The following is a 120165-nucleotide window of genomic DNA, read 5'->3' on the forward strand; positions in this document are numbered from 1 at the left end:
CTCCCACTCCCTGCCGCCTTCCCCCGGAGCCACTGCGGGACACCGACCATCCCGGGGGGGGGGGGAGGAGTGTGGGGGGGTCTTAGGGCTGGGGAACATCGGGTTCAGTGCAAACTGCGGTAGTGATCCGGTTTCCTTTTGTTTGGAAGAAGGTGGGGGGGGGGGGGGGGGGGGAGGGGAGAAGGAGTGGGGGGCAAACAGCCCCTGTTCCCATAGGGGAGGTGGGAGCCCCCAGGTGGGATCAGGGCTGCCAATGGGATCAGGGTTGCAAAATGGGATCGGGGTTCCAACAGGAGCCAATGGGAACGCAATGAGTTGTGCTGGAGGGACCTCCACCCCTCTCACGGGGTGTAAGTGACCCCCGAGCTCAGCGGGAGGGATGCACCCCGCGCTGCCCATAGGAGTCGGCTGAGCTCCCTCCCGGCCCCGCCGTGGTGCCCGGCTGAGGGCTGAGGGCAGCGTTACCCCTCCGGTGCTGATCGGGGTCGGGGGGTGCACGGGGACCCCATTCCCGGTGCACGGCTGCTGCGGGTGGCGGCGGTGTCACCGATGCCGCCGCTGTCCCCAAGACGTTCTCACCTCCTGGTGGCAGTGCCATTTTTTTCTGCCCTACGGCCCACCCCCCACCAAAAACTCCTTCCAATCAGCCTGAAAAGAAGGTGATGGCTTTAGAGATGGGGTATCAAACCCTTCCCCCCTCCCCCCAAGCCTCGTGCCTGGCCCCATAGCAGGGAAGGGAACATGACCAGCGCATGCATGCGGGCACCGCCAGCACTGCGCACCCATTGGTCCCTACGGGGGTCTTGTTTTACTGATTGTCGCTTATTTTGGCATCATCACACTCCCCTTCTCCCCCCTCCCCCCCTCATGCTGACAACGTTGTTCTGATCGCACAGTGGCAGTGGCAGCTCGGATTTGGGGATGCTCCCCCCCTGCATCGCTTCCACGCACCGCAGCGTTCGCAGGGAGTGCGTCATCCGACAGCGAGACATCCGGGGGGGGACCGAGGAGCAGCTTCCAAAGGACATCACCGCGGCCGCGTGTCTGTCTCCCTATAGCTGCACACGGACTTTGTAGGTCCGGGCACTGCCCCCCAGGGGCGGGGACCCTCGGGCCGCCCCTCTGCTGCTCACTGGGGAGGGCGTACAAAACGTTTCCTTTTCTTTTTGCCTCCCCACTGCCCAGACACGAGGATGCTCAGCTGTGGCTCCTCGGTCCTCAACCCACGCACCCACCTCCCCCCGGGGAAGGAGGGGATGTGGGCTTTGATGTGGGGAATCCAGGTCAGCGCTAACCCAGATCCATCCCCGCCTCTCTCCCGTTTGAGCCGCGCTCTGTTCCCATCCCGTTCTCCTCCGGGCGTGCACCTCGGCTCTCCCCTTTACTTATTCATGCGCCTGCAGCTGTTCTCCCCGCACCGATGGGGTTGAGGTTGGGAGAAGGGGAAATCGGAGCACGGGAGTGTTCGGCTGTGATTCGTGTTTGGGCGGAAGGATGGAGCACCCGCGGGTCCCGGCTGGCTCCAGCAGCAGCAGTCTGGGGGGGAGGGGGCGGTGTAGGATGTGCAAATCCCGGCTTGTAGCCCCTTGTGCATCCGGCACCACGGGTGAGCCATGGGAACGCACAGGCTTAGCTACGGTGATGCTGATTCAAGAGTTTTCGTTGCCTTTTTTTTCTTTTTTATTTTTTTGTTTAGCTCAACCCACTCCACGGCTCCACGGCTCCGTGACCAATGAACAGCACAGTGCCCGAGCTCGGGTGTGGGCAGATGAATGGGTGCTATGCGGGAGTGGTACCCACTGAGGGAAGAGTGGTCCCCATGGGTGTAGGAGAGGTACCCACGGATGTAGGGGTGGTACCCACGGATGTAGGAGCAGTACTCGTGGATGCAGGGCAGTTCTGTCAGCCCATCGCCTGAAGGAAACAAAGAGGCTGAGGTTGGGCACTGGAATATCTTCACGTGGAGGGCTCAGGCTCTGGATGCTGCCCCGGGGCGGTGTGCCCGCGCCTGGAGGGAGGTGGTGAAACAGAAGGATGCAGCTCAGGGATGGCAGCGCGTGGCTGTGGGGCCGGAGCCGTGGGCATGTGGCAGGGGGACATTCTCCCCTCGCCATAGCGGAGGTGCCTCATGAGCAGAGCAATCATCCTCCCTCCTTGTGCTTCTCCTCCGTATCCAGGCGCATCCTCGGCGGGCCGGGATGAGTCACGGCAGCGCTGTAGGAGCATCAGTGCACGATTCCCCCCGAGGCCCCGCGGCTCCGCATCGCCCTTCGCCGGCAGCTCCGATCCGCACGCACTCAGCTCTCTCTGCCCGTGGGAAATGCCACGTCCCCCTGCCAGGTGCAGGGGCAGCGAGGTGGGTGCCGGCCCAGCAGGTGACACGGGGACAGCAATGCCGCAGCCCCATACCAACCCCCCCCAAAGCAGGAACTCATCGCCACAACCCTCGAGGAGCAGCGGCTGCGGTTAACTCCCTAATTACACACCCTGCACGGCCAGGCTGATTTGCAGAGTGCAATTAATTAGCTTTTGCAGCCCTGGCGCTTGCTGACCCTGCCAGACCCCGGTGCAAATCGGTCCCTGCGGGTGATGGGTTTTCTGCGCCGGTTTTGGATGGCAGAACCGCGTTGGCTCATCCCGAGCTCGGGGGAATGGGGCAGAGGTGCAGAGGGAGCAAAGCGGAGCTGCGGGGCCGTCGCTGTGCTGGATGTGCGTGGCCGGGGAGTGCTGGGACGCTGCTTTGGGGGCAGTGCAGGAGGGCTGGAAAACGCGCACACCCCGTCCCGGTGCGTGGATGGCACGGACGGGATGCAGAGGACGTGGGGACGGGACGTCACGGTGACATCCCAGCCCAGAGCGGGACAGACCCCCATGAATTAATGGGTGAACGCTCAGCCCGGCTCGCGGGAGCCGCCCGGCACTTCATTAGATCACTACGGATCAATCTGCCGCTCTTAATTGCCCGCGAGCTCCTGGCGGGGAGGAGCGGTCAGGTGGGAACGCCGACGCTGCCGCAATCTTTTCCCCATTATTATCTGGGTACCCCCCCCCCCTCCCCCTCCCCCCACCCCGGGCCGCATCACCGCGGGGACATCACCCGATGGGCACAGTGCCGCTGTCCCCACGGAGGTGCGAATCCCATTGACTGACAGCTCAGGGACGGGGATGTGCTCGAGGAGGGGAGGGGGAGGGGCGGGGGGGGACAGGAGGGGACGCTGCGTGGAAAGGACACCTCCGAGCTCCGGCTGGAGGACATCTCCTCGGGAGGGCGAGGGTCGGGCGCAGTGGGGTCTGCTCTTTGTCTCCTGCATCCCCCTAAGTCAGAGCCTCCCGACCTTTGAGGACAGAGAATAAAACTGCTGATGGAGCTGTGGGTGAACAGCAGATGTGTCCCAGCACTGCACGACGCCCCCCCCCAGCCCCCTCCCCCCGCTCAGTGCCAGCCCCGAGGTCCTCACTCCCCCCTAAACCCACGCAGCGCCCGGCGCGGCCGTGTGCGTTAACGCAGCCCTATGGCCGCGCTCAGCCCCCATCCTCAAATCGCAGCACGACCCGTCCAGAGAAAGGACGGGGAGGGGGAGAAAAAGCCATCGGGGGAGAGGGGGACACCCCCGGGGGAGCAGGGACACCGGGCCACGATGCAGCCCCCATCTTGTTCCCGAAAATCCCACAGAGTGGATTTCCCCTCCTCTGCTCCAGCCCCTCGGACGGGCACCCATCAAACGCAGCGCCTTTGGGGACCGCGGGCGAGAGGACCAGGAAATGCGGTTGTCATGGAAACCGGTGAACTGCCAGCGCTGATTTCGTTTGTTTATTTATTTATTTTGCTTATTTTGGTCGAGGCCGAGAAGAAAAAAAAATAGAAATAAGACAGGCAGAGGAGTGGGGGAGAAGGGCAGAGTCAGTGTCAGCATGGATGAGTGGGTGGGGGGATGGATGGGTGGACAGACAGAGGGAAGGAGGGATGGGTGGATGGGTGCAAGGAGGGAGAGATGGATGAAGGGATGGATTGAGGAATGGATGAGTCAAGGGAGGGATGGATGGAAGGATGGAGAGATGGGTGGATGGAGGAAGAGAGAGAGGAGGGAGGGATGCTGCAGGGGTACTTTTTGGGTACTGCAGGGCCTTGGTGGACAATGCAGTGAGATGTTGCATGTGCAGCCCTGCAGGGGGGGGGGACTCAACGCGTTTCTGTCTCCTCCTGAGCAGGTTGGGGGATGCAGAGCAGGTCGAAGGGCTTTCATTGCGTGAGCAAAGCCCTGGGGGTGTCACCTGCATGGCCCAAATATCAGATCCCAAATGCTGTCACTTTGGAAACCTGAAGTTGGGCACTGGGTTTTCCAGCACACACAGGCGTGCACGGCCTTCCCATGGGATGGGGTGGAGGTCCATCCCTGGGGTCCACCCCCAAGAGCCTCCCAGAGCCCCCTGCACACAGCCACAGTGATCCCACCACCCCCTGCCCGGTGCCACCCCTGCATCCATCAGCTCCCACAGCAGCTGCCCGTGGCTATTTACAGCTCTGCACAGGAATTCTGAGCAGAGCAATAAATCCATCACCTGTTCCCAACCTCCAGGCACTGCCAGGACACACGCTCACGTCGCTGCGGGACGGACGGACGCAGGTGGGTGCTGGGGCTTGGCTACACACAGCACAGCGATGTGGGGCTGGGCTCTCCCTGCTCTCACTCAGAGCTTTTTGCAGTGCTGGGAGTTGCACTGATGTTTTAATCATCCACCGTGTTCCTTAATTGCAGGCACATTTCGCAAGTGGAACTAATTGCCTTCTTGGCTCGCTAATGACCTTGGTATGCTAACGAGCACCAAAGCCTGAGGTGTTTTCCCGGCCCCTCTCAAAACCACTGGGGTGCAGGAGAATGGGGTAATAGCATCCAAATCTGAGCATAATCTTCTTTGAGTCTTTGGGGTTGTACTTTCTGTCCCCAGCACGCTGCCCATGGAGACCACCCAAAGCAGAACCAAATCCTGCATCACCTCCTCCCCATTGCAGAGGAGTAACCTGAGGGAAACTGAGGCAAGGGCACCGATCCCCACTTCAGAACGCGCTCAGTGCTACAGACAGCTCATGCGTTTATTGCCATAGCTGGAGTCTTTCTTCCCACTCCCCTCCTCCCATCCTTTCTTCTCTCCTGGGGTACAGGATGGACAGTCCATGTGGCACGGATCAGAAGGATGCAGTGGCGTGGCACCGGCATCCAGACACCACTGCCACCAGCCCTCCATGTCCTCCCATCTTGCTCAGAAGGATGAGGGGAAGGAAGAGCTAAGGACCCTTTCCCAGCCCCACATCCATAGGGCAGCATTCCTCCTGCCCCCAAACTACACCAATCCAGGCTCACAGTGCAAAAGGCTCAAATTCACTGAGTTCTTCCTGAGCAAACCAGTGGGAGGCTCTAGGGAACCCAGCGTGATGGGATGGGGAGCAGTGGGGTTGAGGACACCTCATTGCTCCCTCATTCCACCCCAGTGTTCTGCCACCACGTCCCATCTGTGCCGTGTCCCCTCCAGTCCCACTGGGCACCGTCAGCAGAACTGCAAGGGAAGCAGAGCCCGGGGTTGGGGGGCAGCCAGTCCCATCGCTGGGCAGTACTGGGGAGCCCCACCACCCCCACTTTGGGGTCCTGGAGCATCGGTGAGCGCACAACAGTGGCACCACACCAGAGCCCACAATGGGGTGGGGGGCAGCGAGGTGGACCAGCATCCTAAAATGAGACAGGGAAGGTTTGGGGAGACCCTGAGCCCCCGCCCCACCCGGTACACACCTTCCAGCGGTTCCCACATTCGTTGCACAGCACAAACGTCGTCATGGGCTCATCGGCACTGCGCGTCTGCACCTGGACAGGGAGCGAGCAAGCGGGTCAGCAGCCACCCATGACCCCCTCCTAAATTACGGGTTGGGGTCCCCCGGGTGCGCGGAGCTCCCGGGCCCACCTGGTTGTAGGTGCAGTTCTTCTTCTTGCACTTGCCGCACTGGAAGAGGTCGGTGACGGTGCCGCCCGTTTTGGCCATCTGGTGCTCGCGGATGGCCTCCTGGGTCATGGCATTGCGCAGCTCCTTCAGCTCATCGCTGGCCATCTCCTGCCACCAGGGGACCACGTCAGCACCCATTGGTCAGCACCCGTGGGTGCCGACCCCCGTGGGCCTTCGTCCTCCCATCTCTGCAGGGTTCGGGATGATCAGGGAGTCATCCCCAACCGTGGCCACCCATCGAGTCACGGAGTCGTGGTTGGAACCTCCATCAGCTTGGGATCTGAGATCACCAAGTCCAACCCAACCCAACCCAACCCACCCCCACCATGCCCACCAACCGTGTCCCCAAATGTCCCTCCGGAGCCGGTGACACCTCCCTGAGCCTGTTCCAGCACACCGCCATCGGGTTATTCCTAATATCCAACCAGATCCCACTCGCTGCGCTCGCTAAGGGACTCAAACCCACCCGGGGGGATCGGGCCCCCCCATCCTCAGCCCCACAGCGCTGTGCACCTCAGCGGTCATACGCGCAATGAGGGCGGGCGCGATGGCCCCGCACAGCACGTCCCTCCGCAGGTTGGGGTTCTTGGGGTCCTTCAGGTTGCTGATCCTGCTCCGCACCCGGTTGCGATACTTCATGTCCGTGCTCTTCAGCTCCTGGAAGATATGTGGGGCTCGTCAAGGAAATCGTACTCCCGGAGGAGGAATGGTCTCTGGGGCCGTTGGTGGCCAAGGGGGAGACCCCAAAGTGTGATCTGTCCCTGTCCCAGCAGCACGGCACAGCCCAGAACCCGGCACCCAGAGCGGTAAGGATGCCTCGGGCTTGGGAACGGGCGCTTATTTCGTTCCCTAAGGAGAAAGGCAGGTCCCCAAGCAGAGGGATTGGGGACACGCTGCGTCAGGGCGGGAGCGCGAGGGATGGGGCAGGCTGGGGATGCTCGGCATCAGCCTTCAGCGCGGGCTCGGGGCTCCCTCTGCAGGCAGCGGGGCCAGGCAGCTTGGCAGCGCTCCTCGCATCCCGTCCCCGTCCGTTTCCACCACTTTGTGCCCGTCCCCCACCCCAGGACCCCGCAGCAGCAGCTCGGGGACCCCAAAGGATATGGTCTTCGATTTCAGATGCCATCCTCTCACAGTTGACGCCGAACTCCTTGTAGTCATCTGCAGGGAGAGGAGAGGGGGGGGTGATGGGGCTGGAATCAGAAGGGCCTCATCCTGCACCCACAGAGCTCCAACAAAGCGTTCAAACCCCGAGCCCTGCCCCCAACCCGCCCTTCTAAAACCGTAACCCTTTCCAATGACCTCACCCAAGACCCCGGGCACCCCCTTTTCGTCCCCTTTGGGGCCGAGCCCCCCTTACCACCCTGTCCTGCTCACCGTCCATGCGCAGTGCAGCTGTCAGCATCTCGATGCATTTGTCCCGCACCGAGTCCCCGGTCAGGTAGCAGGGGGGCAAGAGGCAGACGCTGGGTGAGAAGGGGGGGCTGCCGGGGGTCCGTGGTGTCTCCACTTTGCCCTTGTTGCTGTTGGCTCTGCGGGAACACCGGGAGGTTTTGGGGTCCCCCACAGTTTGGGGGCACGGCGGTCCCATGGTGGGGGGACAGATGGATCCTACCTGTCCCCATTGCTGTCGCTGGAGCTGCGCCGGGAGCTGTGGGGAGCTGGTGAGGGGTTGGCACCCGTCGAGGGTCTCCTGGGGGTGGCACGGGGGGGGTCACAGTAATGTTGACACCAGTGATGGAGCATGCAAAGCCCACATCCCATTGTCAGTGTCCCCAGCAGTGCCAGGGATGGGGGCATTGGCACCATCAGCCACCACCACTGCCGTGCCCACCCCTGAGCCCATCCCTGGGAGGTGCAGAGCTGGGGGTGCCCCCCACATACCTCTCCCCCGAGGGTCTCTTCTGCGGGGAGGAAGAGGAGGATGCCACAGAGGACCGTGAGTCGGCAGAGTCCCTCCTGGCAGGAGCAGCTCAGTGTCAGTGTACGGCTATAGAGACTGAGTGGTGGGTCTGGAGCCCCCCCCCCCCCCCCCCCAGCCCAGGGCCCCCACCTCTCCTTCTTGCCATCCAGAAGTGGCTTCTTTGAGGGTGCAGTGGGGCTCCGTCCGGCGCTGGGCTCCCTTCATGGCAAAGCACAAACAAAATGGGGGGAAGCTCTCAGCTCCCAGCACCCCCGTGTCATTGGGTCCTGCCCACCTCCATCAACAAAGTGCCCCCTCGCCCCCACAGAGTGCCCTGCAGTCAGGGGAAGGTTGGTGGGTACCTCTCCGAGCTGGGGTCAGTGGGGTGACCCTTTGGGGGGGCAGTATGGGAGCCAGACTTGCTGTGCTTCCTGCAGACACAGAGAGTGGGGGTGGCTCAGAAAGCAGCCCCAGAACAGCCCCCACTTGGGCACAGGGAAAGGGAAATCCTGGATCTGTGGCACTGCCCCATGCACTGAATCCCACACCTCTCCTTGTGCTTCTCTCTGTGCTTCTCAGCCGTGCTCTTGGGGTGCTTCACAGCATGGGGGTTCACCCCTTCATTGGCACTGGGGACATCCAACCTCTTCTCCTTCTTCTCCCCATCTGTGTCCTTCTCCTTCTTTGGGGGGGCAGAGGACTCTGGGGATGGAGCGGGGGTCACAACACACACCAAACCTCACCCCACTGTGGGATGTGGGGCTGAGGGCACCAGTCTGTCCCCCCCAGGGGTACTTTGGGGGTGGCTTTCTGCCCCTCTCACCCAGCAGCCGCTTCCAGTTCTTGATGAGGATCTTGGCTGAGGCCACCACCTCCTCATCCGAGCAGTGCTTCCGCACCGAGTTGACGGCCACCCCGATGCGTGTGGTCTGGGGACGGGCGTTGTAGGGTCACCTTCCCCGGGTGGAGGGGTTTGGGATGAGCACCCCCTCCCCAGGATCCCCTGGTCCCTCTCACCTGCAGCAGCTGGATGGTCATGGTGTAACCAGTGAGAGACTTGAGCAGGTCCAGAGCCCCTTCCTACAGCAAGGGGAGGGACACAAGACCCATAGAGGAGAAAGGCTGGGACCACGCACCCACCACCAGCGATGGTCCCACCAAACCCAAACCTGTGCGCAAGGGAAGGGTTGGGGACAGCAGTGTGTCCCCAAGGGCCACGTGTCACCAGGTTCCCAGCCTGGCCCACACGGTGCCTGTGGGGTTATATATATCCCAGCATGGCTCTGCATGGGGTCATCTTCCTCCCCGGTATTTTTAGAGCTGTAGGAACAGATGGAGGGTGCAGGTAGCACGGTTGTATGGCTCAGGGGACATCCTCATGCTGTCCCCTAGTTTTGTCTCCTCCCCAAAGTGTGGGAAAGCAGGAGGACGTGGGGGGGAGAAATCACAGCCTGAGGCTGAGGTCACCCGTGAGCCATGGGGTCATTCCCTGCAAGGGAAACTGCAGAGAGGGGTGGTTTCAAAGGGAAGAGCAAACTGCCCACGTGGCTGTTGTGGAGTCTGAGTTCTTGCATTTTTAGCATCCCCAGAAGCACAGGATTTGGGGGGATGGCAGTGCTGTGAGCCCCACTGGGCAGCCCACAGCTCGCCAGGGCAAAGTCTGGCTGCAACAGTCAAATATTAACCTTGAGGGCTGGGCTCTCCTCCATTCCTCCCCCCACAGAGGAACCGGATCGCCACCAGGTCCTCACCGGGTGCACAGGGAGCAAGGCTGGGTCCTGGCACCGAACCCCTCCAGGTTGCATGGGAGCCCCCTCCCTTTGCACAGTTGGAAAAAGCATAGCTGTGTTTGGGGTGCTGGGGGGGGGGGCTGCTCCCACCCCCTCTCGAGTTTTCATTCGCACAGGGCTGAGCTCGTGGTGTCAGCCCTAACCCGCACTGGGTGACAGTGGCCAGGCTCCAAGCACCCGTCACCCACACTGGTCCCACACCAAGGGGTGCCCAGAGCCACCCAGGACACCCCACAACACCTCATCCCCCACAGCCTCAAGTGCCGGGGTGCACCCACGGGTGGCTGCTCCAGCTCTACAATCCTGAGCTGGGCAGCACCCCGGGGTGCTCAGCAACAGCCGTGGGGGCAGAGTGAAGCTCCCTCCTCCTCCTCCTCCCACCGCACCCTGGGGAAGTCTGTTCTTTTCCTCCCTTCCCCATCCCAAGCCTCTCTGTGCCCTCCAAACATGCCCACGTCGGCCCACGAAGGTCGTGCACCCATGCAAACCCTGCACCCGTGTGCAAACAGGCACAGACGTGCAGGCATTGCACACCTGTGCACAAACGGCTGCGCACGTGTGCAAACTTTGCACGCGCAGTCCTGCCTGCCTTACCGTGCTCTTCCTGGCCACCATCTTATCCAATTTCTTGGCAATCCGGACCAGCTCCTCAGCAGGTCCCATGCTGGCAGCTCGCTGTGTCCCAGGCTTTGGGGGCTGCAGGAGCAAATTGCAGCTGGAGGCCGCGGTGTGGGTCCGGGGTGGGCACAGCGGGCATGGGGCAGCGGCACGGAGCGGAGCAAGGAGAGGAAAAGGGGAAAAGAGAAGGAAGGAAAGCAAGGGAGGAAAGCAGAAAGGAGGTGTGGCTGTCCAGGGCCAGTTATAAACTCCTGCCAGGCAAGCGAAATAGCACGGGGCAGGGCTAAATATAGCCCGGAGCAGGAGCGGGACAAAGATTGCAGCGCTGGGGGAGGCGATGCAATGGGGACTCTGAGCCCTTCGGTGCCAGGAGGATCCGGGGGCTCCGGGGAGTGCTGGTGCACGGGGTTGGCACTGGGACGGCACTGGGACGGCACTGGGACGGCACTGGGACGGCACTGGGACGGCACTGGGACGCGGCCTCGGTGCTGCCCGGAGCCACGCAGGCTTGATGCAACTTGCTGCAAATATTGCATGGCGGGGTTGGGGGGGGCGGGGGAGGAGCGCCTGGACTTCACCCCACGGCACCGCTGCCCCCAAGGAAGCATGGGCTGGAGCTGAGCTGGGACACCCCAACACGGCGCTGGGGACACGCAGCCATCCGCCAGCTCTCCTGCTGCACCCTGCTGCCAGCCCTCCTGTCCCCAGCAGGGAGCACAGCACCGGGAGGGGCGGGGGGGGGGGGACACACACCATCCAACAGGGGGATTGCAGACCATGCGCTTATTAAAAAAAAAAAAAAGGTTTTATTAGAAATGAGAGACAGAAAACGTGAAAATGAAACAAACAAAAACGGAGAGTTCTCTTCCTTTGAGATGAAACGTCCGATGCACAAAGATGTGGATAAATCATAGGGATGGGGGAACGTTGGTCCCAGAAAGCAGCTGCAGAAGGGCCCCGTGGATCAACCCCCCCCCCACCCCCCCCGAATTCCTCCCCCACCTTGAGACCCCCATGGCCAGGAGGTGACCAGCACCCACCCAGGGAGGGCCACAGCTCTGCAGTGCCACCCCACCCACCCCAAGGGCGGCTGGTAGGGGCTTTGGGGAGGTGTTGAGGCACTTCCCAGCCCTGCTGCCCTGGAGGACAATCAGAGAGCTGCGCCGGGGCCAGGCTGTAACTGCAGCACCCTCCCCCGACCCCCTCAAAAAAAAAGCCTTATCTTCTTTCCTACCAATCGCAAACAATTCACAGTTGTGGCAGAGGTGGCACACAGCAGCTGACCCCAGCAGGATGGGGGACGGGGGGGGCTGCGTGGTGTGTGTCCCCCCACCGCCACCAGGAAAGGAGAGGGACGGGCAGCCCCCAGCCCCAAATCCCTGCATGAGGGGCTGAAACCTTCTGCCACCGGAGCAGCGTGTCCATTCTCTGCCCGACGGCCACACGGGGGGGGTGGCAGCCCCCGTGCTCTCCAAAGCCACCATCCAGGGGGGATCTTCCCAACGCGGGGGTCCCCGAGGCCCCCTGGAGGGCAGCGTCCAGCATGGTCCCATGGCACACACCCGATGCCAGGTGGAGGGAAGGGCAGCAGAGAGGGGAGGGAGGGCGGCCCCCAGCCCACCCCGAGTGCCACCAACCCCGCGGGGACGGGGACACAGTCAGTCCTGCAGGAGGTGCACGAAGCTGGCAGGGAAGACACCGGTGCGAGAGCCATCGCCTTCAATGAAGCCAACCTGGGGGTGCAGAAGGAGGGGAGATGAGGGGTCATGCTGTGCATCGCAGGGACAGAGACATGTCACCAAGGTGACCCCCCCCTAGGCCAGGCACAGGGGACCCATCCAGCACCCTCCAGAAGGAAGGGGATGCAAGGAGAGTGGGGTAGGGGGGGGTTGGGTGGGGGAGGGTCGGGGCGTGCGGCGCTCACCCAGCTCTGCTCGTCCTCCTCCCGTGTCACCACGATCACCTCCCCCTTGGAGAATGTCAGCTCCCGTGCCTTGTCCCCCTTGCAGTCCACCACCGCCTTCACCCGCTTCTGCCTCCCCTTGGCCTGGCCAGGAACGGGGTCAGTGAGGGGGGGGCAGCACCCCCATCCCACATCCACACTATCGCCACCCCCCACCCCCCTCAAAAATCCTTCCATCCTGGGAAGAGAGCAGCAGGGACCTACCGGAGCGAAGCGCCGGGGCATGGGCACGGGGGGGACCTTGCTGGGAGCGGGGTCCTCGGGGCTCTGGGGGGGGGTGGCTTTGCCCACCATGCCGCTGATGCGCCGGTACGAGCGGGTGCTCTCGGAGCTGAGAGGACATTGGGGACCACGTCAGCCCCCCCTGCCTCCCCCTATCTGTCTCCCACCACAGTGGGACCCAAGGAAGTAGGGTGAGAATGAAGAAGGACTTATGGTGTGTGTGTGTGGAGGGGTGGGGGGGGGTGGGGGAAATGGACCTCGACAGCCCCCACCCTCCCTAAAACCATTCTCAAAAAGGAATAGAACATTTTGCTATCTTCCCACCTGGCCCTATTGGTGACCCCTCCCCAAAGGACCTGTGCCACATCCAGGGACCACACAGCCCCACCCCCACCCCCCGCCGCCCCTGTCCCCCTGGCAGTAGAAAGCCGACCCCTTTGCTCCAACCCCCCCACCCCATGCGCAATTTGGGGTCCTGCACCCCATGCAATGACTGCACCCCTACCCAACATCCCCTAGATGTGTCCCCCCTACCCAAACTTGACAGGGGTGACATCGGGGGTCACAGCACCCGGCGGGGGCTGCCCGGGGGGGGGAGCACCCGGCTCCATCCCCCTCCGTGTGCCCCCGCTCTCCGTCTCCGAGCGCGTCTCCCAGTACGCTGCCCGCCGCGCTTCGGGGGGGCTGCGGGTGTTGGCAGCCGGGGGGGCCACGGCTGTGCCTTCCAGAGCCCCCGCGCTGCAGGAGGAGGAGGAGGAGGAGGAAGAGGAGAGGCTGCGCGGCGCGGAGGTCTCCGCCAAACCAGCAAAGTGCGGCTCCGACGTCTGCCGGGGGAGCTCGGGGCGCTCTGGGGTGGGGGGGGGACACACACAACGGGGATACAGTGGGGACGCTGAGGCTGGCGGCACGGCGCCGAGCACCGTGAGCATCCCGCGGGGTGTTTTCCACGCCCCCCACTTACCCGTGGGGCTGTGCTTAGGGCGGGGACCGCCCCGCGTGGGGTTTTTGAGAGGCAGCGGTGGGGGCAGTTCCTCGCTGTGCGCCCGGCGTGGTGCGGGACGCGATGCCACCAGGATGCTCTCGTAGGTCTGGTTGGTGATGTCCATCCCCGCGCAGCTCCAGCGCGGCGGTGGGGGGCAGGCGGGTGGGGGGCTGGCGGCCAGCGGCGAGGGGCCCTTGAATGACCGCTGCAGGGGGCTCACCTATGGCCAGACCCCGAGCTGCTGGTGGACACCTTGCCTCACCGCACCCCAATTCTGCACCCCTACAGCCCCCCCCCACCACTCCACCTGCACCACTGCACCCCAGTTGTGCACCTACGCTATTGCACCCCAATTCTGTACCCCACGTCCTCCTGCTCCTCCCCACCCTACGCGCACCCCCTCCTGCTCCCTGTCCCACCCCACTGCTGCACCCACAGGGTCTCCCCCCACCCCCCCCACCCCCCATCATTGCCACCTTCTCCTCCAGCTCATCCTCGCTGTCATAGGTGTACTCCTGGGGTGGTTCCCAGTCGTAGTCCACGTGGACCTGCAGGGAGAGCTTCCCCGCCTGCGCCTGCTCCAGCTGCACCACAGTGGGGTCTCAGCATGGGGTGGGGGTCCTGGGTGCCCCCTACCCCTGCACCAACCCCACCCCCACACCCCCCCTACCAGCTCCTCGCACTCGCTGTGCTTCAGCCTCCGTGCCACGTCCAGCGCCGTCTCACCCGCTGCATTCACTGCACAAAGGGGATGGGGGCTGCAGTCCAGAGAGCTCCCTGCTTCCCCCCCAACCCCAAACCCCCATATATCCCGGCCCCATACCCATCCCAAAGGCCGCTTTCCCCTTCAGCAGCAGCTTGATGCAGTTGGGCTGGTTGTAGAGCGCGCCGTAGTGCAGCGCCGTGTTCCCGTCCTGCGTCACCCGGTCCAGTGTCCCCCTGCACAGAGCCAGGAGCAGCTCAGCACCCCACAGGGACGCTCCAGTGCCATCCACGGTGGCAGTGGGACGCGATGGGACGCACCCGTTCTGGATGATGAAGTCCACCAGCGGGAGGGACGATCTGTCCGCACAGCGCACGGCCACGTGCAGCGCCAGCTCACCTGTGTCCTGCTGCAAGGAGGGGGGGGAGGATGGCTGACTCCAAGGATGCTCACACCCCACAGGTTGGGCAGAACCCCAAACCCACGCTGCTCTCAGCCCACAGAACCCCTGGAGATGGGGGGTTTGGAGGACATTCGGGATGCACACAGCTCACCTGGCCCTCGGGGCTGGCCAAGGGCTTGGCCAGGTCGTATCCTTCGGCGAATGCCTGCATCAGGGCCAGGAGGTCACGGTTGTGGATGGCATCCCGGAGGCGGTGGGGGTCGCTGGGCCCCCCCCGCTGCACGAAGCGTCGCTCCATGTACTTGGCCACGATGAACTCCTTGCGTGCGCTCCTGAGAGGAGGGCAGCATCAGCGTGGCACCCCCGCGCCTTCCTGCCTCCTCCCATAGTGTCACAGTGGGGAGAGACCTCTGCAAAAGGTGCGGGACCCAGAGGGCAGTGGGGACAGCGGGGTGACCCATCCCTGGGCTGTCTCATAGGGACATGGGGGGCGGGGGGGCAGGAAGGCTCCCACCCACCGGCCCTGTGCTCCCCCAGACTCACATATCACTGCCGGCTGAGGGCTTGGGGCAGTCCTGCGTGGGCAGCGTGGCCTCCATGATCTCGTTAAAGCGTGTGTTCCCAACGCTGACAGCCAGCTGGGACAAGAGGGCAGAGGGAATGAGCACGATGCATGGAGGGGCCGCCCCCTGCCCCCAAATCTGCCCCCCCTGCAATGCCCCTTCCTCATCCCGGAGAGGGGTGTGCACCAGATCCACACAGGATCTTCCTATCCAAGGATGAGCCACTCTCATAGGAGAGCTCTGTTAGAGCAGGGAGGGGGTCCTGGGAGGGGCTGTCAGCATCCCCTCATCATTCCAGGGCTCCCTGCATCCCTGCAGCACCACACAGAACAGGACTGTAAGTCACGGCTGGGCAAACCGAGGGCAGCCACGAGCACTGGGTGCAGAGCAGAGGGAGGAGGAGGGTCAAAATCTGCACCCAGGCCCTAAGCAGAGAGCAGTGCCCAGCATATCCAGCCGCCCCCCCCCCCCGGGTGCAGGGAACCCCTTACCAGCAGCTCGGAGGTGCTGAGGACGTCCAGGGTGAGGGACTGGATGCGGGAGTAGTGCACACCCAGCTCCCTGTGGATGCCGGAGCACTCGATGCACGTCAGGATGCCCAGGTTGGTGGAGAGCCACGTGGGGTCTGCGGGGTGAGGGGGGGCTCAGCATCACCTCCCGGCTCCCTGCCCCCTGCATCCCAGCACCCCACGGCCCCAACCTACCCTGCGCCCCGCAGTCACAGCACTGCTTGTTGCCTGGCATGTTTTTCACCTCGCTGATGACCAGCTTGGTCAGCTCCTGCACGCCACCGTCCGTCCCGCCGCCCGCCGACGCCGCCCCACCGTTGGGCTCGCCCTTGAAAGCATTGCTCAGGGCTTCATCTTTGCTGTTCTGCAGCACTGAGACCCACCTGGGCAGGGGGAGCAGAGCAGGGATGCAGGAGGGCACTGCTCGGAGCAAAGGGTGCAGCCCCGCAGTGCTCTCCCATGCTCACGGTGCTTACACAATGCACTCCTGCTCATCCTCTGCTTGGAAGTGGTACGTCCTGTTGTCTGCAGGGACGGGGAAAGAAGGGAGCAGGGCATTTAGGAAAGGACAAAATCCCCACGTGTCCCTCTTCCACCACCCCAACCCGATCTCTTTTTGTCTCGAGTCAGCACCCACACGTGCCCGTGCCCTCGTGTCCCAGGACCGCCTGCCCCGGGTCCACCGCAGGGACCCACGAGTGGACACACACGTGGACAGAGCAGTGGCACTCACGTGTCACCAGGTCGAAGCACTTCTTCTCCTCGGCGTGGGGCCGCACCTGGCAGGTGAGCAGGTTCAGCTTGACGGGGGGACGGTTGATCTGCCGGGTGCCAGGGTGGAAGCAGGTTAAAGGATGGGGAGAAGGGACACGATGTGTATCACCAACCACGCGTGACTGACCCCGGTGGTCCCTCTCGGGACAAGCAGAGGTTCAGTCCCTCTCCCTTCGCAGGACGAGCGATGGGAGCGTGGCAATGGGACGCGTCCCTCCGGTTGAATCCTGTCCCTGCTGCAGTTCGCAGCCGCCACCCCCAGAGGGCAGCACGCCCCCAAAATCACCCCACATCCTTTGGGACCCTCTGGACCCCCAACGCCCACCTCGCTGCCCCCACGGAGAGCACCATTCCCTCCCACTGACGTGCACCCCAGTCACTATGTGCATCACACGCTGCTGCCCGTCTGGCTGCTGGGACGCATGGGGTGCAGATGGGACCCTTGGACTGAAGGGAGAAAAGACCTAAAAGACCTACACCTGGAGTCACATTCCCAAAGGACACAGAGTGCCGCGTGGCTTTTGGGCATCCTCCAGCACAGCTCTCACCAGTACTCAGCAGGAGATGGTGCAAACGGAGCCCTCAGTTTGGGATGGATGCACAGAGTGCCACCGTCCCGGAGCCTGCACCTGCTGGCAGCACCCCAGATTTCCCCCCATGGTGATCGTGGGGTTGCATGCTCACCGTGCTGTGGGAGATGGTCAGGCAGCCGTACTTCACACCGCATTTCCTCTTCTGCCACACTTTGCGGATCCTGAGACAGAGGTTGAGGTGTGAGGACCCACAGCCCTGAGCACATCCATCTGCCCCCACACCACCCCCAGCAGAGGCTTGATGGCTTTCTGGATCTGGGATTGTGCCTCCTGCACCTTACGGAGCACACAGATTCAGACCAGACAGGACCAACTGCTCCTGAGGGTCTGGCAACAACGAAACCCTCATCCAAACGAGTCCACCTTGGGGTCTCCCAACTCTGGGGTGTCCCGTAAGCACAGCTGGGGTGAATAACACTCATCCTCACCCATCACTCTTCTTGTACAGGAATCCTGACTTCTCTGTCCCATACTGCTTGTTGCCTTGGTGCTGGTGGATGCTGTAGCCACTGCCAGAGTTCTTCCTGCTCAGGTTTTCCTGAGCTCACCAGGAAAAAAAAAAAGATTCATTTAAACATCATTGTGAGAGAGGCAGAGGTGGCCAAACTCCTGAGGGATCTCATTCTGGAGGGCACAGCTCATGTGGGCAGAGATCCCCATCCCCTCCAAGCAGCCCTCCAGCTCTGCTCCCATGAATATCATGCCTGACAACGTCCTTCTGTAGATGTCTTCCTCCCTGTAGATGCCCTTCCATGTTCTCCACACACTCCTCCTGCTGTTCAGGAGGACCATAGATGTCCCTCCTCCAAACACCCCCTCTGCTCTTCTCCCAGGGACATCCTCTTCCCTATCAATGTCCTCCTCCAAGCATCCCTTCTTGCTCTGTTCCCATGGATGTCCTCCTCTCCTGGATGTCATCCTTCCTATGGATGTCCTCCCACGGATGCTCTCCTCCAAGCATCTTTTCTGCTCTGTTCCTATGGATATCCTCCACCCTAACCATGTCCTCCTATGGATGCTCTCCTCCATCCCTTCTGCTCTGTTCCTGTGCATAACCTCCTCTCTAATGATGTTCTCCTTCGGATGCCTTCCTCCCATGGATGTCTCCCTCCTGCTCTGCTCCTCCGAGGATGTCCCCCAGCTCTCGTTTCCCTGCTGTTCCCTGTCCCCAAGATAAGGGCACTCGCTTAGCACCCAGCACCCTGTGGCCCCACCACCGGGCTCTCACCTCCTTGCTCTCCAGCTGCAGGATGCTGCGGAGGGCATCACGGGTCTGCGTCAGCTGCTTCACCTCCTCCTCTTGTGCTTGGTGGAGCTGGAATGGGAGGTGGCTGCTGTTACTGGGAGGGGTGAGGGGGGGGAGGAGGGGGAGGTGCAGCTCAGGGACACGTCCCCCGTGGATGGGACTCACCGAGTGGAGGGACACAGCCAGCTTCTCGATGAAGGGGTAGAGGTTCTGGGCAGCCTTCCAGCCGTCTTGGAAGAAACTGGGCATTTATTTCACGCAATTAAGATGCAAATGGAGAGAATGGAGAAAAAGAGGTTATTTAGAGAGGACGTGGCAGGGGACGGCTGCAGCCCCCTGGGGAAGCTGCTCTTGCTTTGCAGCTCCTCTACGAATGGGAGATGGAGAGATGCTGCTGAAGCCCAAATCCAGCCCATGGAGGTCAGGCACGCCAAAGATCTGGGGTGTTCGGGACAGGATTGGCCTCACACTGATCTCTCTCTGCTACAGACCAGATCCTGGCTCTGTGGGTGACATCCCAGCTGAGGGCACTGCCACTGCTCCCTCTCTGCCTCAGTTTCCCCACTGGAGAAGCTGACAAGGCACCAACAACCCAGGGTGCAGCAGGAAAGGAGAGGGAAGATTCCCATGCCCCGAACACTGTGAGCTCTGAGCTAACAGCAGAGCTGAACTCATCCCTGGAAACCCATCCAGAAACCAAATCATCGGATACATCCCCAGCCAAGCCCCTTCCCCCAGCCCTTGTGGACACATCTGCAGCTCCCCGAGCCAACAATCCCAACCAGACAGCAACGAGCCCTGCCCAACATCCTCCCCACAGCTCTGTGGGGTCGCTCAGTCCCCACAATGGAAAGAGAACCGTCCCCAGAACCCCACAAATGCCCCCAGGGGTGAGCACCTACTTGTGCTGAGCATGGAAAAACTTGATGAGGCTCTGCAGGAAATCTGGCCCTTGCTTCATCTGGCTCTCACTGACTTTCAGCAGGTACTGGGGGGACAGAAGGCAGCGGGTTGTAGGCAGTGGGATGAGGACCGGCCCTCACCCTGCAGGCAGGAGGGTTAGGTCGCTGGCTGGGCTTCAAGGAGCAGGGCAACGAGGTGGGCTTGGAGGCAGGGACCACCCCCAGAAACCTGGCTTTGGAAAGCCTCCAAGCCCTGGGAAGTTGAAGGAGCAAGGCGGGCCCCGAGGCTCGCAGCAGAGCGTGTGCTGCTCTCGCTGCTTATTGCTTCTGGAGTTAATAAATAACCTGAACCCAACTCAGTACGAGGAGGAAAAAAGAAAAGGGAGGAAAAAAAAAACAAAAAAAGTGATGTGTTTGTGCATCAAACCCTGCCATCCCCTGCAGGCAGAAAGACCCAGAGCCAATGGGGCACGTGAGCCCCAAAAGCAGAGCTTCCCCACTGTGAGCTGGGCTGCAGCCCCACACAGCTGTGGGGCAGGGCTCCCCCCCCCCCCCCCAGAGCTGGGTGGTGAGCAGAGGGGAAGGCAGCCAGCGCCAGCTGTGGGGGTTTCCATGAGCAAATAGCAGTGGGATGGGGCCACTGGGGGCACCCCACGTCCCACCTGCAGGGAGGAGGAGGGATGGGAAAGCACACAGGTGGCAGTGGCTTTGTGGGGACCTCCCCCCATCATGAGCTGGGGGGGATAGGGAGCTAAGACACCCCACTGCAGCAGCAACAACAGCAAAACCCACGTACAAGCACGGCACCCACGCGCCCACCCCCAGCAGACTGCACCCCACTTCCACGCAGCCGCTCTCTGCACCCCCACCCCCCCACCCCCCCGGCCGGGCCGCGTTTCCATGTGCTGTTATTTATTTCACAGTGCTGCTATTGAAAGCAGTGACTCACCCGGCCCAGCCCCAGCAGCAGCCTCCTCCCCATGCACCCTGCCCTGTGCTCCCCGAGGGGAGGGGACAGTGGCTGGGGAAGGCGGGTGGCACCGAGTCTCCATCCTACATTGGTACCACGGATACCTGGGGACATTCGTGAGCCTCCCTGCGTTGGCAAACTAAAGCTGAACTGCTTCTTTTTTTGGAGGGGGGGGGGGTTAATGGAAAGGGTTGCTTTTGTGGCTTTGCAGAGGAGGGGTGGGAGCAGGACCCAGGGGACACGGGTGCCATCCCCAGGAGTTTACTACTGGGTGACCCAACGGTGGCATTTGGATCCCCAAGGAGGGGACAGGAGGGTCCTTGAGCCGGGACCCTGCAGGGACACATCAAGGATGGGGACAGATGAGCATCCTGCACCACAGGGGGATAGGAAACAACCCCAGCATCCCTACACCGCTCTGATCTCAGCAGCCCCCGACCCCCCCAGCGCTGCCCCCACCTCACACATGTGGAGCTGGAAGAGCCTCCGCTCCTTCTGAGTGTCCTCCGCCACCTCCGCTGCCGACAGCTCAGCCTGGATGACCCCCGCCAGGCGGGCACGCTCCTTCTCCTTCTCCATCTTCCCCCTGCAGGGTGGCACGGCACTGGGTTGGGGACAGCCCTCCACCAGGGGGGACCTTGGGGACGGCTGTGTTTTGGGACTGCCCTGCCCCAGGGGGATCCCTACGAGAGGGGCAGGGATAGAGCAGAAGCATCCTCAGCCTCTCCAGCTGGGCAAGGCTGGAGCAGAGCCCGTGAGCACTGGGACAAAACACCTTTGTGCAGAGGGGGATTAGGTGGATTTTGCTGCAGGCAGCGGGTCGCTTACACTTTGGTCTCGTAATCCTTCCAGGCCTTTTCAATCTGCTTCTTGGAGTCCTGCGGCAAAAGGAGAGAGGGGACAGCAGCACTTAGAGGTGGCAAAGGGACAGGCAGTGACCCGGTGGCACCCAAGCAACACCTCAGGGGTGAGGACTTGGCTTTCTTCGCCCCCTGCTCCGTGCCAAAGGCTGTGCCACGTCCCCACACTGAGGAGCGTGTGATGGGGACCCACCATGCGGCTGTCCTTCAGCTGCCCCTTCAGCAGGCTGTCCAGGGGGAAGGAGACGATGTTGTTCAGGTTCTGCACCTGGAAAGGGCAGAGATGGGGCCGGGGTTACCCCACGGGTGTCCCCACAGCAGAGCGCAGGGTCCTTCCCAGCTCACAGGCTGCTCCAGGAAGGGTTAAGCAAGCTGGGAGCTGCCGGCGGGGCAGGCTGGGGCTTGCTGGAGCTGGCTGCAAGATGTCTGACGTGCAGCCCTTCCCACAAACCACATCAGCGCTGCAGCTGCCAGAACCAGAGCTGCTCCCCCCCCCCCATCACCACCGTGTCCCCGTCCCCCCGCATCCCACAGTGTCACCGGTCCCAGAACCCTCCCGTTGTCAGTTGGCTTCCCAGGCAGGGGGACAAGGCTGTCCCAGTGCCCATCTCTGACCCTCAGCCCATGGGACTGCACCAATCTGGGGGGTGTTAGAGCAGCTCGGGATGACCCAGCAGGGCTCAGGGCAGTGCTGACATCCTTTTGCACAGCAGTGGCACCGGACTCCGATGCCACAGAACAATCTTGCACGCCCTTACAAAGTCTTCCCAGTGGGGTTTTGTTCCCCAGCATCACACAGGAGCTCTGGGGCAGGACCCGGATGGATGGAAGTGGGGTGCATCCTTCCAGGTGTGCAGGGACATGGACCCCACCGGCCCCAGGAGGGGCTGGGGCTGTGGGCGGCTGTTCCCACAGCTGCAGCACGTGGGGTGCAGTGCTGCCCTGCCCTCGGCCAGGGAACCGGTTCGGCTCCTTCCCAGGATGGGTTCCCCACGGAGCCCACGGATCGCGGGGCTCTGACTGGGACAGATGGGATGGGATGGGGAAGGAGAGGAGCAGGGAGGCCCGTGCTGGGGTAACAAGGAGAGGAGGATGCTGAAATCTGAAATTCCTGCTGGGGGAAGGGCAGCAACAACGAGTCTGCTCCTCAAGCAGAGCCAAAGCCTACAGACCCCCTTTTAGGAGGGGGGGTTGGCTTCAAAAAGGAGTCAGAGAGGCGGGCAGCAGGAATGCAGCACGGGGGTGCCCCAAGCATGCTGGGTGCACACAGAGCCAGCTCCCTCCAGATCCCACCCAGTGCAAAAACAGGATCCTGGATCTCCTAATGAGCTCATAGTGCTGAGGAAAAGTGAAATAAGGAATTGGTTTGGAGCAAAGAGACGCCAGGCAGAGCACAGCCCCCTCCAGCTGCCTCTGCTGCTCCTCACGGCCCCACTGCACGGCTCGGCATGGCTTTGATTTATTTCTTGGCAAGAGAGATCAGAGATGTGAAAAAAATAAAAACAGAAAGAAAGGGGGGAAAGAAAAACAAAGCAAAACAAAAAAACCCCGCAGTTCCAACCACACAGCATTGGCGCCCTGGGACAGAGATGGAAAATGAAGCAAAGGGGGAATAGGGTGCCCTGCAAGCATGACCTTGTGTGTAGGATGGGATGGGGAGGGCCGTGTAGGGCAGCATGGGGTCACCTCCCCGTGGTGGGATGGGGAGGGCCGTGTAGGGCCGTGTGGTTGCTCCCCACGGGGCTCACCAGGTTCTTGAAGAGCGCGGTGACCTCGCGGGTGAAGACGGCCAGGTTGAGGAACCCCGTGGAGAGCTCATGGTTGTTCTGCGAGAGGTGATTGTTGCCAAAGTTCTCCAGGGCTTCGCTGTACTGCTCCTCATTCTCCACGTGGGCTGTGCCGAGGTTGGGGGACGTGGTGAGGGTGGGACAGCCCCAGGAGACCCCATCACGAGGTGCCACCAACACCGTCACCGCATCCCCATCCTCTCACAGAGCTGTGCTTCGGAGCAGAGGACGGCAGCGATGCTCCCTTGAACCACCTCCCCAACATTTCCTTTCCTACCCCTTTTCAGCCCAACAGGGCACCCCAGCACAAGGCCAGGCTGCGTGGGACAAGCCCCCGTGTCAACACCCGTGCCACTGCTGGAGGATGGCACTGTCCCACACCAGGGATGCTCAACATCCCTCAAAGGACGACTTACTGAGCCCGGAGACGTGGATGGCTTTCACGTATTTCCTGATCCTCTGGAGTATGGCTTGGTCCCCATCCAGGCTCTGCGAAAGCAAAGCACCAAACCCTGTCAGCCTGTGGGATGCTGCCAGTGGGATGGGTGCAGTACGGGGACAGGAGGCACCCAGCTGGGCGGGATCAGTGCTGGGGATGCTGCAGCCCCCATTTATTCGGATCCAAGCTCCCAGCAGCTGTGAAAATGCCTCCAGAGCCCACACAGGGGCTCATTCCAACCGAGGGGAGGATGAAGGCATCCCACCACGGAGCACGGCCGCATCAAGCTGTCCCTGCCACACCAGCACAGCCTGGGGACGGGCACAGCACGAGGGGCACACCAAGACCCCCGCCTCCAGCAGGGACCCAGGGCAGAACCAAACCCCAGACCCACATCCTGCTGTCGGGACTGAAGCCACACAGATCCCATCCCCATGGACACAGCTTTCTGCAATCCCCTCATGCAAGGGTTCGGGTGCATCCCCCCCAGCCCCATACCCACCACCAACCCCAAATGATACCCCGGCCCCATAGAGCTGCTCAGAGGCAGACGGAGCCGCGCAAGCAGCCGCAGCCATCAGGAAAGGGTTAAGGGCGGCTTGGCTGCGCTGCAGGTAGCAGAGTCATGATAACAGGCTGGAAATATTTGGAGGGCGTGAACGGCGAGAAGGGCGAGGGATGAAACCGCGGAGGAATTGCAATAAAGAGCTCTCTCTCTCTCTCTCTCTCTCTCTCTTTCTTGCTCTCTGCGAAGGTTTTGGGGCTGATGTCAAGGTCCGTTTCCTGACAGCGGGGTCAGCCCGGCTCCGCTCCTGGGAAGCACAGAGGCCGCTCCTCGAAGGAAACGCTGCCGGGATGGGGACGGGGGGGGGGGTGGCAGGGGGAGGCAGAAGCCAATCCCCAGGGGTCTCATAGGGACACTGCGGCGGGGGGAGGGATGCTGGTAGCCCCGTGCACCCCTCTGTGCTCTGCACTCTCTGGTATTGTGCTGTGGGGCAGCACACAGCAGCCCCTGGTTTGGGAGGGGGTGACACCACCAGCAGTGATGCTCGTGAGCCCCCAGGCACGGCTCTGCCCTCAGCCACAAAGCAGCACGGCACAGCCTCGGGGAGGGGAAACCGAGGCAGCACCGGAGGCTCGGGGTGCACACAGGCACTGCGTAATTGGGGGACACAGCCTCTCCAGTGCTTTGGGATGGGGCAGTCCCCCCAGGGGGCGCAGATCAGGGACAGCGTGGGGAAGGGGACGGAGCCACATCGGTGACAAGGGATTCCCTATGGGGATGGAGGGAGGGACGGACCCGCACCTGCACCACAGCCACCCTCAACCAGCACACGCTGCTCAATGGGGTCATTCTTCAGCCCCCCCTCGCCGTGCCGCCCGGGGAAGGAGCGGTGCTGGGGGTTGGGTGCAGCCCCCCCGGCTGTGAGGGGCAGAGCGGGGCAGGATGCGGCCCTGACACCGTGATGGGTAATGCAGGATGTGGCCACCAGCTCCATAGTCACAGCCACCCTGCAGAGACCCGGCCTCCAGACTCCCCCCCCCCCCCAGGCCCCGTGCTTTGCCCCCACTCTTCCCTGCAAGTCCAAGCCCCCATGGGATGCAACTTCTGCCCCCAGCACCCCCAAAACCACACACGAGACTCTCAGGAGGCAACAGGGCAGCCCACTGTAAGCCCATGAGGGAAAGTGAGGCGCAGTACAGCTTCAGACATCCAAGTAGAATGGGGGGAGCTCGGCAGCCCCACAGCCCCCTGCTCTCAGCAGCAGCATTGGGGTGCTCGTGGGACACCCTGGATTCAAACCTGGCAGCGCTGCAGTGGGCACCCTCACCCCCTCCCACATCCCAAAGCATCATCAGGAATGTGCAGCACTGATGGTGTGGAGCAGAGTTCAGCTGGACGCATCCTTCCCTGCAACCCCTCCCCCCAAAGACCCCAGAGCCACTGTCAGCAGTGCCAGCACTCACTCCCGCTCGCTGGAGCGCTCCCCCCCGACAAATCCCCGTCCCCCTTCCCCTAAATCACAGCTTCCCCGGGGAAGCCGAGCAGCCAAGTGAAATTCCTGCTGCTTCCTCCTGCCCGAAGCTGCACCCCGTTTCCCAGCCAAGAGCACGTGCTGGCAGAATTCGGGATGCTCCGCACCATCCTGCCCTGGGTCCTCAGCCTGGGGGCTGTGGGGGGGGTGGCGGGGGGGCTGTAAGCCCTGGCTGCCCTTCAAAGCCATTCCTTTGCTAAGAGGAATTGGCAGTGGACGAGGGACCAGCTGGGAACAGCCTCTGTTGGAGGCAGGAGTGGGGAGAGGGGGATGAATGCACCCCGCCCCAGCTCCACCAACGTTGATGGGACTTTTTTTTTGGGGGGGGGGAAGGGGGCTAAAAATCTTCCCCTGGCTCTAAGAGCAGTGGGGTCCTGTATTCAATCCTGAGCAAAATCAGCTTTCAATCCTGAGCCGTGATGGGGGCAGAGTCAGTGCCCGGGCAGCACCCGGAGCTGGAGGACCAGGCGGGGCTGCGTCGGGGAGGTTCGGCCCCAAACAGCAGCCCCCGGCCCCAGGATATCGCGCAGTGGGGCGGAGGAGGCCAACAACTCAAGTACCCCAAATCAGCCCTACGGGGGGAGCAGGAGGGTTCCCGAGCGCTCGGAGCAGTACACACAGAAGCCCCCCCCCCCAAAAAAAAAAAGATCCTTTCAGCTCTGCTTTCCCGCATTAGCACGCAGCGATGCTCGGGATAAGGGGTGCACTCAGGGGAGCGAAGCCCAAACGCACCCCCCAACCCAACCCCACCCAACCCCGCTCACCTCCTCCAGAGCCCCCACGGCCCCACGGCACTTCTGCAGCTTGGAGGCGAAGGCGGCGGCTGCGGGAGAGCTCAGGTCCTCGCCGGTCACAGCCAAAAACTCGGCCACGCTGAGCTGCTCGGGCATGATGAGAAGCGGGGTGGGGGGGGGAAGGGGGACGGCGGGGGCTGAGCCGGGAGCGCACCGGGACAGAGCAGCGGTGCTGAGAGCGCCCGGAGCCGGGGGGGACCGGGGGTGCCGGACCCCGGCTCAGCACCCCACGCCCCGCACACCGGCCGGGCTGCACCGGGGAGGTTCTCCCTCTGCCCGCCCGCTCGCTCCCTCCTTCCCCGCCGCCATCGTTGGAGGCGGTACCGCCCGCACCCCCCCCCCCCCCCCCCCCGCAACCCCGACTTCGTTAAAGGCGAAGCGCTTCACGGTCCAACCCCCCCCCCCCCCCCCCTTCCCACCCCTCCCCGGCTCCAGACGCCGCGGTGATCCGAAGTGTGGAAGGCTTCATCGTGGAAGCGAGGGAGGGACGACGACACGGCAGCCGCCCCACTCGTGGACAGCGTGAGTTCAGGGCACGGCGGGGGTTGCAGCGCTCACTGCCCACCTGGGGGGCAAAGCGTCCCCTGCAGACCAGCCCCAGTGCATGAGGGTTTGGGGTTACATCCAAATTAAATCCCCAGCTTCCACCCGCCCCCCTCCCCCCCCACAACGCTCTGCTGTCCCCATTCTGCCCTCTCCTGCTTGGCCCTGGAGCAGGGGGCACATTGAGCAACCCCCCCCCTCCCCCGAGGGCTGAACCCTGCCCCATGTCCTGCAGTGGCTTTGCTCCAAAAAAATCCCATGGAGAAGGGAGAACGAAGGAAGAGTGGGAATGACAACTACATGGGGGGGGAAGAGGAAGGAGAATCTGCTGAGAAATAAGGAAAAGGAGGGAGGGGGGCTGGGGGGACCCACTAAGGGACATTCCCCACATCCTCCACTGCTCAGCTTCTGGGGTTGGGGTTCTCTTCTCCTGGCAATGTGCTGCAAGGGCCAAAAGCCCACGGCCTCTGGTTTTCCAGGAACGAGGAAAGCACGAGGCTGCTCTGCAGGAACCCCTTTCCCTGGGGTACAGTGTGGGGGTCGGACCCTCACCCACTTTCTTCCCTTCTCTTCCCAAGTTACTCTGAGCCCCATTCAGCACCCCAAATCGTGCAGCCCCTAAACCTGCAACCCCGCTGCTCCTTTTACTTCTTGCACCTGAAGTGTTCTGCAAACACTCAGTCCAGCTCTGCTGCAGATCTTGGCACCGGCAGGGCTGTCCCCAGCAGCTCAGTGCTCGTGGGGTAACGTTTCCCTCAGCAGGGGTCTGGCAGGCAAAGAGTTCAGAGGTTTTGGACCCAGTGGGGAAGAAATTTGGTGGCTGCTGATGGGTCCTGGCTGGGAATCCCTCACCAGACACGGGTATCCTTAGGGCAAGGAGGGAGTTTGGCCCCCCAAGAGCAGCATCCCTATCCTGGGGTGGCCCTGCCACCTCCCGGCCAGCACGGGGACTGCCCAGCGTGGGGACACGGGGACCCTCGGGAATGGGGACGGGGCGTGGGCAGAGCGCTCTGTGCCGCTCACCCAACTCGCCTCCTCCTCCTCTTCTTTCTCCCCCACGATGACAGATCCCATCAGATGAGCAATGCAACCCCCACGTGTGCTGCGGCTCCGCATACCAGCAGACATCACTGGGTGCCACTGGATATCCCCAGACAATGAGCATCACTGGACGTCACTGGGTACCACCCAACGTCATTAGGTACCACCAGATGTTGAGCATCACTGGATATCATTGTGTGCAGCAGATTTTCAGCAGCACCAGACATCAGCAGACACCACTGGGTACCACCCAACATCACTGAGTATCTCTGGACATCCCTGGGTACCGCTGGCCATCATCCCCCCCCTCCCCAGCTCCAGGACCTGCTGGAAAACCTCACCAAAAAAAAAAAAAAGAGGAGTAAACCCAATGCCTTCCCCCCCCTCCCCCCCAGAATAAAACACACCGTGAACAGCACCGGTATTTTGCTGACTCAGAAGTTTTATTTCATCCCCCTCCCAGGCAGAGAACACCAAGTGCCACGACATTCACACCCGCACCACTTCCCAACCAAACTGCAGCAGAGCAAACCCAAAAAGGACAACTTAAATACACTCCATTAAAAACTGAATCCCAAACCCTCGACCGCACGGTGTCGGGGGGGGGAGGGTCCCATATAAATACAGTGCAATAATTAATAGAAATTTTGTGATGGTGGGAGTAGAAGCCCACCACACGTTCCCAGGGAAAGGGTGGGAGAGGAGGAGGAGGGTGGGGAGGACTTCCCCGGGGTGCATCCTTTGTGCTGGTGGGGGCCACACTGACCCCGCATCACTGGGATGGAGAAAACCCACATGGCTGTACTCGGCCATCCAGAGGAAAACCTCTGCACAGCCCCATGCAGGGCCCAGTGAAGCCTCCACAGTGAGGATGGGAAAGCAATGCAATTTGGGTTAAGCTAATCTGTCCCGTGCTGCTCCTGCCCCCCCTTCCCCCCCCCCGCAGGTACCAGCTGCCACCCCTCTGTCCCATTAAGCCCCAGTGTCGATTCCTCCCAGCACCATTAGGGCACAGGCACATGGATGCTCCTTTGCCCATGGCTCTGTTTTAAGAGGCTGCAGGCGTAGTGCCCCCCCCTCCAAGCTGAGCATCCCCCCCTTCTTGAAGAAAAGTCGCTTCCATCTGAGCTCATTATTCCTTATGGATATTTCAGCGATAGCAGAGGGAGCACCAGCTCGGTGGCACCTCGTTCCAAACGAGCACCCACACCACCCCAAAGCACCACTTTAACTGGGGAGCAACTGATGTGCCCCCAAAACGTGACCCCTTCCCCACACCCAACACAGCTCCTTCTGGCAGGGGCCCCATTACCCCTAGATGGGGCCCCCAACCCCATAAACCCAAAGGCCTGGGGTACCCATGCACCCAAAGGTCTGCCAGCAGCCTGCAGGGCAGTGGGGGTGAAGGAGACCCCCCCCCCCAAACCCCCAGCAAACCCACCCAGGGGCACTGTGCCCCCCTCCCCAGCTGTGGGGACAAGGATGGAGCAGTGGGGAGCAGATGGAGCTCAGTCCTTCAGCAGCTCGCCCAGGTCGTACGCCTCAAAGAGATCGCTGACCCCCTCACCACCCTCCAGCCCCCAGAGGTACTCGTCCTGCTCCAGGGGGGGGGAGAAGGGGATGAAAGGCACCGAGTCCAGGTAGGAAGGGGCACAGGGCAGCTGGTCCTCTGTCTGCTGCAGGAGGTGATGGGGGGAGCCCAGCAGCCCTGGGCTCACCTCCAGCAGTGAGTGGGGCTCTGTGGGGCTGGAGAGGGGCGGGGATGGGGATAAGGATGGGGCACGGTGACCATCGGGCAGCTGTTGGGATCTGGGGGGTTCCGGGCTGTTCTGAAAGGAGGGGTGGGTGCTGCTGTCCCGCACCATGGTGCTGGAGGGGACGTCATGGTCCTTGGTAGGGCTGTCCTCTGGGATCTCCTCCGGGCACAGGTACACCTCGATGGGGCCATTGGTGCTCTTCAGGTGCAGCTGAAGGTTGTCCTGGGTGGGCAGAGCGGGGCTCAGCAGGTGCCTGGAGCACCCCCCAAACCCCACAGACCATCCTCACTTGGAAAGGACTCCCGTGGTTCACTGAGTCCATCCCCGGGCCCCCACTCGGCACCACCCAACCCCAAACCCCACAGAGACACCCCAACACTGCTCAGGGCGATACAGCAGCACCCACGGGACACCAGGGTCGGGGCGGTATGGCACCAGCCCCATTTCCTGACCCCACACACACCTCGCTGAGGTCGGGCACCTCCAGCCGTGTCTCTGGGGGGGCTTTCACAGCGATCACTGTCTGCTCCTGGAAGCTGCTGATGGCACGGAGGTCCTGGTAGGTGACGTATGCCAGCGTGGGACCACGTATAGGGAAATGCAAGGCCACGAGCAGCACAGCTCAATCCCCCACCCAAACATCAACCTCACAGACACCCACCCAGGGAGGCCGAGAGGGGGAACCCAGAAAGGTACACGAACCCCCCCCCCCTCCCCCAGCCCCATCTCCCTGAGCGAAAGGATATCTCTGGTTGGCTCCGTCCTCAGTCAGCTGCCGCAGCTGCAGGCTGCACTCGTGCAGGATCTGATCCAGAGCCCTCTCTGCCCTGCCCAGCTCGGCCAGCTCCCCACGCAGCACCTGCTGCCTGGCTGCCACCGCAGCATCCTCGAAGATCCCCGTCCCCCTGCGAGCGGAGACAGCTCCCTGAGCACCCCGCACCCCCTCCAGCCACCCCCACCATCCCCTCCCCCGGCTCCCCAGCGCCGCCTACATCCACTGGATGTGGTTCTTGGATTTCTTGCGGATGAGCTGGATGCCCTCGAGGACGTTGGTGATGTCGTAGATGCGGCGTTTCTGCACCTCCAGGAGCTCGGCGGCACGGTTCAGGTCCAGCACGCCGTCGGGGGATTCGCTCAGCAGGAGGGTGAACTTCTTGGTCAGCAGCCCCAGCGAGGTGTCGTAGCGAGTCTTCTCACCCGGGGATTTGGGGGCTGCAGGGAGGGGGGGGGGGTGGGGGGGGGGGGGGGGGGGGGGGGTCCCACCCCCAAAATGTCTCCTTAGCGTGGGATGCTGGGACCACCGAACCCAGCGCAATCGCTCCGCTGGTGGAGAAATGACACAGAAATACCCCACCTCCCCCCACCCCCACCTCGGGGAGTTCTGTGCCCATGCAGTGAACTGAAACGGTGCACGGAGCTGCACTGCTCCCAGGGGTCACCTCGAGCAGTGCTGGAGGGGCTCCATCCCCCCCCCCCAACCCCACACCCCTCCCATCCCCTTCCGATGTTTCAGACTTACTCCTGGGGCTGGGGACCTGTGCCAGCGTCCTGCCCTTCCCCTTGGGCGTGCGGAGCTCGGGGCCCTCCAGGTCCAATTTGCGCTTGGCCTGGAGACAGAGAGAGCATCCCGCATGGAGACAGCCCCAAGGCGACCCCCCCCCTCCCCTCCCCCCCAAAAAGGGGCACTGCAGGGTCCCGGGGTGCAGGCTGGGAGATGCTCGCCTGACAGCAAAACCACTTTTGGGGCTTTATTGAGAAAGGTTCCCACAGTGACACTGCTGTGTTTGTGGTGGGGTGGGCTGTAGGGGAAATGGGGGGATCCCAGCCCCCCCAGTTGCTTCCTGCCCACTGTTCCAGCCCTGGTGCCCACACGGGGAAGCCACAGGGATTTCCCCTCACCCTCAGCTGCTGGCAAGGCTCTGTGGGGCTGAACTGTGGGAACAGGGGGTTCCCAAAATGGGACAGCAAGGCCAGGTCCTTGCCACCTTCTACCCCTTCACAGTCCCACCGGGTCCCCCCAGGGCAGCCCCCCCCGACCTCAGCCCCACCACCGAGGTCATTGGAGAGGGGACACCTCCTTGAAACACCACCCCCGGCACCATGTGGGGATGAGAGACCCCCAGAATAGGTTGGAAGGGGCAGAGTGGAAAGATGCAGAGAGAAGTTGGGGGTGCCAACAAACCACCCCCCTCCCTACAGCTGTACCCCCCCTTACATTCCTAACCACAAGCAAGACAATTTGTTGGGGGGGGGGGGAAGTAATTTATCCCAGCAGCACAAAGCAGCCCCCCAGCACCACCCCTTCACCCTGTCCCCCCCCCCCCCGCCCCAGTACCTGTTCCCTGTCCCATAGGGCCCCCCCCCAGCACGTCCCTCATGGCAGCAGGGTCCCACAGCAGCTCGGCACAGCTCCTGCTCAGAGCTCACCCAGCATTGCGGGGAGGGGTTGGGCTGCTCGGCACCGTGCCCACCCGAGGGGGCCGGCGGGAGAGTGCTGGGGGCTGTTTTCCGGCCCCCCCAGGGAGCCAGGTTGGTCCTGACTCCTGTGGGAATTCACTCGCTCCCTCCCCTCCCTCCCCCAAGCAGGTTTTCCCCATCACCACCCCCGCTCTGCCCCCCCCCCCCCCCCCCCAACGGTTAACACTGGGTGCATGGGAAACACCTGCCCCACATCAGACCCCAAGCATATGCCAGAGATTTGGGAGGTGGGGGGGGGGCATATCCTGGGCCATCCTACTGCAGACACTCCCAGCGGGGGCCACCCATGTGTCACTGTCACCATCTCCCCAAGCAATGGGAAACTGAGGCACGGAGCCACCCAGGGCTCCCCGTTCCCTCTCCAGCAACAAAGAGAGGCAGCCTGGGGGGTGGGGGGGGGGGGCTATGGATGGGGAAGCAATGGGGATCTGCTGCTCCCCGTTATGTACGAGGGACACGGCCATGAAGGACAATGGACAAGGGGGTCTCTCCTGCATCCCAGCTGCTCCCCCCCAGGCCGGGCAGGATTAAGCACACGACAGCTGAGCTGAGCACAGTGGGGAGAGAGCCGGGGGGGGAGTGGGGGGGTACAGGATGAAGCAAAGCAGCCAACAAAACCCTGCACCCCCCCCCCCCCCCCCCGGGGGCTGAATGCCCTTTACACCACCCACTGCTGCCAGGGAGGGGTTTGGGGAGGGGATTATATCTACACCCCAATGCTGGGGCTGAGAAAAGGAGCTCCATCCGGAGCCCAGTGTGGGGGCGAGATGTCGGGGAGGGGGCCGGGCCCCCCGCCAGCTCCTCCTGCCAGGGCTGCACCCAACACCCAGCTCAACATCACAGCAACCCCCCCGGGGGCTGTGGGTGCTCCTCCTGCCTGCGCTGCGTTCCAACACCTCCTGCCTTCCCCGGGCTTGCCCGGGCCCTGCCCGGCACCGCCAACCCTGTACCTCCCCCCGGCCCAGCCCAGCCCCCCCCCGACCCCCGGTGCTCCCGGGGGCGTGGGAACGTGGGGCTGGTGGGGTGGGGGGAGCTGCACCCCGGGATCCTGGCACCATACTGGGACGTGGGTTTTCTGTGTGTGCCAGGGATGCAGTGCTGGGGTGACACTGGGTCAGTGCCCCCAGCTATAGGAGTATTTGGGGTCCCCTCTGGAAGCCCCACGTCTCACACAGACCTGAGAGAGAAAAGACAGTCCCAGGATCCCTCAGTGATGGGGTCCCCAAACTGCTCCCAGTACAAAGCTGGGAGCTCCCCGCCCCCCAGCAGGGAAAGGGCCCCAGGACTGCCTCCCCCCCCACCCCCATTTGCTCTTTGCACGGGCGGCACCGAAAGCTCAATGGACTCTGAACCCCCTTTTCCCAGCACAGAGGGGGAGGGGAAACCAGGACCCCCTGCAGAGGGGAGCCACCCTCCCCTATAGAGACCCTATAGACCCCAAAGTGTCACCCAAGCCGCCGTGCAAGAGATGGGAGCACGCTGAGCACCTCCTGCCTATGGGGCACGGTGTGGGTGACGGGACACGAGCCCCCCAAGCTCTGCAGCAGCGCGTGGAAATGGGGCTGCATGCACCGTGCCTGTGGGACTTGGGGGTGTCTTTTGGGATGGGGGAGCACCGTGTGCCTCTCACCATCCTGTGCTGTTTGCAAACAAAGGGAGGGGAGGGCCCCGGGATGGGGCCGTGCACAGCACAGCGGGAAGAGGAACCCCCCCCCCCCCATCTTCAGCCCCCCCCCCCCCGCCTCCTCCCCAGCTGGCACAGAGCAGCAGCACCCGCAGGAGGGGGGTGAATACCGACCCCAAAGCCGACGGCAGCAGCGGGGCCTGGGATGGCTCCAGGAGAACAGAGGCACACAGAGAGCGCTGGATGAGTGCCCGGGGACCGACGGGATTAAATGCCAACCCCAGCTGCCAGCGGGGCCCCCGAGAGCACCCACCCCGATATGGGGCACAGGGCTGACAGCACGGCCCGGAGCTCGGGGACGCGGTGACACAGCTGTCACCAGCAACCCCCCCCCCCCGCCCCAGAACGCCCCTATACCTCCAGCCAGCACAGCTCCCCACTCCCAGCGTTCAGGGTCCCTCATCCCATGGGGGGAGGGGGTGGGGGTGCACCCAAAGGGGTGCTTTTCTTTACCGAGTGGGGGGGCTCGGGGGGGTTTGGGGGCACAGGAGGAGAGAGAAAAGGGCAGATAAAGGCGTAAAGAGGAAGCCGGGAAGGGAGGGGGGGGGAAGTTGAGCAACACCCGCACCATTTCGCGGCCACTTCTGATTTCCAGCCGCACCCACCCCCCACCCACCATTGCGAGGGGACCCCCGGGGGGGTGCACACCCCGAAACACTCCCCATCTGAGGGGGCTGCACGGCCTGCCCTCCCCCCATGCTCCCCTCCATGCACGGCCCCACAGACCCCTCCCAAACCCCCCAAAAGCCGCAAGAGGGGATGAGGGTTCGGAGGGGGGGGGGCACCTTACCGGCAGCCGTCCCGCCGAGGCCGATCGGAGCGTCCTGAGCTGGGGGGGGTCCCTGCGGGGTGGCATAGGGCCGGGGGGGGTACAGGCGGCTGCAGCAGGAGCTGGGCACAGGGGGGCTGCCCAAAGCCGCAGATCCCCCAAGCTCCGCCGACCCCATCGCCGCTTTCTTCGGAGGGCGGTGGAGGGGAGCAGGGGGCAGGAGGACCGTGCCCCCCCCCGCAGCGGGGGACAGCCCCCGGGGCAGCCGCAGCATGACGAGGTGCGTGCCCAGAGCCCGGCCCACGGGGAAGAGGGGGGGGGGGGGAGGGGTGGGAACGAAGCACTGCTGGGGAGGGTGGGGGTCACAACCTCCCCGGTGGCATTTTGGGGCTGGGGGGGCCGCTGGGAGAGAAGCGAGAGCAGCCCGGAAAGTCAAAAGGGAGAGAGGCGGGGCGGGGGGGCCGGCGGCAGGACCGGACGGAAAAGGCGCGTTCTGCCCCAAAATCGCCCGCGCTCGGCCCGGATGGGGCCGGTAGGGCCCGGAGTAACGGCAGCGGCCCCGGGGACGGCGCGGCTCGGTGCCCCCCCCCCCCTTGTCCTTTTCCTTTGCTTTTTTTTTTAATTATTATTATTATTCCCATTAAGCGCCAAACGCCGTGCCGCGAAATTCGGATCTCCCGCGGAAAATGCCGCGCGCTGATTGGCTGCCGCTGTCAGCGCCCCGCCTCCGGCAGCCCGCGGCGCCGGGAGGGGGGGGGGCCTTAAAGGGGCCGCGCAGAGAGGGAGGGGTTGGGACACGTCGTATGCAAATCAGGGGCGGGGGCTCGTTAGCACCGCCTGCTCGGGTTCCGAGGCGGGGATCGGGGGTCGGAACCGCGGCTGGATTATCTTTTTTTCCTTTGCTTTAAGGACCCCCCTTCCCTCCCCCCCGCAGCTCCTATCCGGGGTCCGCGCACCCCCCTCCCGCCCCACACCCAGCATCTTCTGCGGAGAAAACCATACTGGGGTCCTGCGCCTGGAGCCCGGTGCACGCAGGGATCAGGAGGAGCTGATGCTCTGTGCTGGGCAGGAGCCCGAGGGGAACCCAGCATCAGATCTGACCCCAAGATCCCAAACCCCGGTAGTTTTACCCCAGATTGACGCACAGTTTAATCCTGAGCTCACTCAGCAACTAGATTCCTTCCAGGGAATACGTTCTCCTCCTCTTCTTCTTCCTCCTCCTCCCCCTTCTCATCACCACCACCCTTCTCATCTCTGGACCCCACTTCCACGCTGGGGAAGCTCAGGATTTGGGCGGTATCATTCACGCCCACCAAAGGTCTTTCTTGCAAATGAATCGGACCCACGGACACAGTCACCTATCAGCACCGCAGCCCCTGGGACAGCGGGGAGCTCAGCTCAGGGGGATACCCAAAATTCTGCCCTCCGACCCGGAGCAGACGTTTGTCTCTAGCAGCGCTGGGACTCTGGGGCAGAACACAAAGCCACCAAGCTGCCAGCGCGGTGGGACACCGCGACCCTCTGCCAGCAGCACGGCACGGCTTGGCAGCTCAGCTCACCCAGACCTCCACCGCCCCCCCGGGGGGAGACGGCAACTGCTGCCTCCCCTTCAGCCAAATAGGGGCCGTTCTGGGGGGGTCTCAGCCATTGGGATGGGGGCTGCGGGGAGGGCTGGGGGTGGCAGGCTGTGCCCCCAACTCTGCACCCCACAGGGGAACCCCCCACTCCTGGCCTTTAATCCCAGCTCAGCGCCAGGCCGGGCTCCTGCTCCTTCTCACCTTCAATTGTTAATTTAGGAAATGCATCATCATGGCCAACAGAGAGGTGATGAAGATGATACCATCAGCACGAGGAAGGCCACCAGGAAGAAGTGGAAGATGTTCCGGCGGTGCTATGGGGTGAGGAGGGGGCTGAGTGCCACTGTGTCCACAGAGACCCCAAGTGAGGGTCACCAAAGAACCACAGAATATCCCGAGTGGGGTCCACGGGGATCTCCCAGCGCAGCTCCGGGCTCCACGCGCAGCACCATCCAAAACCTAAACCCGGCATGAGGGCGGCTCTTCCTCCTCTGCCCTGGAGACGGCAGCAGAGGGCCGCGAACTGATCCGGAGCTGCGGGGGAACGGGCAGGGACGGGCGGACACAGGGACGGAAGGACGGAGGGACAGAGGGACACGGAGATGGAAGAACAGAGGGGTGGAAGGACACAGGACTGCAGAAAGGACAGAGAGATGGAAGGACAGAGGGACACGAGGATGCAGGATACAGGGATGGAAGGACAGAGGGATGGAGGGACAGAGGGAGGCAGACAGGCTTGCAGGGACACTGACAGAGGGATGAAAGGACAGAGACAAGGACTGAAGGGCACAAGGAAGCAGGGACATGGGGATGGAAGGGCAGAGGGATGGGAGACACAGGGATGCAGGGAGACATCGACAGAGGGATGAAGGACACAGGGATGGAAGGACTGAGGGATACAGGGATGCAGTGGTACAGATGGAAGGACGAAGGGATGGAGGGACACGGATGCAGAGCCTTGAAGGGACACAATAATTTTGGGATGAAAAGGCAGAGAGATGGAAGAACCAAAGATGTAGTGACGCAGGGATGGATGAAGGGACACAGAGACACAGGGATGGAGGGACACAGGGGGCTGGGGGGACTAAGGGTCTCAGGGACTTGCAGAGACACGAGGAGGCAGTCAGAGAGGTGCAAGGACAGGGGGCGCACACGTGGAAGGATAGAGGGACACAGGCTCACCACAGCACTCACCTTCCAGTACAACCAGAAACCTCCGTGCCAGTGGAGCACAGGGTAAGACCAAGGGACATGTGGCCACCACCCCTGGGCAGCAGCCGGGTCCCCATGAGCGCAAACCAGAACACCTGATGGGTTTTGCAGCAGCTGATATGCACAGCCTCCTTGCCCCGATGGGAACACAGGGCTTGTTGGGGCAATGCTACTCCTGCAAATGGTGCTATGGGGTTTCATGGCCCCAAAAGGGATGGGGAAAAGGTGAAGGTGAGGGAGAGTGGTGGGGCTCACTGTCTCCATGGGCTTCGTGACGTTGAGCAATACCATCCCCACGTTGATGGTGACAAGTACACACATGGCGAACTTGATGCTGGGGTGCTTAAGGAAACAGTCCAGGCTTATTTTGCATTTATGTATTTATGTATTCCCAGTCCCAGTCGTCCCAGGGGTCCTGGAGGGGAAGGGAGGGGGGGAGGAGGGGGTGGGTATGGCAGGGGGTCTAGGGGTGTCCCAACATCCAATGGGCTGCAGACATGGCCCCACACCCAACCCAATCGGCAGTGTGTGCAGTGGGGACAGGCGGCGGCCCTGCTCAAGTCACCCACCCCCAGCCCAGGTGAGGGTGAGCCCCTCCCCCTCCTGCTGCTCGTCCGAGAAGCCATGGTGGGCTCTGCTGGGTGCTGTGCTGCGTGACCCCAGTGTTCTGAGCAGCACAACGCGTGGTGTCCCTCGGAAGAAAGAAGCATGGGAGGGGGAAGAGGCAGAACAGCATCACGGAGGTGAAGGGGTTAATGTGGATTCGGTCCCTCAAACTGGTCAGGCTCCAGTTTGAAACCAGAGGGACGCTAGTGGAAAAAGACAGGGGATGTGTGATAGGTGGCAGCACTTCCAGAGCTGCACTGCTCCAGTGTCACCGGGAGCACTCCCAGTTATCCCAGCAGCATCCCTCATCAGCCCCAGTTTGCTTCCTGGAGCTTCCTTCATGCAGATGGAGAAACTGAGGCATGGGGGAGGAGCTTGGGGACACAAACCACTTTGTGTCTGTCCCCCCCCTCCTTCCCCCCCCATCCCTCCTCACCGAGTGCTCCCCATGTCCTGCAGGTCCCCGCATGGCTCCCACCCCCTGGGACAATCACAGTGGGGGGGGAAGCAGTTTGGGTTTCCCTGGGTGACCAAGGGAGCCTGAGCCCACCACAAAGCTCCACGTGCAATTAACCCCATTAATTAGCAGTAACAAACCTTCCTTCCTCCGCTCCAGCCTTTGCTTCCCTACGATCTCTGCAAATGTTGGGGCTGCACGTGGGGTCCCTGTGGTGGTGGTCTCGGGATGGAGGAAAGGAGGGGCAACTGTGGGGCAGAGCTGGGGCCCAAAACACAGCAGCGGCCCCGAGTGCTTCTGGCTGCCCCTGCTGGATGCGTGTGTGCGTGTGTGTGTGTGTGTGTGTGTGTGTGTGTGTGTGTGTGTGTGAGTGTGTGTGTGTGTGTGAGTGTGAGCCCGCACGGAACAAAAAAAAAAACCCCGACTGCATTTAAACGCGAGCCCCCACGCAACCCCACGTGCAAACCCACGCGTGTGCAGCCTCTCTCACGAGGCCACGCGTGTGCAGCGCGGCGGGGCTGGCTGGCTGCGGGCCGGGAGGCCTTGGCCGGGCCGGCAGAGGGAGGAGGAGGAGGGAAGTGCGGCTCAGACAGCGCGGCGCCAGCAAACACCTGCAAACAGCTCCGGGCACACAATGGCAAATACAGGTGGGGAACCGCCGCCGATTGCATCAGACTGCAGGCTGCCAGGAGCCGGCCCGGCCACGGCACCGCTCGGGGCCGCGTTCCCAGAGTCCCCCCCCCCCCAACACCATCCCCCCCCCCCCTTTTTTTGTTTTTTTTTTTGTTTTTTTCTTTGCTCCGTTCCCATCCGCTCTATCCCCGACTCCCCGAGATGAAAGCAGAGCGCGTCGGTCGCAGCACCCGCGGGTTTTTGGAGGGGGTGTTTGTGTATGGGGGGGGGGGGGAGGGGGGGGGCTATTTTTAGCATTTTATTGAAGAAAAGGTTTAAAATGATGCTTTTCCATGGAAAGCAGCAGCTGCGCGATCAGAAATGAGGTCCCGCTGTGCCTGCAGCCACGGGGACATGGGGCAGAGGGGTGTCCCCGACCCCCCCCCCCCCCCCCCCCGACACACACACACACAGAGCTCTGGGGCACACCAATACCTCCCAGGGCTGTGTGTGAGAGCCATCCCCATCCCTTTTCCAGCATGCTTCTCCCAACCAGCCCAACCACACCAGTGCCAGTGGGGACCACAGGGATACCCCCCCCTCCCCCCCCAGGCTTTTCCTCCCAGCCCGAAGCGAGCGGGGATGGCTGGAGCCTATATTTAGCCGTCAGCACGAGGCCGGCCCGGTTCCCAGCAGCGGTTTTCAGCGGGACACCCGCAGCTCGGTGTCACCCCATCTCACCCTGCATCACCCCACCCATGGCTGCCGGGAGTGAGATGCTGTTGAGGGACAGAAAACTCGCGGGGAAGAGCTCTTCGCTTCCCCCAGCCCCTGTGCCTTCCTCCTCCTCTTCCTCACTCCAGCTCACCTGGAGGCCACCGGCCACGAGGCCGTCCCAGTGCCACCGAGAGAACGCCAGCTCCGTTCCCAGGAGCAGAGGATGACATTGCCGAGGGGGGGGGGGAGGGAATTTAGGCAGCAGGGCTCGAGCCCTCCCAAGAGAGCAGGATTTAGGATTGAGCCCAGCTGTGCTGCAGCCACCCCACAGCTGAGCCAGCCCCAGGCTTGGGTCACATCTGCTCCGGGGTGGGGGGGGGAAAGGCTGGAGGGAATTAATCCGGGGAGTGGAGGCATTTCAGCTCCAAGCATCCCCCATCACGTCCTCAGGGACCAGGACAGATGTGGGGCACCCCCAGCTTCCCCCCCCCAGCACAGCTCTGAGCGGTCTTAATCAGAAGCAGCTGCATCCCTTCCTTCAGAGGGTGTCACACAGCCCCCCCCCGCTGCAGAGCAGCATCCCCAGAATACCCCAGCAGGGAGATGCAGCGACACTGATCCTCCCATAAAAGCCCCCCCCTCTACTGCTCCTCAGGGCTCAGCAATGCTTGGGGGGGGGAACCTCCACAGCTTCCATATCAGATAAGGAGAGCAGCACCCAAAATAGCTGGCAGACACCTCTGCTGGGAGACAGCAGCCGGGGGTTAATTCCTCCCATACCTGAGCTGACATTTCAAAGCTATTAAACAATTAATGAGATTCCTAACGTAACCCTAGAAGTTATGATCCTGTGGCAGTGGGGTTTGGCCAAGAAGGGGATGGGGGAAAAGCACAGGCACCGAGACAGCGTTTATTACATAAAAACGGTAACTTTTATAAAAAGTTTATAAAGCAAGTACAAGGCATGTCCGCAGAAATTCACCTTCCTGCACAAAAGGTACAAACGTTATACTCTAGTATAGAGCTCCACAATACACGAGGCCGTGGCCCCAGAGTTTGGTTCGCATCCGAGGACCCCTCCCACAATCACCCCTCCCTCAACACCCCCCCCATATCCCCCCCCGCCCCCCTCCCAGCCCCATTAAACACTTTTACAAAGGACTCGCTCACTATAATCCAAAAATATACAGACAACCGCATCTTCACCATTCTATCGAAGAAAGTGTCTCGTTTATCAGCGGGTTGAAAAAGTCCTAAAGAAAAGAAAGTCCTAAAGTAAAGCCGGGATTCGGCGAGAGCCGCTCCAAAAGTCGCAGCGGGGGCAGCTCCGGGTGGGGGGGCGGAAGGAGGCAGCTCCGGGTGGGGGTCAGCAGCCGCATCTCTTCCGATTTCTGGTGCTGTCGGGCATTGAAGGAGCCCCCGAGATGAAGGGAGGTGGGTGCAGCCCCATAGCACAGCACGGGGGAGGGGGTCCGCAGTCCCATAGCACAGCACGGGGGAGGGAAAGAGGGCCGGGGTGGGGGGGCCGCAGCCGCCCGGCGCCGTGCAGGAGGCGGCTCGTTACCTCCGGCTGATAACGAATCGGGAACCGACGGTCGGTGCGTGTTTGCTAATTGGCACTGGGAAAGAAGAAAAGAGCGATTATAGAGAGAACTCGACAATTGGGGGGGGAAGGGGGAGCGGTGCGGGTTTGGGGTACAGCGGTGCCAAAGGGGAGGGGGGAGCGGTACGGGATGAGTTTGGGGTACGGCGGTGTCGCGCTGAGGGGTCCCCGTAGGGGGGGAGGGGGGATGGGACACTCACCTGATGGAGGAGGCGTTAGTGACACAAACTTCTCTCGTCTTTGGAGCAGAGCTCCGAGGCCAGCTCGGCCGCCTGCGGAAAGCGGGCACAGGGTCAGGGCCACCGCCAGCACGCAGCCAGCCCTGTCCCACCCGAACCCCCACAAAACCACCCCCCCCCTTATTAAGAAAACCCCCGTACCTTAAGGGACAGCAGGGTGGCCTCCGAGGAGGGGTCGCGTCCCTTGGCCCCCTCTTCCAGCACGATCTGCAGGTCGAAGATATAATCGATGACGTGCTGGAGGATCTCCACCTGGCTCAGCTTAGTGCCCTGCGGGATGCCCGGCACCAACTCCCGCAATTTGGAGTAGCAGTCGTTCATGTCGTACAGCAGGTTCATGGGCTCCTCCAGAGCCGGGCTCTTGTTGTTGCTGCTGCGGGCGATGGCCAAACTCTGCTCCGAGAGGCAGCACACGGCCTCGTAGCAGCTCCTGACCGACCGCACCGGGCTGATGGCTTTCATGGTGGGGGGGGAACTGGAGGTTGAGCCTGAGGGGGCCGAGCGTGTGACCACCGAGTTCACCCCTCGGAGCTTCACCCCTCCCTCGGACCTTCGCTCCCGGCTCCTCCGTTCCCAGTTGCACCGGCCCCTCTAACTGGGAACACACGGATCTCGCTGGCGCACTGGGGATGGGGCGGCCCAGCGCTGCCCTCTATATAGGCCGCCCTGCGGGCCACGCCCACTTCGTATGCAAACGAGCGTTAACCACGCCTCTTTTATGCAAAACGCGCGTAACCACGCCTCTTTATTTAAACGAGCCGCCATGCTCCGCCCATTCATGTAAACGCAGCGAAAGGAACTACGCTCCCCCCCCTCCCGCTCCCCCCTCCCCCCCACGGTGACCCTTGGTGGCCCCATGGGGACAAGGGGACATAGCCGCGCTGATCCCATCCCACCCCACAGCATCGCCCTGGGGCAGCGCCCCAAAACCATCCTCCCATGGGAGGGGGTCACCAACACCGCAGACCCCTGCCCCCCCCCCCCCCAGCTGTACCCCCCTCCTTTACAGCAGAGGGCTTTGCCCCCCGCTTTTGGGGAGGGCGATGTGTTTCCCCCCCCCCCTTTCTCGTAGGAAATTAGTGCCGCCCTGTTCCTCAATTCGCTTCTCATATGACCTCCAGACTTTCTGGCGTCAGGAATTATCTTGTGACCAGAAGAAAAAAATTAATTGCGGTAAAGCTGAGGTTACGATGGAGAAACCAGATTTAGGTCAGCGACGGCGCTCCTGCGAGCAGGCGGGAGGGATTTCTCCGGGGGGGGGGGGGGAGAGCCGAGATTTATGGGCACGGGGCTGATTTCAGCAGGACGACCCCCCCCCACCCCCCGAACCCAAAAGTCCGAAGGTGCGCGGCTATGGGGGGAGGGGGGGGGGGCGGACCCCACGCGTGTCCCCGCAGCGGGTGGCACTTGGGAGGGCTCCGGAGGGGGGGGGGGGGGAGATCCCTTTGACAGCCGCACTGTGGATCGCTGTGAAAGTGAGGGGTGATGTGTTCCCCCCCCCACGGCCTCCATGGGGAGTTTGGGGAACTTTCGTAGGCTTTGGGTGCCTGGGAAAAAGACACCCTGGGTCCCAGATAATACTGGGAGGGGGGGGGGGGGGACAACACCTGGAGCAAATCGCAAATCACTACCCACCCCACCCCCCCAAAAAAAAAAAGCAGCAACAATTTGTTCCGGAGCTGCCCCAATCCCAGGACAGCGGGGTTTTGTTTCCCTCCTTCCAATCCTCTGTTCTCCAAACCCCTCAGAGCAGGTCTGGGGTGGGGGGGGCAATGCAGGTTTGGGGGTGCGGGGAGGTGGGGAGGGGGGGAAGGAGGGGACACGACACTTTTTTATACTTTTTAATTTTTCCCCATCTCCCCCCCCCCCGCCTGGGAAATCACCTCTGGGTGCACAGGGGCAAGCAGCCCCCACCCCTCTAAATCCCTATTGAATGTGCTTGGGGGGTGTGGGGGGGGTTCGGGGTGGGGGGGGGGGGGAGGAATGTAGGAACCACGAGATAACCCCCACCAGAAAGAAAAAGAAAAAAGAAAGAAGAATAAAACGGAATGCAATCAAATCAAACTGAAAGCTGAAATGCCCCAAACCCTTCCCCGGGGGGGGGGGGGGGGAAACAGAGTGGGGAGGGGAGTGGGGAGGGCAGCTGTGGGGTCTGCACTCTGTTCCCATATGGGGGTGTGTGTGATGCTGGTGGTTTGGGGGGGGGGGGAGGTGACACCCCCGTTTCCCACCGGGCTGAAAGGGCAGAACCGGAGAGTGTGTGTGTGTGGGGGGGGGGAGATGCTTTTGTTTGCAGGGGGTTTTGTTGGCGGCCGTTCCCACAGGCCCGAGCGGGGCGGTGGGACCCGCTGCCTTTGCCCAGCTGTGTCCCGGGCCCTCCAGCTGTGTTGATCTAACTCCCGGCCCCAGACAGCCTGGCGCCAGCCCTGTGCACGTCATGCATTCACATAGGGATGCGTGGCCAAGGCAACCTCCCCGCGCCATGGCCACGGAGCGTGCGAGCGAGCCGGCAGCGCGGGGACGTTTCCTTCGTCCGATGGGCCCCCCAAAGAGCAGGGGGCTTTGGGGTGGGGGGGGGGGGGAGGGGGGGGGGCTGGGAAGGTGGTTGGGTTGGGTTGAGGTCGGGGTGTTTTGGGGTTGTTTTGTTTTTGGGGGGTGGGGTTGGATATGTGTTGGGGGTGTTGGTGTCCCCCGCGTGTGCGTTTGCGACCCCCAGGCCTGCGTTGCTTTGGATGGATGGAAGGAGGAATTCTTGGCGCGGAGGAGGGAGAAGTGTGTGTGTGTGTGTGTGTGTGTGTGTGTGTGTGTGTGTGTGTGTGTGTGGATGGGGGGGGGGTGGGGAAGGGAGCGGGAATGCTCCAGAGTGCAATGATTTCATGTTGAAAAGGGCCCACACTGTGTGTTTTATTAAAAGGGGAAAAAAATCGAGTTGGAAGCACAGAGTGTGGCAGGGAGCAGGGTTAACACCCCCCCCCCCCCCCCCTCACCATCCCAATGTGAACCCGGAGCAGAGCTGGGGGGCGCCGATGTGTGTCCCCCCTCCCCCCCACACACCACCTTTCCCCGCTGTCCCCCATTCCCGGCGCGGGACACCTCGTTAATCCCATACAACGCCTCCACGTTCAGCCCCGCAGCCGTCCCGTGCTCCGGGAGCTTTGCAGGGGACGCCCGTACCCCCTCCCCCCCCCCCCCCCCCCCCCCCTCATCGCCTTCTGCTGTTATTATTTACGATACCGATGACGATGATTTCTCCCAAAATAAGCCCACGCAGGTGGCAGGAGGAGGAGGACACAGAGCGGGGTGGAAATGGAGGGATGTGGGGTCCGGGGGGGGAGGGGGGTGAGACCCCGGCGTTCCCGAGGTCGGGGGCAGCGCTGGAGCTGTTGGGGGAATTTAAGCTCTGGAAGCCGGAGCTGCCTGGGAGCCCCGGCTCCGTCCGGGGAAGCGATTTGGATGGGAGAGGGGAGGGACAGAGATGTGGCAAGCACCCAAGCGAGCTACAAAGGGAAGAGCAGCTCTTCCCCAGTGGTCATCTGGATCCACTTTCAGGACAAGGATGGGGCATAAATCCCATTTCCCTGTGATCGTTGGAGGCCCTTTGTAACCAGCCCTAATTCATGGGTAGGGGCTGGAGGGGACGCAGCCAGCAGCACCCAAAGCAACCGCTGCCCATCCCTCCATCCCTCCCTCCATCCCTCTGTTCGTCTCCCCACCCATCCATCCCTCCATCCTTTGAGTTTTGGGGTTGCTTTGAGCTGATCTGAGCTCGTGTCCTCCACCCCGGGCTGCTGCAGCCATGGAGAAGGTTGGAGGAGAAATGCAAATAGACGCTAAAGGGGAAAAAAGGATTTTCACTTCTTAACCTCCGCAATCTCCGTCCCACCTTGTCCCCAGGGCTGCACCCAACCCGGTGCCACGCCGGTGAGGTTTGGTAACCACACTGCTCCCCGAGGCACTGGGCTCCAGATGCCCCAATTCCTGAGAGTTCCCATTGGGGTTGGGCTCTGGGATGGGCTCCCCAGCACCCCAAAATGGGCAGCAAGTGCCCCAGCCCCATCACTGGGAGACGGGTCCGGCCTGGGGAATGTATAGCTGCCCCGAGCACTGTTTGTGCAGGGGATTAGCCCCCAGCCCCCCCCCCCCCCGTGTTGGAGCATTCCCTCCCACAGCCAGGCAGAGCCCCCCCATGCCTCAGTTTCCCCAACCTCCCCCATAGTGAACTGTGGTGATGCTGGAGGGGGGGGGGGGGTGCTCATGGAGACCATGGAGGTTCTCAAGCTGGGGGGGAGGGGGGCTCCCTCAGGACATTTGGGATCCCATGCAGCACCCACAGCTCTTCTTGCCCTCCCACTGGGCAGCCCCAAATCCCAGAGGGAACCTTTCCAACCTCATCTGGGAGAGGCTCAGCCCTGAGCAGTGACCTGAGCTCAGCAGTGTGAACACGTAGGGGTCAAATCCACCTCTTCCAGTACCAAAACCCTCTTAGAAAGCAGTGGTTTGCTCCTCCTCCCCAAGCTGTGCATCACTTCCCCCTTAAACTATTCCAATGCTGGACACCCCATTATTTTTGGGGGGTGGAAGTTTCCCTGCAGTACGGGCAGGAGGGATCCACCCCATTTTCCCCAGCTCAAGGGAAACTGAGGAAAACTCATCCAGGAGGGAAAACCGCAGGGATGGGACTGGGGGAACTCTTCCATCTCTGTTTCCCTGGGACAATGGTGCCTAAAAATTGGGGGCTCTCCTCCCCAAGGAAAGTCCAAGCTGGTGCACGCAGCTCCGCACCATCATTAGGGTTCAGAGTGAACACAGGGATGCGTCAACTTTAAGGGCAGGGAGGGGAGCACAGGCTCTCCCCGGCGCTCTGCATGAGCCAGCCTTGTCCATGCAACCCCCCCTGCATTGCATCGGGCCTGGGGGGCGGGTGGGGGGGGAGGTTCTCCGGGGGGGGCTCTCACAGCCCTGCAGGGCCTCAGCAGCCGTTCCCAGCGCCGGGATTCCCCGCAGCTGCTTCCTGCCTCCCTATCTCACGGGCACATCTGGGGGAGCCGGGAGCAGTCCCCCCCCCCAACAGCCGCTTCCTGCGCTTCCCCCCCCCCCCAACCCCCCAGCCCTGGCCACTGTTCTCACGGCCCCCCCCAAGGCCAGCCGGAGCCCCCCGGGGTCCCGCTTCCCCTCCCAAGATGCCCACCCTGAGCCTGACCCAGCTGCAGCCTTCCCGCCTCCCATCTGCATCCCCTGGGGTGTTTTATTGCCCCCCCCCCCCTCCTCCTCTGTTTTGGGGCTCCCCAGTGCCACAGCGGGGCTGGAACTGCTCTCAATGGGGCCCAGCACGCTCTGTGCCACCCAACCCACCCCGATGCAGCCTCACAAACACATGGGGGTCACACCCTCAAAACAGAGCCCCCCCAACTCAGGGACTGATATCCCCATCTCAGTGCATCCTCGGACCACATCCACCACCCCTTGGGGCCATATCCCCTCTCCCCTCACCTGCATCCCATGGATCTCTCTTCCTTTTTCCTCCTGCCCATCATTCCCCATTGCAGCAGTGGGGGGGAGGTGGGGGGCAGAGCTGGGGGGGTGCAGGTGTGCACAGTGGGGTCTGCAGGTGTGGTGAGGACATGGGTGACTCACGGGCCTGGCTGCCACCCTCCTCCCACGATATCCTCCCGAGGAGGAGAGGGGGGGAGGGGTGGGCACCGCCTGCCCCACAACCACCCCCGCCCTCCCCATGCACGTGGGGCACCACAGCTCAAAGTGGGGAAACTGAGGCAGGCGGATGGGCATGATAAGGAGGTGGGCAGCTCTGTGGGGGGGGGGGGTGGGAATGTCTGCTTGTACCCCCCCATACCCCTACCACACTCAGCTCCCACCTTCCTCCCCCCAGATCCCACACCGCCGCAGGATGTGGCTTTGCCTCGTTCCACCCACAGACACCTTTAAAACTCACCCACCCCACCCCCCCCCCCCTTTAGGCCCACGCTGCCCACCCAACGTCACCCCAACCCCTGCACTGGGGCAGCACCCCACACCATCCCCATCTCCAACCTCACCCCTCCATCAGCCTCAAATCACCCAAATCCACCCCAAAAATGGCCGAGCCCTTCCCCCCTGCCCTCCCCCACCCCGGAAAGCCGCGTCCCATGGAAAAAGATGGGGCGAAGGCACAGCGTTATCGCGGCCCCATCGGCCCTAATGAGGCAGCTTTATTTTTAGCGAAGGTGAAAGGCAGCGCGCCCGGCGCGGAGCATTTTCCACTCGCATCTGCATTTGTACAATTTGGGTTTCCCGTCGTGCGGTTTTCGGCTCTTTTCGAACCTGAATTGTTATTTCGTTCAGCCCCTTCGCATCTCCTCTCGGTATAAATAACGCTGCCGGCCCCTCCCCGAGCTGCGAGCACCCGCCCCCCACACCCCATCACCCCCCAACTTCGAGTGGGGAAACTGAGACGGGGATGGGGGACTCAGCGCGGATGCGATGGGCAGCGAAGGGTGTGTGTGTGGGGGGGGGTGACGGGGGCTGAGGGTGCAGGGATGGGGGGGCACTGGGTTTGTCCCCCCTCCTCACTTCCTCTGACGCAGAGTTTCCATCCGGCCCAGCAGTGCCAGGTGAGGGGCAGTGGGGTGAGGGGCAGTGGGGTGGGGGGGGTGGGTCTCTTTTCCCCCATCCCCCTGACCCCCACAGATGGGGACAGAGATCCTCACATCTGAGCACTCCACCCCGAGTGCCAAACGCCGCCACGAGCTGGGGGCTCACACAGGATGAAGGTCCCCTGTCCCCATCATCCTCACCCCTGTTCCCATCCCCATCCCTATCCCCGTTTTGTCCCGATTCCCATCCCTTTCCCCATCCCTATCCCTGTCCCCATTCTGTCCCCATCCCATTCTTGTTCCCATCCCTTCCCCTTCTCCCGTCCCCATCCCCATCCCTGTCCCCCCCCCGCAGCTCGGCTCTGATGCACACACGCGGTGCCACAGCTGCGGGCCAGGTGCGGGTGCCGGATGCCATCCTGCCCTCGCTTTCTCTCCTCTCTTATTTTGTTTTTTGTTCGTTCTCCTCTGACCCGAGAACTTCACTTTCTAAACAAGAGGTGCTACCGTTTCCGCCACCCCCCCTCCCCCCCGTGTGCGTGGACCGCGTGGACCCCGCAGCCCACCCGCTCCGAAGCCGCGCAGGTGCTGCCCTCTGGTGGGGAACATCGGAACTGCACCGCCCCACGGAACCCAACCCCACGAACCCCGACCCCCAGCCCCAATCCTATGGCCACGAACCCCCAAACCTCAGACCCAGAGACGCGGACCCCCCGGCACTGTCCCCTCGCCGCCAGGCACACATGGGACAGCACGGGACCGAGTGATGGAGGGGACACAGCTTTAATCTCCCAACACGGAATGTGGGGGGTCACTGTGGGGACGCACGGTGGTCTCATGGTGCGATGGGGCAGGGGACCCCGGTGCCCTTCAGGCCGCAGTACCCCCCAGGCACTTTGTGCAGGTACTGCTGGTGCCACTCCTCGGCGTAGTAGAAGTCACCTGCCAGCTCGATTGCGGTGGTGATGTCCCCTCGGTGCCGCAGCCTCAGCTCCTGGCACAGCCCCACGGTGAGGACAAGTTGGGGGACACCGGGACAGACCCCCCCCCATCCCACCACCCTATAGCGTGGCATTGCCCCACACTCAAGACAGGATGGCGGCATGCGTCCCCAAAGAGGGGCCCCAATGTCACCAAGAGGGGTCCTGCTGCCCCCAAGGGGGGGTCTGGTGTCCCCAAGGGGGGGTCCCCACGGCCCCACATACCCGCTGGTAAGCATCCCTGCTGCGGAGCGTGGCCTCCTGCTGCTGGGGGCTCAGCGTGAGGATGATGGAGCGGTACTGGGTGCCCACGTCCTCGTACTGCTGCATCCCTGGGGGGGTTATGGGGCACCAATGACCCCGACAGAAACCACGGGGCCTCGGCCCATGGAGGGTGGGATGGGGAAACTGAGGCACGGGGAAAGGGGCAGCTGCTACACGGGTTTATGAGGGCCCCCCACGGTGAGTACGGAGGGATGGGGTTGACCCCCCATCCCATCCCACCCCACCCCCCTCTCCCCCCATACCCTGTGTGGGGTCGTGGTTCTCCCAGAAGGCCCTCAGCAGTTCCTCATAGCTGATCCTGTGGGGGTCGAACACCACCCGCACCACCTCGGCGTGCCCCGTCCGTCCTGCAGGGACACTCCAGTGCCCTCCATCCCCCGGTCCCTCCCTCCTGGGGACAAAGACCCCCCCTCTCCCCCCCCACCCAGAGCACCTCTGCCCACCCAAACCCTGCACCCTGAACGGGGGTGCACCCAAGGTGACAGCAGAGCCCCACAGTACCTGTGCGCACCTCCTCGTAGGTGGGGTTGGGGGTGAAGCCCCCCGCGTACCCCACCTGGGTGGAGAAGACCCCCAGCATCTCCCAGAAGAGCCGCTCTGCTCCCCAGAAGCACCCCATACCTGGGGGGCGGGAGGGAAGGAAGGCAGTAGGGGGACCCTATACAGGACATGGGGACCCCCACCCTCTCCCCCGGTTTGGGGCTGGGGGCAGCACTCACCGAAAATCGCTGTCTGCATCTCAGGGGGAAACGGGGGCAGCGTGGGGTTCCCGGTGACGGCGTGGGTGGCTGCAGGGGGGGGGGGGGAGGGGGAAGGGTGCCCCCAGAGAGGTCACATCCCCTCCCCCTGGGATTTGGATCTGGGATAGGGGGGTCAGGACCCCCAGGTACCTGCCACCTGCAGCCGCTCTGCTCTGCCCAGCAGAGCCTCGCTGGGGCTGGGGAGCACCTGGGGAGCCGGCATGGCCCCCCCACAGCTGCGTGGTGCCACCACTGTGACTTTGGACTGGGCTGAGCCCTGGCACCGGGAGCGCTGCGGGCAGAGCAGGAGCAGCGTTTCCGTGCCCGGTTCGGGGCAGCGGATGCAGCACAGCGGCTGTTGCACAACCCCTGCAGACAGCACAGAGCGCCGCGTGGGGCAGCGGACCCAAACCGTCCCCTCTGTCAACTGTTAACGCGCCCCGGGGTCACCAGGGGACAGCAGGAAGCAGCCCCATGGTAAGGGGTCACACCCAGGGCTCACTGACACCCCTGGTCCCCCCCCAAGGTAGGGGCAGAGCTCATGGGAAGGAGGGTGACAGGACGCAGAGGGGACCCCAATCCACAGCCCCAAAGCAGCTGGGAGAGGCCCGGAGGGCACTGCACAATCACGCATGCACAGCAATGCACAACCCCACGCAGCCCTGCAGAGCACTGCACAGCCGCACACAGCAGTGCACGGGAGCCCCCCCCAGCTCTGAGCTTTGGGAGCAGGGCAGCAACGCTGAGCACCCCACTTTGGCTCTTTGCAGTGACAAACAATGCAGATCCCCACTGCGACTGCAGGGAAACCGAGCACAGCTCTCCCCCCCCAACCCCGAAACAGGGATGGATGGCACTGCAGCTCACAGGGAGGGGCCCTCAGTGCCACACTCGGGGCTGCACTTCTGCAGGAGGGGCACAGGGAGCAGCAGAGACAGTGATGCTCAACAGGATCTCACGTTTATTACTGAGAAGTGATTAATGGTGAAAAGAAAGGCAACGCCCATTCCTCATTGGCTTAACAAGAAACTGAAGGAACATGTTCACTACACATTTTACAATATTTTCTTTTTTTTTTTTTTCCTTTTTTTTTTTCTTTTTCTTTTCTCCTCCCTGTCAACAAAACGGGGGTTTTCAAATCAAACCAACCTCATCTGAGAGCCACGTCACGTAACAGAACGTCGTCTCTTAGGACTCTGAGTACTTCTGAGTAACAAAAGGGCCGGAGAAAAACCAACACAACCTCGTGGGCAACGTCTGCTGGGTGCTCCCAGAGCTCTTCCTCCTTCCAGGCCAGGGTGCTGGGAGGGGGGGATAACAGAAGAACTCCACTTTGGGCAGTGGATGCGACAGCTCCGGGCTCCAAGTGCAAATGTCAAAACCAGGGGAGGAGGCAAAAAAAAAAACGACAGAGGGAATTAAAACAACAAGAACAGAACAGGCACAGGTGCCACTTATGGACCTTTAAGTCCGAAGGAAAACGGAGTAAAAAGACCAAAAAAAAGCCCAACCAAAACCGAAGCGTACGCTCTGAAATCACAACCAAAGCCAAAAAGGAAGGGGACAGTTCCAGCTATGCTCTAACCTAGAAGGGACTTCTTTTTTTTCCACTGGTTTTTCTTTTTTTTCCCTGTATTTTCTCTCATTTCTTTTTTTTTAGTCCTATGTCTTACGAAATTCCAATGCCTTTTTTTTTTTTTCCTCTTTGAATTTTAAACCACGATTTTCTCAGTCTTTTTTTTTTTTTTTTTAAGATACTGAAATTAAGAAAAAAAATACCCCAAATAACAAACAAACAAACAAACAAAAAAAAACCCAACAAAAAAACCCCAACCGAGTCCTAATTGTCTCCGGGATATTTTGTTTCTTTCCTTTCTCCGAAGGACGGGCACGATGCAATCTCTGCTGCAGTCTCTGGGGGAGGGGTGGCTCTTTTATTTGACACGGCCCTGGCGTTCCTGTGGGACAGAGAGAGAGGGGGAGTCAGCCAAGAGCAGCTCTTACAAAAGCAGGGGTGGGACAGCAGCTCCGTGCGGGCAGGGGGGGCTGGCTGCCCAGCACACCTCCCCAGCTGGAAGGGAACCTGGACGGGGGCACAGGGCTGGGGAGCACACAGCACAGCCCAGGGGGCACCCAGTGACACAGCAGTGACTGCAGGCACTGAGCTCTGCAGGGAAGCACCAGCAGCCACTCCGTGCCAGCCCTGCTCCTCGCACACAGCGCATTCTGCTGTCCCTGGGGGCTGTGCTGGTGCCCAGAGCCACATCCAGCCTTGCCCTGAGTGCCTCCGGGGATGGGGCATCCACAGCCTCCCTGGGCAACCTGCTCCAGTGCCTCACTGCCCTCTGAGTGAAAAACATCCAACCTAAATCTCCCCTGCCTTGGTTAAAAACCACCGCCCCGTCCTATCACTAGCAACTCATGTACCCAGAGAGGACAAGAGGTGACAACACTGCACACGGTTTGTGTGCTCTTACCCTCAACAAACAACCCCCGACTGCAGTGCTCCTACCGAGGAGGGAAAGGCATTACTGCTGCAGTGCAGATGGGGCAACAGGAGGGCCACGAGAGGGCAGGATGCAGAGCACAGCTCCCAGCTTCACTGGGACCAGTCTGCTTCCCAGCACTGTGCCTGCAGCACCCATCTGCTGGGGCAGCAGCCATCACTACGTGTGGTCTGTCCGATCCCAGGAGGGCTGAGGCTCAGCCACCCACCCCAACACAACACCTTGCCCAGCAGCACACCCAGCCCAGGCACTCTGCTGCCCCAGTCCTGTTGCACAGTGAATGCAATCCCAGCTCAGCAGCATAATGCAGCACACATTTCCACGTGCCTGTGTCCCCAAGGCGGGCTTCAGGCCTGCCCTGGGCATGCATTACAGCCGTCCATTGCCTCAGAGATGCTCTGCAGAGCTTTCCCTTCCCAGCAGGAACAGCCCGAGGCACGGCTGCAGCCAACAGACCTGCATCACTGTTATTACACTCCACAAACAGCCTCCAGCCCTGATTTACAAACCAAACACGAGGTTCTTCTCCTGTCAGCATGAGAAAGCCATCAGAGCTACACAAGGGAAGTTCCACCCTAGCCTGCCTCACCTATGAAGGAGGATAAAATCAGATGTACTGCCTTCTGACTGCAACCAGAGCTCCATCCTCCCTCTTGTTCACTGAACTGATTGCAAAGAAATCCCTCCTCTTCTTGCTTAACCATCACTCTGGATTGCAGGAATGAAGCACCCAATTCCCAGAAAGGTAATCATCCTCCTGCACAAATCTTCGTCCCATGGCTCTTTGGAAAAGAGAGAAGCCCACCTGCACGTTTTCAAGGCAGAATAAATGCATTAATACCTCTCTGCCTCATCCCACCATGCAGGCGCAATGCTAAGTGCTGCATAACCCTGTGCAGAGAAGGCAATGTGCAGGGCTTCACTGGAATTGGTGGCTTGATATGGTCGTAAGGAAACCAGGAAAAGGGAGTGGATGATGAATTGACAGAGTTGACTCATGGTGCTAAGCCATTCAGGTCAATAAAAATAGCAGCCAAGTGTGAAGAATGGGAGGAACCTGCATGAAAAAGCAGCTGAAGATCACGGTGAGTTGGGCCTGCTTGGGTCAGAGAAATGAAATGATGCATGTGGGAAGAAGCAAAGCAGATACAGAGTGCATCACACCTACAGCTCAGCACCTCCTCCAGGTGGAGGATAAGTCCTCTGGGTCAAGATTACTTAGATTTCACCTAATGTTTAAGCTGATATTGGGCTGTAAGAAACAACCCTGCTGTTAAGCACAGAGAATAAAGCTCAGTGTTGTGCTTTGAAGCCTCTAAAGGTACGGAACCAGAAATGCCACCTCCATTTCCAAATTCTCTCTATAGAATGGCTTGCAAAATCTAAATGCTTTGTTACCAGCTGCTCAAATGCACCACCATGTGACAAACTCCAATTAAAAGCCCCACGCTGGGCAGAGAGCACCAGTAACCACAGCTGGAAGGATGGCACAGTGCAGAACAAAGTGCTTCCTAAAGGAGCAGAAGGCTGCTCTGTGCTTGTGTCAGCACTGTGCTCATAGCTGCTCCTCACACACTGCACCTCTACAGTTCCTTGGGATCCTGCTCAGCTTTAGGACACGTCCTGCAGCAGGCAGACAGCCCAGGACCATTAAAAGGACACACAGCTGATCAATGCTCTGCTTCAAAGGCGAGCTACTTCACATGGAGAAGCCTCTGTTGATAAAACAACCCAAAACACAATGCTGGTGTCAGTAGCTATTAACCTCAGAGTCAGCAAGTTGCTCAAAACACTTGAAATAAAAGCCACCAGTGATGACATCTTGCTCACTCCCTCCTTGCATACCAAAACCTCCATGTAGCTCCTAGGGAATTCGCCAACCACACATGTGCTTCAACTCAGCTGAAGAAGGAACAAAGTGCTGTTTTGTTTTTTAAAAGATGTTCACTTGAAGTCATCAGTCTGCTCACAGCGAATGCAATCAGCATCTTGGTAGGAAAGAGCAGTTCAGGGCGCCCTGCAACTGGGAGCTGCAATCCTGAGGCCAAAAAGGGAGGACAACCTGAAGCTGAGGGCAGTAAGAAGCTGCTGGAATAAGCAGCATGGTTTGTGTGCCCCTTGTTACTGAGCTGTGACAAACAGATGGGCACAGACACATGGCTAAGATGTAGAAAGGCGTTACCCAGCAGCGAGGGGCACTCACAGCATGGAAACACTGCCCTGCTGCATCAGACAATCAGTTAGCTCCACTGCAGTCTGGATTTGGAGCAGAAAGAGCAAGCAGCCTCGGGATGGCTGGGTAAAAGGACTGATGGGTGCAGGCAGAGCTCTGGAGGTGGCAGGCTTCGGGCAATAGCCTGCTAACGAATCTCTGCTTCATCATGAGAAAGCACTCCCTCTTTACAGGGCTGTGAGAGGGTTTCCTGCAGGCACACAGAACACCACTTCACCTGTCCTTACACTCCAGGTCCTACCAGGGGCAGAGACACCTGCTGCTACCAACATGCTTGCAGCAGGACAGCACGTGCTGACAACACAGAGAGGAATTAACTCCTTCCACCTCTGCTTCAACAGGGTCTCAGTGAGGAAACCGACCCACGTGGCTCCTACCAAGCTGCAGCCCTTGGAGGGATGGGACAGGACAGGACTGCACCCACACTACGTCCTTCCCAGTTCCCTTGTGGGGAGGCAAGGAGACAACGAACGAGACCAACATCCTCCACAGCTCACACAGGATGCTTCCAGAAGGGACAAGCTGCAAGCAGCACATCCCACTGCTATCCAGGACCTTTACACCTGCAACATTCCTAGAAGCACACAGGTATTACCAAGGGACAGCACTCTTGTTTCACAGGGATAAAGCAACCCTCCCAGGGAAGGAGCTGGTGCCATGCTCGACCCACAGCAGCAGTCCCAAGTTCCTTCAGCTGGCATGAAACCAGCGATTGGCTTCATCAGTTTGGGCAAAAACACCCAAACCTTTTAGAAAACTGCATTTAGTAGAGCAAGGAGAGGCACTGGAAAGAACTGGAGACTGGATTCTGTGGGCACAGGCAGAGGAGACAACATCAGGACACCAGTGTTTTCAGCACTGAACCATTCAACCCCCGTTTGCTGGCCAGAGGAAACAGCATCAACACTGAGCAAGATATTTTTCGTATGATTTCTTGGGACTATTTCTGGGCATTCTAAAGAAGTGATTCTCGCAGTGAGAAGTACAAAAGAACATTCAAGAGATCCCAGACTTTCACAAGAGCTCGTCCATCTGCCTGGGCAGTGAGCAGGAACCAAACTGCAAAGCAAGCAACCACAGCTCGTGAGAAGTTCCAGCGAAGCCAAACCCTGAGACATCTCAGCTTCAAGGAACAGGAATGCAAAAAACCAACCCCAAGGCTGTGGTGTTTGCTCTGCTGCTTCTCAACGAGGCCACCAAACAGCAGTGGCAGAGTCCAGCCATCCCTGAGGTCCTGACAGAGAGCCACCAACCAGAGAGGTCACAGTGCAGCCGAAAGAAAGCCCGACTCATTTCCTCCCCAGCGGATGTGACAGAGCAGGGGCCCTCTGTGTGTAACACTGAGTCAACAGCACAGTTGGCATTTGCTTTGTCTATCCACAGGAATCCCTCCTTGCCTGTGAATTCCAGAGACGTATGACTAAGTTTCCGTTGAGAGAATAAATGTTTCTCTGCTCAAAACTTCTGCACCCGGGGTGTCACGCTCCCAACGCCGCATGGAATGGAGGTACTGGTGTGCTGTGCCTGCTGCCCACCCTCAGCACAGCACAGAGAGGCTGAGCATCACTGGGAGGAGCCCTCAAAGTACGACTAGAAGGATGAGTAAAGACATTCTGCATTTAAAGAGAACTGCTGGGCTGCTTGTTTTTGTACCTTACCCGTTTTCAGGCAGCTCACTCCCCAGCTACACCACCTCTCTGCCCCTTCCTTCCCCCACTCCATCACTATTCCTTCTTCTCCCTCACTTACAACTTTCATTTTACCTATTCCCCTCCCCCTCCCTCCTGCAGTGCCTCTCCCCTCGCTGGGATCTGCCCCATTCTCACACCCCACAAATCCCACCCCCTACAGCATCCTACACAGGGCAGATTTCTGATAGCACTCAGAACCTCAGCTGATAAAGGAGAAGTCACCACTTCAGGATGGGCTGGGAGAGCGAGTGAAACAACGCGAGGTCACACAGAGCTCACATATAAAACTGAAAGAGAACATTCCCTCTGCACACCCTGTGATACATTCCTCCCCTATGCATTTCTCTCACGTGCAGATGCTTGAGCATCAGCTGCAGCACAACACTGCCTTCAGTGGCACCGTCTGTGGACACAACGTTGTGAGTAAACCACATTAAAATAAACTAACAACTGTCCTCCACTGAGGTGAGCAGCCACAGCTCCCGACTCCTCAACTGCTGGCTGGAGGATTCCCCCATTGCTGAAACTAAGGGGATGATCAGGAGACTTGGCCAGCTCCCAGAAAGCTGTGCTAATGCTAATTTGTAATTACTGTTTTGACCAAAATACGGCAGAGAGGGTTAGGCACAGGTGGTCACCCTGCTCCAGAGTTTGGGCAGGATTCTCAGCCCTACACTGAACAAACAGAGGGTGACAGAGGGCTCTGAGGTGACACAGCCCAGAGCAGGGCACGGCAGCTTGCTGCCAGGAGGAACAGAACGACCTGCTCTGCGTCCAGAGGGGAGCACAGAGCAGCCACGGACTTAAATTGCTGCAAGGGAGATTGAGGTTGGGCATTAGACAAAGCCTTGTAACTGGGAGGATAATTAAGCACGGTGCTAGATTGCCCGGGGAGGGACAGGAACCGCCGTGCCTGGAGCTTTTACAAGTGGTGGGAAACATCTGTCACACTGATCCTGCTCGAGGTAGGGGGTGGATCAGACAGCTTGTCAGAGCCCAGCTCTGCTCCTCAGCCATCACTCACAGCCTCCACCGATCTCTTATTTCAGGCCACACTGAACCAGGAGCTGACCACGGTACAGAACTGCATGCAGCACGCTGAGAAGTCTGAGGTTTGTGGCAAGCCAAGGGCTGCTGAGTGCAAGCTGGTGCCAACTCCACCTGCCAGGACAGCACCCAGTTCTGGCAGCACCCACCTGTACCCCAGAAGGGGCTCCTGTGTGGGCAGCAGGCTTCCCTACAGCAGCAGGCAGCCAGCCCCAAACCTGCTCACCAGCCCACGGCCACGTTACCACAACACACACACACACACACACGTTACCTTTTTAACAGTTTCCTCCTCCTCCTGGCGTTTCTCATAGTGTGAGAAGTCATCGAAGATGGAGGTGGTGTGCTTGTAGGTGGCAATGATTTTCAACACCTGCTTTGCCTTTTCCAGAGGCACCTCCTGAGTGTCCCTGGAGTTGGTCACTGGTTTATTCTCGTTGTTCTCTAGGCGGATGTGCCGCAGCTGGCTGTTGGGAACGTCCTTCACAAAAATCCACCTGACATCAAAACGTCCCTTCCACTTGTCCTGGGACCACACACCCGCACACGTGTTGTAGTCCACAGCAGATTTCATCTCTGCTACTCCGCAGAAGTGACCACTACCGTTGACACTGAACAGTAAGTACACGGGGCCCTTCCCATTCATGGAGCGGTAGGCAGCATCCAGTCTCTTGTTGCCGTGCTCCGTACTGCACCAGATGTTATATTTAATAGAACGGTGGATATCGTCCTCGGAGTAACTCTTAATGATGAAAACCCGGCCGTGCTTTGGGTTCCAGTCAAAATCCTTGGGGTTGTAGTTATTGATGGACCTCAACTTCTCCAGCACCGGGTGAGGTTCTGAAGGAGCCGACCCAGCGCTGGGCTGCGCCGCTCCCACCCCTCCGCCCTCCGCTCCGCCCTGGCCGAAGCTGCTGCCGCGGTTGCGGGGCGCGACCCAGCGCGCGGGCTGAGCCGGGGGCTGCGGGACGGGCAGCGGGGTGGGCTGAGGTGCCGGTGGGGGCAGCGCTTGGGACTGCTGCCCGCCGGGAGCCACGGGAGGGCTGCTGTTCATCTGCTGAGCCACGGGCTGGGGGGAGGCCTGGGGGGGCTGCTGGGCCATGTTCTGCACTAAGGCCTGCGAGGGGGCTTTCGCCACCGGGCCTTTGTTATCCCAAGTTCCTATATCCATGTTGTGTTTGATTGGAGGGGGGGGAAGAGTTGAACCTGCGATGCCGTTCTTGGTCTTCAGTTTGGGCTGCTGCTTAGCTGGCTTGCTGGCAATGTCAGCCCACGACGTCGGCTTCGGGGGAGCGATGGTGGCCGGAGGCAAGCTGTTAGAAGCCACGATGTTGCTGGTAATGGATCCGCTACCGACGGCCGAACCGACAACTTTGGGGACGTTGCTGGCCACGTCCGTGCTGCCCAGCTTCAGGGCTGCCATCCCTTGGTCGATGGTGTTCATGCCTGGAGCCTTGTTGAGAGTCTCGCTGGCAAAGGCGGACTGCCCATCGATCATGGCCCCCCCCAGAGAACTGGGGGCATAGGCGTAATTGCTGCTGTAGCCAGAGCTTTGAGTGGATTGTCCCTGAGAACTGTTATTCCCCCAAGCTGAAAAGTCAATCCCACTTGGAAAGAAGTTAAAGCCGTGCTGCCCGAGGAACGGAGTGCTGCCAAGGGCCCCTGGCTGCCCGAACATCGCGTCTGGGAGGAAGTGAGGCTCCCCGTTGCTCAGCTGTCCGTAAGAAGTCAGGTAGGGCATGGGGGGGTCACCCCCCGTGGACCACGCAGCCTCACCCAGCGAGTAGGAGAATCCAATGGAGGGACTGTAGTAGTTTGGTAAGTAGGAATCGGACATTGCAGTGTATGCATTGTTCTGCAAAAGAAAAATAAGCACTGAACAGTTACAAGGAGGAGAACAAGTGGGCAGGGACCAGGACTAAGGGCCACTTCTGGCTTCCCACGCCCCAGCCTCCCCACCCTGGGGCTGAGCAGGCGAACAGGCCTGGCCCCAAGCACCTCTACTGCTAGGGATGCTCTCACAATAGCTTCGTTGCCCCCACGATTAAACACGAAGGCTTAGCATGCTCCTCACACTAAGATCAGAGCAAGTGTCCCAGTGCATGATACAGTCTGCACGACATGCTGCCCAGGAGCTCCTGCTCAGCTCTGGGAACAGCACCTTACCTCACATATGGATATCATCTTGTGGCTTTCCTGTCTCTATAGAAGAAGGCCTTTCTCACCTGGGTAACGTGCAACTCAGAGCTTATTTTGCTGTGTGCTTGATGAAAGGTTTGGATGAAGGAGGTGGAAAAGGGCAATAGAGAGGGCAAAGGTCCAGTGGCACTACACTGCCAAAATCACAAACATCCCTCACTGTTTCCAGCACAAGTCCCTTCCTTACGCTTCCTACCCACGAAAACAGCTTTATCCTGACAACCTACAATTTGAGAGTTCCAAATATCCAAGAACTTGCAAACCAAGCAGGATTTTATGCCTCATCCTCAGAACAACAGCTGCTCCTGCGCTGCGAGCACACGCTCAAAAATACTTGGAAACAGGGAGAAGCCAGTAGTGCAGCACTGGGAACCCTTTGGACCACTGCAGCACAGCCAAGCAGGCTCTGGAGCAGAAGAAAGCTGCTCCGTGCTTTGGCCTCCCCTTTTAACATCCAAACAGCCTTCAGGTTACAAAAACAAATGTCTAATTTTACAATTAGGAAACTCATTGACATGACTAAGGCTCTCTCACATGAAAAACATCTGTCATTGGGTATTCAAACCAAAGTCCCCCCAGGGAGCTGCTCAAGCCACACTAATGGACACTATCATCCAGTAATGTGAACCAGTGTGCACGCAGCCCTGTGCTACATAGCAGCTTACATGCCAATCTGATGCAGATGAGATGAAAAGTCAGGTTGGGTTCCCATTTAAGAGCCTGGCTTGCAGCAGGCTCTGCTCCATTTCTTGTTGAATCATGTTTTCATGTGCCAAGTGCAGCTCCCAGAGGACTTCACGCCATGGAGGCTCTCAAGATGGCTCTGGCCTCCTCCAGAAATAGCAGTTTTGCCTCTCCACCTTCCACTGAGTTCAAGGAATGCAACAGGTCTGGGGTTGGCTTAGCCTCAAAGCTCAGCAGGAACCATGTTAACACTGTCTGGATCGTTGCATGAAACACTGGCAAACTTTCTGCACTGCTACATGGTGTGGATGCATGTAAGCTCAGACACAGTTACTGCAGCCTTTGTTTTCCCAGAGAAGGCAGTGCAAAAATGCATTAATAAAACAATTAACTCTCACCCAGGGCACACTTTTAATTTTCAGTTTTTACAGCTCCCCTTTGCTATCAAGCACACCTCGCCCTGCCACACTGCACTTGCACAGTGACACTGACTGGGATGCCAGTAAAACTTTTAATTCCCTCCAATGACTGAGACCTCCTGTGCAGTTACTTCCTCAAATTCACTATTCCTCTGCATCCACACCTCAGATGAGGAGGGTTTAAGCTTACTTACGGCTGCCACTGAACTTCTGGGTCTTTGTTTTCTGGAGCTGAAGAGCTGCTGTGTGCCTGAGCTTTAAGAACTCAAAGCAACGTGATTTCACCAGGCAGATGAGCTAGTAGGAGTCACACCTGAAATAGCAGCTCTCCAGCAAAGAGCCAAGAAACTTTACAAGGTGGTCACCTCATGCATGTGTGGACAGCTCAGATAGCAGCTCCGAAAGCACTCGCATTACTCCGCAGCACTCAGCTATATTTAATTCAGAGCCTTAGCTCCCTTCCCCATTTGCAGAAAGAAGGTGCACGTGTGACACTGCTCCGTCACAGCCCGTCCTGTTGGCTCAGCAGCTCCACGACCCCCCCAGCTCTTAGTTTTCTGCATCCAAAGACATGTGAGAGTGACAGGCAACATAGTGCAGCAAGAAAAAAAGGAGATAAAGTCAAAGTCACCCTCTAATCTCACTCAGTGTTAATGTAGAGGTTTTACCTCTCTCTGTTGCATCTCCACAGCTCTCCTTCCCCTCCTCAGGTGCATTCCAGTACCCTCCTTTCTTCTTAAAAATACCATTACCAGTTTGTGACACCCACAGACAGAAAGAAACTGACTACTGAGCTATGTACCAAACACATAAAAACAGAGTCGATCAGGATAGGGCAAAGGGAGCAGCTCACTTTATCTGAGGCTTGAGAAAGCACTCGCACCCTCTCTCCCTGTGCAACTCAAATTCAGGCTCATAACTTTTTTTTTTTAGGGAGCTAAATACAGAGAGTTACTTAACGGGAAGGTTGAATGCCCAGGATTGTGCAACAGCTAACAGGTCCTTACAGAGCACTGAGCACAAACTAGGAAAATACCTCTTGAGTATTTAACTGCAACAGAAACCTGCTCCTGTGTTCCAATAAAACATGAATGATGAGTATCTGAAATAGCACAGCGACTAGTAAAAAGTGATTACAAAGATACAGACAGGGAGAAACAAAACAGCTTGTTTTTTTTTAAACAACATCCAGTCACAACAGTGAAGGGAAAAGAAGCCAGGAGAATGAACTGCTTCAGTCTTACTACAGATGTTTATCTGTAATGCTCACTTGCAACGTCTAATCAGCTGAACTCCATCTGTTATGTGTCACTCTCCTACTGCTCACGAGACAGAACAGTTAACAATGGAGCTAATCTCAAGCAACAAGTGAGAAGTATCTGGAAGCCTGAATTTCAGAAGCCACACACAAACTCAGCAGCTCAACTTGTAAACTAAAGTTCTAAGAAAGTCCCATCCGTCCTTAAGAGTGTTCTGGGCTTTTTTTTTGGAGGGGTTGGTGAGAAATGGAGAAAACCCCATGACATGCATTTTCAGTTTAGTTGGCAGAGACAGAAGAGCACAGATAACATCTTCCAAATGCCTCCAAAGCATGGCTGCACCTCATGAAACAGTTTCACAACACGGTGCATCTGCTCTACAAAGAACCACGCACAAGCAAAGGAAACAAGGCCAAAGCAGTAAAAGAGAAAGACCAGAAATAGTACTCTCAAGACAGCTGATAGAGGGCTCAACCGTAGGAAACCGCAAAAAGGAAGACCAAAAAAGTTGCCAACACCTCCAGCCCTCACCCACCGCGACCCAGTGCTGTTTTTGCAGGAGAGGCAAGCAGCAGCAGTCAGGGGAGGGCTGGCAAGCAGCAGAGCACGACGGGCAGGGACGGGGCTCCCCGCAGCTCAGCTCACTCACCGGCCGGGCCTGAGGGCTCAAGTAGGGCTCGAAGTCATCGTCGTTCAGCCCGTCCTTCTGATGCACGGCCCCATTTTGCACTGAGGGAAGAGATGCGCGGCGTTAGGAAGCACTCAACAAGCCGGAACACGACCGCCTCCTCCTCCTCCTCCGGGCCGGCCCCGGGAACACGGTGTGCCACCGCCCGGCGGCCAAAGCGCTCCTCCACGCGCCAGCTCTCCCCACGAGCGGTTTTACGGTGCTTTGTAACGTCGTTTTCTCGGCCTTTTCCCAAACGCGGCCCCGCGGCAGCACGGGGCCCTCCCGGCACAGATCCCCCCGCGCCCATCCGCACCGCCCCGGCCCCGCCTCACCTTTGTTGCCTTGGCCTTTAGGTCTCTGCGGCGGCATGGAAAGAGAAGGAAGAGCGGTGAGTGAGGGGAGGAGCGGCCGCAGCCCGCGGGAGGGCCCCGAGGAGGGGAGGGGAAGGGAGGCCCGGCCCGGCCCGCGCCGCTAGGCCTCAGCCGCGGCCTCGCCTAGCGGGACAGGCCCGGCGCCGCCAGGGGGAGGCCGGGGTTCGGCGGCGGGGCTCCTACCTGCTCCAGGAGGCTGCTGGCCGACATGGCTCCGCGGCGGGGCGGGGTGGGGCGGGGCGGCGGCGGCTTTGTCCGGGAGCGGGCGCGGCGCGGCGCGGCTGCTTGGAGGACTCCGACTCGCCTGCGGCGGCTGCCTGGTTGAGGCGACGCTCTAGCCCGCTCTCCTCGCCTCTCCTTCCGGCCCGGGCCTCGCGCCCACACGCGCTCCCCCGGCGTCACGCGGCACCGCGCGCGCGCCGCGCTCCCAGGCACAATGGCGGGGGGGAGGGGGAGCGGGCGCGGCGCATGCCGGGCGGGAGGAGGACCGACACAGCGCCCCCTCGTGGATGGGCGGGGGAGTGCGGGCAGTGCGGCGAGAGGCGCTCGTAAAGGGCCGCGCGCCCCATCCGCTCCGCCAGCGCCGAAGCGGCGAATCCCAAACCCAACCACAGACGCCCTTCGTGGGTGCGGCGGTTCATCGCCCTAAGATTTAAGTTCCCCGAGCTCGGCTTACCCCACTCCTCGTCCAGAGCGTGCTGGGGATGCCCATCACTCCCTACATTTCCCTATAGTCCTGGTCTCACAGTAACCCAAGGGAGGGGGGTGGGGGAAAAGCGATGCTGGGGGCCGATGGGGAGGCCTTGGTGCAGGGTAAGTGAGCAGGAGGCTGCACGCAGAGCCCCTGCAAACTCAGTGCAGCGACCACACCCACGGTAATGCACCTACAGCACACACAGACCCTGCACCCCTCCTCCCAGATGGGGGCCCTGGAGCTTCACAGAGGAACCCCCCCCCCTCACCCCCCCCCCCCGAGGATCTGCTCTGTGCTGCACCTGCAGCTCCGTTAAAAGCATCATGAGCCCTGCACCTGCCTACCAACAAACCACCCGAGCCCAGATCCATTTTTCCTTTTAATGCAAAAAAATAGCCAAACACATCTTCCTCCCCCCTCCCACCCGCCCTCCCCTGGTGTGTTTCCTTCGCTGTTGTTTTGCTTCATTCACATTTCCAGCCAAGCAGCTCTCCCCCCCCTCCCCCACAACCCCCCCAGCTCTCCCTTTCGCCTTCTTATGGGAAGAGGAGGAAGGAGGGAGGGACCACAGAGGGGCACTCGCTGTCCCAGCGATGCACCACTCCTAATCCTGCAGAGAGATTATAGGAAGAAGAAAATAATAATAATAATAATAATACAAAAATAAAACCACCAAACGGATAGCGACAAGCACGGAGCAGCTCCAGCACGCAGTGTAAACGGGATCGCCCCGATCCGATCCGGGGGCCGGCGCTCCTGGAAAGCGACAGTGCGACATGCTTTGCACACCCCACCGTGGGGAGGCTGTGGTTTCAAGCTTGAGTTGTTCTTTTCGCCTTTAAGCAAGTGAAGAGATCAGAAGAAGTCTCCAAGCAGCGTCTGCAGCACCGAGCTCAGCCAGGCAGGGAGAGGGACGGGGGGAGAAGTGCTGCGGGGGGAAAAGGGTGCAGCCCCAGAGAGGCTCCGGGGCTTTGCAGCTGGTGAATGTGGGCATGGGAAGGGAGAGCAAACAAATACAAAAAATAGATATAAAAACAACGTGTGTGGAGGAAAATGCAGACAGCAAAGTCAGGTTTCCTGTCTTCTTCCCCGAGGCAAAAATAATAATAATAATAATAATAATAATAATTAAAAAAAAATAATCCCAGCTGAGGTGACAGTGAAGAGTCCGAAAGAATTCCCTTCCCTGGGCAAAAATAAAAATATAAATGAGGTACCTGTTCCATCCCTTCCCACAGTGCCACCAGCACTCAGTCACTGGGTATTGTCTCTCTGACATGAAACCATCCGGGCTGCAGCAGGCCCAGGGCAGAAGCACCATGCCCCCAGCACCAGGAGCCCGGTCCGGTCCATCCCAGTGGGGTTTTCAGCAGAGATACAGTCTCTTCTCGACCCTACAAACAGGCAGTATTGTTCAGTGCTCCACGGAGGTGGAGCCTTTTCCAGGTCTCACACGTTTCTCCAGCTTTTTGTTTAAAAAAAAATTATATATATATATATATATATAATATATATACAGTACAATGAAAATATCCATGGAAACAAATGGGGCGGCTGGAAAGGATGCTGAACAAAAAAGCCCAAAATAAAACAGATTCCCAACTCTTTCCCGAGCTGATGCTCGCCTTTCCCACCAGCCCTAGTCCTCCAAAACCACGATCTCCACGTTGTGCACGTGGTGCTGGTGGTCCTCCACATCTCCCACCACTTTCTCCTCAGTCCTCAGCTCCGTCTCCAGGATCACTGCTTTGCCCTCCGACTCGTCCACGTCCGCCTCGGGGTCGGGTGCTGGGTCGATCTCAATGATGGTCTGCCCGTCGTCCGAGGTGCCCTCCACGGCCTGGATGGTGGAGGTGAGGCCGGACTCCATGGCCACCAGTTCCACAGGGTTGACCACGGCTGCCACGTTGGCCAAGGCACCGCCATCCTGCATGGCAGCGGAGCTCAGCAGCGCCAGGCTGGAGGACGGGTGGAGGGTGACGGTGTCGGAGGAGCTGGTCTTGGAGGAGGACACCACGGTGGCGTATCTGAAGAGCTGAGAGCCAGAAGGCAAAGTGTGGACAGTCACCGGGCTGGAGCCTTGGCTGATGGTCGCCACGGGGATGTTGCCCACTGAGAACTGCTGGCCGACGGGAGCGATGGCGATGGGCGAGATGACGGTGAACTGAGGCTGCTGGATGGGGGTCGAGGGGCTGAGGACGGTGGCAGAGGCCGGGCGCTGCAGGCGGGGTCGTTTGGGGGGCTTGGGAGCACTGACGGGCATCAGCACCACGTTCTGGATGGTTTGGGACTTGGCCTTCTGGTCCTTGGCGAGTTTCTTCTGCTCTTCCAGCTGCCGCTCCAGGTCTGCAAAGAGAACAGTGTGTGGGGTAGGAGCAGCGGGCTCTGAGAGCTCCACCAACAGCCAGCCCACCCCACAGAGGAGCAGAGGCTGCTCCACACCAGTCAGCTACATCTACTGCCAAAAGGATGGGCATTCCTAGTCCCCAGAGGAAACACACCCACAAGGAATGGACGTCCCCTCTGGTGACAGAGCATGGCTGGGTCCCCATCTTGGACATCCCAAGAGCCAAGCCCTGCGCCTGGGACAAGGAGCACAGCTGCCTGGGTCAGCTCAGACATCCTCCTCAACCCTCATCTGTGTCAACAGTGGAAGCCAATAGCAGCACACTAATCTCATTTATCCAGGGCAGTAGGGGACTAGGACACCCCAGATAAGAGCAGTCCCTACAGGACGCACAGAGAGGATGGAGACACATCCACCAAGCAGCCCTGGGGAATCCAGGTCAGGTTATTGGATTCAGATCAGGGAAAGCCATGTGAGACACCAGATAGCTCCACGTTGAGACAAGCAGACAGCTCAGCACCACGCAGACAGTTTTATTTGGTTGGGTGCAGCACTACACTGCCAACGGCCCAGATGACTGCAGCACAGCTCGCAGCTAGCAGCAGCATCTATTTGCTAATGGCAACTGAATCAGATCACACTGCAGCAAAGGGCACAGCCCCTACTCTGGGCTACTGAACACCCTGAGCACCTGCTCTCTGCTAGGCAGATGGAAGGGGGTTGTGGCACATTTGTTTGAGGGCTACATGGATTGAAGAACCCAAATACAGTTCGTTGGGTGTTATGTTGAGGGAAAGTCACACTGGTTCCCAAAAGAGGCAAGAGGATAAGAAGCCAGGGCAGACTCTACCTGCGAGCGTGTAAAGAAACTGTTCTTCTCCTTGCTCTGTCTGGTTTTTCCTGTTGTCCAGAACCTTCTTGACTGTGTCCATCAGGCCAAATGTGTGAGCAACGTTGTTCAAGACTGCAGCATCTGCAAGGAAAGTGCAGGGGGATGAGTGCCTAGTCCCACAGGGGGCCAAAGGCTTCAGCCAGGAACTCAAAAGGTGCTGTGATCAAATCACACGTGCAGGCTGACAAGGGCAGACCCATCTCCCTCATCCTTCTGACATCCAAGGACTAAATAAGTTCGTTCACATGATAAAGAAAATGAAACAGAGATGTGTCACCCAAGCAGCTCGAAATTGCTGCAACTGAAAGCATAATTTGCAATCACACAGATACAAACCAGATCTCCACCTACAAACCATCACCCCGTGCAGCTGACAGTGTCATTAATGTGCCAGCTCCACCAAAAGCTGTGCAAAGTTTCTATTATAATCCACTGACTTCAATCACTCACGGCTTCCAAGAGCTGCCACCTACCAGACACAAAGATCCACCAGCCCAAAGTCATGTGGGAAGAAAAAAATATCCTGGGTAAACTGAAGTTTGAGGTTGCATGAGTGTTCTACAGCATCAACAAGCAGTGCTGTCGACCCTGTGCTAACAGGGTCACGAGCTGAATTGGATTAGGGAAGGGATCCAAGTCAGAAATAAGCCTCAAAAGGGGAGGGAAGCTATTTTTAACCTGGATCAGTTCCCTTCTCTGGTTCAGCCCCAAAACAAGGTTTTTTGGCTCAGGTGAGGACAGAACGAGAAGTGAGATGGCAAGATCTGCTTAAGTTCACACTGTCATGGAGAAAAGTGTTTGGGTAACTCCAGTCCAAGCAGCACATCTAGGCAAGCTTTAACCAGCACCTGGAGGTAAGGACAGTGGACTCCTCAAGCTGCCAGTCAGTGCACTGCAGGAGCAGGACACATCGAGTCCTTCTGCATCACACTGGGGCAAATGAGTGCACCTCCTGGCTGGGCAGGCTGAGACCACACTCAGGCTCAGCTCACACTGCTCAGCCAGCAGGAGGGAACTCACCATCCCAACCCAACGCCTCTAAATGCCATGGCTGGACTCTTCTCACTTGCTTGCCTGCTGCTCCCTTTCGAGCATCCTTCCCCATGATGGAGGCTCTGGCTCATCACCTACCTGTCATCTGGAAGGGAGACTGCCCCAGCCTCTGCTGGACGCCTCTCAGCACTTCTTCTATCTCCTTCTGGATGTTGCACACGACTTCTTCCATCAACCCCACATCAGCTATTCCCTTCCAGAACATCAGCGTGTCCTCTGGCAGAGAGAGAAGGAAGAAGTCGACACATACAAACATTTGGCATTTCCCCCACAGGACTGTCTTAAAGCTATGCCATGTGCAGTAAGCTTTCTGGCAAGAATAACTTTGCAAAATGACTTTTAATTTGGCCATTTGGGGTGGATATCAGATGCAAAGTAAAAAAAAAAAAGCAAGAGAAGAAAAGCACACAAAAAAAAACAACACCCAAAAGAAACAAAAATAGATCCAGGATGCAATTCACTAACAAGTTTTCAAGCAGCACCACGACCTCCAAAGCAACGTTTCACTGCTTCTATTCATCTTTCCCAAGATGCAGAGCTTGAAATCTATGAGGAAATTCCTCCTCAGCTTCTGCACTGATCCTGAGAGGGAAAGGAAAGTGCTGAAGCCAGAGAAACACAGCCAAGAGGGCCAGCAGGGTACTAACAAGACACTGCTCGGTGATGGCTTCGGTCTTGCTCCAGGGTGGCAGATGTTTACATCCTTTAAATGAACAAAAAACCCACAGTCCTCACTGTAACTGGCAGCAACTGATCTGAGGGATCAGCCTCGGCCTCGAGTCCCACGCTGCCTGCAAGTGGTAGGGAGCCCTGTTAGGCAAGGACCCTGGGAAATTCTGGGATGGCCAAGGTGGGGGGGGAGGGGACAGATCCGGCACTACCTCAACCCTCCTTATTGAGGATTTTCATCTTCCACATGTGAGCAGAAGGACAGAAAACACTCAAGGAGCGGCCAGAGCTTACCTGAGATCTCATCTGTGTCCTTTTTCATGCCCTCCTCTGTGGCCATGGTGACAGCAGCTGTCAGAGCAGAGTTCCACTCGATCCCCTCCTCCATGCTTTCCTCCGACAGTGCGATCTGGGTGATGCTCCCTGCCAGACAGGCAAGGTCAGCCCTCTCTGCAGCACCTGCCTGGAATCCCTGCTTTGTTTTTCATCCCCTGCCTTTCTCAGGCTCTTTTTCAGTCTCGTGGTCAAGCTGGTTCTGCCTGGCCTCTTTCAAACAAATCAGCTACAAGCAAGTAATGCTGTTTCTCATTGGAAGAACAATTGTGAAAGGCTCTGGGGCTTCTGGACCACATGCCCTCCGAAAAAACACTGGTATTTGGCTTTGGTATTAAAGGAGAAAGGGATCAGAGTAGAGAGTTAGGGACCAACTCTCAGCCCAGCCAACTTCCTCCTTCTGCATCAGCAACAGAGTGCTCTGCACCTCAGACACGCCCTAACCTCTTATAAGGGAAATGGTACAGTCTGGGTCTGTGCTAGTTTATACACAGGACATGAATCCAACTTGACCCTAAGTTTTTTTATCAAATTTTGGACACCTAAGGCAATACCCAGCCACTGCAATGTTTTCTCACAATCTTTCCAGGAGATTTTCCTTAGCTTACAGACAGCTCTGCCATCCCACCCACCCACAGCCTTTTAAAAAAGTAACCTGCCCAGCTGAACAATGTGGTATTCTTCCCACTTGACCTCTGCGAAGAGATCATTTCCTGCTGCAAAGCATGCGATTAGCTGAGACTTTGTAGCTGGAAGGACAGTCAAATCAAGCCCTCAGCCTTCGTACTCTATTCGCTGACCTCCAGGTGATGAGGAACAGACAGCTCCTGAGCTCAGCATGCCTGGAGTCGTTAGTATTAGCCCATGCCATGCCTTTGTTGTTGACCCTACCATCAGCTGAGGTGGGGGTCTGCACCACGCTCTGCTGCCCCGGCATCGGTGCTCTGGCGCTGCTGATCAGGAGATCAAACTTGGTGCTTCGGCACGTGTTGGTGCAAACCTTGTCATGCTGATAGAAGTCAATCTGCCCCGAGTCCATCATCTTCCTGTGCAGGGAGTGGGAGAGAAGCAGACTCAGCTAAAGGCTCAGCCTGGAGATGAAAGGCAGTGTTCCACTTTGGCCATGGGAAAGATGGAGAAAGGGGAACCCGGTGCCATTCTTCCACACAGAAGTGCTGAGCTTTCAGATGGTACACACAAGCCAACCCCCACCTTCACATACATCTCCAGCTAGGGGCCACCCTCTCCCACCCTCATCAAATTCCGTTGCTATTCAGGATGAAGAACCCTGCCCTGCAGACCAGATTCTCTCCCCCTGAGGTGCTGCGGGCTGCTGGCCAGGGAGCAAAGCTGACAAAACGCCAGACACAGAGGTGAGCAGGTCAGATACCTCAGCATGATTCCTCCGAGACGGATAGCCCTCTTCCAATCCTTTAGGGTAGACTTCCCAGCCAGGTGAACAAAATGCTTCGGGCTGATCAGCTGGTCATTGAACTGACAATGAGATAAACAAAGGCTCAGCAAACTTGGTGTAGCATTGCTTCAGAAAACTGTGGGGAAGTCACCACAGCCACTCCAGCTCATCTAAGCCCTTACTTCTGCCCAGAATGAGAAGCTGCTTTCAAATTCTTCCCAGCTTTGAACCCCTAAGCACATCAATGATTCTAACTCCAGCACGGATACGTTTGTGAAGACAGCCTGCCAGTCATTGGCATTCAAACCACACAGCCCTCGCCAGGAACAGCCCTGCAGGCTTTAGTACAGAGCATGAACCAAATGGTCTCCTTCTGTGAGAATGTACAGTCATCTCAGAGATGGGAGCTCCCTACGAAATCAAATTGACCAGCAGAGACTTGGTATTCACAGGTATTCACTTGGGCATCTGTTCTGTCCTGCTCCAGCACCTGAGCTCCTGGCGAGGGCCAGCCCTGGAGTGCTCTCACTGCAGAGCCTTGTGCCTCAGCCTCGGTGCATCAGCTGTTATATTAGCACAGTGTCAAATGGGAAAAGGTAACAGCAAGATTCCTCTTCCTGGTGCAGCCTGCTCAGCAAGGGGCTGACGGGAGCAGAGTATCAGGACATGAAGGGAAGGAGACAAGGAAGAAAAGCTCTGGCAGATCTCACTGCACATTCCTGCCTTCAGCTCCAAATCCCTCCACGAGAGCCAAATACAACTCTGCTTTAAGCAGAAGCCAAGAAATATGAAGTAAACGAGACCTTCACCCCTTAACCCACTCTTCCCCTTCTTCTCCTCCTGCACTGCAAAGGTAAAGTCGCTCAGCTCCAAGGCTCAGATGAAACACAAAAAGTAAGGAAGTGTTGTGGAGATTCAGTGCCAGACCCGGAGAGCAGAGAAGGGATCCGCTGCGAAAACCCCATTACCTTTACACACTTGACATTAATTCCTGGACAAACAAACTTCTTCCAGAGCAGGATGGCTTTGCTCTCCCCACAGGTGATGGGATAGGCAATCTCGATTTCCTCGTTGGTTTCAATGGTGCTGGGGTCTGAGGGAGGAAAGGGATAAGTGAAACTTGCCACCCAAGAGGCTCAAACCCCACACACTGGGAGCTGAAAGCCGACAGGCTGAGGGACCTACGCTCAGGTAACCAAAAGAAGGGCTGTTCCTAGCTCAGGATCAGTGCTGTTTTGGCCTTCTGTTATGGGCTCTAACAGCACATGACATCTGCTTTTTAATATACAACAGAAGCTCATCTGTTTGGAAAAAGTGGGAAATTCAGTACGTCTGTAAGGGGAAGGTCAGTGAGAGCAACCATCGGTTTATGGGAAAAGAGCACTTTGGAATCTGAAACACCCATCTGACAGATTTCTCAGAGCCTTTAGCAGAGATATCAGCTATTTACTCATCAGAAGTTCTCCGTTCTGTTAGATTTTGCTAACATTGCCAGAAGAGCCCCACCCACTCAGGAAGCAGAACACCAGTGAAGCCCCAGTGACAGCCCCTAAGGACAGGAGGCCAGGGAGCACACGCAGCCAGCCTCAGCTCTTTAAAACACACAACCCAAACCTCTACTGGTATCTGTTCTGCACGGAACAGCAATCAGAGTGCAGTGCAGACACCCACTACTACCCTGATAGCCCTCATCCCAGCTGCTAGTGTCTGCACACCGAAGCTACAGTGAAATCTTGGCTCCTCAGGACCCCTTGGGAGCCCTTCCCATGCACTGCATGAAAGCCAGGATCTCAGCTACAAGCCCAAGCAGTAACAGCTCTCTTGTTCCAGAGCATGCCCAGACCCTGCACCCACATCCACAACAAGAGCATGGGGAAAGGCATCTGCAGCGTGAAGCCCCGCAAAGTGGGGACACCCCCTCGTCCCTGCAGAGCTGGGATTGTGCCCATGCCACACAGCAACTCACCGATCCCTTCCTCTAGCTTGTGTATGGTGTGTGTTTCCACGGCCACGACGGCAGCACTTGCCTCTGAGCCCTCCTGGTAAATCCTGTTGGGAGAGCATCCATCGATAAACAAGCTGTTAGAGTCATGGAAATTCAAGATTCGTGGAAAATTAAGATTCACAGCACAGGGCTACAAACCTGGCTCGCTTCTTTCCTCGAGGGACGCGCATTTTGTGCTTGATGCAATTTCAATCACAGTCATTTTTTGGCACAAAGACACGATAACAGTCCCAGGGACTGACACAGGCAGAGGCATTGCCAGCACCACTGACACAGCCCTGCAGGACGCTTCCCTCGGCCTTTTTCCTTTGATTCCTGACACAAGCAGTTACCAACAACAGGAAGCAGAGCTCAATGGCCCAGGATTTCCCCTCCAACCCTGCGTGACATTTTGTAGCATCGGTGACTTCCCCCGGGGGGATCATGCAGGGAAGAGCCATTGTCAGGCCCACAGCAACCCCGCTCCGCAAATACAGCCGAACCAGAGCTGGTGTATTTCCATCCTACAGGAAGATGTGCCTGGTAGTGGCTGCTTTAGAGTGCTGCAAGATCCCCCCCCCAACACCCTGGCAACGTCGTATTTTAGAGGATCAATACAAACTAGCACCGAGGTGCATGCAGATTTGAATGCAGCGGGGCACAGACAACCAGCTGCAATGCTGCAAAATCCCACCTGGGGCTGGGAAAGGGATGGGGAAGGATGGATGCGGGGCCGGGGCATCCCCCGTGCCCACTCCCCGCTGGCAAAGCCATCCAGCTGCAATAGGCAGGGATGGCACCGTGCAGCCACATCTCTGCAGGACGACTTCGGTCCTCGGGGGCTCCGCAGCAGTCCTACACAAAAGCCCTTTTTGAGTTACTCCTGGCGAGGTTGCACATGGTTTATTCCCCTCCGTAGTGGTGCGGAGCTGGAAAACGCATCAGATTGCAGCCCCCCCCCTCCCCCCCCACCTCCAGCCCCCCACCATCGCCCCGCTGCCTGACTCACCCCTGCTGCACCGGCTGGAGCTGAAGGATCACTTGGGTTTTGGTATCCTCCGGGTTCTCCCCTTCGTTGCCGTCACTTGGTACAACCACCACATCACCCACCGGGACGCTCACTTCGGCATTCGCCATCTCTCACATGAAGCCCTCGAGCGGTGGGCAAACAGGAGGGGGGGCTGTACCGCGGCGGCCGCCCGAGCACCGCCGCCTGCGTGCCAAGGGGGAAAAACCCCGTCAGCATCATCCCCCGGTCCCACTGCAGCACGCAGCCCGGCTCCGGGCTGGCAAAGCAGCCCGAAAGAATGGAAGCAGGCGTTTGAAATTCACCACCAGAGAGACAGCAGGTGCCTGTCAATGCACGCGAGGATTTCTCCCCGCCCGTCCATCACCGTGGCTGGGAGCATCCCACCCTCCAGCACCCCGCAGTCAGGCAGCCACCAGCTCGGCAGCGGCTCAGCCCGGCCCTGCGAACCGCATTTGAGGTTCTGGTTGTGGCACGGGAAGGATAACCCCCAGGGCTGAGCTTCTCCTGCGGGTGGGAGCGTGTCCCGCAAGGCGCTGGGATGCACTGGGACGTGCTGGGGGCAGCCCCTGCTCCTCGCTGCTGGGGGGGTCCTGCAGCGCTGGGGCGGTGCAGATGCTGGCTGTGTTCTGATGGACATGGGCAAGCACAAAGCTGGTTTTGTTGCTGCGGGAGCGCCTCGGCCCTGCGCACCTGGCTCGGGTCCGGGCTGTGCAGCATCGCACATCCCCACGCTCTGCACTGCGCCCCATTCCCACGTCCCCACGAGGGGCACAGCGTTCCCCCAGCACCACGAGCGATCCATCTCTCTGCTGCGGATCCCAGGGGCGCTCGGGGCCAAACCCCAGCCCGGCCCCATCCGCCCCGCACTGAGGGCACGCAGAGCCGAGGACGAACGCGCGGCACACCCGCAGCCCGGGCAGCTCCGTGCCACGACGTGAGGGCACCCGGGGACCTCAGGGCTCAGCCCAATCCCACCCGCGGACGTCGGGGCCACGCGTGGCCGAGCCCCCCGCGCTGCCTCCCCCCTCCAGGGGCCGAGGTAGCCCCGATCCGGGCCCATGCCCGGCGGATCCCGGTGCAAACGGCGATGCCCCCTTGGGTCAGGGCTGGGGGGGAGGGGGGGGGGCGGGGGGGGGGGGTAACGCGCGGACGCAGCGGGGCGTGGCCGCCCGCGGGGGGGGGCGTGGCCTCACCCCCCCCTTTCTCTCCCCCCTCCCCCCCTCACCCCCCCCGCGGGCGGACGCAGCGGCGCAAACCCCCCCCCCCACCCTCCGCCCCCCCGCGGCGCGCGGCGCCCGCCCTCGCGCCGGCGGCGGCACGTACGGCACGACGCACGCGCCCCCGCCCCGCCCCGTCGCGCCGCCGCCGCCGCGGCGTGGCCCCTCCCGGCTCCCGTAGCGTCGCCGCCGGGCCGGCCCTTACCGTCGTCGCCCGAGCGGCCGAGACCGGGGGCTGGGAGCTGAGGGGGGGAGGGGTGGGGGAAGCGGGGCCGGGCAGAGGGGAGCATGCGCAGTGAGCGCCGCGGCCTCGGCCGCCAGCACTTCCGGCCGCCGCCTGTCTTAAAGGGGCCGCTCCGCCCTGAGCCGAGCGGGGCTCTCGGCCGCCCCCAGCTGGTCGGACCGCCGCGCCGCTTCGTCCGAGTGGCGCCGAGGCCAGCCAATGGCGGAGCGGGACTGGAGGGCGGCGGCCAATAGGCGCGAGGGGGCGGGGCTGCGCGGCCGGTGGCGGCGCGGCGGTGGCGGCGGTGCCGGGAGGATGCGGGCTGGCGGCGGGATGCGGGCGCTGCTCCTGCTGCTGCTCCGCCGCTGCTTCCTGCTCGGGCCGTGCCCGGCCGCGGGGCAGCACGGTGAGTGCGGGGCGGAGGCGGCAACACCAGCACCGGGACGGGCTCCCGGCGGGGTCGTCCCGCAGCGGCGTCGATCTGGGTCCCGGCGGTACCGCTGCACTTTGGGGTTTCTTTCTTTGTGGGGCGGTCCCGTTGGTGTCCCCACTGAGATCTGCCGTTGATGTTTCTCTTGAAGTCGGGTTTGGGGTTTACTTTTGGGAGGGAGTGAGCCGCTGGCGTCCTCATCGGTGTCTCCATTCGTGTTGGGTTTGGGGTTTTCTTTGTGGGAGCTGACCCGTTGGTGTCCCTATGGATGGCTCTGTCCATAGAGCCATCCTTCCAGCCCCACATCCCATCCGGTGGCCCTGCTTTGGCTGCCGTCCCATCCCTTCCTGCGTGGAGCCCGGAGTTTCCCCTCCCCGTAGGGTTTGGCACCACCGAGGATTTGAGGTTTCGTTTCCCAGAGGATGAAGGGTGGGAACCCCCAAACCACAGCCCATGGGGGGGCTCAGCACTACTCCCCTCCCATCCTTGTACTCCTAAAGTGCCATTTTCCCCCGGTGCACAGAGCAGACTTTGCTTGAGGTGTGTGAGCTTTCCCGCCCTGTCCAGACGTGGCTTTGCCGACTCTGGGGGCAGGAACGGAGCACTTTGGTTAACACGACCCAGTGAGAACCCCTCTAACGCTTTTGTATCTGGATTTCGGGGATATTCTGCCACGAAGAGCCCCTCTGTGGTGGATGTCAGCGTGGGTATGTGAGGGACAGTGGTGGGCTGGGTGCTCTGCAGCCCCGTGGGGTTATTTCCCCCAAATCGCCCCCATTTTGGGGCCCTTAAAAGTAAAGGGGCAGCACAGTGATGTCTGCAAGGGGGAAACTGGGGCTGCTGCGACCCTGGGGGCCGTTCCCAGCAGAGTTTGAAAGAGGGCAGGTATCCCTATGGGGCAGTGCAGAATGGGGAAACTGAGGCACAGAGAACAACCCCACTCCTTCACCATCATTTAGGGGATGGCTGCGGCCACACGGTGCTGACAGAGCAGAGCGGGACGCTGAGCTCCAGGAACTACCCCGGCACGTACCCCAACCACACGGCGTGCCGCTGGCAGCTGCGAGCCCCCCCGGGCACCTCCCTCGTCGTGGCCTTTGGAGACGTCGACCTGGAGCCCTCGGAGCACTGTGCCCACAGCTCCCTTCTGCTGGCCGACCCTGAGAGCGGCACCGCTTACGGTAAGGGGGAAACTGAGGCAGCGCCGGGGGGGTGCAGATCGTGTTACATAAACCCTTTGCTAAGGAGGGGATCAGGGGAAATCCGGCTTTTTAGCTGATTTCATCCCCAGGAGGATGGGGCGGGGAGGGAATAGCCAAGGCGACCCAGATGGGAGCAGATGCTTCCGCCGATTAAGCAACTTTGCCCAAATGTTTCCAGGATTTCCCTGGAGAGATTGAACGGTCTCAGAAGGATTTGATGGCACCCAGAGGGGAGATGTCTCCAGAGGGGAGAAGTGGGATGAGACAGCCCCGATGGGATGGGATGGGGCAGCAGAGAGGGGTCAGCCACGCAGCCCTATTCCCATCAGCACACTGCCAGGTGTTCCAGGCACCCCCAGCCTCTTTCAGTGCCATTGGGATGGGGCCAGGCAGGGTCCTGCCAGCATCCCCCTCCCTCATTGTCATCCCTGGATTGGTCCCAGCTGGTTGTCGGGAAGCGGCTGACTCAGAGCCGGCTCCTGGCGCCCAACCAGCGTCACAGCCTGACCCTGCTGCCCTCCCCTCGAGGACGTGCTGGGGTCCTGTGGACTGTCCCCATCCCTGGGACAACAGCAGCACTGCTGGAAGCATCTCTGGGCACCCAGGGATGGAAGCGACACGGGGCAGCAGCCCATCCTGTTGTGCCCTCCGTTTATTGGGATGGATGGACAAAGAGAAGTGTTGCAGGCACCAGGGACACCTCTCGTCCCCATCCAGGCTCAGGGATGTCCCTAAGGAACCCGTCTTCCCCGCTAAGCTGAAGTTTTAATCAGGGAGATGGAGACTGCAAATTAATTTGGATTAAATGGGTCGCTGCTCCGGGGGATTTAGGAGGCAGCTTTGATGGCTCCCGTGGAAGGGGGACGGGTGGCAGTGGGGAGGGTACACAGACCCGTTCTGCAGCTGAACCGTGCGTGCCTGACCCACAAGCACTGCCCCAGCAAGGGCTGTTGGCCACACGGCTGCTCGCTTCATCCCAGCTGGGTGCAATTCAGAAGCTCTTAGGAGAAGTTTGCTGGGAAGTGGCGGGGGATGACCCAGCTGGCAGACATGACGTCACCCCAGCGTCATTTTGTGGCTGTAGAGACAGTGATGAGGCAACCCTGAGCGTCCTTCCCAGCACGCAGCTCAATCTAGGTCCCTGTGCCCACCCCCAGGGACCCCAGTCCTCCCCATGGCCCCCTCCCTCCCGCAGGGCCCTACTGCAGGAATGCTGGCCCCGCCACCCCTCTGCTGGTCACCAACTCCAGTACCATCACCATCCTGTTCAACAGCACCAGCCACCGTTCAGGACGGGGCCTCCTCCTGTCCTATGCCAGCTCACAGCACCCAGGTATGGGGAGGGGTGGGTGTCCGATGTGTGTGCTGATCCCCCAAGGCTGTGTCCCTGCCCATAGCAGTGGTGCAGGGAGCTCTGTGCCCACCCCCCAGCATGGCTCCCATTGCCTCCAGCCCCCCACAAGCCCTCATTTTCCTTGCCTGGGGGCTGTGAGTGTGGGAGAGGTGATAGGGAATGGGAGCCTGAACTGGAGGCTCCCAGACTGGGCACACCCAGGGCAGCTGGGACCCCAGTATCAAGTTCTGCTCCAGACAGTACTGTGCCCAAAGAGACACTGTCCCTGCAGACCCAGGGGGCAAAAGCTACCCCTGGAGCAGGATGTGGTTGGGAAGGGGATGGAGGTGGGTTCCCCAGGGATAGCTGGCTGCTATATGGGGGTCCCACAGCCCCTCAGTTTAGGGCATCTCTGCCTTGCAGACCTGATCTCCTGCTTGGTCAGAGGCACCCACTTCTCCCAGGAGCGTGTCAGGTGAGCAGCTGTCCCAACAGCAGCCTGTCTGAGCAGTCCCCATCCCGGCATCACTGCCTGTCCCCATCAGCACTTCTGTCCCCATCCCACCCATCCTGTGCGTTTCAGCGTGTACTGCCCTGCTGGCTGCAAGGACATCGAGGGGGACATCTGGGGCAACGTGAAACAGGGCTACCGGGACGTATGTACAGAGCCCTACCCTCCTGGGAGCTGTCACTCCGTGGGGACTGTCCCCAGCGGGTGGCTATCGACCTGTCACCTCCATCCTGCTGCCAGGAGATGGAGGGAGGACAGGTTCGACAGGAGGACAGGTTCAGCCCTGGGGGGGGCCTGACTGCTCTGCCCCATGCTCCCCGCAGACCTCAGTGCTGTGCAAGGCAGCTGTGCACGCCGGTGTGGTGGCTGACGAGACAGGTGGGCAGGTCACCGTGTCCCGTGAGAAGGGGATCACGCTCTACGAGTCGGCCTTCGCCAATGGGCTGCCGTCCAAAAGGTGGGGTCCCAGTGTCAGACTCCCCCAGGTGGGTTTGCTGGGTCTTTGCCCCACAGGACCATTTCTCCCCTTCCCTTCTTGCAGGGGTTCCCTCTCTGAGAAGCGTCTCCTGTTCCACAAAGGTATTTTCCCACACATTAAGCCATCCCTTCAGCTGCACGAGGGGACTGCGGCTCCGGCCGGGTCCCCAGCTGCCACCTCACCTTGCAGCCTGCGGCGATGCCCTGGAGGTGGCCGCCTTCAACGCCTCGTCCTGGTGGCAGGAGGTGGACACGCTGGGGCAGGAGCGGAGCTGGGCAGCTGAGCGGGCAGCCCTGGGCACCCCCAGCCCCTCCTGGGCAGCTGAACCCGGCACTGACACCGCCTGGCTGGAGCTGGACCTGGGCACCCGCAGGAACGTCACAGGTCAGCACATGTCAGCTGCTGGATGGGGCTGGTGGCTGTCCCCATGCCTGCCTGGTCGCTGCCAGATGGGACCCCCACGCTGCCCAGAAAGGCTACGCATCCCCCCTCCCCCCAGTCTTTAACTCCCAGGAGAGTTCAGGCTCCTCATGCCATCCCCTGCTCTGGTTGTACTGGTGCAAACTGGGATCCAGATGGCATCCATCCTTCCTCGTGGCTTTTTCCTGTCCCCATTTTGTTCCTTCCCCACTGCAGCCATTTCTGGGATGAACAAGTCAATATTATGCTCTTGCATCTGGTGCCAGCGAGCGCCTTTTGTTCGGCCAAGCCCGCCGCCAACGGAGGCTTTGTGCAGAGGCCGGCAGCAAGAAAATGGGGACATTGTGAGACCGGGGGGCCGGAGGAGGGAGGAATGCAGCCGGGGTTTATCGGCTCCTCAGGGCAGAGCGGGGGATGTGGGAGCCCAGGAAGGAGCTGTGGTGATGGGGGGGGGGTTGGGGTGACATAAGGGCACATCCTGTCCAACAGGGATCATCACAAAGGGATCTGCTGAGATATATGACTTCTATGTGATGTCTTACCGGGTGTCCTCCAGCCGCGATGGGAAGAACTGGAGACCTTACAGGGGCAGCAGTGGCCAGGAGGACAAGGTGGGCACGGGGGCAGCAGGGTGGGCGCAGCCCCCTGCCCCCAGCTCTGCGGCCATCCCTGCCCTTCCCAGTAGGTCTTTGAAGGAAACGTGGACAGCTTGGGGGAAGTCTCCAACGCCTTCATCCCGCCCATCACGACCCGCTACCTGCGCATCACGCCGCAGAGCTGGCACCAGCGTGCTGCCTTGAAGGTGGCCCTGCTGGGCTGCCAGATGGCACGGGTCCGTGCAGCACGGCCCTATGGTGAGCATCCCTCCTGCCCCTGGGGACCTCCAGCGCCCCATGCTCCCAGCAGAGGCCCAGCTCTGACAGCACCCGCTCTGCCCTGCAGTGCCCAGCGTCCCAAAGGAGGTCCCCGTTCACATCCCCATCCCCACCAGCCGCCCACCCATCCCTGGCATCGCCCTGGACCCTGAGAAGGCAGGTGGGTGCTGCATGGGGGCTGACCCTTGTCCTTTTGGTGGCTCTGGGCAGGCACATTAGTTGTCCAGCTCTGCTCAGCCAGCTTGGGCTCTCAGCACCCAAGGGAAGCCCAAATGTGGAGGTGTGAGATAGTGGACCCAGGTGCTGATGCTGCTGTCCCTCCCCAGGCTCCACACTGCTGGTGATGCTGCTCATTGGTGTCTTTGTCCTCCTCTGCTCCAGCCTCCTGCTGCTGGCTTTCCTCTGCCGCAGGAGGAGGTGGGTCCCAGTCCACATACCCCCCTCCCCAAATCATGGGGCTTCTGGGGGGTTCTGTTAGGCTGCTGGCTGTGTCCTGGTGGCTGAACCAGGACAGCTTCTCACCTGTGTTATGCTCTCTCCTTTCAGGAAGCCAGCCACCAAGCTGAACTGTGGGCTCACAAAAGGTAACAGCCCCCACTCACCATGGGGGGGCTCAGGGAGGTGCCGAATTCAGGTCAGATGCTGCTGGTTGAAGGCCTGAGCTCAGGTTCCTTCCTGCTCATCCTAAAGTGTCCCAGTCTGGGGGCACCCCTGTCCCATCAGGCATCCAGGGGTGGTGGGAGGCAGGGGTCCAATGTGTGACAACTGGGAGCTTCTGTTTTCTGCCCAGGGCAACCCAATCTGGAGGCGAGCCAGGTATGCTCCCTGGGGAGCCTGCCACCTCCTGGATCCACACTGCCATCCTTCCCTGTGGTGCTGGGGGACCTCAGCCAGACCCACTCACCAGGTAACAGGGACACAGGAGCACAGACATACACTTCCCATACACTCCACCTTGATCCAGACCCTGCCCTGGATCCTGAGCCTCTGCTAAGGGAGAACCAGGGAGTGCATGGGCATCGCAGGGTGGCCAGAGGGCACTGGGATCCCAGGTGCTGGGGCAGATAGACGCTTTAGGGTGGGTGCCCTTCCCCACGCAGTTTTTAGTCCCTCAGGGTCCACTTTAGACTGTGCCAGGGGTGGGCATGGGGCCATTCCCTCTGTGCTGTCCCCATCTCAGGGCCGTGTGCCTCCACTGCAGAGTACGCCGAGCCGGACGTGGTGCAGGTGAGCCCCAGCAGCCAGTTGAGCTCATCCACCTTCAAGCCTCCCCCAGAAGAGGGCTACACTCTGCCTCTGGTTGTAAGCCACTACGACGTGCCGGGAAAACACCACGAATACGCAGAGCCTCTGCCTCCAGAACCCGAATACGCCACACCATTTGGTGAACCGGAGCACGCCGGCACTCGCTGGAACCCCAGTGACACCGCAGGGCTCCCCACTGCCCCGAGCCACGCCAGCTCCCCAGGCTCACCTCCAGCACGGTACGTTTCCCCCCCGCTGCAGCTCTCTGCTGGGGTGAGCGCAGCCCCCAGGGCGGAGCGGACTGTCAGCCCCCATGGGGACGGGCCCTCTGCGGAGGGGTCCCACTCACAGCTTGGAGACTGTCCCTTCTCGCACGTGTACCACGAGGCCTGGTGAGACAGCAGAGGAGGGCTGCCCAGCCGCGGGTGGAGCCCTTCCCTGGGGCACAGAGGGAAGATTTATAACTAAAGCTGCACTTTTATTTAAATATATATATATATACATACACGTACATATACAAACCAGTCCTCTCCATCAGCTGCCACGTGAGTGCCTGCTCACACAGGGCTCAGAGTGGGGTAGAAATCGGGGTGCGGACTGCTCCCCCCCCCCCGTGCCCTGGGGACCCCATCCCATACAGCCCCACCCCACCGAGGGGCACTGACCACTTGTGCATCCACACCGGCACCGCACGCAGGATACGCGCCCTTAACCCCTCCAACATAACCCACGTGATCGCACCCCACGTGACCACATCCGCCGCTCTGCTCTTCGCACCACCCCGCCCGGGGCGCCGGAACAGGCGGTTACCGGCGGCCCCTCCCACAAAAATTGTGCTTCCGAAATCTCTTGATGTCGATTCCGCGGGGGCGGCCGTGGCCCCCCCGTGCCACGCACGGCAGAAGCCCTTTTTAAAGCTGCGCTTGGCTGCTGCGGCCGCTGCAGAGCGGCGGAGTCCCCTCAATGTCGCGGTGAAACCCCGCGCGTTTCCCCTCGCGGCGCTGTGGAGCGTTCTATTCTCTGCTTTTTTCCCTTTGAACTTCACTGCGTTTTCGCCCATTTCTGCTCCTTTTTCCCTCAAAATACCGATGTTTTCCCCCTTTCCTTCGGCCTCGGAGCGCTATGCAAATCGCGCGGGGCATGCCGGGCCTCCCCCCCTCCCCTCCACCGCTCTGCGAACGCGCGGCGGCGTCCCCGAAGGATCCCGTTCTGTGACTTCCGGTCGGCGGCGCCGCGAGCACTTCCGGGTGCTGCCCCGGAACGGCATCCGCTGTGCGCGGCGGAGGGAGCGGCGGCGGCGGCGGCGGGAGCGGGCCCGCCCGCGGGGCATGGGGAGGTACGGGAGAAGGGACCGGGAGCGGTGCGGGGTGAGCGCGTGGTGCGGCCTCCCGAGCTGCAGCCGCTACCGGCGGGGCTCAGGCTGAGGTTGGCTGCGGGGGCAGCGTTGGTGCGCCCGAGTCGCTTTGCGGCCTCGTGCGGCGATGTAAGGACCGAAACGCGGGGAAGGGACGCTGCAGAGGGCACCGAGAGGCTCGCTTGGTTCTGGGGTAGGTGCTCGCTGCGGCTGTGAGTGGCCCTGTGATGCGGCACCGGTGTTTAATGATCGCTGGGTGTTAATTGAGGCCGCGTGCGCTGCAAGGAAGGAAAGTGCGGAGCCGCTCAGCGGGCGGAGCAGAGCCCCGCTCTCATCCGATGTCATCTGAGGGCTGGAGCAGCTCTGCTGCGTGCTCATAAGGGGATGTGCTGCCTGGAGAAGAGAGGGCTCCGGGAGAGCGCAGGAGACGCAGGCAGGAGGGAGAGAGGCTTCTAACGTGGGTGGCAGCAATAGGACGGAGGGGAATGTCTTTGAACTAAAAGAGATGAGAATTAGGTGAGATGAGCAGCCCATCCCAGGCTGCCCCTGCATCAGGAGCTCGTGGTGAAACCATTTCCCGTTGAGGTGTTACGAGGGAGTGGGTGACACGGGACATATCTGGTGTTCCTGTAGGAATGAGAGTGATGTGGACGAGGAGGAAGACAGAGTAGGTTAACACTGGCTGCTGACCCCAGGAAGGCTCTGGGAAATGGCCTCTCCGTTCACTGGGCCCACAGCAGTGGCTGATGTAATTAAAGATCTAGACACACAGATAGCTGTAAGTAAACGGCGTGAGCTTGCCTTGAGCCAGCATGCAGGACTGGCAGGGACCTCATCCCGGGTGTTTTGCCTTTGGTGATCTTAACAGTGCACGAAAGGTGCCGGTAAGATCGAGAGAGAAGCGTGCAAGAGCACTTTAATACCAATGAATTGCATCTTGCTGCAGGATTTCAAAGCACTGCAAAGGCATCACCTTCTCCCCTGCATGGCGGGTGAGGATTCCTGCTTGGTGGGTGTGTAAATGAAGCACAGGAGCAAACAGCCTGCAGGCAGCCCCTGTGCAATGAAACACCTTCCTGGTGCTCGTCCAGAAACAGCACTGAGGGCACTGGGGTTTGAGCATAAAGGGCCTTCTGCCCCAATGTAAATCCTTCCAGGAGAGCCCTGCAGTGCAGCAGTGCATGGGTTTGCGTTGCAGTGAAGCACTAAAACAGCCACTGTCTGAGTGTGACTTCTGGTTTTGTTTTCTGTATGAATTAATCCAAACTAACAGCTTGCTCTGCTGGAGGGAAAACGTCTGTTTGTAGCTGAGGTAGGAGATGCTCTGCTCATCAGTCTGTATGCCAGTGTGTTGCATACAGCAGCTCCTGGTCCCTCTGTGCAATCACTTGGGGCTGACGGCACCAGTAACGTGGTGACCCCAGATCAGAGCTGCAGGCTGTGCTGCCTGTTGCCTTTCCTTACTGTGGCTTTTGGTGTCCTGCCATGGGAAGCCACGTCACTGCTCCTTAGAACTGGGGCTGAGCTCTGTGTCGTGAAGATGGCTCTGGATTTCAGGAGGGGGATTCCTGCAGAGTGGGTTTGGAGCAAGGCATTGCTGAAACAGAGACCACCAGCACAGGGAGCCTGAGCATGGTTGTCTTCTGGCTTGGGATTCTGCCCCGTGGGTTTGTGGAGGTTGGAGTGACCACGGGCAGGGCTTGAGCCTGCTGTTCGTTGCAGGCTGGGCCGTTTCCTTTGCTTAAATGTCAGCTCTGAGCACGGTCTCGCCCTTGAAGCTGTCTGCAGTGTGTGTGAGATGGTTCAGGCAGGCCCTGCTGGGAGGCTGAACACGACCCAGCAGGAAGAGGAGCAGGGAGCCCCTGCAGTCAGCGCACTGCATGCAGCTGCTGTGCTTCTCACTTCATTCCCGAGATACCAGGGAATGTTTTCTAAATGTTCCTCCTCCCTTTCTGTGTCCAGAGACCCGATCTGTAAACCCTGGGTCCTGTCAGCACCACAGGCAAAGCCCAAAAGCCCTTTGGATTCCTGCTCTTTTTGCTAACTCTGTCTTCTGTTTCTCTCTCCAGTTGATCGGTTTGGGTCCCCACAGCCCCAAGAAGAAGCAGGACCTCGACAAGCTCTATGATCTAAAAGCTAAAGCCCAGCAGATTATGAACCAGTTTGGCCCATCTACTTTGATCAACCTCTCCAACTTCTCCTCCATAAAGCCCGAACCTGCCAGCACTCCCCCTCAGAGCTCCATGGCCAACAGCACCGCCGTGGCGAAGATGCCCGGCACCCCCAGCGGAGGAGGGCGGCTCAGTCCTGAAAGCAACCAGGTAACCTCATCCCCAGCTGCAGGGCAGCTGCCCAGACGTGCAGCTAGCTTTGTTCCAGGAACAAACACCAGGAACTTCCCCTGGTGTCACTGAGCCCTGACTGTCTTCTTTATCCTACCACGCTGATGGATCACCCGTGATAGATCTCACTGCTGCTCAGCAGTGGTGGAATTCCTGATCTCTTGGCACATTTGGGCTGAGAGGATGTTGCCTTCTGCCCTGCAATAGTCCAGCACTCACATGTGTCTTTTTTCCATTTGAAAATGCTGAAGGTGACAAGCACTAGAGCAATGGAAATGCTTCCTTTGTGTCCTGAACACAAAATCTGTTGCTGGAAAGTTGCTTGCATTTGCCTTTTAAGATTTGTCACTGTCTCTTTGTCCTCTTTTCCAGTAGCCATGCTTCACCCAGGGGCATTTTAGTGCTGGTTTAGTGCAGGAGAATTAGTCAACCTGGCCTGCTGTGCTCTGCTTTCTGTTCAGAGCAGCCACTAGTGCTTGAAAATGACTCCTTAGCACCTGATGTTTCTTATCTGCCCTTCCTGAGCTGATGCAGCATGCCAGCACATGTGTCTTGAGTGTCTGCTTTGTGGGGGAGGAGGCCTTTTGTGGCCTTTAGCTTTTTTGCTAAAGCAGTGCAGTGAATTGTTCCTCTTTTCTCTCTCACGTACTCAGGTTTTAACCAAGAAGAAATTGCAGGACCTGGTGCGTGAGGTGGATCCAAACGAGCAGCTAGATGAAGACGTGGAGGAAGTAGGTACCATCCCACAGCAGGGGCTGCAGACAGAGCACATCTGGGCTTTCCCACAGTCCTGTGGCCCTTTGCCCAAAGCAGGGAGGGTCAGTTTGTATTACCCTGCTGTATTCTCATGGTCATAGCAGCCTTCAGCCATCCATGTCTCTGCTCCTCCGTGTTCAGAAAGGCTTCAGAGAAGCTGTGGCAAACACCTGTGCTACCTCATCTTCTGAGGGTTTAGTTTCCATACTGATAAGACCTGCTTTTGTTCTGTGGCAGATGCTGTTGCAGATTGCTGATGATTTCATTGAGAGCGTGGTGACCGCCGCCTGCCAGCTCGCACGGCATCGCAAGTCCAACACCCTGGAAGTGAAAGATGTCCAGTTGCACCTTGGTAAGGAGCTTGCCCTCGCCTGAGAGGTGGGCACACACCCCATTGTGGGGGTGAAAACCCATGAGAAAGTTCATTGCTCTCAGGACTGGGGAACAAGGGGAATGTCTGCCCCTCACCCCATCCTCTCCAAGCAGTGTGCTGGCATGTGCTCTCTCTTCCAGAGCGTCAGTGGAACATGTGGATCCCGGGCTTTGGTTCTGAAGAAATCAGGCCCTACAAAAAAGCCTGCACTACAGAAGCTCACAAACAGGTAAGGAGCCCTGGGGACACGCTGAGAGTCACACTGTAGGAGCTCAGTGTGGGTAAGGTGCTCTTGGGCTCCTGGCAGTGGTGAGTCTGTAGCCTTTCCCAAGTGGTTTGGACTTGAAGTAACTTCTGGAATCCCCACACTGGTTTGTGCAGAGGGGATTGAGTGTGGCAACCTGGTGGGAAGGGTTAAAAAGCAGCTGAGAGCATTTTTGGTTGTAATGTGATGAAGGCACAGAGATGACAGTAGAAGAGCAAAATCCAGGGCTGCTGCAAGCACAGCTGTGGGCACAGAAACAAAGAAGAGTGGCTGCTTATCTTCAGAAGGCTTCAGGTGTGCAGGGGTCTCCAATGAGATCCCCTTGTCTCCACTGCCAACCCTTAAATGAGGTTGGGGAGGGGGTGGATCCTCCTCCCCTTTTGGTCACCGGTGCATTGCATCACCTGAGCTCCCCTGGGTTGGCCCTGCATTCCCCCCAGGTGCTCCTTCACTGCTTCAAGCCACGACTTAGCATTTCCACTACAACTGTAGATTGTGCAGACACTTTAAGAATGATTGTAGGTTTGCAAATGCCACAGATGAGCACAGTGCTGAGAGCAGTGCTTGCCTTGCCCCTCCTGGCCTGATGCTTCCCCTGCAGGTGGTTAGAAATCAAGGCAAGGCCTGGAGTTTTCTTCCCAGGATGCTAAAGAAGGGACTGGAGGAGGCAGGAACGTAACCGAGATACCCTGAAGGGACTGCTTGGGCAAAGACTTGTGGCCACTTCTGTCTGGGATGCAGCTCACGTGCAAGTAACCAGAACTGCCACCCTGCATTTGCAGACCTGTGCTGCCTGGTACAAAGTCACAGTGGCTGGCTGTGGTGTCACACCCACAAATCAGTGCTTTTTGGCTCAGCTTCTTTTGTTTTTTTCGTGTGTCTGCAGGCCAAGGCTGCATTCAGCTACATGGAGAGCAGCACAGGGCACCTGCTGTGTCTTTGTGTGTCACAGCTCACTGCCTGCCACCATTGGAAGCTGCAGCAAGCTTAAAGGCCTGCTGAGCTGCAGCACAGAGCACGCAGTTGTCTGATCTCAGCTGTGACTGCAGCTGGGCAGCTGTTTTTTCTCCCCCTTAATTTTGTTTTAACTGAACTGGGCAATTGCTTTCGAAGCGTAAGGACAGAGCAAGGGAAGGAGGTGCCCTGCAGGAGCTGTTGCAGTTTGTGGGTGGTACTGCAGCTCTCCTAGAGCTCGGGTGGGCTTTACTCCCTCCCCTGGTGCTGCTGCTCTGCTTTGTCACACAGCCCCTGCAGATGTTCCTTTTCCTCGGGCTCCACCTGGGACACCGAGATTCAAATGGAGCTGACAGACCTGTGTGGAAACAAGACAGGCAGTGTCCCGAGACAACCCAGGATGCCGTGCAGCTGCTGTTCAGGTTGCTCTGCAGTGACCTCATCTGAGACTCAGCTTCCCACGTTCTTCTCTTTTTTGTTACAGAGAATGGCACTGATTCGTAAAACCACCAAGAAATAGCTCCTGGGAGGAGCCCGAGATGCACTCTGAGACATCCACCTCCCCACTGCAGCCTCCGCAATGCCATCCATGGGATATTTTTGTTAATGCTTTACAGAGAAGCATCTATTTTTTATGAATGGTGCAGCAATACCTGACGTTACGAGGAGATCTGCCAAAAACACTCTGTCCTCGTTCCCCCCGTAAGCGCAGCGTTATCTCAAAGCAAAGACTTTTTTCTTTGTAACTTGAAAGTGGTTTATTGTGTAAGTGGTTATCCGAGGGACAGAGCATTTGATCTTTGTGTGGGACAGTATTAGAAGCAGCTGTAGAGGTTTTTTGTTTCCTCCTTCCTGCCCCTCCCTGCTCCTGTACTTTGTAATGTCAGTGTTTATATAAATACTTGCGTTTGTTTTTCATGAATAAAGAAAGTTATTAATCTAAAAGCGGTGTGAGGGAAGGAGGCAGCTGCGTTCTGTGCTGGAATTGGAGCTGACTCAGAGGGGTTCGGAGGTGTCTGCTCTGAGAAGGGGGCTGTGCCCACTCTGTGCTCACTGCATCAGGACCTCCTTCGGGTGCTGGAAGGAGGGAGGTGGTGGCTGAGGATAGAAGTGTGTTTTATTTAGCTGGGACACAAAGGAGTGCTGCATCCAGGTGCCTGTTCTGCCCCAGCTGGCACACAGCGAGAAGCTGCAGGTGCTGTTGGATGTGGTGAGGAGGGAGGCAGCTCCGTGCAGGAAATGGGATGTTGTGGATGCTGCTTGCTGCTGAGCTCACTGCTGAGGCTCTCAGCCTCCAGGGCTGCCAGCAGCTGTGGGTGAAACCTGCTCTGCTGATACAGGAGAGCTCTGTGCAGCTGGGGAGCCCGGGGCACACGGTAAGTGAGCACAGCTGAGGCCGGTCTGACACGCTCAGGAGGGAGAGGCAGCTCCTGGGGCACAGAGCTCCTCTGTCTCATCTTGCTGTTCCCAGGGTCCTGCCCAAAGCCTGGCTGTGTGCTGCTGGGCACAGAGCTCAGGGAGTTCCCTGCCGGGGAGGGGCTGCGCTCGCTTTCGGGACAGCTCTGTAAGGGGGGAGAACTGAAGAACAGGACCCTGGCCCCTCCCCTTCCCCAGGAAAACACGGGCAGGCAGCAGGGTGGGCACGGGCTGTTTAATGCCATCGCTCGCTGCTGCTCCTTCTGCCTCCTCACACCCGGCAGAGCCCTCCACCTCCGCTCCCCATCCTCAGCACGCACACTTCTTCCTCTCCTCCTCCTCCTCTTCCTCCTTGGGGCACCGTGCTGGCAGTGGGACGCTGCTCTTCACCCCATCCCACGCCTCGCAGGGCGCCAGCAGCCCGCTCTGCAGCGCCCGGTATATGGCCGCGCTCAGCACATGGAACGCCCGCTCCACGTCGCTGCCGTCCTTGGCCGAGGTCTCGATGTACTGCGCTCCCAGCGAGGCCGCCAACCTCTGTGCCTCCCTCCTGCCCACCTTGCGCTCTGCCACCAGGTCGCTCTTGTGTCCCACCAGCAGGAAAACCACGTGGAAAGGTCGGACCGTGTCCGTCACCTCCCGGTGCCACCGCCGGACGCTCTCGAAGGATGCGCGGTTGGTGAGGTCGAAGAGGAGCATTCCTCCCGCTGAGTTGCGGTAATAGGAGCGGGTGATGGACCTGGAGGGAGGTCAGGGGTGGGGTGAGGGGGTCCCCAGCAGCTGGAACATCCCCGCCCCACTGCCCTGCACCGGGGGAGCCAGCAGGTGGCTCCTGACTGCAAGGAGAACCGCACCGATTGCTGCTCCAGCACGATGTCCCCCTGAAGCACTCCCATCTCAGCAGCAGCAGGATGCTCTCGTTCCCAATGGGACAAAAGGGAAACCGGTGCCACGCTCTGCCCCTGGACCTGAGGTGTGGGGAAGCCGCTTTGCTCTCAGCAGGAGCACCCCGGGCTCTCCCCCACCCCCCGCAGGGCTCCTATGGGCCCTCTGCAGTTGGGTGCAGGGCTCAGAAGAGGACCCTAAGGGCAATGCCTTTGGCAAAGGAGGCACAGCCCCAACCCAGGGGCGTCCCTGAGATCCCAGCCCACGTGGAATCCGTCTGCCGCTGCCTCCAGCCCCACAACCAAAGCAGGACCCACCTGAAGCGCTCCTGCCCTGCCGTGTCCCAGAACTGCAGCTTGACCTGCACGCCCGGCTCCAGCTCCACGAACTGGACGTAGAAATCCACCCCCACCGTCTGGTTGACCGCATCCAGGAAGACGCCCTCGGTGTAACGGCGCAGCAGTGAGGATTTGCCCACCGTGGAGTCCCCCAGCATGATCACCCGGAACTGGTAGTGCCACCGCGGCTCCATGGGCCCCCCGCACCCGGCTGCGTGCCGGGACAGGCACTGCTGCTCCTCCCTGGGGCGCGGGAGGCGTTCCTGGGGGTGGGAGGTATGGGGTGGGGATTGGAAATGGGGATCACCTCCCACTGGGCTCAGCTCTGCGCGGCTGTAGGCGCTGGGCCGTGCGTGGGGCGCGTGGTGCCAGCCCCACTGTGGGGTGCAGCCCTGGGGTGTGGGGCTGCGGGTCTTCAAATGATGTGTGCAGAGATCCTCCGCTGCACCAAGGGGGTCCTGGGACCCTCCCCACCCCCACCCCCACCGTTCTCCGGGGGTCTTCCCATGGGAATCGTGTCACAGACAATCACACACCACCAATGCATCCCACTGCTGTGCTCCAGCGCCCCACAGAGGGCCCAAGGGGAAGGAATGCAGCCACCACAGCCAGCTGTCTTCTGCAACAGTCGCTCTTTATGATTCAATATTAACAAAGGAAGTGCAAATCCGTCTTTCATAACATCTCACAATCGTTCCCCAGAGTCAAACTCTGGTCCGTGAAGCACACTCAGAGAAGCAGGTGGCTGTTTCTGTGCTGTCCCTTGGAGTCCTACAGATTTAAGGGACTGCATCAGCCCCAGTTTTAAGTTTATTTCCTGGGAAGCTACAGAAGCAAAAAAATATATATATCACTTATCTCCACCCTGTGATAGAAAAAGAGTACTCAGTTCTCCAAAACTCACCATGCAAAGCACAGGACAAGCTGAGAACTGGAGGCAGAAAGGCCTCCAAAGTCACCATTCAGAACACAGCTCTCTATGCCCGAGCCCCAGTGTGCTCTAGGGAGCACTACACGCTTTCCAGTGCATCCTCATGTACTCCATGGACTCCCCTTTGTACTTGAGCCCACAGCAGATTACTCCCAGAGCTCGCTGTGGCATTCCAGGACACCCTAGAGACTTCCCAGTGTGCCCCAAAGGACTCCCAAGCCCCCCAGGGTATTCTAGGCCCCACGAGAATACTTGCAGAACTCCCCAGCACACCCAGCAGCCTTCAAGAACCACCCGGTGTGCTCCAGGAAACTCTCCAGTGCTCCCAATGCTCCCCAGTTTGTTCTAGAAGCTTCCCAGTGAGCCCTGGAGGCCCTCCCAGAGCCACCCACTGTGTTCCAGGGCACTGCCACAGCTCCTCAGGATGCCCTCAGGTGCCCCAGCAGCTCCCCAGCGTTCACAGATTGATCACAGAGACTTCCAGAGAAATACCTTCTCAGTATTAAATAAAACACACTGTAAGATACAAGGTCCATCAATGAAGTCTTAAATTACTGGCAAGAAATTAAGGCCATTCTGTCATGCAATCACGGGGATGATCTGTGAGCTAAGAAATACCCAGGACAGAGTAAAACCAGCCTGCAGCCCTTGGACACGACTTCAGGGTTTCATCACTTCCTTCAGCTTCACTCTACCATTGGGTCAGCCCCACAGCCTGCTGAACACAAAGCCCTGGGAAGCACTGCTCAGCCTGCTGTCAGCAGCTCTGCACCATGCTCAGGACAGAAGGAATCGGACGTGTGAGCTCTGTGTGCACTGGAAACGGTGACTACTCACACTGCAACAAAAGGAGTTTTAATGTGACTCAGAGTAGGCAGAAAGAACATCAGCCAGCAGCACTTGGTGCACTCTGCAGGAGATCCTTACCCAGTCATCAACATCAAAATACAGAGGAGAAAGAGCTTCCATCTTAAAAAGTTGGCTTGGTTTTTTTTTTTTTTCTTAAATATAACAATACATGGAAAACATGTGAAATCTGTAGGGTCTTGCTTAAGTAAGTGTCCAGTGCATAAAATTCCTAATAAATAAAAGTGGCAAAAGGTTCAATCCTTAGGAAGGCAGCTACTGTAGAGGAAATTTTGTGAGCTTAACACTTTTGCTTACGGAGCTGAACAGCAGTGTCATCATTTCTCCTTCAGAGTCAGATCCTCCTCCTTTAGGGCAAACTTTCTTCTCAAAACTTCTGCTATAAGAACAGCAGGGTCTTCCTCCTTCACAGAACTTCGGTTTCTATGCAGAAGACAAACACACAGAGCATCAGTAGAGGGAAGAGCCCGTGCTGGCAGCAGGCAGCCCTGCCCAGTGCTGCTCTGCAGCATTCTGCATCGGCCTCTGTCACTCAGAGCTCACTGTGTAGGACCAAGGGAGAGCCCTGAAAAGCTCAGCATCCAAACCCTTCAGCACTTTCGTTCAACAGTGTTAATAACAGGTAAGTAAAATAAAAAAGCACTGGACATTAACAAGCTGTGTCCCCTCAGTATAAGCACACACGCACTGCTTGAAGACCCAGAAGTAATTTTTGATGACTTACAGTGGGTATACATATATATACAGCTTTCATATTTCCATATGAGTGATGAGAGGCACTTTGGAAGGAGAGAACTCCACTCCTCCCAGGATTCATCACTCACGTTTTAGTGAACACGTTTTATTTTCTGACATCCTGCTGTGAGCTCTGCCTCAGAGCAAGGCTGCCTCTGTCAGTGAGCACTCCATGCTCCCCCTGTGACAGCCCCACTGCCACACTGCTCCACGAGAAAGCTTTGGCTGCAAACTTATTTTTGATTACTTGTTATTGTGAACTTGCTCATTTATGATCTCGGGACAGCACATCTGTAAACCAAGCAGGCATAAAAGGACATCCAAGAGGGGCCCTGTGTCTTCTTCATCATCACCTTCATTGCTGTCTTGCTGGTCAGCATTGCTATGCACCAGTTTGAGCCCAGGACCTCCAGCTAAGCGTGCTCACCCCCTCATCCCTTCTCCAGTGAAACACACCTTCAAAACAGAGCAGCCAACGATCTTTTCTCTATCCTTTCTCCCTTTTGTGCAGTTTCCTCCTGTAAAATTATTAATTGCAAGACCTACTTTGGTTTCTTAAGAGCTGTGTCTCTCGAGGTCATTAAGTTGTTAAGGCTGAGCTCCCTGGGTTGGCTGCGAGGTTTATTTTGGATCCTTAAGGTAAAACTATCAGCACGTGTGGCTGGACTGTGTAAGAGAGATCCTAAGTGTTTGAGTGCCAGTATTTTGGAGATAATTGCAGTACACAGGATCTTATTAGAAGGGGGGGCTCCATGTCAATACAGGATAATGCTGCTAAGGTTTCAAACTGTGGTTTAGTTCTGTGCCCAAATCCATACAGTCAGATAACAGAAGCCATTTTACTGCTGGTTGGCCCTAAAGAAGCTCCTCAACCCTCACACAGGGAAAACAACATCAAATCAATACCTAAATGGATAGCTCCAACATCTCAACCATCTGCACAGGTGTGGCTGCTGCTGCTGGCCCTCAGATCTCTGAGTATCACTTTATCATCATCTAACCAGGGGTGTTCACAAGTCTGGTCAGCCCTTATGGGTGGGACGTGACAGCTACAAAGAGATATTTCCCCTCTCTGAATCATGAATATACAGCAGCATTAATATACAGCAGATGAATACAATGTCTGGTGCTGAGGAGCAATGGAAGGTGACGATAACACCTTCTACTAGGACAGGAGCACACTCAGAAAGGTATTCACTAAGATTCAGCTTCAAAAGCAATAGAGAAAGTAGCTCACCCTTTACAAAGACTGGTGATGTCTCAAGAAGAGCACAACCTCTGAAGAGAGCTGTTGCTCCCGTGGCTGCTAACACTTAAATGAGGGTAAGGAGGACCCAGGCTCCATCCCTTCAGGTCACTCAGGTGTACTGCTTGCACCTGAGCTCCCTGGGTTAGCCATGCCTTCTCACCTGGTGCTCAATCACTGGTTCAGGTTGTGACCTAACAATCCCCATACAGGTGACTACAATGATCTGACAAACAAAAAGAGAAAGAAACACAAATAAAATGACAACAAACTTTGAAAGTGAAAATAAAATCAACAGAGTGCAAGAAGGACTTACAAGTCTTTGCTCTGCTTCATCCTATGAATGTCCTTAAGAATACCCATCATGTCTGCAAAACTGCTGGCCTTGGAAAGGGACACAGCATCTTCCTCATCAGGATCCTTTGGTTCTGCTTTACAGCACTCAGATGTGGTAGAACAAAGCATGGAGACCGAGGGAAGCTCGGGGCTCTCGAGTTCTGCCTCCTCCTCTGTGATGTCACTAATGACAAAGGATGTTGTGGATTGGAAAGAGGGTCCAAAACAATGCAAAGGAGAAGATGCATTTGAACTTCCTGGAGATAATGCATCTGGGGTGAATGAAGCAGAAGCTGAAAGAGAAATCAATACAGGTGAACAGATTAAATAGCATCATTTAATATTCTATTTTTTGCTTTCCCAAAACAACAGAACATAAACCCAGGGGCATCATCAGCCACCCACCCTTAGGTCACTTAAGAATAAAAGGAAGAAAATGATCACAGCCTGCATGAGACCCTTTGCTTCTCACAATGGGGTACTGCAGCACAAGGCCTTCTCCAGCACCTTTTATCTGCCTCTCCACTCAGTGCACTCTCCCCCTGTTTCACCCATCAGCTCAAACACTGCACTCATCCCCCGCTGAAGTCAGGTAAAGTTTGCGTTTCTCCATCTTCACGGATAAGAAATGGAGGAGCAGAGATCAGCTCTCGCTCAGGGTCACAGCTGGAGCCTGTGTCAGGATGTTAAGGCTTAACTGTCTTCATTTCTCTCTTTTTGCTCTTTGCCATTGTGAGAACAGCTTGCATTGTTATGAGAAAAGGAGTTGTTTTCTAGGTAAAACATTTAGGTGGGGTGGAATGTAAAGCAGAAATGTGCTTAGTGGACTTCTCATTGAAAGAACCTTCCTGTACTGGAAAAAAAAAACCCACTGCAGTTTAATGCCCTAACACCCTCAGCCTCAACAGTATGCCTGTCAACAGTTATTAATTGCCAGTTGAGAGATTAATCTAACACTATAAAACAAAGCAGACTGCATAGCAACTCTTTTTTTGACACCAATCTCCCCAAAATAAGACTGCTATGTAGTTCAGATTACTGAGCTACAGTTAAGCCCTAAAGCATCACTCCCCGTATCAACCCAGAGGACACAAAGTCAGTAGGAACAGCTCTCACATGCCATCTGGTGAGCAGGCACATTGCTGAGTTGAGGAGAGAGAAGTAACTGAATGATTAAATCATTTTTCTTCCCATCCAGATCTCTAATCTTCCTCATCATTACCAAATTAAAAAGGGCTTTTCTGACTTGCACGTTGGACAGCTGGAGGGCTGAGAACCTGGGGAGGGGACATCAAGGAACGTGCCCTGCTCTTCATTCCCATTTCTGATTCAGAGGGAAGGACACACACAGCCTCTCTGAAGCACACATCTGTAACAGCCTGCATTACAGTTACTCCCTGCAGAGCTGAGGGCAACACAGCTCCCTCACTCCCACACAGAAATCAGCATTCCACCTAAATCAAACCCCACAACTCCGTTTCACATTCAAATGCTTTTCAGTCTCACAGAGAGCTGGACTAAATATAACCACTCATCAGAGCTGCAAGGCCCTGGGGGGCTCCACACAGCCACGCTGCACTTCACAGAGCACGAGATGCTGCGTCCTGAGGGGCTGAGAGGCAACCTGGGAACTGTTTGCTTTTGGATGTAGGGTAAAGATGGTTCGGTCAGCCACTCTTCCCCAGCACAAACAGCTGCAGTCATCTCAAGTGGTGTACAATCTTGTTTTGTTGTTCTAAAGTAATGGAAAAATTGCAGATCCTTCTTTTCCTCACAGCTGTAACACAACTGCTGTCTTGGGCACCAGCCAAAGCATTCTGCATACACGAGATGCAGCCTTTAGGAAAAACGGCCTCCAAGAAGGATTGAACTGTTTGCAGAACTGTTCATTTTTCAGTGTATTCCGAGTTCTGAGACCAACTCCTCCTTCTGACTACACCATAAATAGATACCCAAGCACTCCTGGCCCTTCTAGCTTCCACACTCAGCCACTGCAGCAGCACACCTTGTAAAGCTACTAGGATTTGGATTCCAGCAAATATCTCCTCATTTCCACAGCTCATACACACTGCACACACCCTGCATACTCCCACAAGGAAGGCCATGAAAGGAAGAATGAACTCACAGCTCAGTTTCATGGCCAGAACATGAATTTTATGTGCGTGCAAAGTCTACTAAAAGAAATAAAGTAATAATTACAATAAATAAATAAATCAGGTCAACCAGACTCTTCGCCAAGTACTTTCTTTGTTACTTAAATGATACTGTGTTCAGAACAGAAACAAGTGCTGCTGCCTGACTCAGGACAGGGCCCTCACACTCATGGCCAAATAAGTGTAGGATTGGCAAGAACACATCATAAACTGCCACAAAACAAAGTGCTTGGATGAAACAGCCTGCAGGTCAGATGCAGCTGCAAAGCAATGCCTGGTATTTCTTAAAAAGAAGCAAAACTCCTCAGAATGAACACAGACATCTAGACAAAGAACCAGCACTGAGCTGGCATCTCAGCAATGAGTGACAGTCCTGTTGAAACAGTAACAGGTCTGCTCTGTGTGGAGGAAGTAACAGGCTTCACTAATTCAGCCCTTCTCATTTGACAGAAGTAAAGCTCACTGTATTCCTACCTGACTCTGCAGCAACGATTTTAGCTATCTGACTCCGAAGGTGACTCAACTCATCCTGGAGCTCTGTTGTTCGGCTCAGTGCTGGTAAACCAGGCTTCTTCAAGGCAAGCAGCTTCTCCTCCTGCTTCCTCAGGTTGGGGACTGAAGCATTTCGCTGTATGACTGTGAAGGGACTCGGTTTCCATTTGTGCTTCAGTGGGCGAGTGTCACTTCTGCAAGACACAATCCTGTCAGTCACTGACAAATCCAAGCCCCTCCACAGCAGCTGGGCATGATGCTGGATGCACAAGAGCAAATGTCACTTCTGCCTCTGGTTTAATCTCTCACACCATAACTACTATTGTTGGCCAGCTCAAAGGACAAAGGTCCCACTGCCCAGTACCACACTCATGGGGCAAATCACATCAGCACTGAGAAAACTGGGATTACCTTTGTGTGCACAGTGCCAGAACAAGAGGCAATGAGCACAAACTGGAACACAAGAGGTTCCTTCTAAACATCAGGAAGCACTTCTTTACTGTGTGGGTTGGAGCACTGCAATAGGTTGCCCACAGTGGTTGTGGAGTCTCCTTTCTTGGAGATCTGGGATATACTACTGGAAGCTCTAGGAGTCCCTGCCTGAGCAAAGGGATGACCTCCAGAGATCCTTTCCAATCTAAACCATTTTGTGACTCTGTGAACTCAACCCTCAACATTCCAGACTAAAAAATAGCATAAGCTGGTGGCTTACTCCACTCAGGTCTTCCTGTAAAAAATAGCACAGCACGAGCTCTCAGTGCTTTGTGGGATTTCTCCAGGAATCCTTTGTCCAAATTGTTTTCCTTGTCCCTTGGGAAAAACATCTTTGAACTTGCACCACACCAGACCTCAAGGTGACTGGAGGTCGTGGGCACTCGCTCAATTTCTGACCTGAGCTACACAAAATAAACCAGTTTATAAATTAAAGGATCAAAAGACACAAAGATGAAACCAACCTGACTCGGGCATACGTTTCTTCATCATCTGCTGCTATCCATCCAATGTCTGCCAAGGTGGGAACAGGAGGGGCATCATTTAAATAGAGCTCTGAAACATTAGGTAGAACCTACAAAGAAGAAAATTACATGAAGGAAATGATGGTCCTGTTTCCTGAAGCCACTCAAGATGTGATATACTGGTTGTCAGAGCCTTTCTCCTCTACACCTGGCCAGCAAACACATCTGCCACGTGTGACAGCAACACTGTTCACTCTATGGAAAGGGAGTGCTCCACTGTGTTGGTTTCGATGTGTGTTCTTGGGTGCATCAGTGTTACTGTGCACTGAGTCTCAACAGCAAAGCAGCTAAGAGATATGTGATACAGCTTAACACACTGCCGAGGCCACGTGCAACATTTTGCCATTACAAGTGCCAGCACAGCCCTTAAGCTTAAACAGTTACACAAGTGTTCCCATTAACCTTCCTCACTGTTGAGGAAACGTGCAGCAGCTGCAGGTCACAACACACAGCAGTGCTTCAGCAACACGTTTCTGCCTCCCCTAGCCACCAGCTCTCCAACTCTGCACAGGCAATATTTTAAGAGGCACTTTCCTCAACGTTGACCAATGATTGCTTACAAGCATATAAATTATAATAAAATAAAAACAAATCTTAAAGTTTAACTATGCAGCTACGTGAAAATTTTGCACGTGCTAGCCTACAGACATTTGGTTTACAGTACAGCAGTTCACGAGTGTGCCTTGTTTTGCTTCCCATCCACAATCACCAAACTCCTTATGAGCCTGCTCACCTCAAAGGTTGCTCTGGGACAGGGTTTTAAAGGGAGGTTGGATCCAATCCTCCTGACAACGCTGCGTGCTGAGCCATAGGGTTTGTTCTGCCAAATGGGGATTGTCTAAAAGGAGCCATATTACACAATTAGCATTTAAAGTCACTTGCCCTTTTTATGACCTATTAAAATGGAAATTGTCACCTATAATCCCATCTCTGATTTTCTGTTTGTTTAGAGACACTTTTAATTAGGAATATGGGAACGTATCTAAGGTTCTAATTCCATCAAACTGTGCTCCAGTTGAACACAAATGACAGGGAGTCAGTTACTAAGGGGCACTTTAAGCACATGTGCACTATTTCAAGACTGGAAACTATTAGTGTTCAGGAACAGACACTGAGCTACAAATGATAATGTGCTGAAAGGAGGAAAACAACGCCACATGAACAGCCCAGAAGAAAAACGAAATCAGAAGTCACATTTCAAGGAGGTACCTTTAATTCTTTGATCTTTAAAAGTAAGCAGTGCTGACATGAATGCTTTCTGAACAAAGCATCAAGTCTATGCAACACCTTTCCAAACGGAGGGCCCACAAGAACAGTCTTAGTGAGCATTTTCAGAAACAGAGAGTTGAAGTAATCTCTGGTTACTAATTAAACTGATTCCTAAGAAGTGCTGTGTCTCTCTGGCTGATCTCCCTCCCCCAGTTTTACAGCTCTGCCATTGGCTTTCTGTCAGGACACTGCACAGGACCGGGCAGCAGATACCACAATGAAAGCCTGGAATCCAAACGGGTTATTCTGTTCATCTCACCACCGAGGCCATTAAGAATTTATCGCTGCAGTTTGCTACGCACACACAAAGCCCACACGCCAACCTTAAAATAGTAGTTACGTCACTGCACTGAAAACCCCTTATGTGCGCTTTAATTTGAATGTCCGGCGAGGGAGAGAAGGGGGGGGAGGGTGGAGGGAAAGCTCTGGTGACCGCCGTACTTACGGACTCCGCTGCCATATCGGGCGCCGGCAGTTCGCCAGCGGGGCGGGTTCAGGGCTGAGCGCTGCGGATCTCGAGGACGCGCATCGGCCTCATCGTACGCCGCTCGGGGCTGCGCCGGAGGAGGTTCCCGCTAGGAGACAGAAGCGACTTCGCTGCAGCGCTGCGCTCCGCTGCACCGGGACCGCCCCACGCGCGGCCGGGCCGGGCCACGCGCGTCCCCCTGCGCCCTGCCGAGCTCGGGCGGCCCGGCCCAGCCCCCGGCGGGAAGCAGCGAACCCTCCCAACCCGGGGGAGCGCACCAAACCGCCCCCGCCCGCACCCCCCGCGGTACCGAGAGACGGCAGAGCAGCACCGCGTCCCGCCCCCTCCACGGACCGGAAGCAGAACTCGCGCCGGAAGCGGAACCCGTCCTCGCACTTCCGCTGCGGCTCCACGCGCACGCGCAGTGCGCCCGTGGCCGAGCCCCCACGCACTCGCGCACCCCGCCCGCCCCTCCGCGGCCGCCGTTTCGGAGGAAAGGACCGAGCGAGGCTGAGCTGGTGGGATCGGTTTAAGTAGCGCGGCTACAGACGGCCCCGTCACACCGAGCACGCAGACCCAGAGTCGGAGCAACGCTGCTTTCCCACGAGGTGCTGCCGTCAGACATCAGCTCGGCCCCGCCTGTGGATTTAAGGCCAGAGCGTCACGAAGCGCAGGAGATCGTGGAAAGCAGCACTGCCCTTCCCACTCTGGAGTATCACAAGCTTACCGAAAAATATAGTGAGATTACAAATATACGAGAAAACGTTTGGCAGGTATTAAAAAAAAATGTCCTCAGAGAAGTTTGTGTCCAGAGCACACTCACAGCAGTCGATGGAAGTGGGAGGTGGATTAATTGTGGTTAATGAGTTAACACGGCTGAATCCAGGACTGTCCAGATTGCTCCAGGCTAAGGATGGCTGTTTGGGCTCCTCCTGCTGCACCGCAGTGGATTCCCCTTCATCCTGTGCTCACAGCACAGGAGAGCAGCTCCCATCCCTCCTCTGCCTGCTGCTCCCTAGCTGAACTGCTCCTGCACCTATTTCTCCAAGCCTTAAGAAGACAACCCCTGAGTTCTCAGCCACTGCTTTCTTCTGCTGCAAAACCAGCCAAAAGAGAAACAAATGGAATGAACATGTACGTGCAATGCTTTGAAGTCTGCAGCCCCAGACTAAGAGGCTGATAGAAGTGAGAAACAAACCCTCAGGCAAAGCTCTGTGAAAGAGTGGATAACACTAAAGCAGTGCTTCCCAAGGTGCTGGATAGAGGTCGACACTCTGCTCTGCCCCTCTTGGCTTGGTCCAAAGTCCCCAGAAGGGAAAGAAGGGGCTCAAATTGGCATGGTGACAGACAGGATGGGTCTGTAATGCTGTCTGGAAGCTCTGATGCTTTCCACAGCCCCCACTGAGAGCACCACCTGTATGTAATCCCACCCTGTGATTACTGCAGGCCACTTGGAGGGCTAGAAAAGTGCAGAGCTAAAGCACAGTTAAAAGGCAATACTAAGAAACATCCCACAGGTTAATTTGTCTCACTCAGAGCAATTAGCAAGGCTACACTGAGTCGCTCAAAGGTCCATCCAAACTCAGCCTGGTGATCTAACATCCCTTCCAACCTTAACTGTTCTGTGAATCATGACCCCAGCATTCTTTCCAGGTCCTGATGCCCAGGAATGAAAGTACCCCTCCTTCAAAAAAAAACATACAAATAAAGGCTCGCCCCCAATTTTGGATTTGGTCCAACAAAATTGTGCTTCAGAGAGCAGAAAAAGCATCAATACAAAGGGCTGCTTGCAGCTGTATTTGAAGATGCTTTTTCTCACCTACCTATAGGAATGTGCTTAAAACACCACTTCATTTACCTCATTTACCTTTCCTTCCCCAAATTTCACCCATGTGCAGTCAGCCATTGGTACAGAGAAGGAAAAGCTGCTCAGGATGTTTACAGATTAGACCATGGGCATTTTGTCTGAACAGTTTCTTCCTTGGGAAAGTCTCCTGACAGTTTCTTTAAAGCTGCTCCGTTCTAAACAACTTCAGTGCTCTCAGGATAAGGCTGAATCTCCCCTTCCTCAAGGTAACCTTATCATGGTTCATTATTCAGTATGACTTGGAAAATCAGAGCAAACATGCACTGAGTGTTTTGTCACCACTGATGACACACTGGGAGAACAAAGCTCTCCAAACTGGTGGGGTGGGAGTAGCTTTGGTCTGAATAGGACAGGGGCACAGTTCATTACAGTGTCCCATAGCCTGGAAGCGCACACTGTGACAGGTGGAGATCAATGCCAGAGGCTCTGGCCCTTAATCCCCAAGTTAATCCATACCTAACATCCCTAAACTGCACCATACCTCTAATGCCCCATTCTCCACTCCTAATTGCACCACATCAACCTCACCACCTCCATCAGCTGCTAAGATTGTGAGTGATACAGCTCTTGCACCATGTCACTCAGGATAACTGTCCCAGGCATCCGGGAAGCTCAGAGGAGGCTACTTCAGAGATCAAGCCTGCATCTTCCCACTTCCACACCTACACGTTATCAGCTACAGCTCCATTACACACAGGCTGCCACTGCTGTCAATAATACTGTCACAAATAACTGGATCCATGCCACAGGGCAGCCTACAGCTCAGTGCTGCTGGCAGGAAGTGTGGCACACACCAGCTGCCCAGGGAAGAGCTTCCTGTCTGCACTGGACTCTGTGCATTTGCCCACACAGCACAGCTGTGCATCACAAGTGTTCGGTCATCACAGCAATGCTGTTCTCTGTAATTCAACACACAGTCTAGCCCTTGAGATCAGATGTTTCCTGGCGATGCTTGGTGTAGCTGTAAAAAAAGAGTTTCATCCCAGAGTCTGAACAAGAGGTGGAAGAATATGACAGAGGGTGGCAAGGTGTATGCACAAAGAATGTTTATAGATCCAGGTATTTTCACTCCTGTGAAAACCTGCCTGAACTCAGAAGGGCAGATGACATAAACTGGTAGCACTTGAAACTTTAGCCTTGAACCAATATCTCCAGATCATCCAGAGAAAAGCCCCAGTCCTGGAATTGTCTGCACCTTAACATCAAAGCATGGCAAGAAGATGAGGAAGAACTGCTGCAATCGAAACAGATGTCTGAAGTGTCTGGCCAACTTCACGAGGCATTTGGGTACCTTTGGTTTTAGTTCTGCAAGTAAGATTTTGCTCTTTGCAATCCTTCCTTCAGGAACTGGAGGTAAGTTGCAGTAGAAGGGTCATCAAAATTGGCTGAGAAACTAAAGATACTACTTTCAACATCTTCAGGCTTCATAGAAGTAATATCCAGGAAGTAGTTGGCATTGATATGGTGGATCTAGGAGAGAAAAGAGAAGACTTTAAAGGCCAGCACAATTTCCCATCTACTGCCTTGGCCTCCAGCCGTGGCACAGGGGACAAGACTACAAAAACTCTTAAAGAATCTCAAATTCTTTGCAAATGCTAATTCAGCATCTGGGAGTCACGTTTCTATTTTACGGTCAAAGATGAATGAAAGACAATGGTCTGTTCTTTCCCTTTCGAATCCTGACCCCTCCATTTAGGTTAAGAAAAATAAGAATGTGATTTGGGAGGAATCATGCAGGCATAAAACCTAGCTCTGAGTGCAAGTCGGCACATGGCAGCCCAGCCATGCTGACTGATGGGGTGCATCCTCTCAGACCAGCATACCTCCAAAGCCAGCATGTGTGTTTAAAATGCCTCTGTGCCTTCCATTCCCCAAAGGAAGTATGACAGGGGCACACACAGTTCACAGCAAACTTAACAGGCTGTAACTCACTGAGTTGAAGCCTCCCAACAGCCCACAGCCTCGTGTAGAGAGGAGCCACAAGCAAGGACAGCGGGAAGTCAATGCAAACATTACTAGCTAAGGTCTGGCTAGTGTGGGGGACAGATTAGGGATGGCAGGATCCTCCAATGCAGACAGCTTGGCTGCTGATGCATTGTAAAACCCCACAGCATGAAGCATCAGGAGCTATTGTTGAAATACATGGCAGAGGTGGTTGTTGGGGGTACACCCAGAGAAAAAGATAAACACACCAGAAGCTGCTGCTAAGAAGAAATTTTCTCCTTAGAGTATGAACACAAAGGACAGTGGGTACAGGAAAAAAAAGCCATAGTGTCTTCCTAAACATCACTAGCTCCAGCCACAGATGAGGAAATGCAAGTAGATGCTAGGTTAAATTGTATTTTTTTTTCCCCTAGAGAAACTACTGTGAGACTCTGACGAAAAGCACTTGCTGCTGTCTGTCACAGCATCCATGAGAACAACACACAGTCCTACAGAGGTTTCAGGAGCCAGAGAATGGAGTACAGAGTACATGCTGAGGGAGCATGCCACTCGCTTCAGGCTTTGCAGATGAGAGAGTACATTCTGGTGGGGAGAACCAAGTTCAGCTGAAGAGGCAATGATCATACCACCGTGCCATTGGGGAGGCAGATGATCATCTCCACGGGGAAGTTGTATTTTTCAAGGTGCAGCTCAGCCAGTTTGCTGTAGAACTCATTCTCTCTGTTTGTCTGTAAGGAAACCCCAAGGAAACACATTTGTAAACACGGAAACTAGCAGAACAGAGCAGGATGAGTAAACCTAACATGAGAAGAGGGGGCAGACCAAAGAGCCATAGTAGCAGTCTCTATTTTCATCATCTGCTTTACTGTTCCCTTGCCAGTGTCCTGCACCCCTCACACATTTCTGCTATAGCTTTTCTCCTTCAAAAATAAAATCATCCCAATATTGGCAGTTTCCAGGTGCACCAACAGTCCAACACAGTTTTTCCCAGCATCTCCAGCTCTGTAACCGACTCCAATTGACAACAAAGGTTGAGGGACAGACTCATGAGTGGGGAACGGTGCAGCCAGGAGACTCAGAAGTCAGAGAGCATTTGGTTACTCCCTGAGTTACAGAAAAGTCAGCCTGCTAATAGCACAACAAGCCTTGGACAGGGTTTGAAGCATCTGGGGGCAGTGAAGCATCTGGTGTGGCTTTTCATACCAGCACCATGACAGAGAGAAGGAGATGACTGTGCTATTTTCTTAGCCTGCCTCTATCTAGTGTTTGTTTTGCTACTGTGGTTACTAGAACACACAGGGCTTGGAACCAAAATTCCTCATCTGCACAGGTGTGATCTCCTCTCTTCTGCCAGCACCTCTGTGCCAAGCACCACCTGTGTTCACCAGCACCACACACAAAGAAAGCAGATGGTGCTGCAATGCTCACCTGCAGCTCTTCCAGCTCCTTTACAAGTGACCAGCTGCTAATGAAGCTCTCATTCAGCAGAGCGAGGATGGGCGAACTTTCCAGGACAGTCTCCCGGAGAGTTCGCCCCGAACCTGGGACACAAAGAGAGGCAAACAGTTTGCAGTGACTCCAAGCTGATTACTGCCATGATCCACACCTCAGCTAGAGTTGCTGCAGCGGCTGGCTTAGGCTCCCCCTAACCTGGCACACTGTCTTATTTTCCCTCTGCTGACTGTTTTCCATAGTTTACTGCTTCCAGTGCATGCTGCTGGTAGAGAAGACTCACCAGAGCAGACCCCACTGACCTGCACAACAGCACAAGGACAGGGCAAGAATGTTGTGGAGGCTGACTGGTTTGCTTTTCAGGAAAGAGCAGACCCTGCACATCCACCCTGAATGCCTTTTGCCTTTCATACTATGCAGAGCAATCCTCAGAGTTTTTAAAGGTAGACAGGACTTAAGATATCCATACCTCTTCCAAACATTACTCCTGTCTAATGTAGCATGCAAGTTATTGGGCACATAGAGGAATAGTCACACATCAGGACAACTCCAGGCCCATGTCTAGCTCTGGCTTCTGTGCAGGTGTCAGGAACAAAGCAGAGAGCAGTGTCTCTTCTACTCTGCAGATGCTGCCTCTACCTCAACAGACTGAGAAGGGAAGAGGAGGAAGACCAGACCCTGCAGCTCAACAAAGGCACCTGAAGTACTGAGTTGTCCTGGGCTTTTCTCAAATAGATCTAATCCTGCCACTGGGGATCTAAGCTCTCATCACTAATTCCTCACTTCCAGCCCTTTTCTATTCAGACATATTCAGTACCAAAATGAGTAACAACATTCACCACTAGCTCCCTGACACTCAGCCCTTCTCAGACCCAGAATGAGGTACATAATTCCTCCAGCCTTTGTGGGAGTGTCCCTCACCTCAGCAGGATTGGTCATCCAGGGCACCCCACAGCAGGATCGAGTGCACCAGCTTCTTTTCTGCTTTTGCTCTCTCAAAAGCTTCTGTGAAGGGAAGATAGGAGACCTGGAGACAGAGATAGGAGATCTGAGACGCAGACATGGAGCAGCCCATCCCAAATGTAAGTCCACACCTGCCACACCCCACAGGTGACGTACAATGAGCCACTGTAGTTCCTGTAGATCAAAGCAAATTATAACCGTGGTGCTCTCCCCAGGAGGAACTTTCATCCTCCCTCACTACAAGGTCTATATGGTGCAGAGAGGCACTTCCTTGGCAAGAACAATCTCTTTTCCTGCTGACTTTCAGCTGCTCATCTTGTTAGTGCTGCTCAGGTAGGACATAACAAGACATAGCAAGTCTGAAGCAATAACTGTGTTACCATGTGACCCAAAGCCATTCCTTTAGGAAACATTCAGGAAGATAAAATTACCCTCAGGGTCTGACAAATAGCTGAATATACAGTGAGATTGTAACAAACCCCTCATAGCAAGTGGGCTTTTATTTGCACATCCAACTTTACACACTGCAGACGGACTGTAAATGTGCTTCTGCAGGCTGGGAAACCTCAATCTCACTGAAATAGCTTAAAAAATGCCTGAGAGGGACCGGCACAGAGACTGTTTCAATCACTCAAATGAAAGGAATTTTATTATCACCTGAGCATATGAAAGAGAAATTTGCAGGCTCAAGCACGAGGAGGCAGTCAGTGAAACACTCCTTATCTAAGGAAGGAGTGACAGGCATCTGTTCCACTGTCAGATTAAATAGTTTGGGTGACCCCATGCTATAAATCTGTGGTCACTGCATGATGCAGCAGCATAGGGAGCACACACAGAGCTGGAGGCCCTCATACCACACTGAATGCTGGTCAGGTTGCGGTCTATGATTTCTGCTGGTCCTCAAAGCGACTGGACATCTCAGTAAAAGTGATCTGCCTCAGTGAAACATGCTGATGAGAAGGACAGTTCCTCACCTTCTTAAACGGATACATGGCCACTTCCAGCTTCTGGGCTGCTTCTTCCCAGGGGATTTCCTGCTGCCAGGTTATCTCTTCAAACACAAACTGAATAGGCTCCCCTGAGGGATCCCTGCTGTCAATCACATTTCCGTTCTCATCATAAATCACAGAGGGGACCGAGGGCCCTGTGGATTCCAGCTCCATCTGCAGGTGAAGAGACTCACAGTCAGACCCTGTGGATATTCAGCTGTGGGTTATTCTGTACACCAGGACAGGATAAAGATGCAAATTAAAACTATACAGCTTCTAATGGAGATAGAGACCTATGTCTCCTGGAGCTGCACCTGATCAGCTGTAGATTTGTTTTATTGGGGATTAACAGGAAAGCAACTTCATTTCCTTCAGTTATTACCTGCCTGTGCTATCTAGATTGGAAATGCATGAGACTTGTTCACTATGTGTAGCTATCTTCTGAGTGGAGATTTTTGACTGTGGGATATCAGACCCTTAAAATCATTAGAATCTCTAGAGCTAATCCTGTTCACATGATCAGCAAAAGCCCTTATATAGTTTGTGGCTATAACCACAAAAAGGTGCAACAATGAAAACTGTTCAGGAGCTCCCCTGTAGAGAAACTATTTTTTAAAATCTGTTTCCACTAATTTTGCTATTAAAAAGAAACACGGAATTTAGTTTAGGAAAAAATGGGACTGTTAAGTCCAGATATTCAAAATTCTGACTTATGCTTCCTGTCCCAAGAGCTGGGATTACCACAAAATAGAGGAATAAGCTCATGCTGGTTCCAAATCCAGACACACTGTTGTACACAGAGCCCTCAGGGCTCAGAGCTGGCGTTCAGCTCCCTCTTCCCTTCTGCCTGTCAGTCACCTTTTTAAAAATAGAAAAAGTCATGTGACTCCACAGGGTTAAGATTCAACCCACAGAGACCAACAGAGGGGCATAAAAGGATCACAAGAGCTGGAAATAGTCACATTGCTGCAAAGGACATACACAGATCGACCGAGATTATATTATTATACTGAAGCATTCAACAGAAAGCTCTAAAAAGCAAGGATAACTGAGGTTATGCAGCTCAGGTACACAGCAGCATAAATCCTTGCCAGGATACTGCATGTACACAGAGGACTGAGTGTGGTTACAGACCTGAGGCAGGTAACCTATATCCACTTCCATGTTGCTGCCTTCACTCGCCCCATACAGCCACTCCATATCAACGTTCAGAGACCTGCAAGATGAACCCAGTATGTTCAGCCACCCGAGGCTAAAGCTGTGCATGGAAAATCCTAATGCTCTTCTTCCATGGCCCACACTGAGGCACAGAACCTCTAGGTTCTTAGAGAACACAGTGTTCCCTGCACAAGATCAGCAAATTCCCATTCAACATTTCAGGCAAATGCACTCATACCTTTAAGTAGCATCGAAGTAAGGAAGAACGAGGTATATTTTCACATCCTTCCCTACTAGCACTTAACTTGCACGTTCAGATCCCACTGAACTTTTAAAAGCGTTTTTTTTTTGGAAGCAAAAGGCTTTTTGTAAGGAGTTCTGGCAGAGCTGTAAATGTCTGCTTGCTCTAGTGAATGTGCTGACAGAGCCATAAGGACAGAGTCACCAGGATTTTAAAATGTAATTTTCTCTCCTGCCATCACAGGCAACGAGAATTGAGGCTCCTTTCCCCTAGAACACTTCCAGCTGCTTGCCAGAGAGCAGAAATGAGACAGTGTGAAACTACACACATAAAATGAAATGACAAGCAAAAATGTTTTGAAGCGTGTGCATCAGAACTGATGCACTTTCAGCCAGGCACTGAGATCATCAGGGGCTGCTGCCTCTTCACACCCTTTCCATCTCTCCCCATGCCCCAAGTACAAAGGAATGCAGCTCCTGGGAAATGAATCAGACCCTAAAATAAGTCAAGGATTCTCAGTGTTACTGCAGAGATGCACGTGCCAGTGTTACAGGCAACTGTAAAGCTCATTTCACTCAGATTTTCCATGGACTTGGCTGAAAATCATCAGCTCGTCTAGCCCACACACCCAAGGAGCCTTTGCTTTGTACAGCACAGGATCCCAGAGTCCCTGGGTTCCACTGAGCTCCATCTACCATAATCCTCAAGTCCATTCATCACACAAAAGAACTGCTGTACCTCTTGTTAGGGACGAAGAGCTTAAACTCTCGCACATGGGAAGAATCCTTGGAGAGGACGATGTAACCTGTGAACTGGCCTGGGGAAAACCAGAAGGGGAAATCTGGTGGCTCATTCAGCTGGAACTCAGCATGGATCCTGAAACGAGATGGCAGCCATCAGCACCAGAGCAGGGAGGAAGAGATCACGTGCTGCAGATGATGGCAGAGAGAAGTGATCTGCAGGCATGAGAAAGTACAAAATCCAACCACAGGAGAAAGGTTTGGTTCAAAAAGCTTTTCATGTCACACAGCAAAAAAGGTAAAAGAAGGGAGCAGATTCCCAGGGTCAGCAGTATCACTGGTACTGACGCCTTTTGGAAGTGGGCAATAACTGTACATTCAGGAAGGATGAATTACATTACGAGTCCCTGAAACATAGAAACAAACTCAGATGCCCTCAGTCTCCTTTTAGTCTAATTGGAGAAATAATAGTTGTATTTAACAAAGACAGTAAAACATGAGAACAATTCCACACAAACCTCCCTTCCCTTGGAGAAACGCTCTAACCCCCAGTTAAAGAAAATCTAATGAATTCCTTGCTACTCAGACTCTCCTTTCAACCAGACACATTGCTAAGTGATAGCATACTGGCTGTGTCCTGGATCTGGGCAACACCAGGGACTCAGTGACCTTGGGAGCACAGGTGCCCCTTTGGGCATCTGGAAAGCAACACACAGCAAGAGCTGGCTGGAAGCCACTCTGCTCCAACTCCAGCCAGGGCACATCTCATCTAGTCTGGGAACAGGACTGCACACACAGTGACACACATGCTCTCTGGCCCTGGCACACAGCAGCCTTCTCCACTCCCCTGAGATATGGTACAAAACAGAAGCATCCCCTTCTCTATCAGACTGGACCCATGCTCTTACCTGAATGCTATGGTATAGTAGTAGGTGCTGATGGCTTGGATGCAGGCCACAGATCCCTGGGGAGCAAAGCGGGTTTTTACGAAGGGGCGTGGGTGGAACATGCTCAGAAGCCTGTGGATTATGATCTATGGAAAGAATTGTAAAAGAATAAAAATGACAGTGCAGATCACAGGTCAGATGCAGCTCCAAAAGAACACCCCCCCACACCCAAGGTTAGGAAGATAGGAGATTTGCTGTGACTTAAAATTAGCTTGGAGACCTAATAAAATCAGGAGATAAAGCAAGAGGTTTTATTTAAAAATAAATCCACCTTCCATGTTTTGTTTTTTTTAATGCTATTCCTGTTGTTCACAAGTTTCCATTATCCCAGTTGGGTGAATGAGCATGCTAAACTGATCTACGAGGCCGTTATCTAATCAATACTTAAGACTCTGAAAGAGTGAGTATGCAGTCAATAAACCCAGGCTGTGAAGGTGGATCAGTATGTGATCAGGGACACGTACCCAGGCACCCAGGGGAGGGCGATATCCACACTGGCTTTACAAACTACATACAGATATGACTTCAGTCCTCAGTGAAATGCCTCACCTCCGGATGGCAAGCAAGACATGACCTCATCCAAGTGTTTTCTGAATAACCCATTCCCCTCCCTCTCAGGAGAGACTAGCCTAAGAACCCAAGCACTTAAAGCAAAATGAAGTTATTCCAGTCAGCCTTACAAATGACAGATACCCTGAGATGTTGCCTGCTTTCAGTTTTTATCTCTGATTTAGAAGACAGTGCTCCTAGCTTTACACTGCAGCCTTTTTGCTGCGTTAGAAAGTCCAGTGAGACATACTGCAACAGCCTTGCCTACTCAGTTTCTCTGGGCTATAAGGCACTACACGTTCATACAAGCCACCCCTCAGATATATAGAAATCAAATTCTGTATCTCACCTCTTTGCCTTTGGGAGGCGGAGGGTAAAACCTGTTGTTGGAAAGATATCCAGTGAAGATGTTCAATTCACTAGGAATTATCCACCACGGATCGCCAAGATCAAGTTTATTCTTCGGAGGAAGAAAGGCTTTAAACTGTCTGGCAAACATCACACTCTTAGGAGACACAGGGGTAGTCCAATTCCTCAGCCCAGAAAGTGCTACGTGAGAAATCTGTCAAAAGATAGCATTAGAGCCTAGCCTATGCTCCTCACACTCACAGCAATGCTGATGGATGCAAATGTACTTAGGAGGAGAAAGGAAAAAAAAATGTACATTTTCAATTCTCTGCACCACCATGAACACCACCAAATAGTTCTGTCAACTTTCAACTACATGAATAAAGTGTGGGACAGTGAACAGACCATGACACCACTGCTTCTGGTGGAGCCACCTTGGGTGTCTGCTTCATGGGAAGAGCATATTCAGTGGGACACAGCGGGGATGAACGCACTGAAAACAATATAACACTGTGAGCTCGCTGCTCAAAGCGCAGAGCTGGACAAAAACAATGTGATGGGTGAACAACTGGCTGACAAAGGGGTTTAGGAAAGGGGGTCACATCGAGCTGGTGGCCAATCATCACTGGAGATCCTCAGGGCTCCATTTTAGGGCCAGTTCTCTTCCATGTTTTAATCAACGACTTGGGTGCAGGACTTGAAGCTATACTGAGCAAGTCTATGGGTGACACGAAGCTGGGAGAAACTGCTGACTCAGGGGTAGAGTGGCCTTGCCCGTGCTTATTCCTGGGGATGCTACTAGCCCATGGGATGTGGTTACATTTGTACTTATGGCCCTATACATCCTGCAGGATACATACTCCCAAGAAACCGTCTTTGCTCTTTGTCATTGTTTCCATGACCAAAGGTTGGAACTTAGCCACAATGGACAACGTCTCCCCATTTGGATCAGGTGCATCCTCTTCAAAGTCTGAAACCGGAGTCACCCCTAGACAAGGAGACAGAAATTTAAGCAGCTGTTTCCCCTCCCTCCCTCCCCTCTTAAACCATAGTGAAGCGATTATACATTTTTCCTGGCTAATCTAAGAGCACTGGGAGCTTCCCAGCTGTCACCACGCTGTGTGCAACAGGGAACCCACCAGAACTCACAGGCACCCCTGGCTTTTGCTACATGAACTACAGGGAAGCCCTTCCTCCAGTGGATGACACTCTAAACCCCACGGCTGTTAAACACTCTTATCTAATCTAGGAGGGAAAAGACATGTGCTCCAGTCAATTCATTAAACATAAGCAAACAACTCTCTGTATTTCAATTGTACTGTTAAGTTCCTCTGGGTGTTATCATCACCACGCTTCCTCCTGCTTGGCACCACCAAGAGACATTTGCTACATGCTGATACAGCCTCCAAACGTGACCTCTCACAGCTGCAGTGAGAGAGACAGCTGCAGCAAGAGAAGCATATGATTGAAATGGGATTCACTAATGGTGTCAGCCCAGCCTGGGCTGAGCTGTATTTGTTGCATTTACCCATCCCAAATCTCCTATAAGCTCTAGACAAAGCAACTTACATGCTCTGCTAGGCCAGAAATGGGACCTCTAGTCTTATAAAAACTGAACTTTGACAGAGTGGCGTCTAGTGCTTAAGCCTTTCCATTAGCAGTCTATCTTCATGTAAGCAAGACCCAAAACAGCACCCAGGAAAACAATAAAGACATCAATGAAAGCTGCTTTCGCTCAGTTTGTGCAGAGAGAGTTCTGCAAGGCAGCCAGAAACGTACCTGTCAGCTTTTCAGCTATTGGCTTGAACTCTTCTGGACTGAGGTACTGATCGTTGTTTGTGTCCAGAGAAGAAAAGAGAAACAGTCCCTCACTGCCCAAAGACTTCAGTGCCAGCTCCTAAGATTGGGAAGGAAGGGGAAATGAGATTTCACTCCTACCTCTCCCAGAAACTCGTTCTGAGCACTCAGCTTCTGAGTTAACTTGCATTCTTTCCAGACCACAAACAGCAATCAAATGAAAAGATTTTGCCTCCTGTATCAGGACTAGGCCAAGATTTCATCTCCTTGCTCCACAGGGACAACTATCTACCCACACATCTCAAACCACCTTCTCCAGACACTCCTGTAAGATCCCTGTGCCTCAGTTTCTCCCTCTGTATCGCTTGGTGTGACAGCCTGCAGAGTCCACATGGAGGTCCTCCAATGACAAACAGCAATGACACGCATTATAATGAAAAGTCTCACTTGAAATGGTCCCAGAAAGGACCAAGGCTAGACTCTTCTAGCCATTTCCACTCTGCAGCACTCAGCACTGATGGCAAAAGGACAACTTGCAGGCAGAGAGAGCTCCACATTGTGAGGGGAAGGGACAGCAATTGCAGCCAGCAGATCCCCTCCAGTCTATTATTTTGGGGCACCTTCCCCTGCCACCCCGGTAAATGCCTAAAGCTGTAAGGACAAATCTCTGACACTTGCTGTTCAACTGTTTGTTGTTTACTGCACCACTATCATCCCCACAGCTCCTGAACTAGTTTATTTATCTGCCTGCTACCAGCCAGTCTGAAGCAGCAGTAATGCAGCCCAGAAGGTTTTGTTCCCATCATCTGCAGCAACAGAATCACTTAAGAGCCTCCCAGGATATATTCAGGACTGAGCAGACAAAAAATAAAGATATTGGAATACAAACCAGAGATCTGGACTCAGACATGACTGAATAAAGACAATAATCCAGAATACAGAATGTGGAGCAGAGCACACAGGAGCTACACAGCTGCAAATAGGAGTAAAGGAACATGAGGGTTATTTATCCACAAAGAGGAGCAACCCATTCAGGAATCCGCATGTTTCTAAGGCAAAAACGGTGCCTTTATTCCCCAGATAAATTGGGATAAATATACATGGGGCTCTATATAACAACATTTTCCTGAGCAGCTGCCCTGTTACCTGACAGCCAGGTGACAGGGTTGTGTCACAAAGCATTGGACCAGGCTCCAGAGCTTGCTTGGGCACAGCACATCCTGCAGCACAAGTGCAGGCAAACATGCAAGCTGTGCACAAGGGCAACCTCCTCTGCACAGCAGGCCATCCTGGCTGTGTGCTAAGCTCTAATGAGACAGGCCATGTCCTAGGCCTCTCCACAGCGCATCAATGATTCCCTGCTGATGAATCTTTCAGACTTTCTCTCTTCTTTTGCACTTCAGAGACAGACCTCAAGGGATGGAAGGCAAATGAGCGACAAAGATTTTAGCTGGTGAGACCACCTGCTGCTGTAGTATTAGGAAAACGACATGATAATTTGCTTAACAGGGCTGGAGGCAGAAAGAGAATCAGTGATGTCCCACACATGAAGAACATTTCTGAGCAGTGAACGCAACAGAATACGAAGAAGGGAATGTGGGTGCCAGGTGTTAGACATCACTATCTAACAAACTGCAAGAACGGAGAGCCTACTCTAAAAACTTGAACCATATGTTTTAAGCAAGCTGAAGAAAAGCTAAAAACTTCACTCTGTACCTGTTTTGCTCTAGCACTGCCCAGTCACAGCCTGCCTGTCCCCTAGGAGATTGTGAGACTGTGATTCTGTGGCCACATCTGACCCCTGGTTGCCCCTGAGCCCACCGGGATCCACCAGCACATCTGGAATCAGCTCAGCATGGCTACCACTGCCATCATGTTGGTGACCATCTCTATCCCAGTGGACACCTCAGCCCTCTCCAGAGAAGGAGAGGCCACAACTTCTTTGGAAAAGCCTGTTCCAGTGTTGCTACCCTTACTGTGAAGTTTTTTTTCTCATGCTGATGTGGTACCTCCTATGTTCCAGCTTACACCCATTGCACCTTATCCCATCGATGGATGACACAGAGAAGAGCCTGGCTCCATCCTCCCGACACTCATCCTTTACATATTTATAAACACAAAGCTCTCAGTCTCCTCCAAGCTCAAGAGCCCAAGCTCCCTCAGCCTTTCCTCATAAGGGAGATGCTCCATTCCCTTAATCATTACGTGGCTCTGTGCTGGACTCTCTCAAGCAGTTCCTCATCCTTCTTGAACAGAGGGGCAGCGATGGGTCCCTCAGTCTCATGACTGCCTCCTCAGCCCCATAACAGCCTCCTCAGTCCAGTGACGGACCCCTCAGCCCCATAACAGCCACCTCAGCCCAGCGATGGGCCCCTCAGCCCCATAACAGCCACCTCAGCCCAGCGATGGGCCCCTCAGCCCCATAACAGCCACCTCAGCCCAGCGATGGGCCCCTCAGCCCCATAACAGCCACCTCAGCCCAGCGATGGGCCCCTCAGCCCCATAACAGCCACCTCAGCCCAGCGATGGGCCCCTCAGCCCCATAACAGCCACCTCAGCCCAGCGATGGGCCCCTCAGCCCCATAACAGCCACCTCAGCCCAGTGATGATCCCTCAGCCCCCTACTAACCACCTCAGCTTTATGAAAGCCACCTCACCCCCATGATGGACCCCACGCTTCCCTCACTCCAATACAACCCCAAACCCCCTCCATCCTCCCCACAGCCGTGTGGGCGGCCACCTGAACCCGCGCTCCCCTCCCCCATTAGCGCCTCCGCTCCCACCGTCCCCTCAGCCCCAGCACGGACGCGCTCCGCCCGCCATTTCCAGAGTGCCCCACCCCGCCATCCCGCTACCTGCTGCCTGGCGGCCTCGGCGTCCCGGTAATACTTCACGGCGGCCAGCGCTGCCAAAGCGGCCAAGGCCAGCGCCAGCCGCGACGGAGCGCCGCCGGGAACCGCCATGGGCTCAGCGCGGCCGCTCCGCCATGGCCGCGCCGGAGTGGGGGCGGGGTCCGGCGGGAAGGGCCGCGCTGAGGGATGGGCTCCGCCCGAAGGGGGAAACGCAACGTTGTGCTGCTTCGTGTCTGTGTGATGTATCGGCCGTGGGGGCCGTGAGGGGAAAATGTCCTTAACTCTGCGTGTTTTGGGTTTCCGAGTGGCTCAGGTTGGAAAGGACTGTTGAGGTCATCGAGTTGGGCACCACATCCACTCAGGGTTTTAAACACATCCAGGGATGGTGAGCCAGCCACCTCCATGAGGAGCCTATCCCAGTGCTTAGCGGCCCTTTCTGTAAGGAAGTTTTCCCTTCATCCAACGTAAACCTCCTCTGGTGCAACCTGAGGCCGTGTCCCCTCGTCCTGTCACTGTCACCAGTGAGAAGAGACCAACCCCAGTACCCAACCTGACCCCTGAGAATATCACTCCTCATCCTATCACTATTACCCAAGAGCCGAGGCTGCCCCTCTCCCCTCCCCCCCAACCCCCTTTTTTCAGCGAGCTGGGGAGAGTAATAAGGTCTCCCCTGAACCTCCTCCAGACAGACCCATCCCAATTTCCACTGCTGCTCCCCATCAAACCTGTGCTCCTGTCCCTTTTATCAGACGATGGAAGTCTCACTTGCAGGTGTTTTCACAGGGATTGAAGACCTACGCCTGAACAGCTCGCTTTGCAGCCCCAGGATAACAGTTCTCACCTGCAGTCTGGATGGAGCTGGCACTGCTGCCATCCCGCACTGATCCCTGCTCCTTGCACCTCAGCCTTCTCTGAGTCACTTCCACCATCACCCTGATAATGGACATCGATGACAGCACAAACTTCAACACTGTGTTCTTCGAGCTCCTCGGTGCAGCTGTCACATTGCTTCTTAGCACTCGATTGGCCAAGAGGTATACATTTAGTCATTTTAATCTTTTCCCCATCAGCCAGTCTGCTGCTCTTCCTTACAGGCAACCCTGCACTGCACTGCAATCTTGATTGCTTGGGAAGATTTAGCGCCGTGTTTTGCTGCCGCAGGGTTAACCATGCAGGATGGTTGAGCTCCCTAAGGGTAGCAGGAAATGGTAGCATTTAATCTGGTGAAGCTTCTGCTGTTTCCTAAGCCTTCCTCATCATTTCTGTTTTAGGTTTAAGGACTGTTTTAGTTAGAGAGCATGACTGGGAGCCATGAAGAAATCAGTCTGAGCTGCTGAAGGAAGAGGCTGTTAACCCTGAACACAGCCAGGAGCATGGAGCTGTGAGAAATTCCCAGCACAGGCAAAAAAGCAATGTGTGTTTTTTTGTTTTTTTTTTTTTTCTTCATGCAGATCACAGTGAACACATCTGGAGGGAACAGGATGCAGGTGTTAAGTGGAGCCTTCTCTTGGAACTTGGGTAACTGCTCCCCTCTCTGCCACAGATGCCCGTGAAGCCCGTGGTGTTTCTGTTGTAGTGATGGTGCATTAAACACAGCACAACCAGTCAGTTAAAAGAGGTTATTCTCACACATTAACACTGGTCTGGCCTCACTTGAATACTGAGTGCAGTTCTCAATTTAAAGAGGGTGTTAAGATGCTTGAATGTGTCCAGAGGAAGGCAACAAAGGTGGTAAAAGGGCAGGAAGAAATGCCTTATGAGAAGCATCTGAGGACACTGTGTGTTAAGCTTGCAGAAGGAGTCACACTGCTCTCCACAACTTCCTGAGGAAGGGAAGTGTTCATCTTTCCTCTCTGGTATCCAAAAACAGGATGCACAGCAATGGATCAAAGCTGTGTTAGGGAAGGTTCAGACTAGACATCAGGAAAAACTTTTTAACAAAGGGGGTAGTTAGACACAAGAGCTGACTCCAGAGCAAGATGGCAAAGAAGCAGCACTTGGGCCATGGGGAGAAAATGGGAAGAAGAGAATTAAGGGAGCACTGAAATAATGTTTGGGAATAGAGACAAGGGTGAGTGAGTTGTCTCCACATAAGATGTGCTTTAAACTTCCCTAAACTCACTAGGTTGGACAGAGAGGTGTAGAGAGCTTTAGTTTACCTCAAATAACCTGGCAAGTGCTTTTAGAGCATAAAATATAACAGGATGAGACAGCTTTGAGACAGGATAAATATACCTGAGTTTCTGGGAGATGAGCAAGAGGTGACATGAAATGACAGACCTGCAGATGGAAAAGGAGACCTGATAGAGTGGCTGGCAGAGCCAAAATGCTATCATGTAGATAAGAAGCAGAGGGGCTCAATTTCTATCTGAACCATTTCCAGTGTCATCAGTGAGCATATGAAAATGACAAGGAGTTGAATTATTTGATAGGAGGAAGAACGAAAGACAAAAGGTGAAGTAATTCAGGGCATCTGCTGGGAACCAATCCACAAAAGAGAACAGAACCAACTTCTGGCTCCGTGCTGCTGGCTCTGGAGATTATATGTTATAATACTGAGGAAGGATTTCAGATATTCAAACATGGCAGAGTGGCCCACCCAGACACCCTTGTATCAAAGCAAATCCTCCTGATAGAGAAATAACAAAGATTTCCTCCATGAGAATTCACTCAGTGGGAAAATACTATCCTACATTCCCCTTCTGCCAGCAGGGAGAGCGCAGCTGAGAATAAGAAAAAATAGGAATAAGTTGGCAGCAGAGATGGAAAGCTTGTATTGACTTTTTTTTGGAGTAGAACAGGTTTTCCATACTTTGGAGTACACGGAGCACCTCCATGTTCCAGAGGTATGATCTGAGAGGAGAAAAACCCCGTCCTCATTTAAATTTATGGCCTCATTCCTACAGCCTGAAACCTGGCCCATTTTAAAGTCAAAGTGATCGTTACATAATGGAAGGCAGCATTAAAATCTGAGCTCTGCCCACAAATGGAGAGAGCACCTGGAAACACAACACCCCCTGAGGAAGCACGCGTGGATCAGACTGCAGCCCAAAAAAATCCTTTGGGAAACAGGAAGGAATGAGGAGTGCCGAAGTCTGGCTTCACATGGGGCCTCTCAAAGGGGATAAGAATTACTGAGATGCATTTAGTGCAGTAGCAAGGGTGCTGTATTGAAAGAGGTCCTGATCCTGTGATTCTAGTTACAGCAGAGCAGCTGTCTGCACAGCACAAAGCCACAGCCCCGCAGCAACGAGAAGCAATGGCTGAAACCTTGGAACCACTAGCTCTGGTAGCTGGAGCTCAATTCCTCATCCATGAAACAATCAGATATGCGTTTGTTCTCTGCATTGTTCTGTCCTATTCCCTTGTATGGTCAAGTGGCAACAGCCAGCTATTCTACAAGTTATTAGTTTTCACCTCTAGCACGTGATGAAACTTTTAGCAGAACTGCATTTAAAGGAAATTCCCTACAGACATAAAACAGGATCACGTTCCGATGCTGAAAATTAACACCATCATCTCAGTTCCTGAATCTGAATGCAAGAGAGGAAATAGGAAAGAAAAAAGGCCGACAGATTTCCTGCTGAAGTGACTCTGAAGTAGGAAACATGATATATCAACGGCACAATTCCCACATGCTTGAATCGCAAAGGATGGAAAAGACCTCTCTAGGATCACCTAGTCCAACCATGCTCCCAACCACATCCAAGTCATGCACCCAGTGCAGGGCATGAAAGCAAAAGCAGCTCAAAGACTCAAAGAATCTTCCCAGATCTTTTCTATTACATATTTAAAGTGAACTCTGGTTCAAGTGTAACACCCCATTCATCCACTTAAAGTATGAAAATTGAGGGGTTTCCCATCTGGGCAAACACAATTAGTCCTCCCAGCCCCACCTAGTGAGAAGCATACAGGGTGGGTGCAAGATAAGAGCCGAATAATCCCAGATTCCCAAATAATTCCCAATAAGAGCTGAAATCCCAGAGCTGAGGGCTCTGCTCTAGCAAGAGCATCCAGCCAAGGCTCAGGTCATGCCAAGGAGTGAGGAAAGAGCAGAAGCACTTCAGAACACCACTGAGGCAAACGTTTTTGTTACCTGCATTGCTCCAGGACAGAGGAATCCCAGTTGTAGCTCAGGGGTATGCCTTGGAGCAAAGCTGAACCTTGGAACATAACTTTATTCCTGCTAAATGCAGACATGCTTGATGCAATGCCTGTGATTAATCCACTGACTCGAGTGACTAACTGTGAGTACCTGTAAGCACAGCCAGAGGTATGTGCAGAACTGCAGTCTGCAGGAGTGGAAATTTTAAGGATGGCTGTTTGCAACAAAAAGATTTTTTGTGTGTGACTGGTGCGAAACTCCATGCAAGTGTCATGGTAAGCAAACTTATCCATCAATAAGCTGTGTGTCAACAGGCCTGCCGGGCAGCTAAAGCAGCTCTTATTGGTAATACAGACACTGAACTGTAAAAAAGCAGCAGCTTTCCTCCATAAATGTAAGCAACTTTACTAATACCATCCCTGCTCACTTATGTGGAAGAGAAAAGCAGAGTTTTTAATGCTACACCAAGGATCTACTTCTAAAAGGAGCCAGAAATACCCTAGGGGGAGTTATGTTTTACCAGGCAAATTGTTATAAGCAACTCTAAGAACAGACATTTTAATGTATGAATTTCCCCTCAATTCATTATAAATATAATCTGGGCTCAGCTGACTTCCCAGAAATCAAATCTCTCAGATAAGACAACTCATTCCC

The 120165-nt window shown here is 56.9% G+C and overlaps 12 protein-coding genes and 1 non-coding gene across 17 annotated transcripts; 2 read left to right on the forward strand and 11 right to left on the reverse strand.

The window, feature by feature from the left end:
* Positions 1-5255: 5255 nt before the first annotated feature.
* On the reverse strand, positions 5256-10515 carry TCEA3 (transcription elongation factor A3). Of its 2 annotated transcripts, XM_065744519.1 has the most exons (14): positions 10276-10514; positions 8909-8971; positions 8715-8820; positions 8440-8593; positions 8254-8322; positions 8042-8110; positions 7873-7947; positions 7604-7681; positions 7366-7520; positions 7088-7149; positions 6505-6654; positions 5953-6099; positions 5784-5855; positions 5256-5553 (listed from the first exon to the last, which is right to left on the reverse strand). In XM_065744519.1, exons 1-14 carry the CDS (start codon positions 10342-10344, stop codon positions 5545-5547), a joined length of 1278 nt encoding a protein of 425 aa, XP_065600591.1. In that variant the 5' UTR covers positions 10345-10514; the 3' UTR covers positions 5256-5544. The 2 variants fall into 2 exon arrangements, with proteins under 2 accessions (XP_065600591.1, XP_065600592.1); XM_065744520.1 differs by lacking the exon at positions 8254-8322 and having other exon boundaries at positions 10276-10515.
* A 686-nt stretch (positions 10516-11201) lies between these two features.
* ASAP3 (ArfGAP with SH3 domain, ankyrin repeat and PH domain 3) lies at positions 11202-26181 on the reverse strand. The gene is made up of 26 exons (XM_065744496.1): positions 26016-26181; positions 23193-23265; positions 22738-22883; positions 21183-21257; positions 20958-21007; positions 20589-20715; positions 19160-19245; positions 18423-18498; positions 18240-18326; positions 17440-17549; positions 17103-17172; positions 16378-16465; positions 16121-16169; positions 15840-16027; positions 15627-15760; positions 15116-15210; positions 14724-14904; positions 14490-14575; positions 14290-14405; positions 14137-14204; positions 13943-14050; positions 13446-13686; positions 13019-13331; positions 12467-12593; positions 12224-12346; positions 11202-12032 (listed from the first exon to the last, which is right to left on the reverse strand). Exons 1-26 carry the CDS (start codon positions 26139-26141, stop codon positions 11958-11960), a joined length of 3018 nt encoding a protein of 1005 aa, XP_065600568.1. The 5' UTR covers positions 26142-26181; the 3' UTR covers positions 11202-11957.
* Positions 26182-28708: 2527 nt separating this feature from the next.
* Positions 28709-34598, reverse strand: E2F2 (E2F transcription factor 2). Its single transcript, XM_065744598.1, is given in 7 exon segments — positions 28709-29608; positions 29850-29964; positions 30133-30291; positions 30379-30598; positions 30906-30993; positions 34339-34390; positions 34392-34598. Coding segments are annotated over 7 exon segments (1305 nt in total). The 5' UTR covers positions 34592-34598; the 3' UTR covers positions 28709-29137.
* A 6015-nt stretch (positions 34599-40613) lies between these two features.
* ID3 (inhibitor of DNA binding 3) lies at positions 40614-41909 on the reverse strand. Its single transcript, XM_065744591.1, has 3 exons — positions 41482-41909; positions 41302-41373; positions 40614-41117 (listed from the first exon to the last, which is right to left on the reverse strand). The coding sequence occupies exons 1-2, from the start codon at positions 41800-41802 to the stop codon at positions 41317-41319; spliced, it is 378 nt and encodes a 125-aa protein (XP_065600663.1). The 5' UTR covers positions 41803-41909; the 3' UTR covers positions 40614-41117; positions 41302-41316.
* Positions 41910-48703: 6794 nt separating this feature from the next.
* Positions 48704-50164, reverse strand: LOC136053669 (peptide methionine sulfoxide reductase MsrA-like). The gene is made up of 6 exons (XM_065744538.1): positions 50086-50164; positions 49915-49983; positions 49697-49816; positions 49438-49542; positions 49136-49242; positions 48704-48924 (listed from the first exon to the last, which is right to left on the reverse strand). Exons 1-6 carry the CDS (start codon positions 50156-50158, stop codon positions 48766-48768), a joined length of 633 nt encoding a protein of 210 aa, XP_065600610.1. The 5' UTR covers positions 50159-50164; the 3' UTR covers positions 48704-48765.
* Positions 50165-51807: 1643 nt separating this feature from the next.
* On the reverse strand, positions 51808-63449 carry YTHDF2 (YTH N6-methyladenosine RNA binding protein F2). The gene is made up of 5 exons (XM_065744515.1): positions 63199-63449; positions 62977-63001; positions 62624-62703; positions 57688-59268; positions 51808-51893 (listed from the first exon to the last, which is right to left on the reverse strand). Exons 1-5 carry the CDS (start codon positions 63223-63225, stop codon positions 51870-51872), a joined length of 1737 nt encoding a protein of 578 aa, XP_065600587.1. The 5' UTR covers positions 63226-63449; the 3' UTR covers positions 51808-51869.
* Positions 63450-65189: 1740 nt separating this feature from the next.
* GMEB1 (glucocorticoid modulatory element binding protein 1) lies at positions 65190-73804 on the reverse strand. 2 transcript variants are annotated; one of them, XM_065744745.1, is made up of 9 exons: positions 73411-73804; positions 72384-72466; positions 71386-71510; positions 70394-70497; positions 69895-70049; positions 68965-69093; positions 68080-68217; positions 66907-67029; positions 65190-66055 (listed from the first exon to the last, which is right to left on the reverse strand). In XM_065744745.1, the coding sequence occupies exons 1-9, from the start codon at positions 73536-73538 to the stop codon at positions 65349-65351; spliced, it is 1692 nt and encodes a 563-aa protein (XP_065600817.1). In that variant the 5' UTR covers positions 73539-73804; the 3' UTR covers positions 65190-65348. The 2 variants fall into 2 exon arrangements, with proteins under 2 accessions (XP_065600817.1, XP_065600818.1); XM_065744746.1 differs by lacking the exon at positions 73411-73804 and adding an exon at positions 72561-72942.
* Positions 73805-75186: 1382 nt separating this feature from the next.
* LOC136053650 (discoidin, CUB and LCCL domain-containing protein 1-like) lies at positions 75187-81785 on the forward strand. Its single transcript, XM_065744512.1, has 15 exons — positions 75187-75277; positions 76261-76482; positions 77699-77836; positions 78260-78311; positions 78420-78492; positions 78671-78804; positions 78889-78926; positions 79015-79209; positions 79735-79856; positions 79931-80099; positions 80188-80280; positions 80447-80537; positions 80667-80704; positions 80911-81027; positions 81322-81785. Exons 1-15 carry the CDS (start codon positions 75187-75189, stop codon positions 81759-81761), a joined length of 2013 nt encoding a protein of 670 aa, XP_065600584.1. The 3' UTR covers positions 81762-81785.
* A 366-nt stretch (positions 81786-82151) lies between these two features.
* LOC136053847 (U11 spliceosomal RNA) lies at positions 82152-82278 on the reverse strand. Its single transcript, XR_010622680.1, has one exon. It is a non-coding gene; the product is annotated as a U11 spliceosomal RNA (small nuclear RNA).
* A 1137-nt stretch (positions 82279-83415) lies between these two features.
* TAF12 (TATA-box binding protein associated factor 12) lies at positions 83416-88354 on the forward strand. Its single transcript, XM_065744537.1, has 6 exons — positions 83416-83497; positions 84789-85040; positions 85715-85792; positions 86055-86169; positions 86331-86419; positions 87894-88354. Exons 1-6 carry the CDS (start codon positions 83429-83431, stop codon positions 87927-87929), a joined length of 639 nt encoding a protein of 212 aa, XP_065600609.1. The 5' UTR covers positions 83416-83428; the 3' UTR covers positions 87930-88354.
* Positions 88355-88541: 187 nt separating this feature from the next.
* Positions 88542-90508, reverse strand: RAB42 (RAB42, member RAS oncogene family). Its single transcript, XM_065744536.1, has 2 exons — positions 90028-90508; positions 88542-89564 (listed from the first exon to the last, which is right to left on the reverse strand). The coding sequence occupies exons 1-2, from the start codon at positions 90240-90242 to the stop codon at positions 89135-89137; spliced, it is 645 nt and encodes a 214-aa protein (XP_065600608.1). The 5' UTR covers positions 90243-90508; the 3' UTR covers positions 88542-89134.
* Positions 90509-91457: 949 nt separating this feature from the next.
* Positions 91458-99619, reverse strand: MTFR1L (mitochondrial fission regulator 1 like). 2 transcript variants are annotated; one of them, XM_065744531.1, is made up of 6 exons: positions 99539-99619; positions 98558-98662; positions 97765-97874; positions 96791-97002; positions 94144-94456; positions 91458-92269 (listed from the first exon to the last, which is right to left on the reverse strand). In XM_065744531.1, the coding sequence occupies exons 1-6, from the start codon at positions 99551-99553 to the stop codon at positions 92164-92166; spliced, it is 861 nt and encodes a 286-aa protein (XP_065600603.1). In that variant the 5' UTR covers positions 99554-99619; the 3' UTR covers positions 91458-92163. The 2 variants fall into 2 exon arrangements, with proteins under 2 accessions (XP_065600603.1, XP_065600604.1); XM_065744532.1 differs by lacking the exon at positions 91458-92269 and adding an exon at positions 93034-93099.
* A 2836-nt stretch (positions 99620-102455) lies between these two features.
* Positions 102456-115556, reverse strand: SELENON (selenoprotein N). 2 transcript variants are annotated; one of them, XM_065744468.1, is made up of 12 exons: positions 115410-115556; positions 112537-112654; positions 111618-111745; positions 110759-110971; positions 109822-109946; positions 108912-109049; positions 107909-107990; positions 106760-106948; positions 105744-105849; positions 104799-104911; positions 104000-104098; positions 102456-102896 (listed from the first exon to the last, which is right to left on the reverse strand). In XM_065744468.1, exons 1-12 carry the CDS (start codon positions 115515-115517, stop codon positions 102726-102728), a joined length of 1590 nt encoding a protein of 529 aa, XP_065600540.1. In that variant the 5' UTR covers positions 115518-115556; the 3' UTR covers positions 102456-102725. The 2 variants fall into 2 exon arrangements, with proteins under 2 accessions (XP_065600540.1, XP_065600539.1); XM_065744467.1 differs by having other exon boundaries at positions 103997-104098.
* Between the last annotated feature and the right edge of the window lie 4609 nt (positions 115557-120165).

Source organism: Cyrtonyx montezumae, unplaced genomic scaffold, assembly GCF_038088225.1.
Source record: "Cyrtonyx montezumae isolate F1298 unplaced genomic scaffold, pur_monq_1.0 scaffold_31, whole genome shotgun sequence".
Classification (NCBI taxonomy): Eukaryota; Metazoa; Chordata; class Aves; order Galliformes; family Odontophoridae; genus Cyrtonyx; species Cyrtonyx montezumae.

Coding starts and splice junctions, on each gene's coding strand:
- TCEA3 (XM_065744519.1), bottom strand. CDS start 10,344: ATGGGACCTGCTGAGGAGCTGGTCCGGATTGCCAAGAAATTGGATAAG. Junction 8,323..8,439: donor AGAGAGAAGCACAAGGAGAG/GTGTGGGATTCA, acceptor CTGTGTCTGCAG/GAAGCACAGCAAGTCTGGCT. Junction 6,655..7,087: donor CTGAAATCGAAGACCATATC/CTTTGGGGTCCC, acceptor GCCCCACATATC/TTCCAGGAGCTGAAGAGCAC.
- ASAP3 (XM_065744496.1), bottom strand. CDS start 26,141: ATGCCCGAGCAGCTCAGCGTGGCCGAGTTTTTGGCTGTGACCGGCGAG. Junction 16,170..16,377: donor GTGCTTCGACCTGGTGACAC/GTGAGTGCCACT, acceptor CCGTCCCTGCAG/ACAACAGGACGTACCACTTC. Junction 13,687..13,942: donor AGGATGAGCTGGAGGAGAAG/GTGGCAATGATG, acceptor GTCTGGCCATAG/GTGAGCCCCCTGCAGCGGTC.
- ID3 (XM_065744591.1), bottom strand. CDS start 41,802: ATGAAAGCCATCAGCCCGGTGCGGTCGGTCAGGAGCTGCTACGAGGCC. Junction 41,374..41,481: donor CCACCCTGCTGTCCCTTAAG/GTACGGGGGTTT, acceptor CGCTTTCCGCAG/GCGGCCGAGCTGGCCTCGGA.
- LOC136053669 (XM_065744538.1), bottom strand. CDS start 50,158: ATGCCGGCTCCCCAGGTGCTCCCCAGCCCCAGCGAGGCTCTGCTGGGC. Junction 49,984..50,085: donor AGAGCGGCTGCAGGTGGCAG/GTACCTGGGGGT, acceptor CCCCCCCTGCAG/CCACCCACGCCGTCACCGGG. Junction 49,243..49,437: donor GAACCACGACCCCACACAGG/GTATGGGGGGAG, acceptor TAACCCCCCCAG/GGATGCAGCAGTACGAGGAC.
- YTHDF2 (XM_065744515.1), bottom strand. CDS start 63,225: ATGTCGGCCAGCAGCCTCCTGGAGCAG. Junction 62,704..62,976: donor TAAAGGCCAAGGCAACAAAG/GTGAGGCGGGGC, acceptor CTCTTCCCTCAG/TGCAAAATGGGGCCGTGCAT. Junction 59,269..62,623: donor TGAGCCCTCAGGCCCGGCCG/GTGAGTGAGCTG, acceptor TTTCTTTTGCAG/AACAATGCATACACTGCAAT.
- GMEB1 (XM_065744745.1), bottom strand. CDS start 73,538: ATGGCGAATGCCGAAGTGAGCGTCCCGGTGGGTGATGTGGTGGTTGTA. Junction 71,511..72,383: donor CAAGCTAGAGGAAGGGATCG/GTGAGTTGCTGT, acceptor TTCCTCCCTCAG/ACCCCAGCACCATTGAAACC. Junction 69,094..69,894: donor GACCCCCACCTCAGCTGATG/GTAGGGTCAACA, acceptor CCTGTCTGGCAG/GGAGCATCACCCAGATCGCA.
- LOC136053650 (XM_065744512.1), top strand. CDS start 75,187: ATGCGGGCTGGCGGCGGGATGCGGGCGCTGCTCCTGCTGCTGCTCCGC. Junction 77,837..78,259: donor TGCCAGCTCACAGCACCCAG/GTATGGGGAGGG, acceptor TCTGCCTTGCAG/ACCTGATCTCCTGCTTGGTC. Junction 79,857..79,930: donor GCAGTGGCCAGGAGGACAAG/GTGGGCACGGGG, acceptor CCTTCCCAGTAG/GTCTTTGAAGGAAACGTGGA.
- TAF12 (XM_065744537.1), top strand. CDS start 83,429: ATGGCCTCTCCGTTCACTGGGCCCACAGCAGTGGCTGATGTAATTAAA. Junction 83,498..84,788: donor ATCTAGACACACAGATAGCT/GTAAGTAAACGG, acceptor TTCTCTCTCCAG/TTGATCGGTTTGGGTCCCCA. Junction 85,041..85,714: donor TCAGTCCTGAAAGCAACCAG/GTAACCTCATCC, acceptor TCACGTACTCAG/GTTTTAACCAAGAAGAAATT.
- RAB42 (XM_065744536.1), bottom strand. CDS start 90,242: ATGGAGCCGCGGTGGCACTACCAGTTCCGGGTGATCATGCTGGGGGAC. Junction 89,565..90,027: donor GCAGGGCAGGAGCGCTTCAG/GTGGGTCCTGCT, acceptor ACCTCCCTCCAG/GTCCATCACCCGCTCCTATT.
- MTFR1L (XM_065744531.1), bottom strand. Junction 97,875..98,557: donor GTCCCAGAGCAACCTTTGAG/GTGAGCAGGCTC, acceptor TCTTCTTTGTAG/GTTCTACCTAATGTTTCAGA. Junction 94,457..96,790: donor AATCGTTGCTGCAGAGTCAG/GTAGGAATACAG, acceptor TTTCTCTTTCAG/CTTCTGCTTCATTCACCCCA.